Source organism: Sphaeramia orbicularis, chromosome 17, assembly GCF_902148855.1.
Source record: "Sphaeramia orbicularis chromosome 17, fSphaOr1.1, whole genome shotgun sequence".
Taxonomy (NCBI): Eukaryota; Metazoa; Chordata; class Actinopteri; order Kurtiformes; family Apogonidae; genus Sphaeramia; species Sphaeramia orbicularis.
Window position 1 is genome coordinate 34,875,250 of NC_043973.1, and position 111,301 is coordinate 34,986,550.

At 35.3% G+C, this 111,301-nt stretch overlaps 4 protein-coding genes, 1 long non-coding RNA gene and 4 other non-coding genes across 9 annotated transcripts; 6 read left to right on the forward strand and 3 right to left on the reverse strand.

The window, feature by feature from the left end:
- Positions 1 to 16,523: 16,523 nt before the first annotated feature.
- On the reverse strand, positions 16,524 to 64,232 carry ccdc39 (coiled-coil domain 39 molecular ruler complex subunit). The gene is made up of 25 exons (XM_030160626.1): positions 64,125 to 64,232; positions 59,957 to 60,076; positions 58,083 to 58,187; positions 56,156 to 56,302; positions 55,881 to 56,039; positions 55,695 to 55,787; positions 52,191 to 52,319; positions 51,858 to 52,049; positions 51,589 to 51,692; positions 49,393 to 49,525; positions 47,538 to 47,732; positions 47,289 to 47,453; positions 44,498 to 44,635; positions 44,207 to 44,415; positions 42,195 to 42,318; positions 41,941 to 42,100; positions 39,655 to 39,761; positions 34,734 to 34,874; positions 30,758 to 30,937; positions 30,551 to 30,642; positions 29,566 to 29,741; positions 24,235 to 24,384; positions 22,771 to 22,857; positions 22,608 to 22,684; positions 16,524 to 17,496 (listed from the first exon to the last, which is right to left on the reverse strand). Exons 1-25 carry the CDS (start codon positions 64,230 to 64,232, stop codon positions 17,422 to 17,424), a joined length of 3,366 nt encoding a protein of 1,121 aa, XP_030016486.1. The 3' UTR covers positions 16,524 to 17,421.
- A 2,552-nt stretch (positions 64,233 to 66,784) lies between these two features.
- dcun1d1 (DCN1, defective in cullin neddylation 1, domain containing 1 (S. cerevisiae)) lies at positions 66,785 to 77,250 on the reverse strand. The gene is made up of 7 exons (XM_030161301.1): positions 77,168 to 77,250; positions 74,548 to 74,761; positions 74,241 to 74,409; positions 71,981 to 72,111; positions 71,801 to 71,883; positions 71,618 to 71,714; positions 66,785 to 66,936 (listed from the first exon to the last, which is right to left on the reverse strand). Exons 1-7 carry the CDS (start codon positions 77,168 to 77,170, stop codon positions 66,860 to 66,862), a joined length of 774 nt encoding a protein of 257 aa, XP_030017161.1. The 5' UTR covers positions 77,171 to 77,250; the 3' UTR covers positions 66,785 to 66,859.
- On the reverse strand, positions 70,246 to 71,603 carry LOC115437912 (uncharacterized). The gene is made up of 2 exons (XR_003937994.1): positions 71,024 to 71,603; positions 70,246 to 70,321 (listed from the first exon to the last, which is right to left on the reverse strand). It is a non-coding gene; the product is annotated as an uncharacterized LOC115437912 (long non-coding RNA).
- Positions 77,251 to 78,765: 1,515 nt separating the features above from the next.
- On the forward strand, positions 78,766 to 80,107 carry setd9 (SET domain containing 9). Its single transcript, XM_030159530.1, has 2 exons — positions 78,766 to 79,644; positions 79,921 to 80,107. The coding sequence occupies exon 1, from the start codon at positions 78,821 to 78,823 to the stop codon at positions 79,634 to 79,636; it is 816 nt and encodes a 271-aa protein (XP_030015390.1). The 5' UTR covers positions 78,766 to 78,820; the 3' UTR covers positions 79,637 to 79,644; positions 79,921 to 80,107.
- A 4,335-nt stretch (positions 80,108 to 84,442) lies between these two features.
- eif4a2 (eukaryotic translation initiation factor 4A2) lies at positions 84,443 to 90,383 on the forward strand. The gene is made up of 11 exons (XM_030160691.1): positions 84,443 to 84,567; positions 85,453 to 85,510; positions 86,324 to 86,456; positions 86,698 to 86,837; positions 87,237 to 87,405; positions 87,498 to 87,607; positions 87,911 to 88,054; positions 88,507 to 88,644; positions 88,753 to 88,842; positions 89,380 to 89,459; positions 89,581 to 90,383. Exons 1-11 carry the CDS (start codon positions 84,539 to 84,541, stop codon positions 89,723 to 89,725), a joined length of 1,236 nt encoding a protein of 411 aa, XP_030016551.1. The 5' UTR covers positions 84,443 to 84,538; the 3' UTR covers positions 89,726 to 90,383.
- LOC115438047 (small nucleolar RNA SNORD2) lies at positions 86,496 to 86,568 on the forward strand. The gene has a single exon (XR_003938026.1). It is a non-coding gene; the product is annotated as a small nucleolar RNA SNORD2 (small nucleolar RNA).
- LOC115438046 (small nucleolar RNA SNORD2) lies at positions 87,067 to 87,141 on the forward strand. The gene has a single exon (XR_003938025.1). It is a non-coding gene; the product is annotated as a small nucleolar RNA SNORD2 (small nucleolar RNA).
- On the forward strand, positions 87,658 to 87,839 carry LOC115438045 (small nucleolar RNA SNORA81). The gene has a single exon (XR_003938024.1). It is a non-coding gene; the product is annotated as a small nucleolar RNA SNORA81 (small nucleolar RNA).
- On the forward strand, positions 88,211 to 88,394 carry LOC115438044 (small nucleolar RNA SNORA81). Its single transcript, XR_003938023.1, has one exon. It is a non-coding gene; the product is annotated as a small nucleolar RNA SNORA81 (small nucleolar RNA).
- Positions 90,384 to 111,301: the final 20,918 nt, after the last annotated feature.

Consider the following 111,301-nt stretch of genomic DNA (forward strand, 5'->3'; position numbering starts at 1 on the left):
GGTCAAAATCACTGTTGCCTCATTTTTAGGGTACGATTTCTCAAGAATGCTTTGAGAGAATTTCTTCAGTTCTGGTACAAACATTCAATTGGACCCAAGGATGAAGTGAAAATATTTTGGGGGTCAAAGGTCAAGGTCTGTCTGACCCACTAAACTCTACATTGACTGCAACTGCTTTAAATGCACGTGACTAAAGTTATGAGTCATGTTCTGTTCTCTCATTTAATGAACAAAATAACTTATTCTATGTAAATATGACTTTATTACAGTTGTTGTTTTATAAGTTCTCATCATAAGGAGTACATGATATTCAGATAATAATTCCATTTACAAAAACACATGAACAATACAATACAAATTAAATTAAAATCATCTCATTAGATGTTCATAAAATTCCTGCTCTCACATTTTTTTTTGCTTCAACATAACACGACTCTTGTTTTCATTTTGTAAAAAATAACTATGATTTAATAATTCACACATTTATTACAAAACCAAGAACTAACACAGTAGGCAGATTGCATGACTAAGACGCTATTTTCTACAGTGTAGGTGTTTGTAGATGAATCATCCTTTTAAGATAAAGTACAGTTGGCTATGTCGAAGCCGGGGCAGATCCACTTGTTGCTGAATTGTCTGTATCCCTCAGCAGCGATCAGGTTGCTGCCTGAACACAAAACAGCACAAAGACTAGATCATCAATGCACTATTACAGACATATTCAGTATGAAATAACAGTGGCAATAAATAAAGCATTAACTATGACAGTACATTAACACTAAACATCTAGCAGTAAAATACCACATAGTAATCTAATGCAGCAGTTAAAACAAACAAACAAAAAAAAAATCCAAAACATTATAACAGTAAAACACTGTCAGGGATAATTTTACTGCACCTGAGTGATTTATTTCTTCTGGTTAAACAAACTGAATACTTTCCATAACCTCCTGAGACCCACAATAGTAAAAATTCAGGTTTTTTTTTTACATTAAATAACTCCCTTGATTGGAAACAGCACAATACAACCTTTTTTCAGTTTTTTATTTATTTATTTTTTTATGTTTTTACGGAATATTCTTTGCAGCGGACAGTGTTGGTTTTTTTTTACCTCCGCCAAGGAGGTTATGTTTATGCCAGCGTTGGTTTTTCTGTCTGTCTGTGTGCAAGATAACTCAAAAGTTATGGATGGATTTGGATGAAAATTTCAGGAAATGTTGATACTGACACAAGGAACAAATGATTACATTTGGTGGTGATCTACCTTGGTGGAGGTCTGTGCTCTCCGAGTGCTTTTCTAGTTTTTTCATGTAAAGCTGTGAAAGTGTCAGGAGGTAAAAGGAGCAATATGCTGAATTTCTACTTTCAAATATTAAACATGGCCAAAAATTCATCAAAAAAATCATTAGTGTTTGGAATAGAGAGTTCTGAAGTTATGCCAAGAATGCCAATATATTGGACTGTACAGATATGAATTGAAAGTATTAACACTGACTAGCCATAGGGTTTACATGACCACTAGAGGGAGGTAGTGAGTCACTCTGTCAGACTACCATGAAGAGGAAAACTAACACCATGAAGCCTTTGGAATATCAGACAGTGAGGAGATGGGATGAGAACCACAAAGAAACACCTTTTAGAGCCAAAGTGACAAAGTGATAAAAGTGAAAAGCACTGTTGTTGTTTTCTAAACTGGACACAGCTCTGCATGAAAAGAATGATGCTAAAATGACAGCGTTTCTTCTACATCGGTGAGTTTGAGTATGAGGTTCATATATAAAGCTATTATGTGATGTTATTTACTTTGCTAAGTTGCCATTTGCTCATTGACGGTTCGGACTAAAGTTTGACACTCATGAACTTGTTTGGACGATCCCAAACAGATCTGCGCTTCAGCTACTGACAACACAAACTGTACAGAAAACAGAGGTGATTAGTGGTTTTACAGTGACTGTTTTTTTTTTTTTTTTTTTTTTTTTTTTTTTGTCTAAAAACAGAGCTAAGCTAACAGAGCTATAATGTAAACTATCAGCTGACACAACACGTGAACATTATAAGACAGTGTTATTTTGAACAACTGTCAAAATTACTGACTTTAGGTTTTAGTTTGAAGATGAAAACTTGATGATATCATTATACAGATTTATATAAACAATGATTTTTATACTTTATTCAGTGAGTGATACAGTCTGTGGATACATAGCATTGATTTATTGGTGGTTTTGGTCTTATATGTGTTCTGGTACATGACTTCCCTCTGCTGTTGAGAGTTTGTAATAATAATACCTCACAGAACCCCTTTAATACACAAATATGCAGATCAGTTTTACATAAAAGTCCTTGTAAATAATGAAACAAACTGACCGTCCATGAGGTTCTGCATGCTGCAGTAGTTGGTGGTGTTATCAGCTGGATCTTTGGAGACTTCAGACACTGCATCTCCCTGCAAAAGAAAAGAACACAAGAGGACAACCACAAGGACAACAAAATGTTAAACAGGAGCTAGACCAGGCACAGTTTTAGTTTTAGACAAACTTTACTGAGCCACAAGGGAAAATACTTGGTCACAATAGCACAGTTAGATACAAAAACACTCCTGAACAGACACTGATGAAAAAGTAGAAGCAGAAAAAAACAAACAAGATTTACATATGAACAAATCTACATGAAACTGAAGTAAATACACTGTAAACATACAGGTGTGAAAGATACGGAAGAGGATTAGAGCCACTGGAAAAAAAATTAGATACAGTATATATTTGTTTATTATTATTCTGAGAAAAAAGTCTGAATTCTAAGGGGGAAAAAAAGTCAGAATTCTAAGATTAAAGTCAGAATTCTGAGGAAAAAAAACTGAGAAATCTTAGGGAAAAAAGTCAGAATTCTGAGATTAAAGTCAGAATTCTGAAGGAAAAAAAATCATAATTCTGACTTTTTTCTCAGAATTCTGACTTTTTTCTCAGAATAATAACAAAAACATTTTTTCAACCTTATTTATTTTTATTATTATTATTATTATTATTATTATTATTATTATTATTATGAGAAAAAAGTCTGCATTCTGAGAAAAAAAAGTCAGAATTCTGAGAAAAAAAAAACCCTTAGAATTCTGAGAAAAAAAACCCTTAGAATTCTGAGAAAAAAGTTAGAATTCTGAGAAAAAAAACTTAGAATTCTGAGAGGGAAAAAAAGTCATAATTCTGACTTTTTTTCTCAGAATAATAACAAAAACATTTATTCAACCTTAATTTTTTATTATTATTATTATTATTCTGAGAAAAAAGTCTGAATTCTGAGAAAAAAAAGTCAGAATACCGATATTAAAGTCAGAATTCTGAGAAAAAAAAACCTTAGAATTCTGAGAAAAAAGTCAGAATTCTGAGAAAAAAACCTTATAATTCTGAGAGGGAAAAAAAGTCATAATTCTGAAGGGAAAAAAAAAGTCATAATTCTGACTTTTTTTCTCAGAATAATAACAAAAAACATTTATTGGACCTTAATTTTTTTCTTGTCCATTGGCCCTAATCCTCTTCCGTAGAAAGTGACTCAGGTGCAGTGATGTAAATGTTTTCCATACATATTCTACCTGCTTTGAGTGAGTTTGATATTTAATCTATTTTTCCCTGTTTTTTTGAATAGAACCGTCAGATCAAACTGTCACTTACAGTCACTTTGCAGCTGATGGACTGCTCAAACAGAAACTGGATGTCGTTGGCTTTCTTTGTTTTGGGAGACGTGTGCGTGGCTTTGATCAGATACGGAGCTGTCGACACGAGCTGCGGCACATTTCACATTCAGACACACAACTGATCAAAAGCCTGAATTCTGTATAATCAGATGCATTCTAACCACAGCTGGACAGGTTCATTTCACAGGTAGAGGTCATAGAGTCACAGAACAGTACATCAGGATTTCAATAATACAGTATGGTCTGAAACGTAGATTATCCAAACAAACCAAACATGGAACTGTTACATAACTATTAACAGTCACAGTGTTACAGTACGTTATGTGAGTTCAAATGAGTCATGAGGTTTTTAGTGTTTATTCATTCTACCTTATAAATATTGTTTCTTAACTGGCCCTGGTGTCCCTGAGCTAAATAATCCTTTCCCTGCATTAACCCTTTCATGCACAGTGGTCACTACAGTAGAAAGCTGTTCTCTTGTATATTCATGGATTTTATTGTTTTAGTTCCATATCAGCCGACACAGTGGACGCTTATGCATCATCTCATAAACTGTAATTAATAACATTACTGTAACTTTGCTGTTCTTGATAAACCTGATCTGCAGTAACATGTTTGAGTGTAAATCAATTGCTTGTTATTGTTATTTGACTGTAATTAACAACAAAAAGGATTTTTTTTTTTTTTTGCATATTATCTCCATGAAGTGAGTAATGACCAGTATTAGAGTATGTTAAAATATAAGAAAACAGCAGATTAGCAGAATTAAAATGTTTTTATTCCATAGTTTTCACATAGTATACCAGTAAATACATGTTTCTTTGCTTCAGAAATTAAACCCATGGTTTCTACCTTAGTGGACATTTTTGCAACTCCATGAAAAATAGCTTGATAAAAAGAAATTCAATTGCATTGTTTTTTTAAATGCCTAAAGAGGAATAAAAACACTCAGGAAAAAAATCTTGACTAAGGTTCTCATAATTCATGCATGAAAGGGTTAATCACTGATAATGATCTAATAAATTAAACAAATTCTTAGAGAGGATGTTGGTCAAAATGTCTTGAATATCCAGTATTAAAAATGCTACTGTCTGGAACAGTTTAAAGTGAATTCCTGACAAAACCTGAGGAGTAAGTGTTATCAGCATCAGTGTGTGCAGCTTGTATGAATGGATTTTATATACTTTTATTAAAAAATATTATAATAACAGACCACTTCAGGTTAATATTAAGGCTGTCAAAATTAACGTATTAACGCAGATTAATCCATCATCATTAATCTGATTTAAAATTTTAACGCAATTAACCCATCTGCAGCGCAAAATGACTGAACGTCTCTGGCGACACATTTCGGGCAGTTTGTCCGAGTAGCGTTACCGTCAAACATGTGCAAATGGACAGTCGATCCAACCGATAACGATGGAAGACGCTAAACAGCACGTTGGCCCTTTTGATGGGAAATTTAAGCACAAAAAAAACAAAAACAAAAAAAACAAGACAGAACATTCGACTGACATAAAGTATTATTCACACTCCGCAGGAAGGAGTTTTCTTTTCACTGAAGCATTTCCAGTTTAAATACCACATAAACGCAAATTCTGCTCGCACTTCGGCTAACATGTCACCCAGCTTGCGACAAACACGTTAAGTGCGTATATATTCCCTTCTTTCCGGAGTCTGTTTACTCATGTAAAATGAAACAGATTAAAAATTAATGATATTTTATTGTGATGAATCGAAATTAATCTACAACAACCCTGTGATTAATTTGAATAAAATTTTTAATCGTTTGACAGCGCTCGTTAATATACATACAGGGTGGGGAAGGAAAATTTACAATGAACATTTAGTTGTTTTTTCTCAGCAGGCACTACGTCAATTGTTTTGAAACCAAACACATATTGATGTCATAATCATACCTAACACTATTATCCATACCTTTTCAGAAAGTTTTGCCCATATGAGTAATCAGGAAAGCAAACGTCAAAGAGTGTGTGATTTGCTGAATGCACTCGTCACACCAAAGGAGATTTCAAAAATAGTTGGAGTGTCCATAAAGACTGTTTATAATGGAAAGAAGAGAATGACCATGAGCAAAACTATTAGGAGAAAGTCTGGAAGATACTATTAAAGAAGAATGGGAGAAGTTGTCACCTGAATATTTGAGGAACACTTGCGCAAGTTTCAGGAAGCGTGTGAAGGCAGTTATTGAGAAAGAAGGAGGACACATAGAATAAAAACATTTTCTATTATGTCAATTTTCTTGTGGCAAATAAATTCTCATGACTTTCAATAAACTAATCGGTCATACACTGTCTTTCAATCCCTGCCTCAAAATATTGTAAATTTTGCTTCCCCACCCTGTAGTTTTTTATGCTACGAAGAGTTTGAGCTGAAAAGTAAAACTCAGCTTTTGTTCAGTCATCTGTGTTAGAGGCTTTAAAGTATCGTCTTGGTTTTGAAGCCATAGTTAACGTTCCGGATGTCTAGTGTTCTTCTGGGATGTGTCAGATGTTTCTAACCTCATAGGAGCATTTCTCTCCTTTGTACTGGCAGCTTTGGCTAATCTGCCAGGCCTTGATCTGCTCCACCAGTTTTCCATAGACGTCATCACATGAGATGCCGAACAACCTGCAGAAGAAAGCAACGTTAGATCTGATTGACAGTTCAGTCCACAGCCCCGTTTTAAGAAACACAAGAAAAATAATAGAAATAAGTGGTTCCAGGCACAACAAACCCCGCCCCTTGCATGTATCGTATCTTATTTTGGCATCAATCCAGCTGATGTCATCATGTCTGTGTGTGCTGATGTCAGCGTATCAGTTGTCTCTACATACAGTATGAGCCAAGTTTGAAGAAAATTGAAATAAAATTGATATTTTTAGAGACATTTGAAATTTTGCTCATTATAAGTAAATGGGGAAAAAAAAAGAATTAAAAAATTCATTAAAAATTTGAACTTTGACCTACTTTTCCCAAATGTAATCAGATCCATTCTGGGTCACTGGCAATCTATAAACCCAATCTGATCTGAATTCAACCAACAGTTTTGCTGCTAGAGTGTAAACAAACAAACAAACAAACAAACCAAACCAAAAACAATAGCCCTTTCCTAAAATAACAAACATGTCAGTCTCACAGGTTTCCTCCTTTTAGATTTGTTTTACCACCAAATGCATAAGATGTGACTAATGTGAGTCTTGTGAGTGCTGCAGCTTTTCCAGAACCAACACAACACACGTGAAAAATGGCGCTGCTCAGAAAATTGAGTCTGTGAATGCTTGGTCTAACACGGCTTTGACCCTTTTATACGGAGATGGTGGTGGATTTCATGCAAACACAGAGAAAAGAAGCAGAAAGCAGCATCTGTGGCTCCAGTTCACATGACGCAAAATACAGTGCATCAAATATTCAGCTCAGAAACTCAAAGTCAGAACATGTTTTTAATATTTTAGAGCAGGGGTTCCTATCAGATTCAGTCCCAAAATAGAAATTATGAGCCTCTGATTTACGAAAATACATGCTGAATTACTTTTAAATTTTTCCCTCTTTGACATCAAAACGATGTTGAATTCATGTGTTTTCCTTTTTTACTCACATGAAGAAAAAATAATGAAATAATGAATAATAAAATAATTCTTATTCATTAACAATAATGAATAATGACTAAATATTTTTATCATGACTACAATCATGATAAAAATGTTAGATTCTGATTATATTGATAAAAACATTAAAGATCAGATCATTATTTCTTTACAGTTTTAAGGTTGATTTTTGTGCCTGAAAACTGGTGAAACCAACTTTTTGTGTTTATAAACTTTTCTATGGTCAGGAAAAATAAATAAATAAATAAATAAATAAATAAATAAATAAATAAATAAATAAAATAAAAATAAAAAATATATGTGTATATATATATATATATATATATATATATATATATATATATATATATATATATATATATATACATTTTACATTTTAGTTTGTCCTAGGACAAACTAAAATTACTATCTGTCCTAGTAGGATTTGGAATCCTACTGGATTTCAATCTCTACTGTGACATATATATATATATATATATATATATATATATATTTAAACAAGAGAGAGATTAAATAATAGATAACTGTTGTCAATAATAAAGAAATGACTCTGACAATGTGTTTTATTCTTGATAGATAAACTGTAACTGGGACTCTGTATGGAATCATTGTACTTGATCAAATGTGATTACTGATGTGTATAAACAGGAATGAAATGAGGAATGTGTCTGAAAACCAAATTATTCCAACTTCATGGGCAACAGTGTAGATAAATATAGATGATTAAAAACAATAAAATGACTAAATGTTCATTCTCACACACACCCAAGTAAAATTAACTGAAACAATGAAATACTGAAATATTTTGAGTTTGGATTACAGTTGACATGAAAAACACATAAAAAATAAATTTTAAAAAAAGCACATTTTTTTGTATTTTAACCTTTTCATGCATGAATGATAGAGAAGACATTATTGAGAGACCATCAGACATGTCCTCTTGGATTCGATTCTTATTTTTAGTGAGATACACAACCGCATATCAATGATTTTAATGTAATTTAATGATAAATATCATATTTTGCATAAAGATGTTCAGAAATTGTGGATTTTCTACTCACTTGGCTCATCAATAGCAAACATTAATGACTTTATAAGCATTAATTATCATGTAATCCATGAGGTAATTGAGGTATTGCAGTGGTACACATTACTATCAACACTATTAGTTTGGACTAGTTACTGCAAATGCAGATTTAACTGAAGCTTGAATAACTGTAACATGCATAAAAGGGTTAATCAGTAGATTTCATTCCCATTTCCATGTATTTGAGCCAGTATTTGACTCTTCCAGTTCATGCCTTGATAACAGGCTGTTCCTTCACATGAACGTCCTTCTCTTGTTAAATAAAACACATGAATGAAGCCTCTTACCATTTGATTTTACATTGCGGTGATCGGTCAGCGATGGAGATGGTAAATGTGGCCCCCAGAAGGAGAACCGAGACCATGAGCAGGAGCTTTGGATCCATGCTGAGACCTGAATCCAGAACCAGTTCAGGATGGAGGAACCGGTCTGAGTGCGAGCTTCAGCCTAGAGGCCTTTTAAAGGCAGCTCATGGGTCATGTGGACCAGTGGAAAAGACGACCGATCGATTAAGACGCTGCAGCATGAGGGAGAAAAAGAGTGAAAGAAGCTGAAGATGTTGATGTAACGTCCATCTGGAGCTGAAGCCACACAGAGAATGTTCAGAATGCATTCAGAAATGACTCCACATAGTAGCACCGTGGCCAATTTTAGCCTTTGATGCATGAATTATGAAGACCTTACTCAAGATTTTTTTCCTGAGTGTTTTTATTCCTTTTTAGGCATGAAAAAAACAACATGATTGAAATTTTTTAATGAACTGATTTTGAATGGAGTTACAAAAACGTCCACTCAGCTGGACGCCATGCGTTTAATTTGTAATAACGGCCGATAAAGTAATAAATTTGCCATTTTTAAAATGTAATAAGCCAATAATGTAATAAAAGTTCTGAACCGATAACGTAATAACTTTTGGCCAATTACATGATAACTTATCATGTTATTGGCTGGTTATTGAGAGAGGGAGAGGGAGAGGAATTTTATCATAGTTATATCTAATAAATGAAACTTAAATACAGTGATATTAATGTATCATTATGTTATGTGCTCAGTTATTACATTTACATAGAATTTTTTTTACCAGGCCAATAACATAATAAGCTCTTATGTTATTGGCCAAAAGTTATTACGTTATCAGTTCAGAATTTTATTACATTATTGGCCTGTTACAGTTTAAAATGGCAAATTTATTACATTATCGGTCGTTATTACGTTATTGGCTTCTACAAGCAAAGAAACATGTATTTAAAATGCAATATCAAAAAGTGATAAACTGTGTGAAAACTACAGAATGCATTTTTTTTATGCAGCCAGTCTGATGTTTTCTCACATTTTAACATACTCTAATACTAGTTATTACTCACGTCATAGAGATAATATGCAAAAAAAAAAAAAACTTTTTGTTTAAGAAAACTGTTAATTACAATCTAATAACAACTAGCAATTGCTTTCCACTCACACATGTTAGTGCAGATCAGGTTTATGAAGAGCAGTAAAGTTACAGTAATGGTCTAAATGTCAGTGTATTATGGGATGGTGCATAAGTGTCCACTGTGTTGGCTGATATGGAACTAAAACAACTAAACCCATGAATATACAAGAGAACAGCTGGAGAAGAACTGACCACTGGAGTGTCCACTGGAGTGACCACTGTGCATGAAAGGGTTAACCTGCTTGGTTTTGGGGAATTGACTTAACTACGGCCAAAAGGGTGAACCGTTCACCATATCTGTGGTTTTCTGGAGTAAGTTTAGTCTTACATCATTCACTGATAATACTGTATCTTAAGGTGCTGATATTGTCCTTTCATTATTGACCTTTAATAAGTCTCTCATATATATGGTAGAGCATATTAGCACTTTATGAGTCATTTTAAAGCACTTTTACAACTAAAAACCATTAATTTTTACCTCAATAACCTCATAATTACTGCTTTTTGATAGCAAGAACTAGATCGTAATTTGGTTTACTTAGAGTGGATCCATCCATCCATTTTCGTTTGATCTCGAGTGGTTCAAACCAGAAAAATAACATAGTAACCAATATGTAATTTCAACTCCAAACATTTCTCTGTTTTGGAGTGAAAAAAGTAAAATTACAATATGAAAATGTTTGCATCTACAAACTGCCCTTTAAAAAGTGTAAATAATATAAACAACCATGAACCATGAACTGAATCTGAATGTGAACATTAAAATAAATACCCATCCTTCAAATATTTACACGTTTGCACTCTTAATATTGTTATGATGGTATTTGTACTCCAGCTATGTAATACATGTTATATTTTATATATATGTAAATATATAATCCATCATCATCATCATCATTATTATTATTATTATTATTATTATTATTATTATTATTATTATTATTATTATTATTATTATGTCTATATCTTCTATGTTGCTTCTTATGTAAAAGGTCCAGACTTTATAAGACTGAGGTTGTGTTTTAATAATTATCTATATACTGTCCATGCTCTGTGAGGGAAAGTGTTAGAAATAAATCAGTTGCATTGACTTCTATAGAAGGACACATTTAAACCAGTGTTCAGAACTCAGAGCTCCTCCTTCACCCTGAACGGTGTGCATGTGTTTCTGTTTCAATCCAACAGTTTCCAGGTTGTTCCATACAGCAGAAACAGTTGAATCTTGGTACCAGTCATGTGTCTGTCCAATTAGATTCAATTCACATCAATATTAGTTAAGTTCTAATTTTAAATGTGTGGTAAATGGGATTTTCAGTGTTCAGTGGAAATGTCCACAGAGTCCACATTCCACAGTGGATGTGGACAATTTAGTTCCAGATACAAGAGATTGTTCTAAGCTACAGGTGGATCCAACTGGAGGAGAATCGGAGTCGTTTGGAATTTTGGATGAATTTTGGAAAATGTCTCAATGATGACAGATGGAAAATTGTAGATGTTATGACCTTGCTGTGACCTTGAACTTTGGCCTACTGGGACCAAAATGTAATGGGTTGGTCCCAGGGCCTAGGCCTATCTGTGGGGAAGATTTGGGAAAGATGGGTGGAAGAGTTTTACACTAAAGATGAACAAACAAACAAACAAACAAACAAACAAACACACAAACAAACACACAAACACACAAACAAACAAACAAACACACAAACACACAAACAAACACACAAACACACAAACAAACAAACAAACACACAAACAAACAAACACAAACAAACAAACACACAAAGCAAAGTGATCACAATACCTCCTGGTGGAGGGAATAATAATTAGTGTCTTTCCAGATAAGTTCTCAGTGATAATAATTATTCAGTCTCTAGAACATTTCCTCAAACAGATAAATCAACCACTGGACCAGAGGACAGCTCCTTTCTCTGTCTGTGTTTCCATGTTTTCCGCTTCATTAATCTGTTTGGAACGTCCATTTCCACACTCAACATGTGCATGTGAACAAACTGTGGGAAAATTCCCCTCACAACAGAAGCTGCTTTATGAACTGTGTCCTCATCCCATAAACAGATGCACCTTTTTCCAGGGAACCACATACATGTCTGCACAGTTGACACAGAAAAAGTAAGAAATCACATCTATATCCATTTTGTCCTTCAGTCTGGTCTGGTTTGGATCGGGGTCAGAGTTCACTGTGGTGGTAGATTCAGGCTTTATCACCACTGTATAATTAACATTTACATTTACATACACTGACCGTATATCACAGTTTAAAAACTGAGACAGGTGTGGATTTATACTCAGTATTAAAATACGAGCAAGATTTACTTATACTAAAAAAGACCCATTTTAATCTATTTATGCATTTATTTTAGTTTTAACCAGTTTCAGTTGCCAAAAAGTATGTGTTTTTGCATGTGAGAATGTGATTTCACTGATTTTGTATTTGCACCTAATATTTTCATTGCATTACTCTCTTCATTTTATGATATTTTGATAGATAAAAAGTTGTGTTTTTAGCTGTATACCTGAATTTCTTGAAAATTTTGTTCAATTATCTAAACTGACTAAAAACACTCTAGAGCAGGGGTGTCAAACATGCGGCCCGGGGGCCAAATGCAGCCCACTAAAGGTTCCAATCCGGCCCCTGGGATGAATTTGCCAAGTGCAAAAATTCCACAGTCAAAGCTGTCGAAGTCATTTTAGTTTGTTCCACGTACAGACTAATATGAGCTACAGTCAAATAACAGCATAATAACCTACAAAAAATAACAACTCCATATTTTCCTCTCGGTTTGATGTGAAAAAAATATTACATTATGCTTATAAATAATGACAACTTCAAATATTTGTCTTTGTTTTAGTGCAAAAAATAACATTAAATTATGAAAATGTTTACTTTTACAAACTATCCTGTAATAAAGAAATGTGAATGACCTGAACAAATATGAAGAATCTGAAATGTATAAAGAAAATTAAGCACAATTTTAACAATTTTCTGCCTCTTATTTAAAGTTTAGTGTCTTTGTACATCCAATCCGTTACTCACATGTATAAATGAGAAGTTGAAGCATAATATTGTTAAAATCGCACTTATTTTTCTTGAGAAATTTCTGTTTTTTCATTTTATTCACATCTGTTTTGTTTGGATAGTTTATAAAAGTAAGTAAATTCATAATTTAACCTCCTCAGACCCAGGAAATGTCAGCAAAGTACCAGCTTTTTTTTTTTTTTTTTTTTAATTATTATTAAATTAGTGCCTATACTGGAAACATCATGATGCAACAGTTTTTTCAGATGCAGTTTTTACATTTTTATGGAATGTCCTTTGTGGTGGACAGTTTTCTTTTCTTTTCTTTTCTTTTCTTTTGTATAAAGTTGTGAAACTCTTGTCCACAAATGGGGACAGAAAACCCATAGATGGATCTGAGGAGGTTAATGTTTTGTTTTTGTTTTTTGCACTAAAAGACAAATTTTTTGAGTTGTCATTATTTATAGGTTATTATGCTATTACTTTACTGGTCCAGCCCACTTTAGATCAAATCAGGCTGAATGTGGAACCTGAAAGAAAATGAGTTTGAGAGCCCTGCTCTAGAGAAATGTTATCCACAGACTGAACAGACAGAGGTCATCTCATGTTGCATATGATGTAATTTATGTTTGCAGCTGATCTAAAATACTTGTGCATCGTTTCACATGATAATAAGCAGAACAGACTGATTTTACAGACAAAAAGGACAATAAATAATGATAAATCAATTTGTAAAGGTTCAATATACAGAAAAATACATTTGGAAGTCATCATAAAAATACAAGTAAGTCTTTAAGGGTTAAGAACAAATGTGTCCATTGTCTGAAGACATCTACAGTGTCAAAACAACAGCCTGGAGTCAGTTTATGTTGTTGTTTTAACACCATGACACTGATTTAACTTTACTCAACACAATATTTGTCACAGAGCAGTTCATGCTACAATGAATCCCCCCGAAGAAAAAAAAATATATGCACAGTTAAAGGGAAAAGACTGAAGGGCTGAGTGTGTAAAGACTAAGAAATGTGTTTAAAGAAATAGTAGTGGAGTATTCATAAGTACTAGCAGTAAAATGTAGTTACATAATTAAAGTTAAAGTATATTTTTTGTCTCTTACATTATAAGGGACAAAACATTATAATATGTAATATGACAGTTTTTTTCTGCAGAAAGGGGAGTTGGTTTTAAAGGCTTTATATCCCATTATTGACAGAGACAAAAGTCTGTTTTCAGTTTGTTTGTTTTTTTTTGTTTTTTTTACTTTTTCTCTCATTTTAGACTTTTGACGAGTTATAGGATTATTTGAACATTTACCTTATAACAAAGATATTAATATTTTTATTCATATGGCACATTTTCAGCTCAAACACAAGCTGCTTTCCAGGGAAACGCAAATTAAATACACAGAAATCAGACGGCAACTCGTACAGACATACAGAGTTTAGTCGTTTAATAACAAAATAAGAGGATTCAATAAGATATTCACATTAAGTATTTATACACTTTCATTTAAGGAGAGTTAAAATGCTGTAGGAAAAGGAAACTAGAATTAAAGGATAAAAGTGCATGTAAAATACAGATACGACAAATGTTAAAATCCTGAAAAGTACTCAACATTTGTTAGTTTTGAGCAAAGTTGAAGTGGTTTAACAGATTTATGCAGGGAAAAAAAGCTGGAAAAAGAGTTGATATATGATGATTTTATCAGTTTTTTTAAGTACATTGTGGCTCTAATGTCCCAAATGGTGCAAAAAGGGTCTGTAGTTTATCATAGACCTGTAAGAGGTACTGACATTAGAGAAAAACATCAGAAAAGAAAATTCTTGCATAAATTCATAAAAAATCAAAATTACAAATATGATGGTGAATATTTGGGATGGTTTTGGTGTTTTATTGTTCATTTTTGGGTTTTGCTTCCCTCTAGAGGCTGAAAGTAAAACTGCACCAAAAACATTTACATCATAATTTGATTAATATGAGCCTCTTCATAATTGTTTCATCATAATCAGTTTAAATATGTGTCATCTGCAGTGTGGTTTAATGTAGAATAAATACTACCATACATTCCTGTTTGTTCATATTCTTCGTTTTTATCTTTTCTATTTCCTCTTATCGGCTTTCTCACTGTTTTACATTCTTTTCCTGGAATGCTGATTCTCAGATTCCAGTTTCAGGTTTAATCTGTTTAATCTGTACGTGAATGAACTGTCACATACTTTCAGTACAACGTACAATAACCTGAGCACACAGGATTGAAACATGATGGTGTGTGTGTACCCGAATAAATTCACTTTAACAGTTATTATTATCCAGCTGGAAAATAAAGGGATTGTTACCTGTGGCTTAAAATGATTAATTATGGTCAGAATGTGACAAATATTAGAGAAATAAAGGCAGAACACTGAGAACAATTATTGAGCAGAAATCGTTGAACCATTTATGTGACAATGTGAACAAACTTAACCCCATAGATCAGTGGTTTTCAACCTTAGGGTCGGGACCCCACATGGGGTCGCCTGGAATTTACAGTAACTGATTAAGAAAACTGGAGAAAATGCCTATGTAAAGATCTGCTTTTATGTCAAATATTTGAGTATATTTTTAATTTATTGCAATTTTGATTTTATATACTTAATATCTGGAATCAATATTCACTTTTAACCCTTTCATGCAAACTGGTCACTACAGTGGACAGCTATTCTACAGCTGTTCTCTTGTATATTCATGGATTTTTTTTTTTTTTTTTGCACATATCTTTATTAAAGTTTTAAGACACTACATATCTTTTCTGACATGAATTGGCAACATTATGTAGATCTCTCCTGAGCATAAACCCCCAGAATCACAACCCCTCCCCATAGTTTTCACACAGTTTATCAGTAAATACCTGTTTCTGTGCGTCAAAAATTAAACGTGTGGTGTCCAGCTGAGTGGACATTTTTGTAACTTCATGAAAAATAGGTTCATAAGAATGTTTTTTTTTTTTCATTATTTTTTTTATATATATTTTTTATTTTTATTTTTTAAATTATTTTTATTTGATCTATTTTTTAAAATTTATTTTTCAGAAGAAAATTTTCAATCGCATTGTTTTTTTCATGCCTAAAGATGAATAAAAACACTCAGGGAAAAATTTTGATTAAGATTCTCATGATTCGTGCATGAAAGGATTAAAGTTTTTGAAAAGGTTCGTTAAGCATTTGTGTGTTATTTATGCAATAAATTATATACAATTTTCAAATCAGATTTTATATTTTTTGTGTTTTTTTGTCCTTTTGTGTTTTTATAGTAGGTTAAAGTGAAAAAATAATAGGCAGATGACATAGATGAAGTTGTGCTGAAAAAAGGAGATACTAAACATGGGTATAGTAAACATTTGTTTATATAGTATATAAAGGCAAAATCAAAAGAACTCAAAAACAGCCAAAAAAAGCTCAGACCACTGAGGGTTCAGATGCTGCAGCTCTTTCATAATTCATGTTTTCAGTTCTTGTTTGTTCAGTTTTAATTATCAGCCTTGTAAATCCAAGCTGGACTGACTATACATAATCTGACCAAGGAAAATCAAATTAATTTCAGCAAAAAAAATGTCTCTGTTTTGAAAGTCTGGGGTCACCACAAATGTGTGATGCTAAAATGGGGTCAGGACCCAAAAAAGGTTGGAAACCACTGGCATAGATAAAATAAAAAAAAGTTACTGTAATGATATTTTTGGCAATATTAATTTTCATTGATCATTATTGTTTTGTTGCTGAGTCCCTTTTTATCAATGAAGCACCTGAATACAATGTGTTCCAATATATAGTATAAGTGTAGTAACAGACCCATAGGAATCAATCCTAAAATTAATTATTATAATATAATTGAGAGTGTCATGTTAATTTAAATGTGTTATTTCTTGTGTTATTTCTTGCATCTCTGTGTTGATTTTCATGTATATTTTTGGGATGGTGCAAATAGAGCTGAAGTGTAAGAGAAAAGACAAACATGACCTGATTACATTATTTTTATGTTACAATATTTGAGTTTCTGTGCAAAAGTGCTTTTATTTATTTAACAGAAAAACAAGTTGACCAAAAAGAAATAACAGTTATATGTTATAAACAAAAAATGATAGATTTTTTTGTTTTTTTGGACTGAATTACACACAGTTTTCACAGCTCTGCTTCATATTACATACTATTATTATTTATTTTTACATTTCTTCTGCAGACACTGACATCCTTACTGAGGTGTCTTCTAGATTTAAGCTAAAAACCAAACATTTTACAGTAACTTCCTGCAGTGCATCTTTGTAGGTTTCAGTATTTATAAAGTAATCATCATTGAAGTATGAAAAGACTGAGACTGAAAATATTTTAGATACAAGTTCAGATATTTTAGATGTAATAAAAGAACAATACATGGTGTTTTTGCCCCTCAGTAAATAGAAGAAATCAATCATTACTCTGTGCTTTTAAATGAATTCAGTTACTGTGTGTTTCATTCATACAAGTTAAAAAATATCAGGACAGATGGATAAAATAATGGTAGTGTTTTCCATGGCAGCCCCAGCGGTCCAGTCCAGACTGTTTCTCAGACTTCTGTGATGTTCTTTATACTCAGAGAGAAGCTCACGTTTGGCTGCAGCTCCTGGATGAACTGTTGAAGCTAAAGACAAAAAGTTATTTTAACCCATAAAAACCCAAACAACCACTGGTGACCAACAGCATCTACGAATATAAAATATTTAATACCTGCGGATCCACTAATCCTATCAATACATGTCAGTAGCTGGTGTAAAATACAGTTTGTCATGTTTTCATGGTCATCAGATATGACCCATTTGGACGTTCAGAGGCTCCGTAGTTACCATGGAAACACTGTCATCTTCTACAACATTGATTCACCAGTAAAACTAGTGGAGTTGGATCAATGATAGTGGATGGAGATCAAGGTTCTAACAGTTTTGGATTTTTCATTATAGTTTAGTTTTATTTAGTTTTGACTTTTTTTTTCTCTAATTCAGTTAGTTTTAATTAGTTTTTAGAGCAGGTTTGATAGTTTTTATTAGTTTTTGTTATTTTCTAAATGCTTAGTTGTAGTTTAGTTGTAGTTTAGTCGTCTCTTTTCTCTTCTTCTCTGTCGTCGTATTCAAATAAATCCCAGAGAGGACTCTGCTGCTTTCTCCCAACTTTAGTCTCCATGTTTCCAGGTAGAGTGGGGACCAGAAGACAACTGGAAACCACAAGTGAACACAAGTGACGGACCCTTAAATATCATATGGTGACAGCAGATAAAATTGCTAGAGCGAAATAAATCACTTTCTAATCAATCCGACGTTGACAAATATGAAAACGAAGGGAATTTTATTCATAATTTTTATCCATTTTAGTTAGTTTTGTAAACACACAATGCAGTTTCAGTTAGTTATGTTTTTTTCTTTTAATTATAGTTTTTATTTACTTCAGTTAACAAAAATGTTTTTTCAGTTCTAGTTTTCGTCATTTCGTTAGTTTTCGTTAACAATGATAATCTTGATGGAGATACTCGTTTTTGCATTCAGTTATTGATATCTTTAATGAAAAAGACACTTTTTCTTATGTTTTCTTTGTTTTGACATAATAACATTGAATGTACTCTAAGTTTTTAAGAATATTTAGATAAAATATAGGAAATTAAATATAAGAAAATGCATTATTTACAGTGAAAAATGCCAGTTTGGACATTCAGAGGCTCCGTAGTTACCATGGAAACACCATCATCTTCTACAACATTGATTCACCAGTCAAACCGGTGCAGTTGGATCAATGACAGTGGATGGAGACACTGGGTTTATGTTCAGTTAATGAGAGATTTGCTGTAAAAGTCACTTTTCACTGTTTTGATATAATAGTCTTTGAATTTACTCTGAGTTTTCATGAACATCTACATTAAATACAGGAAATATATGATTTACAGCAGGGACGTGCACAGGATTCTAGAGGGGCAGGGGCCCAAAGTCACAAAAGGGCAGTATGTGTGCGCCAAATTTTTTTCAGGCCTTAATAACACAATATGTGGCTGAATGTAAAATTAATAAAGTAGCCATAGATAACAACAACAACAACATAATTGTGTGTATTGTGTAGCTGTGAGTGATGCAATTGCTGTTTCTCTTGTGTCATTGTAGCCCCATGGGAATTCTAAGTTGATTTCTTAAATTCATATTTTTGATTTCATTGTATTTTTTTTAATTTTTTTTTTTATTAAAATGTGAATATCACTGTGTTTAAAATTTTGAAACATTGTGTATATGTAAAAATAATTATTTGTTAAAAAATCGTTTACCTGTTATGTTTAACCAATCCGAGTCGGGAGGAAGTGACGTGTGAGGAGAATGCGGGAGAGAAGGTGAGAGACGTGGAGTGGGAGAGGAGCACGAGGCGGAAAAAAGAGTTAGCAAAACGCCCATTTGTGGATGTAATGTGGAACTGTTCAGAGACTACCGGACAGTGAGTCACTTATGGACATTCTGTGGTGTTATTTGGATTTGCTGTGCTTCTTGTGGACTACTCTAGCGAAGAGTTTTTCCTGGAGGATGCAGTGCATGCTAGTCAGCCCGACTTAGCTTGTTGGAGTTTAAAGTGGACTGTGAAGCTAGTGGTCTGCTGACCAGACTACGGAGCCCAGTTCATCAGACTCTTTTTCCTCGGAAACCGGATTATTGAACGGGACAACGACAGCAGTTCCTATCGGCTCCGCCAGCGCGGTGAGGCTTCAGAGAGGACGCCGCCGCCATTACTCAGCAGCTGGAGTTTTGAGTTCTGCGCCACGGCGCGAAATGACCATGAAGTTTTAGGTCCATCTGCTCCCAGAACACACTTCAGACCTGCACCGGTTTGTGACTCCTACATTAATCTGTTTGGTATTCATTTTGATATTTAAATATGTTAATTTAGTTAGATAAACTGCCGGCTTTAGGGTTAAAAATTATAAGGGTTATGATTTATGTGTTCTGTTCATTTAAAGTGAACTAACGGGACTTATAATACACTTTAAAGTGGACTGAACCGAAAAAAGAAAAAGACAATTTATGTGCGCACACCTTACTGTTAAATGTTTAATTTGGTGTAGGTGTGCGTGTTTAACCCTTTCATGCACAGTGGTCACTCCAGTGGTCACTCCAGTGGTCAGTTCTTCTCCAGCAGTTCTCTTGTATATTCCTGGGTTTTATTGTTTTAGTTCCATATCAGCCAACACAGTGGACACTTATGCATCATCCCATACAGTGCATTTCATACCGTTACTGTAACTCTGCTGTTCTTGATAAACCTGATCTGCAGTAACGTGTTTTAGTGTAAATCAACAAACAAAACAATTTTTTTTTTTTTTTTTTTTTTTGCATATTATCTCCATGAAATGAATAATAACTAGCATCAGAGTATGTTAAAATGTGAGAAAACATCTGATTACCAGCATTAAAAATGTTTTCATTGCATACTTTTCCATATCACTTTCTGATAGTAGGTTTTAAATACATGTTTCTTTGCTTGAAAAATTAAATGCATGGGGTCCGCCTGAGTGGACAGTTTTGTAACTCCTTAAAAAAAAACCAACCTAAATCACATGTTTTTTTCATGCCTAAAGAGCAATAAAAACACACAAATATTGTGACCAAGGTTCTCATAATTGCATGAAAGGGTTAATGGTGATAATTCATATTGTGGGGATGTTAATTTTAAAGGGGTGAATAGTAAAAGGAGTAAAAATTCAAACAGGGTTAAAAACTAATTTGATGTGCATAAGTGAGGCAGGGTATTGAAGCTAAAATACATTGTACTGAGGAATTGATTTTATTTAATCTAAAACTTAGTAGTTTCACTTATGTAGCCTATTACAGGTGTACTAAAAGTAGTCTGTTACTGTCATTAGGATATTCTGAATAGCTGAATAGTTACATTTTAATGATCTTATAATTACCTAACAAAGTACATTGGTGAGCTATAAAGAGAGAGAGATCTCTCACAACATAAGGATTCGGGGAGCGCACTCCAACAAATAGCCAGACAGCTAGGGGGCGCTACATCATCAAATTATTGTCAAAATGTATCCTAATACTGAGGTTTGAAGGACATGTGATTCAGCTGCAATTCTAAAAAGTAATAAAACATTAGCTTATTATCAGGCTATGAACCACTGAAACATTGATCATTGACAAAAATATAGAAATAAATCCTATAAAACCAGTCATGTTTAGTCTGTAGTTCAGCCTGCATGCCTACAGGACTGCAGTCCACATGTGGATCTACAGGATTAGTTGTTGACGTAGCAGAGCTAACACAGTCTGAGACCTGAGATTAGATTCACAAGAAACTAAAACAATTTACCCACTCCCCAAAACCCAGTCATAACTTCCAAACTGGTAAGCTGAGGCTAATATGATATTTTTCCCAAGGTGCACATGAACGCAGCTTTCATGTCTAAAACTAGTCCAGGCTGCACATAAACCAGTCCTACTGTGACTGCTGCTGGAGTTTCCTGTTCCTACTGGAGAAACATTCACAGCAGCAAACGCACAACAAACTGAATATCTGGAAACAAATGTAAATTGTCAGTAAAATCAAATGGAGTGAATGATTCCTCCTGTTTCTGCGATTCAGTACTTTCAAGTAATGTTGGGGGGGTTGGCTGGATGAACCACAAAGGTTGAAGTAAATCCACCGTCCTGTCTCATCTGTGCACAAACTACACAGTGGAGATGTGACCAAGGCTTGTATCTCTCTCTCTCTCTCTCTCTCTCCTCTCTCTCTCTCTCTCTCTCTCTCTCTCTCTCTCTCCCTCTCCCTCTCTCTCTCTCTCTCTCTCTCTCTCTCTCTCTCTCTCTCTCTGGACAAGCGTGTGGGCGTGCAGCATGGGGAAGCCCTGCCCCTCAGTGACAGACAGCGGACAGAGAAGCAGCATCAGCCTCAACACACATACAATACCATGACATGCTGCAACAAGGAAATGCGTACGGTAGATAACCGTGGTGTTTTTATACAGCCGTTTTCTTTTACATTCCTATGCAGAACAGGAATTTATTTATTTTTTAAAAGTAAAAAGGGCACTTTTTCTACGAGGCAAAAAGGGCAGGGGCTCAAGCCCCCTGTGGGCCCTATGTGTGCACATGCCTGATTTACAGTGAAAAATGCAAAAAATAAAGGGTAATATTACAATAAATAGTGATAAATCATTTAAGAAATGTTAAAAGGAGAGAAAACATCCTCGTGGGTTAATATAAATGGTGTGAGATTTACAGCACATGTGGATAAGAATAACTAGCCTGAACTGTGTCACTTGGCCACTCACTACACTAAACAATAAATCAAAAGCATTCTATTAACATGCCTGTTCAGTTCAGTTAATGATAAATTGTGTTTAAAAAGTCATCTTTTTTAATTTTCCTCTGTTTCTGATATTATGACAATTAACTTTAATCTGAGCTTTTATGAACACCTACACGATTGGTAAATTAAATACGGGGAAATACCTGATTTTTATTGAAGAAACACAAAATACAGAGGATAATATTATATTAAATGGTGATAAATCTCTTAAGAAAGGTTAAATAGAGAGAAAAATTGATTTGGGAAGTGACACAAAAGTAACGCTGGGTTTTCACAGGTTAATTGTTTTTCAGTTGTTAATTGCAGGGTGTAGGCGCAGTCTGAACAGCCATTATGGAACTGGTTCAACAAACACTTAATCCCATAAATATACACAATTAAGCACTAAACTTTGTGCCTCGGTGAAGGACTTACCTGGGTTAAAACTGGATCAGCTGTTGTTAAATTCAGCTGAAGTGAACTCCGAACGGCCGTCTGAAGGATGGCCAAGACTGAGACGAATGTGACAAACAGTAGAGTCAGTCAAATCATGTTAAAACTGAAATAAATGCAGTTTAAATGTGTAAAATGAACTGACCGTTGTTAGAATTCAACAGGGGCTGGACAGCTGTTGGCTGTGGGGACTGTGATAAAGGAGTAGCTGTGGTAGAGGGGGAAAACCCCACTGAGGAGAAAAAAAAAAAAAAGATGTAAGATAAGATATATTTATTGCCATTGTGTAGTCACCTATTCAGCAAAACTGGGATATCAATTAAGACGTGCATTACAATAAACCAAGAAAAAACATTTACAAAATAAAATAAATAAATAAATAAATAAAACTGCAATACAGAAGTCCAGTTGTGTCAAGCATGAAGTAATAAAGTAATTGTACCGGAATACTTGATTATAATACATATAAATATATTCCACATTTTTGTTAGAGGCACAGAAAAGTCAGTGATTCTGCTGCATAACTTAAAATCTAAGATAGATGAGATAAGGTAAGATAAGATAAGATGAATTACGATAAGATAACATAACATAAATTAAGATAAGACAAGATAAGATAGGATAAGTTAAGATAAGACAAGATAGGATAAATTAAGATAAGACAAGATAAGATAAATTAAGATAAGATAGATAAATTAAGATAAGATAATTTAAGATGAGACAAGATAAGATAAATTGAGATAAGATAGATAAAATAAGATAAATTAAGGTAAGATAAGATAAAATAAGATAAGGTAAGATAAAATAAATTAAGATAAGACAAGACAAGATAAATTAAGATAAGACAAGATAAGATAAATTAAGATAAGATAGATAAATTAAGATAAGATCATTTAAGATAAGACAAGATAAGATAAATGAAGATAAGATAGATAAAATAAGATAAATTAAGGTAAGATAAGATAAAATAAGATAAGGCAAGATAAAATAAATGAAGATATGATAAGATAAATTAAGATAAGACAAGATAAGATAAGTCATGTGCCGTTGTGTCCTTGGGCAAGACACTTCACACTGGTGTATGAATGTGTGTGAATATTTGTTGGTGGTCAGAGGGGCTGTTTGGTGTACTGGCAGCTGTGCTTCTGTCAGTCTGCCTCAGAGCAGCTGTGGGTACAGACGTAGTTTACCTCCACCAGCTGTGGGTACAGACGTAGTTTACCCCCACCAGCTGTGGGTACAGACGTAGTTTACCCCCACCAGCTGTGGGTACAGACGTAGTTTACCTCCACCAGCTGTGGGTACAGACGTAGTTTACCTCCACCAGCTGTGGGTACAGACGTAGTTTACCTCCACCAGCTGTGGGTACAGGTGTAGTTTACCTCCACCACAGAGTGAATGTAAGAGTGAAAAAATAGTGGATCAATAATGTAAAGAGCTTTAGGTGACTTGAAAAGAGCCATAGAAATCTAATCCATTATTATTATTAATAAAAAAGCAGATATTTAACGTCTAACAGGCTGTAATTCACACATTTTACAAACATGTCCTTTTTCTACACATTTTCGTCTTATTGTAATAGTATCTGAGTAACATGAATGTTCCTTACTCGTCTGTGCGGCACATGAAGCCAAACATCCGGCCAACAGGATCAGCAGCAGCGCAGACATGTTGGGTACGAACGGCCGAACGGTGACAAATTCAAATGTGTTGTGGGAACGATTCCACACTGCTCTCATGAAGTCACCGGCTTTTTGTTCTGCTGACGGAAATGACACCGTTTTTCAGAAGGCGTGGCGATGAAATAACAAAACGCTCGTACCCTCAAGGTCTGGCAACACAAACCATGCACTGTTCTATGAAATACGAGCAGGGACTCAGAGTTTTCCATTGTACAACTGAATGTCAAATTAAAGGCCAATATGGTTTTTTAATCTTTTTATTTTTGAAGAATAGAGAACAAAGCAGTAAAGCAAACATCACACTGACGATAATCCTAATATTGTCAGTGTTGGTGAAGGTTAAAAGATAAATGTTTGCTGTTTTTAGTGGAAAAAATAAAACTAAAACAAGATGAGAAAAGAAAAATACCTTCAGTTATTTCAAGCAAAAACAAGAGTCTTAACCTCCTCAGACCCAGGAAAGTGAAAGTTTTAGCTTTTTAAATTAAACAGCTGTCTTGATTGGAAACTGCAGAATGCAACAGTTTTTCACATACATTTTTACAAATATTTATATATTTATTTATTTACTTTTTAACCCTTTCATGCACAGTGGTCACTCCAGTAGTCAGTTGTTCTCCTGCTGTTCTCTTGTATTTTCACAGGTTTTGTTTTAGTTCCAGATCAGCTAACACAGTGGACACTCATGCACCATCCCATAATAATACACTGACATTCAGACCATTACTGTAACTTTGCTGTTCTTAATAAACCTGATCTGCTCTAACATGTTTGAGTGTAAATCAATTGTTAACTGTTAGACTGTAATTAACTTTTTTTTTTTTTTTGCATATTATCTCCATGAACTCGGAAGATTATTACTGTTATTAATTATTTAAGAAGAAGGGGTGGGATTTTATAAATTATGCTTCTTCTCACTCCTTTTTGAAGATGTTTTGTATGTCTTATGTTTAAGTGTTTTGTTTATTTTTCTTCTGTTTTGACATTCATATTCAAAATAAATACATCAATCAGTCAAATCAATCAAGTGAGTCATAACTAGTATTAGAGTTTGTTAAAATGTGAGAAAACGTCCGATTAGCAGCATTAAACATGTTTTTATTTCATTGTTTTCATATCACTTTCTGATATTGGGTTTTAACCCTTTGATGCACGAGTTATGAGAACCTTAGTCAAGATTTTTTTTCCTGAGTGTTTTTATTCCTCTTCAGGCATGAAAAAAACAATGTGATTGAAATTTATTAATGAACTGAGTTTTAATGGAGTTACACAAACGTCCACTCAGCTGGACACCATGTGTTTAATTTTTGAAGCAAAGAAACATGTATTTAAAATGCAATATCAGAAAGTGATGAACTGTGTGAAAACTATGAAATAACATTTTTAATGCAGCTAATCTGATGTTTTCTCATCTTTTCTCATACTCTAATACCAGTTATTACTCGCTTCATGGAGATAATATGCAAAAAAAAAAAAAATTTGTTCAAAAAAACTGTTAATTACAGTCTAATAACAAGTAGCAATTGATTCACATTCAAACATGTTGGTGCAGATCAGGTTTATGTAGAACAGCAAAGTTACAGTAATGGTCTGAATGTCAGTGTATTATTATGGGATGGTGCATTAGTGTCCACTGTGTTGGCTGATATGGAACTAAAACAACAAAATCCATGAATATACAAGAGAACAGCTGGAGAAGAACTGACCACTGGAGTGACCACTGAGCATGAAAGGGTTAAATACATGTTTCTGAGCTTCAAGAATAAAATGCATAGTGTAGCCAAGTGGACATTTTTGTAAATCCATGAAAAAAAAAACTCAATTGCATTGTTTTTTTCATGCCTAATCAGGAATAAAAACATTAAAGAAAAGATCTGGACAAAGGTTCTAATAATTCATGCGTGAAAGGGTTCATGGAATGTCCTTTGCGATGGACAGCATTTTTGAAGTAAAACTGACACTTTTGTCCCCTACAGAGAACAGAAATACATCGCTGGGTCTCAGGAGGTTAACATAACAAACTTCTAATTATTCTCATTTCTTTTACACATTAATGTTGAGCCTCGTCTCTAAACAACAGTGTTTAAAGTTTCTGGTTGTTGTCACACCTCAGCAGTTCTTAGCTGCCATCCACAGTTTCACACAGGCATGTTAAATATTAATATTAGTTAAATATTAATACCAATGACAGTACAGTGGCTGGAAATGTAAATGTAAAATATGTGGATTTTGATCTGTTTTCATTGCAAAGGTCTTGAAGTGACTCATGTAGGTTGTTTTTTCAGTGTCACGGCACAGTGACTTTATAATCACCTGTGAGCCTGTTTGTAATCCAAGTGTTCTGAGAGGAAACTCAACTCCTGGATCTGATGGGAGGTGATTACAGGTGTTTTCAGGCAGGTATGATAAAAGGAAGGAGGGGTGGTGGTGGTGGGGTAAATATGTGTCTGACAGGTGTGATTAGTGCTCAGTGATTAAATTCTATCAGATGTGACAGTACAGTTCTGTAGGCGGTTTCATATTTCCACAGTGGAATGAAACAGCGGCAGATTATCAAGGTTTAGAATGATTTCACTGGGTTACAAAAAAATGTTTTTTGCAAGTTGTCTATGTTTTTTCAACTGAATTAGGACTATTTTGCACCTCTAAATCCAAAAATGACATCTGTTTTTCTCAATCAGGTCAGGTTTTTTTGCTAATTTGATTTTGAAAAATTTGATCTTCTCACAATCTGCGCCCAAACTTTATCTTGGTCACCAAGTTTAATACCAAAATAAGATTGGTAAGCACACTTTATGAAACTTGTGACTTGATTCCTGTTAGGTACAATGGTGTATTCACTGCAGATGTAGCAGAATACGTCAGGCTTATTTTTTTCAAGGTCTTCTAGTCGAAGCCATTTCATTCACCTGTAATATTAAAAAAAACATTAATCATAAATTGGCAAAAGTAAAATCTTCAGAACTCGTTTATTGCAAGAAATATGAAAGAATTTTGTATCATATGATGTGAAAATGCCCATAAATGTAAGTAAAAATGTTAAAAAGCCAATATGTAGCATAGTTCAGAAAGTTGACCTGATTGAGCAAAATTAATGTGATTTTTGGATTCAGCACACCAAAATGATCCTAAATCTGCTCAAAAAACTTAAACAATAAATTTGTTGTTGACCAGTGTTTTTAGACAGACAGGAGAGAGCTGCAGTCGGACGGTGGGGTTTGATATTTTCAGGGTATTTTCATCTGATTTTGGCTCCTGTGGGTTTTAAATACAATGAGCTGAAAATGGGGAAAAAAAAAAAAGTCAGGCATGTCCAAACTGAAACGAGCCCAAAAGGGTGTTTTTCGTCCGGTCCTTATACATAAAGCTACTAAATTTGGTACATCTAGGATGGGGCATTTATTTCAATGTTAAATAGAAAGTAAAAATTCATTTGGAAACTGACCTAAAAGGAGCCCTGGGTGTTTATGGGTTTATGTAATGACATGTGCAGTCAGTTTTCAGATGCATTCTAATCACATATTCACATTGGATCAATGACAGTGGATGGAAACACTTGTTTTTATGTTCAATAAATCATAGATTTGACTGAAAAAGTCACTTTTTCTTCAGTTTTCTCTATTTTTGATACAATAACCTTCAACTTTAGTCTGAGCTTTTATGAACATCTACATCAGGGCTGTCAAACTCATTTTAGTTCAGTTCCACATTCAGCTAAATTTGATCTGCAGTGGGACGAACCAGAAAAATAATAATATAATAATGTATAAATAATGTCAACTCCCAACTTTTCTGTATTTTTTAGAGCAAAAAAAAAAAATTACATTATGAAAAGGTTTACATCTACAAACTATCCTTTCAAACAATGTGAGTAACCTGAACAAACTGAAAAAATAAGTGCAATTTTAATGATATTCTGCCTCAGTTTATCACTTACACATGTACATTATAATATAAAAAAATACATAAACATTTAGTAACAGACAGAATCTTGTTAAAATTGTACTTACTTCTCTTAAGACATTTCAGGTTGTTCATATTTGTTCAGGTTATTCACATTTTTTGTAAAATTATATATTTTTTTAGTGTAAATACATGAAAATATTTACATTTACAAAAAGAAACATTTGGAGTTGTCATTATTTCTCTGTTATTCTGATAGTATTTGACTGGTCCTGCCCACTGGAGATTGAATTGGTTTGAATGTGGAACCTGAACTAAAAAGATTGTAAATATCTTAGGTGTAATTTTTGCATTTCACAAATTCGTCCTGCAGGGCCGGACTGGACCCTTTGGTGGGCCGGATTTGGGCGCCAGGACGCATGTTTGACACCTGTGATCTAGGACAGGGGTGTCAAATATACGGCTCATGTGGGGTGAATTTGTGAAATGCAAAATATCACTGAAGATATTTAAAAATTAGGGGAATTTAAAAAAAAAAAAGAAGCATTTTAATTTAGGGGCCCCATACAGCCCAATTTAAATTTCAGTAAGACCAGTAAAATGATGTCATAATAATTTATAAATGAAGATAACTCCAATTTTTTTTCCTTATTTTAATGTAAAAGAAAGCACCACTACATGAAAATATTTATATTTTAAAAAAACTATCCTTTCACAAAAAATGGGAGTAACCTGAACAAATATGAACTTGAAAGGTTTTAATAAAAATAAGTGCTTTTTTAATAATATTATGCCTTTTACTCAATGTTTTGTGTCTTTGCAGATCCACTGTGATCTATAAGTTGAAATGCACATGTGTAGATGATAAACTGTTAAAACTGTACTTATTTTTCTCCATAAATCTGACGTTGTTCATGTTAGTCACATTTTTTTTTTAAGGATACTTGGTAGACGTAAATATTTTTCTCAATGTAATTTTATTTTTTCACTCTAAAACATAGAGAAAAGTTTGGAGTTGATTTTATTTACAGGTTATTATGTTAATATATGTACAGTACTTGAGATCATATTGGGCTGCATGTGGCCCCTGAAATAAAATGAGTTTGACAAAAATGGTTAAGGGGAAATCATATTTAAGGGCTTTTGAAAACCCAGGTACATTTAGACCCTCAATAAACAGATTATTGGGTCATCACACTGGTTAATGACTAAATATTCACATTTAAAGCATCATATGATAAAACTATTTCAACTATAATTCCCTTCCTTAACAGCTCTTTGTCCACATCAGCAGATAAACCACAGTTAAGTCCCACATCAGGGGTTCTTTAATTTGCTGCTGGTTCTGCTGCTACCGCTGCTGCTGCTGCTGCTGGCGTAGCTGGAGCGTCTGGAGGTGGTGAGAGGAGGGGAGGTCACCGCCAGATCCAAGTCCAGATCCACGGTCTTCACTGCAGGGGAGGAGCCTGCAGATGCCCTGGGGGAGGAGCCTGCAGACGCCCGGGGGCAGCTGAAGGAGGACACAGAAGACCTGGAAAACAACGCAAAGACACGGTGCAACAGCAGAATACTACAGCTGTGTGCATCTGAGGTAAATATGAGGTTCTAAACCAGGGGTGTCAAACATACGGCCCATTTAGGATGAATTTGTGAATTACACTAAAATTACACTAAAATTTACACTAAATATGTTAACAATGAAGGCTGTCAAAGTGCTTTTAGTTCAGTAGACACATACAGCTCACTGTGAGTCAGACCAGTAAAATATTATCATAATAATATAAATAATGACTACAATTTTTCTTATATTTGTTTAGTGTGAAAAAAGAGAAGCTGACATAGGAAAATGTTTACATCTAATAAACTATCCTTTAAAAACATATGAATGACATGAACAGCCACGAACCATAACTGAATCTGAACGTTGAACATTGTGCTGCAACTGGAACCTTAATTTTCTGAAGGCTCTACCCAAGGGATCAATAAAGTTACATCTAATCTAATGTAATCTAATGTAATGTAATATAATCTGACCTAATCTAATCAAATCTAATATAACATAATATAATTTAACCTAATCTAATGTAATCTAATCTAATATAACATAATATAATTTAACCTCATCTAATGTAATCTAATGTAATATAATATAATATAATTTAACCTAATCTAATGTAATCTAACCTAATGTAATATATTGTAATCTAATATAATATAATATAACCTAATCTAATATAACATAATATAATTTAACCTAATCTATTCTAATCTAATATATGGTTTAATCTAATCTAATATAATATAACATAATCTAATCTAATCTAATCTATTGAGCCTGACCTGAGTGAGGCGGAGCTTCGGGCAGAGCTCAGGGTCTTGGAGCTCCGCCCACTGACAGGAGTAGAAGATGGAGACGGCAGAGGAAGACTGGCCTGAAACAAACAACAGCCCCAGCTTCAGTTGGTCTGACCTCATCAGTGTCCACAAAATGCTTTCTCTGACCATGTGCATGTAAAGCCACACACTGTGTACATTCGGTAAATGCACCTGCAGGAAGTATCGCTCCAGCACTGATCTTAGCTCAGGGTTGTCCTCCATCACTTCAATCAGCATCCTGTTGATGTTCTTGATGAATTCCTTCAGCTCCTTCACTTTAATGTCCTTCTCCTCAAACGTCTCTGTGTCGGTTCTTTTTGCCGAGCGAATATCTCTGCTTAACTTAGAACACTAACAAACAACAAATAAACAAGAATTACAGTGACTGGTAGCACATGTTGGTCATCATGTCTTCTGTTACTAGGGCTGTGTATCGGCAAGAATCTGGCGATACGATACAAATCACAATACTAGGATCATGATACGATATATCACGATATATCATGACGCCGTTAAAAAGGCCATTTTTTTGTTGGTTTCTTTTCTTTTGTTTTTTTTTTTTTAGATTTTTTTTCCTTGAAGAATTTAATTTAAATTCTGTTTTACAGATATTACAGTTTCAGATCCTGTCCAAATGTTCATATTCTATTAGTTCAGAACTAACATCAGAACAGTACTTTTGTCCCAACAAACAAATGAACATCTGCCCCTCAGACAGTAAAACGTAATTTTAGGATGATTAACCATTATTTAATAAAACAATGGTAAATAATAATAAAATATTAAAAAAAAAAAGAACCTCCACAATATCTGCATTTGATTAAATACCTTAAAATATCGATACAGTATTGTGAAATGAAATATTGCGATATATTGCAGAACCGATATTTTCTTACAGCCCTATATGTTATATTGGTATTTAAGCAAGAGTAAAAGCAGTGAATCTTCACCAAATTTGAGTTGTTGATAAAAAACAAATGTGCAGTTTGTTCTAGTTTTCAGTTACAGTATTGAGTCAAAATGTTCAATTCTATGGATTAATGGGACGGTGGGTTTTACTGAGACAGAATGTTTGTCTCTGAGCCACAGGTTTGACTTCAAAACACTGGCTGAACATTAGAATACATTCACTTTTCAGACTCAGGTTGAAAAATCTCTTGTATAAATCTATATAATACTAGATTTATAGGGAGGACTTTATCATATACCTTGTTAATATTTGCCAACCAGAACTTATGTCATTTGTTTCCAATTAATCATGTCAAAGAATGTAACATTTAGCATAATTTATCTCCGAAATTGATTATAAAAACAAAAAAAAAACATAGATTGGTATTATTAGGATATACTGTGAGTGTTTCCTAGTTACATTTTCATCACAGAAAAGTTGATGTAAATTATTTTATCTCTGGAAGTCTACATATATGCAGTTTAACGTGTTTAAACTCAGTTTTTTATGTCAGTATGTGCTTTCTATGTGACTTAAATGAACTCATGCTTTATTCTTATTATTTTGTCACGTTCTCAGAGGGTTTGAAATTTACAGACACCAAGTTCAGTGTCTTTAATCAGCCTGGAATCACAGTAAGGTAAGAAAAATTCAGTAAAATTTACACATTACTGCAAAATTTGGAGAAAAAGTCATTTGACATTTGAATAGTGGCACGTAAAAATAAACATCATAAAACCAGGTAGCCATCGTATAACATGGACTGACGGAGGTGAATGTATTTTAGAGTAATCTCCTTAAAAACATGGCAGCAGAACTATGTTTGATGCACTTCGGACTAGTCACGTCCAAACATCCATTCACAGCAAAGAGTTTTGTGCAGGGACATAAAAGGTTCTGCCAGAAGGACTCACTGCTCCACACCCATTTTCTGATCTGATGGAACAATAATAGGAATGTGTCCGGCTGTAATGATGATTATTAGGCGTCAAAGAAAATGACAAAGAAAACAAAACCAAGTAACTCAGGTTAGACAAGGCAGTGCCAGCAAATATGACACTGTTAATAAATGAAGACAACTCCACATTTTTTCCCTTATTTTAGTGTAAAAGAAAGCACAATTACATGAAAATATTTATATTTAAAAAAAACTATCCTTTCACAAAAAAATGGGACTAACCTGAACAAATATGAACTTGAAATGTTTTAGTAAAAATAAGTGCATTTTTAACAATATTATGCCTTTTACTAAATGGTTTGTGCTTTTGTAGATCCACTGTGATATGTAAGTTGTAATGCACATGTGTAGATGATAAACTGTTAAAACTGTACTTATTTTTCTCAAAAAAAATTTTGAGCAAAGGGAGTTTTCTACAGTGACATTAAAGGTTCTGCTAGAAGGACTCATTTACTCCACACCCATTTTCTGATCTGATGGAACAATAATAGGAATGTTTCCAGCTGTAATGATGATCATTAGATGTCAAAGAAAATGACAAAGAAAATAAAACCAGGTAACTCAGGTTAGACAAGGATGTGCCGGCAAATATGACACTGTTGGCCACGGTGCGAAAATACATAAAGACAGTAATAATTTATCTTTAGAAACTTGTAAACATGCATTTTTTCTCTAAGGTTTTCGCTCATTTCCTGATTTCTTCTTCTTGGATTTTTCTAAGGTGTCAAGCGAAAGGACACTGGGTCGGAACAGAAACACAAGTTCACATCCACAGATTCTTGTACTTTTTATATTTACATTATTTTGCCACTTTTTGGTAAGGTAGCAAATATGGTAACTTCATTGACCTTGATTTTCTAGTAGGAATATATATATATATATATATATATATATATATATATATATATATATATATATTTTTTTTTTTTTTTTTTTTTTTCCGCAAAATTAATAAAGTCTTGTTATGTCCTAATGTTCTAAAATACATGTTTCTTGTTCCTTTCATCTTACATGTGTTTTTCTTGTATTTTTTTATATATAACTTTTGGATTTTTTGTTTTTTGCCACTTACGGCCAAGGAACCAAATGTGGTAACTTCACTGACCTTGATTTCCTACATGACAATATCAAATTTTTTAGAAAATTTTCACAAACTAAAGTCTTGTTCTGTCCTCCAATAACACACTAAGGTTGAAATTTTTAATTTCAGAGTATTTTAATGTGTGTCCTGTAAAGGGTAAAAATCAAGACACACATGTCCAAACATTTCCACGTTGGTTTGAGATATATTGAGATTGGCGTCTGTAAACTTTTGTCCCCCTGAAAAAGTGTAAAATCAATAAAAACTTAAAAAATTCAAACTTCACTCTGCTGCTATTCTCTATCGCAGGCGTGTCAAACTCATGTTAGTTCAGTTCCACATTCAGCCCAGTTTGATCTGCAGTGGACTGAACCAGTGAAATAACAACAGTAAAAAAAGTTAAATTATATTATGATCAGGTTTACATCTACAAAGTTTCCTTAAAAATCTGAATAGCATGGGCAACTCAAATTGTCTTAAGAAATAAAGTGCAATTTTAACAATATCCTGCCTCGGTTTATCAGTTTATCATTTACACATGTGCGTTACAATCACACAAAACATTTAGTAACTGGTAGAATATCGGTCAAATTGCATTTACTTTTCTTAAGACATTTCTGTTTGTTTATATTTGTTCAGGTTATTTAAATTTTTTGTGAAAGTATAGTTTGGTAATGTAAACATTTTCATGTAATTTTACTTTTTTTTTTACACCAAAAAACAAAGAGAACATGTGGGGTTGTCATTATTTATAGGTTATTCTGATCATATTTTACTGGTTCTAACCCACTCTAAATCTAATTGAACTGTATGTGTCTGTATGTGGAACCTGAATTAAAATGATTTTGACACCATTGATTGTTAATATCTTCAGTGTAATTTTTGCAGTTTTTCACAAATTCATCTCCAGGGCCGGATTAGACCCTTTGGCGGGCCGGATTTGGCTCCCGGGCCGGATGTTTGACACCTGTGGTCTATCATCATGTCATCAAAATAAAGTAACCGGGTCAAATGAACTAAAAGAAGAAAAACATGCTGAAATGAATGGTCAGAATGGTGCTAAAGTAACGATGACGCACTTTCGATGACGCCTGCTGCAGCTGAAAAGTAAAAGCATAAAATGTGCGAGTGGAACAAGTGGAACCGCCCACTGTCCGACCTGTTTGGTGGCTCTGTCAATCTTATCGAGCTGGGAGACGATCTCTTTGTTCAGCGAACTGATGAGCATCTGCGTGTGGTCGAGCTTCTCTTTCTCCGCCTGCTCCTCTTGCATCGTATTCTCCAAGGTACTGCTCATGTCCTAGAAATGGAGAGCAGGAAAGTCGTCACAGAGGAGCACACAAAGCACAGCCCCACGCTAAACAATTCATGCAAGGTCCATTTCAGCAGATGACTCACATAGATAGCTGTGATGGAGGTTTATTTTAGACCCAATATTGTCAACGAGACACAAAGAACCTCCTGCTTCGACAACACTGAACACATGTTAATAGAAGGCTTTTCATTGTTGTTTTGTGTAGTGAGTGGCCAAGTGTATGGAAGTAAATCTGTGTCATCAGATTTTGAATTATAAAAGCCACTGAATTTCTAGCACTGATTTTTTTTTTTGCACTGAAATTAAGTATCTGAATTTTTTGCACCTGAATGTTTGCATCTGAATTTTTTTAAATTCGAAATTTATAAACATAGTAGAATTCAGGGACAAACAATTCAGATACTTAATTTCAGTGCAAAAAAAAAAATTCAGATACTTAATGTCAGCGCAAAAAAAAAAAAAAATCCAGATACTTAATTTCAGTGCAAAAAAAAAAATTCCGATACTTAATGTCAGCACAAAAAAAAAAATTCAGATACTTAATTTCAGCGCAAAAAAAAAAAAAAAATCCAGATACTTAATTTCAGTGCAAAAAAAAATTCAGATACTTAATTTCAGCGCAAAAAAAAACCCAGATACTTAATTTCAGTGCAAAAAAAATTCTGATACTTAATGTCAGCGCAAAAAAAAAAAAAATCCAGATAATTTCAGCGCAAAATAAAAAAAATAAAAATTCAGATACTTAATTTCCGTGCAAAAAAAAAAAACAAAAAAAAATTCAGATACTCAATTTCAGCGCCAAAAAAAAAATTCAGATACTCAATTTCAGTTCAAAAAAAAAATTCAGATACTTAATTTCAGTGCAAAAAAAAAAAATCCAGATACTTCATTTCAGCGCAAAATAAAAATTAAAAAAATAAAAATTCAGATACTTAATTTCAGTGCAAAAAAAATTCAGATACTTAATGTCAGCGCAAAAAAAAAAAATCCAGATACTTAATTTCAGCGCAAAATAAAAATAAAAAAAATAAAAATTCAGATACTTAATTTCAGTGCAAAAAAAAAAAATTCAGATACTCAATTTCAGTGCAAAAAAAAAAATTCAGGTACTTAATTTCAGTACACAAAAAAAAATTCAGATACTTAATTTCAGTCTAAAAAAAAAATCCAGATACTTAATTTCAATGCAAAAAAAAATTCAGATACTTAATTTCAGCGCAAAAAAAAAAAAATCCAGATACTTCATTTCAGTGCAAAAACAAATTCAGTGCCACAAATTCAATGTCTTTTATAATTCAAAATCTGATGACACAGATTTACTTCCATACAAGTGACACAGTTCAGGCTTGTTATTCTTATCCACATGTGCTGTAAATCTCACACCATTTACGTTAACCCACAAGGATGTTTTCTCTCTTTTTAACCTTTCTTAAATGATTCATCACTATTTATTGGAATATTACCTGTTATTTTTTGCATTTTTCACTGTGAATCATATATTTTCCTGTATTTAATGTAGATGTTCATGAAAACTCAGAGTAAATTCAAAGACTATTTACAGCAAATCTATCATTAACTGAACATAAACCCAGTGTGTCCATCCTCTGTCATTGATCCAACTCCATGGGTTTTACTGGTGAATCAATGTTGTAGAAGATGACGGTGTTTCCACGGTAACTACAAAGCCTCTGAATGTCCAAACATGGGCATATCTGATGAGCATGGAAAACATGTCAAACTGCATTTTACGCCAATTATTTACATGTATTGACAGGATTCATGGTTTAACAGGTATTAAACGGTTTAGATCAGTAGATAGTTTTGGTCACCAGTGGATACTTAGGTTTTTAAGGGTTAAAACATCAATTTATAAAGCATAATTTCAGGGATCAGCTATTTTGGACCGCAATCGCAACACAGCGTCATGTAAGGACAAGTTGTTCTGTCGTTGTTCATTAAAAAAAAGAGGATTTCAAGTGAGAAAATAAGCTAATTTTAAGAAGATGTATTTAACTTTGTCTTAGTAAGTTATCCCAGTTAATATACGGGTAAATTTAACCAGTAACAAGCAAAAACAATGCACTGTAAAAAAAAAAAAAATCTATAATGTAACAGAATTTTCACTGTTTACTTGACAGATTTTTCCTGTATTTTTAAAATACAGGGAAAATATCAATGAAATGACAAAAACAGACTGTGATTTTACATGTCAGATGTAAAATAACACAAAAATACTGTAACTGTGAATAACCAAGAATTTCCATTTTTTAAAATAATTTTTTTCTTTTTTCCCAGAAAAATACAGTTAAAATACATTTGCAAATGTATCGTAATTTCACAAATGTTTCTTTCCTATTTGTGAGATTAAACTGTTAATTTAAAGTTTAATACTGTAAAAAATAAAATAAAAAAATAAAACAAGATAAAATTACTGACAATTAACAGTAACAGAAGTATTTGTTCTGTCAGTTGAACCAGACTTGTTTGTTAATTGACAAATATCTTGTGTAATTACAGGAGGTTTCACAACAAAAATGCTGAATAAATGTATTTTTGTGGATGTATAACATGTATAAGCACTGATAAACTGTCCAAATACAGTTTTTATCAGTGGATTGGACAACTGAGTCTCACTGAACATTATTTATATATAAATTTATAGGGAATTGGATTGTTTTAATACACGTAAATATTCTTTATTAAACATTAGACAGTCAAAAAAATTATGCAAAATCTCATGAAAAGTAAGGGCAAAAACTGCATTTTAATGATGGAAAATTACCGTATTTTTATGAGATGGTTATTTTCTGTTATTTTACAGTATTTTTTTGGCACCCCTGCTGCCGGAATATTACTGGGTTTTTTTTACTGGTTTTTTTTTTTTTTTTTTTTTAACTTTTATTTTTTACAGTGTGGTTTACATTGTTCTACAAGTGCAATTTATCTTTTTTTTTATTTAATAGTTTAATTTCAATTAACTTTAATCTGAGCTTTTATGAACATCTACATGATCAGTAAATTAAATATGAGAAAATACCTGATTTTCATTGAAAAAACACAAAATACAGAGACTAATTTTATAGTAAATGGTGACAAATCACTTATGAAAGGTTAAATAGAGAGAAGAATTCATTTGGGAACTGCCTCAAAAGTAGCACTGGGTCTGTATGGGTTAACAATGAAAACGGAGTGTAGACGATCCTGCATCTGTAAAAGCTCCACAGTCTATGGTGAAAGAAATACAGTATATGTGGAATAAAGCTTTCCATTGTTACAGACTTAAAGGAAACTACCCAAATGAAAGTAACTGAATGCATGTCTGTTCACAATGGGAGCTCAGGTTTCCCTTTTTGTTGAGGTTTCTTCTCTTTTAACCAAGATGTTGGCCTTTTTTTTTTTTTCATTCAAAATTACAAGTGCTCCTTATGTTACAAAAGGTCTAGACTAGTGTTTTTCAACCTTGGGCTTAGGACCCTATGTGGGGTCACCTGGAATTCAAATGGGGTCACCTGAATTTTCTAGTAATTGATAAAAATAAAAACTTACTTATAAAAATATATGATGAGTTGAGAGAGACGGTCATAATCCATAAAAGACATGACAAACTGAGTGTGAAACTGCAGCACTGTGGTTCTGTTTCTGTGTCAAATGTTCATTGTGATCAGTTTCAGATGCTGCAGCTCTTTCATAATTCATAGTTTCAGTTCTTGTTTGTTCAGTATTAATTGTCAGCCTTCTAAACACAAGCTGGACTGACTGGACATATCCTGACCAAGGAAAATAAAATTCTCCCTTTGTGCCGTAATCTACACCTGGATTTTCTGCCTCCGTCCACAATAATATACATCAGGGCTGTCAAACTCATTTTCGTTCAGGGGCCACATTCAGCCAAATTTGATCTGCAGTGGGCCACACCAGTAAAATAACATAATAATATATAAATAATGTCAACTCTTAACTTCCTTCTATGTTTTAGAGTGAAAAAAAGTAAAATTATGTAATGAAAATGTTTCCATCCACCAACTATCCTTTAAAACGATGTGAATAACATGAACAAACTGAAATTTCTTAAGAAAACTAAGTGCAATTTTAACGATATTATGTCTCAGTTTATCATTTAAACGTGTAAATTACAACTTACAGATCCCAGTGGATCAACAAATACACAAAACATTTAATAACAGGCAGAATATTGTTAAAATTACACTTCAGACATTTCATAATGTTTATATTTGTTGAGGTTATTCATGTTTTTGTAAAATGTTAGTTTGTTTTAGTGTAAATACAGTAAAATGACATGAAAATTTTTACATTTACAAAGAGAAAAATTTGGAGTTGTATTTATGGATATGAATGTATTTTACTAATCCGACCCACTTGAGATTAAATGGGTCTGTATGTGGAACCTTAACTAAAATGATTAATATCTTCAGTGTAATTTTTGCATTTTACAAATTCAGGGGCCGGACTGGACCCTTTGGCAGGCCAGATTTGGCCCCCGGGCCACATGTTTGACACCTGTGATATACATTATATAGACTAAATGTCGTCTAAAATTAACGTTTTATTTGCAACATAGTATAGCAAACTATTACATGATCAAAAACAAATTAATTTTAGCAAAAAAAAAGTGTCTATTTTGAATGTCAGGGGTCGCCAGAAATATGTGATGTTAAAATGGGGTCACGAGCCAAAAAAGGTTGAAAACCACTGGTCTAGACCCTGTGCTTCATTCTGTTTGACACTGGATCTAAACAGGAAGAACCTGCGTGTCCTCCTGCAGCTCTGAGATCTGTTTCCTCTTGTACTTCAGTGTATCCTCAGCCGCCCTCAGCTGTTCTTCCAGTTTCAGTTTTTCCTGGTACTCTGGACCTGGAGCGTAAACACACAATGAAATCACCATCTCAGACACATTCATTAAAGCTGATATTATTCAAAGAGAGCAGACTGACTATATTCACACTGTGACAGTTTGAGTTCGACACTGTATTATTTTGTTTTATTGATTTTTAAAGGGTGCCAGCCAGGTCTGTCTCCTGACATTTAAGATGTAAAATCAGTTCAATCTTTTGTCTGTTACCTCAAACTACACAAAGGATGCCAGTCTGAATTAAACAAACACCCTACACATTAAATGAAAAAAGAAATCACACATTTAAACCATTTAAAATTCAAAATCATGTATTGAACAATGAATGCACAAAAGCTCACAAATTCAAAGCACAAATTCCCCCCTAAAGTCCAAACTCAAAAAAATCCAACCAAGCAAAATCAAACTCAAAATTTCCACTTTAGGTTTTGTTTCAGTCTTTTAGAAGAAAAAGAAAAAAAACAGTTCAGTTCGTTTAAACAAAAAAATTCCACTCCGGGTTTTCCACAGTTTCTGAGTATAAAAAAAAAAAAAACGATTCAGTTCATCCACAAAATAAAATATATATGATTTTACACATGCCCTGTCTTTATTGCTCTGTCATACACTAATAATCCACTATTAGTCCAAATGTGAAAATATTCTGACTATGACAAGCATCATGTACACTACATATTCCATTTGGATATCCTGAATTAGACTTATTTTCAGTCAGACATGCAGGATAGGCCGACATCTTTAAAGATTCTTTGGACATGTACACAGTGCATTTGGAACATGTGTCTCATTTGTGGGTTTTTCCGCAGATTTAGACACACAGCTTCTGTTTCCAGAGGAGGAGAGACAAAGACCATCTCTGGTAGAGGTGGATGAAGCCAGAGAAAACTCCACATTTCTGCTTAGAAGGAGGAAAACACATCCTCTGAACTATGACAAATGGATAAACAGGTAAAAGCTGACCTGTTCAGTCTGAACACTAAAGGCCACAGAGGCTTTTCTGTGGCAGGTCCGAGGCTCTGGAACATTCTGCCCCAACAGATCACATGTGCACAGTCCAGTGAGCACTGGAAATCTGTTTTAAAGACACACCTATTTGCACTGGCTTTTAATACAAGTGTGTGACTTTTATTTGTTTTATCTTATGGTTGTGTTTTAGATGCTATTTATCCTATTACTGTATTTTTTTTTTTTTAATCAGTTTTAGTATATCTTGTATTTATTGTTATTTCACTAGTTTTAGGATATCTTGCAATAGTATCTGCAGATTTGTACAACACTTTGAACACTTTGAGCTGTTTTGAAAGTGCAATAAAAAGAAACTTGACCTAGATTTGTTTCTTTATTATTTAATTTTTGTTTTTGTTTTTTTAAGTTGCTTTAACCCAAAAAATATTTTCAATAAAGAAATAAAACTTCACTTCAATCTCAAAAAACATTTTCAATCAAAGAAAAAAAGTGTTTGAATGCAAAAAAAAGTTGTGTTTTTTATTGATGTGTTATGTGATTGAAAAGATTTTTTTTTTTTTTGATTGAAGTCATCTTTTTTGTATTTGGGCCATATTATGGGTAGGACATTTGTGTCTTTATTATTCAATCCCAAAAAATATCACTTCAATAAAAAAAATACATTTTCAATCCAAAAAAAAAAAAAAATTTATTTCAATTAAAAAAAAAAACCCAAAACATTTTCAGTCAAAGAAAAAAAGTCTTAAAATGCAACTTTATGGGTCTCAAATTTTTATTTTTTTTAATTTTTTTTCACATTCAAACACTTTTTTCTTTAATTGTAAATGTTTTCTTTTTTATTGAAATTTTTTTTCTGATTGAAAATATTTTTTGGGTTAAGGAAAGTTTTTTTTTTTTTTTTTTTTTTTTTTTTTTTTTTTTAATTGAATAATAAAGAAACAGATCTACCTTCATAGACCATGACCTTTTCAAGACTGTTTGAAAGGATGAGTGAGGCCACGGTGGAACATGTGGAACCAGTGTAAATAGTTTTAATCTGTGGTTGCACAGCTGCCTCTACATGAGAATATCAACAGAGATCAGTGTTTTCATTAGAGTATGAGGAAAAATGAAAGAACCTGAATATTTTGTGTGTGTAAACGTATTCAGAAATAACCAAAGTCCTGTATGTCCTGCTGGTGAATTATTTCCTTCATCCTCCTTCCTCATACGTACTGGATTCTTTGACTCTGTTGAGGGAAGTGCGACATGCAGAGTTACTGTTGTCAAACAGCTGAACGGTGTTCTCCAGAGCTCGGTTTTCCAGCTCCGTATTGCGGATCTTGGCATCCAGAGCATTCCCCTCCCGCTTAAGCTCCTCTTTCTCTTGAGCCGCCTGATGAAAAACACAGAGCAGAGGTTCTTGTATGAACTGGTGTGGAACAGAGGAACACATGTGAGCTGGTTCTCATGAGTCGTGTTTGTCTGACCTTTATGATGTAGTAAGCCTGAGACTTCTCCTCCTCACCCTCAGGAGGGGCCATGGACATGGACAGGATCTCAAAGCGTTTCTTCATCATATCAATCTTTGATAGTTTTTCACTCATTTCAGCGCTGTGGTCGTGTAAGAGACAGATTTACATTTATTACAGTCAGAGATAAGATGACATGAAATCACATTGTCTTAAATTTCTCTGGGTTTTCTTTTAACCCTTTATCGAACAAGTGACGTTCTTTGGTCATTTCTGCACACGTTACAAGACAGCGACAGTTCCAGTGAGGACAGTGAGTCCACAATCTGAGGTCCAATGTGGTCTCCAGGGTCTGTCAGGTCCACCTGTGCTTTGTTCAGCCTTGGCAGAGGTCTGTGCTGTCTTTTCTAGAAAAGCACTCGGAGAGCGCAGACCTCCGCCAAGGCCAATCAGTGCCCCCCCACCCCAGTGGGCCCCCCCACCCCCGATCACCACCAAAATTTAATCATTTCTTCCTTGTGCCAGTATCAACATTTCCTGAAAATTTCAGGAAAATCCGTCCATAACTTTTTGAGTTATGCTGCTAACAAACAAACACGCACACACACAAAGCAAAGCAATCACAATAGCTCCTGGCGGAGGTAAAAATAAATAATAATAATAATAATAATAATAATAATCCTCATCACATGCATTAAAAGCAAAGTAATGAACCTGTTTTCAAAATGTAAGTAGTAGAAAGAACAGTGATTTATGTTAAAATGTTGGAAAGATAGTAAAAGAATACCTATGAAAAGTATAAATACCTGAGAAATACAGTAACAAAGCATTTATACTTGTATGTTCCATCTCTGAGTACATTCTTTTATTTGTCTTTTATTTACTGTTGTGTACTTGTACCTTCTAACATTACTGTTGGGTTTATGTTTATGTGGGTGAAATAACTTTATGAACCTTTTTGGTGTCACATGCACAGTCTGTTGGATTTAGAGCTTTGTTTTTCTACCTTTTCTATTATTATTGTGCAACCAAATACTACTACTACTATTAAAAATACTACTACTACTACTAAAATACTACTACTACTAAAAATAGTACTACTACTACTACTAAAAATACTGCTACTTAAAATACTACTACTACTACTACTACTAAAAATACTACTACTACTAAAACAATGCTACTTAAAATACTACTACTACTACTATTTAAAAATACTACTACTACTACTACTAAAAATACTACTACTCCTACTACTACAAATACTACTACTACTACTACTAAAAATACTACTACTACTAAAAATACTGCTACTTAAACTACTACTACTTCTACTACTAATACTACTACCACTAAAAATACTACTACTACTAAAAATACTACTACTACTACTTCTACTACTAAAAATACTACTACTACTACTACTACTACTAAAAATACTACTACTTCTACTACTACTACTACTAAAAATACTACTACTACTACTACTAAAAATACTACTACTACTACTACTACTACTAAAAATACTACTACTACTTCTACTACTACTACTACTAAAAATACTACTACTACTACTACTAAAAATACTACTACTACTTCTTCTACTACTACTACTACTAAAAATACTACTACTACTACTACTAAAAATACTACTACTTCAACTACTACTACTAAAAATACTACTACTACTTCTACTACTACTAAAAATACTACTACTACTAAAAATACTACTTCTACTACTACTACTACTAAAAATACTACTACTACTACTACTAAAAATACTACTACTACTACTACGAGGAAGAAGAAGATGAAGAAGAGGAGGAAGACGAAGAACACGAACAAGAAGAAGAAGATGAAGAACAAGGACAAAAAGACAAAGAACAAAAAGAAGATCAAGAACAAGAAGAGTAAAACCTGCTTTTTTTCTAATACTGTGCTTAGATTGGATCATGTTTGATAAATCTAAGAATCAGATAACTGTTGTTAGATTAGACAGATTTAATAAATCTAAGAATCAGATAAACCACCTGAGTCTCTGCCTCTCCTGCTCAATCATCTTCATGTGCTGGTTCATCATTTCTTTCTTCTCCTTGACCTCCTCCTCTCTCTCCTTCAGGACTTTCTGCATCTCCAGCTTCCTCTTCTCTAAGGACAACACACTGTCTGTCTTGTCGTACAACAAATCCCTCACACGCTTGACCTCCATTTTCATGATGTTGTGCTCCACCATTTTGTCCTGACAAGGCAAAGGGAAGTCAGCGTCAGCTCCAGACCATGCTCCTTCTTCTAAAAACATCCTGTATTTGAATCATCTCCACCTGTTTCCTGACGATGCGTGTCTTCAGCTCCTTCTCGCTGCAGCTGCAGAGCAGCCTCAGCTCCTCCACCTTATCGTTCAGGTATTTCTTTTCGGCCTCTGACTTCTCCAGTTCTTTCCTAAAATTGCGAATATCGTCCTGTAGGACACAAAATTACATGGGAGATGAAGTCTGCAGGACATGCCAGACATGGTGCTTAGATATCAAGCAGACATTCTATTAACCCACAGGTGTCAAACATGTGGCCCGGGGGCCAAATCCGGCCCGCCAAAGGGTCCAGTCCGGCCCTGCAGGATGAATGTGTGAAATGCAAAAATTACACTGAAGATATGAACAATCAAGGATGTTTAAATCATTTTAGGTCAATTCAGTCTAAAGTGGATCAGACCAGTAAAATACTACCATAATAACCTATAAAAAATGAAAACTGTAAATTTTTCTCTTTGTTTTAGTGTAAAAACAGTAAAATTACACAAAATGTTTACATTTACAGACTGACCTTTTACAAAAAAAGTAGATGTAAACATTTTCATTACGGAATTTACTTTTTTCACTCAAAAGTTCTTATCCTATTATTTATATTATTTTACTGGTCCGGCCCACTTTAGTTCAGATTAGTCTGAATGTGGAACTGAACTAAAATGAGTTTGACCGTCCTGTATGAGCCCATACAGACCCAGACATCCACCATCGACCAAAAGCATCTACTGACCTAAACTGTTGATCCACTAATCCTATCAATCCATGTCAACAATTGGTGTAAAATGCAGTTCTTCATCTTTTCATGGTCATCAGATATGACCCATTTGGACGTTCAGAGGCTCCGTAGTTACCATGGAAACACCGTCATCTTCTACAACAGTGATTCACCAGTAAAACCCATGGAGTTGGATCAGTGACAGTGGATGGACACACTGGGTTTATGTTCAGATAATGAGAGATTTTACTTAAAAAGTCACTATTTCTTCATTTTTTTCTGTTTTGATATAATAACCTTTGAATTTACTGTGAGGTTTTATGAACATCTACACTGAGCAAAAATATAAATGCACCATGTGACACTTCAACTTTTTATTAGCATAAATGCACAATATATTAAATCACACAGTTTATTCTGTTGATCAGTGTGGTACAGATTACTGTCTGTTAGAACATGGCATTCTGGCATTACGGGACATTCATGTGGACACTGTGGAGGCCGGTTGAAAGAAATCACAACTCCAAATCTCATGTGTCCACTATTGGCTTCCTGTAGAGCAGGGCTGTCAAACTCTTGTTCATTCCGGGGCCACATTCAGCCTGATTTGATCACCAGTGGGCTGGACCAGTAAAATAATAACAGAATAACCTATAAATAATGACAACTCAGAATTTCTGTTTTTGTTTTAATGCTAAAAAAACCACTTAAATTATAAAAATACTTACTTTTATAAACTATCCAAACAAAAAAGATGTGAATAACCTGAAAAAACTGAAATTTCTGAAGAAAAATAAGTGCAATTTTAACAATATCTCTGCCTCAACTTATCATTTATACACGTGCATCAAGGATTGGCTCTAAAGGCACTAAACAATGAGGTACAGGCAGGAAATTGTTTAAAATTGATCTTAATTTTCTTTAAACATTTCAAGTTGTTCATATTTGTTCAGGTTATTCACATTTTATCGTAACAGAATAGTTTGTAAATGTAAATATTTTCATAATTTAAAGTTATTTTTTGCTCTAAAACAAAGACAAAAATTTGAAGTTCTCATTATTTATCAGCATTTTGCAATATTATTTTTTTCACATCAAACCCAGAAGAAAATATGGAGTCATTATTTTTTGTAGGTTATTATGCTATGACGCTATTACGAGTTCCACAGCCTTGACTGTGGAATTTTTCGCACTTTGTAAATTCATCCCTAGGGTCGGATTGGAACCTTTGGTGGGACGCATTTGGCCCCCGGGACGTATGTTTGACACCTGTGCCGTAGAGCAACACATCGTCCTCTCATCGAGTTGACAAAATTGTCAACTGTGGCCCGAGGAATGTTCTTCCACTCCTCTTTGAGAGCCACACAGAGCTATGGGATATTATCCAGAACCATTCCCGCATAATTTGCAACATCTGTGTCGTGGGGACATCTGAGGAAATGTGACATTTGGAAGTGTCCTTTCATTGTCCCCAGTATAAGCAGGGCCTGAATACTGTTAATGCTGTTTGAACAGTGTCTGGACATGACACACCTGTGCTGTGGGTGGACTCTGGACCACTGAGCAAGTGCTCACTCGTAGAGATGGACACAGTTTGTTTATAAGTCAAGTGAATTAACCATGTTTTACAATCATAAGACATCATGAGCTCATTTTGGGCAGCGCTTCTCAAGTTACACAACTACTGTACATGGTGCGATTATATTTTTGCTCAGTATATATATTCACTCAGTTAAACATAGGAAAATGCATGATTTCCACTGGGAAAAAAGATGCAAAATTCAGAGGAAAATATTATAATAAATGGTGATAAATCACTTAGGAAAGGTTAAAAAAAAAGAGAAAAATTCATTTGGAAACCGCCACAAAAGTCACACTGGGTCCTTATGGGTTAAAATGCAGTGATTCTCAAGTAAAAGCTGTGAAATGTACTAAAAGAGTAAAAGTATGAAGTATTTTACATTTCTAGTGGCTGTTTTAGTGCAGATCTGCTGTCAGGGTTAGTTCTTCATGTCTCAATATGATGCCAAATAAAAAATAATCCTCATGCATTAAAAACAAAGCGATGATCCTGTCAGTAGCAGACAGACTGACCTCAGAGTCCTTTAAGGTGCTGTAAAGTATACTGGCTGTTTTCTTCTTCTCCTCTAGAGCAGTTGTCAGTTCAGCGATCTTCATATCCAGCATTTGTTTTTCGTCTGTGTTGACATCACCTTGCAGCCGCGCCAGTTTTCGATCCAAGCCAAATATCACACAGTTCTACAAAAAAAAAAGGTCTTACATCAGTATAGACAACTCTGTAGATGTAAAAAAAAGACTGGATGTGTGTGTTTGTAAGCTCACCTGTTCATTTATAGTCAGCTGCTGCTTCATTAATTCCTTTTCCTGTTTCTTAAATTGGCTTTTGAGGTTGGAAATGGTGGTTTTGTTCCTTGAAATCTGGGAAACATCGTCTTTCTCTTTCACCTTAAGAGCCTGTAAGTGTTGTTTGCCGTGAAGCAGCTTTTCTCTGCATTGAGCCAGCTGAAGGTCCAAATCCTAAAGTAAAACACCGGCAAAAACAACAGTTAAGTGGATTATTTCTGAGTTATTATTTCTTGCTCTGGTGTGTTCTAGTTCCCAGTACTATCCCAACAACAACAGTAATATTTCACACCTTCTGCATGGTGAATGTGACTTATTGCCATCCTTAGACATTTCCTGTTGGGTGGATTATGTTGTATTATGTATTTATGTTGTGAGTGTATTTGTCAAATGTTTGCCACAGACACAATAAGTGGTGCCAGAAACAACAAACCCCGCCCCTCGCACGTATTGTAGCTTATTTTGGCATCGATCCAGCTGATGTCATCATGTCTATGCATGTGCTGATGTCAACATATTAATTGCCTCTATATATATGTGCCAAGTTTGAAGAAAATTGAAACAAAATTGATGTTTTCATGGACATTTGAAATTTCACCCATTTTAAGTAAATGGGGGGGGGGGGATTTAAAAAATTCATAAAAACTTTGACCTACTTATCCCAAAATGTAATGACATCTATTCTGGGTCACTGGCAGTTTATAAACCCAGTTTGACATGAATTCAACCAATAGTTTTGCTGCTAAAGACATTTGAAATTTTGCCCATTATAAGTAAATGGGAAAAAAGAAGAATAAAAAAATTCATAATAAATTTGAACTTTGACCTACTGTTCTTAAAATATAATCAGATCTAGTCTGGGTCACTGACAATCTATAAACCCAATTTGGTATGAATTGACCCAACAGTTTTGCTGCTACAGCATTAACAAATAAACAAACAAACAAAGCAAACCAAAAACCATACCCCTTGCTTCCTCTTCGGGGGGGGGGGGGGGGGGGGGGGGGGCTGGATAACACGAATTTCCAAAAGGATGTTAAAATAAACTTGGGAAAAAGTACTTGGACACCCCATACAATCATGATATATTACATAAAGAATCCCTCTTAAGTCATTGAACTCTGCCAAGTGTTGTTCCATTCTCCGAACCACATGCTCCTTTCTGCACATGCTCTGTTCCATCGAGGTGAAAACTGGATGTTTCAGCAAGATAATGAAACACACCCAGGATATCAAAAAAATATTAATAATAACAATAATAATTCCTTTTGTTTGTGTCTGTCTGATGCAGCCACACATTTTGATACACAAAAAAGATTTTTAAGTAAATATTTCACGATAATATTTGAGACTAAAATTTTAATTTGAGTGTAAAAAACATGGATTATTAGTGATATTTATTGACCCCCTGCAGCCACCAGAGGGCACCCAACAGCCCTTCAAATGTTCCACTGGAGTTTTTACTATTTAGCAGTGCTTCTTCACTAACTACATAATGCTGACATCAACCTTGCAAATTTTCCATGTTAGTTTAGTTGGTTGTCAAAGCAACATGGCATGAAACTGCTGCAACATTATCTTCAACATGGTATAAAATGTCAAAAGTTCTGCATCTCGTATTTTGCAGAGAGAGAGAGAGAAAAAAAAGTTACAAAGAGAAGAACACTGATTATGTCCCAGGTTCTAAACAAAGAACACAAAATGAAAAAGTGCGTCGAGGGATGAAACATCCTGGTATGAAGACCTGAAACTGAAGCGTAAGTTAAACCGTGTTCTCGTCTTAGAACCAACGTGGACGTGTGTGTTTTGTGTGATGGAGTGTGCGTCAACTCACTTTAATGGCCTGTTCCTCGTCTTGGAGAAAGTGTTCCATCTGTGTGGCTTTTTCCTCTTCACTTAAAGCAGTTTGAGTCACAGCTTTCAGCTTGTCCTCCAGAGCAGCATTATAAGCCCTGGCCTCCTTCAGTCTGACACACACATTCAGAACAGCACCACATCACATCCACTAACATCTGAGGTAGCTTTAGTTTGTGTTTTTTTGTTTTAATTTATTTTTATTTCAGGTCAGCTGTAGTTATACTTTGGCTGCATAAGTGGTTTTATTTTTATTTTAAGGAACTATTTCTATTTTTTTAATTTTGGAATTATGAGGATGTGTATTATTTGTAGAGGCTGAAAATGCAGAAATCCTCATATAATGTGATTTGCAAAAAGAACAGGTTAAGAACATATTAAGGAATAAAGATGGAAAAGTATTGGAAAGTATTGGAAATGGAAAGGTATTGTCGCTTATTTTGGCATTGATCCAGCTCATGTCATCATGTCTGTGTGTGTACTGATGTCAGCCTATCAATTGCTTTTATATATGTGGCAAGTTTGAAGTAAATTGAAACAAAAATGGATGTTTTTTTTAGACATTTGAAATGCCGCCCATTATAAGTAAATGGGAGAAGAAAAAAGATTTTAAAAATTAGTACATTGACCAACTTTTCCCAAAATGTAACCACATCTATTCTGTGTCACTGGTAATCTATAAACCAAATCTGGTATAAATTCAACCAATAGTTTTGCTGCTACAGACATGTCAAATTTCACCCATTACAAGTGAATAGCAAAAAAAAAAAAAGATTTTAAAAATTCATAAAAATTTTAACTTTGACCTACTTTTTTAACAAACAGACAAACTGACCCCAAAACAATACCCCTTGCCTCCCCTTTTGGGGGCGGGGTAATCAGCCTTGGTTATAATCCTGCATATTGGCACTCATTGGGTTTATTAAAGCTATACCATATGATGTGGCATTTTTACACTTTTCTTTTGTCATCTTAAAATGTTCCTAATAAGTGTGTGTCAAACTAAAATGTAAAAGAAATCCGCCAGGTATTGAAACTCAAAAATGTTTAATTCTCATATATTTCTGATAAAAGTCTGACCAATCATTTTAGTCGGTCTGAATAAAATAATTGGCCGAACGTGACTGAGCCTCCTGTCAATCATCCATTACGGCCGTCCAGCATCCGATCCATTATCGCCGCCTCACATCCGATATGTGTCCCTCTGAATCTGACACTTCACTGGTGCTGCTTCTCCTGTCACTGACCACAGTCTACTGTCTAGGATGTGTTTGGATAGAACTGACATGCACATGTGGAAGGGATTAAACAGATTTATGAACAGAAACAACAACTGAGGGCCACAAACGGGAGTCTAATGAATGAAGGATGGAGATAAAAGTCCGGAAGTCAGCTGTACTGGACTGAACAGGTCTGCATAAAGCTCAGCTTTTCTGACGGTGGGACTCATACAGGTACATGTACATGGTGTCACACATGTAAGATGATGTAGGATGATAACTGTATGGACTATGAAACTTCAAATGTCCACGGAAAATTTGCGGAGGCCACACGTTCACAGTGCGCGCGCCCATCCCCTGGGCACTGCAGTGAAGACACTGACCCAGTACTGCACAGACCAGGTCTACTGATGGAACAGGAGCCGCAGGCCTGCGGCAGGTGGATGATGCATCTGATTACTGAGGGAGGGGTCCGCGGACACGCCAAAACGGACCAGACCTCCGCCTCTGCTTCCTCCTCCGTTTGCATTGCGCATCAGATGAGAGGAGGAGAGAGGAGGAGGAGCCTCAGAGCTCAGGCAGAGGGAAGGGGGTGGGGCTTTGGAGGGAGGCGGGTTGTTCATGTTCAAACTTTTACTAAGTGCTGTGAGAAATGCCACATCGGTAGGTATAGCTTTAATATGCACTGTCCCTTTGAAAATAAAGAACTAAACTTGAAATTTGAAAGGTCCAACATATGTACAGCATGCATCCTTACATTGTGATGAAATAAGAAGATTTAACTCGTGATTCATTTTCACTTTAATTCACGTTTTCTTTATTTATTGTAGTTTTCATTTCAGTCTTTTCTTTTTTTTAATGTTGTTTTTAATTTAAGGCTAAACTTTCATGACCTATAATAACCCTGCTCTATATGGACAGAGCTCGTGCACTGAAGCAGATAAGGTTTCACTTACTTGTCATCGTTGTCCATGATTTCTTTTTTCAGTCTGGATATATGGGAGGTTGCAGATTCCGTGTCGGAGGTCGTTCTGTCCAGTTCGCTTTTGCAACTATTCAGCTGCAAGTTACATACAGTTCAGTTCACTGACTGTACAGTAGAATACAACACGTTTCTCTGTTTTTTTTTTCAGTCAAATAAACAACATTAACAGGATTCTGTAGTGTCTAGTGTTGAGTCAAAGGTACATAAACCTATCTGAGTGAGATCTGGGGCTAGTCTGACCTCATCCTGTATCCTGCTGCAGTTCTTCTCCTGCTCCTTCAGTTCCTGTCGTAGTTTTGCTGCCTGTCGGTTGGATGCACTTATCTTCCTCTCGGTTTCCTTATTGTTGTTCTTCTGAGTATCAAGCAAGTTCTTCTTCTCCGTAACGACGCTATTCTTTTCCCTGATCCTCTGCTTAGCCTCGGCAAGTTGCTGACAAGATGGAAGGAAAACAGGATTTGATGTTCGTATTTAGTGCATATCAGTGTGGATTTCCATTCTGTCCACTTTTATTGTTTAAAATAAACACATGTGGTGCCCGTGGAGGACCAGAGAACAGCCAGTCATGTTTACCAGTGCACACTGCTGCATCTCAGCGTCTCTTTGCTTCATCTGCTTGATGGTATTTTCCCACTGGTGGATGAGCTGCTGCATTTCCTGATGAGCCTGCTGCAAATTTTCTGTAGTCTTATCCAACGCAACCTGTTTAGATTGAGAATCAGATTGTTTTATCGCTGACGCAGAAATACTTGTTCATAGAATTAAAAATAACTCGAACAGAAAATGTTGCAAAGTATGTGATGAATGAGCTAAGGGTAAAACAACAATATCAGTGTACATGTAGAAAATGTGACCATAATCTAAAAGTGATGATGTAAGTTGCTTTAAAAACATCCTTCTGCAATGCATGGGAAAGGAAGGTTTTCTTCCACCGCCAGTTTACTTCAAATCAATTGAATGTGTTGTGCCAAGGTATGTATCCCTGCTCAGAATTGTTTCCCCTGGCCGCAAGAGCAACTGCAGTTTTTTATTTCATAATTTTGACTTTTTTATCTCATAATTATGGCTTTCTTGTCTCATAATTGTGACTTTTTATCTCAAAATTAAGGTTTATCTCATAATTATGGCTTTTTATCTCATAATTTTGACTTTTTATCTCATAATTTTGACTTATTATCTCACAATTATGGCTTTTTATCTCATAATTTTGACTTATTATCTCATAATTATGGCTTTTTATATCATTATTTTGACTTATTATCTCATAATTATGTCTTTTTATCTCATAATTTTTACTTATTATCTCAATTTTGACTTTTTATCTCATAATTAGGGCTTTTTATCTCATAATTTTTGACTTTTTATCTCATAATTATGGCTTTTTTATCTCATAATTTGGACTCTTTATCTCATTATTTTGACTTTTTATCTCATAATTATGACTTTTGTTTTATCTCATATTTATTACTTTTTATATCAGAATTATGACTTACTATGGGGATATTTAAAGAAAAATGGGGCTAAAAATATCCCTATGGTAAGTCATAATTATTAACTTTATACCTTCATAAGCCTCATGATTCAACTCAAACATGTAGAAGAAACACTACCATTTCAGCATCAAACTCCATTCTTTTCATTTAAAGCTTTGTCCAGTGGTGAAAACAACAACAGTGTTTGTAGCTTTTATCACTTTGTCACTTTCTTTGACTCTAATAGCTGTTTCTTTGTGGTTCTCATCACATCTGGTCTGTTTCTGATACTTTGGTCAAAGCTCTGTCATATTAGATTTCCTCATAATGGGACCGCAGAGTAACTCACTACTCCCTCTAGTGTCTGTGTATCTGTATTAACCAATACACTGGCATCTTTGGCTTTACTTCAACACTGTTTGTTTCTAAACACTCTAATGATAATTTTAGGTCATTAGACTCAGACTCAGAGTTCTTTATTGTCATTCAGACATCACATCAGAGATGTACTGCAGAATGAAATTATGATACATTTTGGCCAAGATAAAAACAGTTAGATAAACATCATAAGAATACAAAGATTAAAAAAAAAATTATATATATATATATATATATATATATATATATAGTATATGTGTGTGTGTGTGTGTGTGTAAATATGTATGTGCAAGAGGGACATGCAAAATGTGTGTACAAAACAATCGTAATAAATTGCTAAACAAAGGTAAACAGTGTGGCTGAGGTCTGCTCAGCATATTGCACAAGAAGGTGAGAGTGTTTTTATGTGTTTTTATGTGGTGTTGATTGATTCATTTCATGATTTATTTCGAACATGCAACTAAATTTAACATATATGTGAATAAGCAAAACATACATAATAATACAAATATCAACAATCATAACAATCTTCGACAGAAGAACAGCATAATAGTTCCATTTCCCTCCCTGAAAAGGGGTGGGAAGAAGTGCAATTTATTTAATCCCACCCCCTCTCCCTAAAATATTATTAATAATATACATGCCCCTCTTCCTGTTCTGTTAGAGTCCAAGGTTTTATTATTTTAATATTTAACGATAAACACTACATATAGCCATGTTTTGGTCTATATTTTAATTACTGAGCGCAACTTTTAAATTACTACCATTCTAAACTTTAATTCACCTAAACCAGTGTTTCCCAACCCCTGAGCTGCAGCACATAAGTGTGCCATGAGAAATCATCAGCTGTGCCGTGGAAGATTTTCCAGTTTCACTTGATTGGTGCTCTAACAAAGTGATGTGATTTAGATACATAGGACAGTACGCCCCAATGATCCACTCCACAACAGTCTCCTGTTTCCCTTTGCAAAGTGAAAGTGAACCAGCCCCAATGCATTCTGTTCTGTTGATAAACCCCTCCTCCCTAGTGATGTGCGGATCAGCAGGTTACCTTTGGGACCCGCAGATTGGGTTGAGGCGGGTGGGATATGCCTACCATACTAATACACTATTATACAACGGACCTCAATCCATAAACTGGGGGTTCCGTCTGAAGAGTCTCGGACGCACCCCTCTCAGCTTTCTTGTTCCAAACGCCCCACAACAATGTTGCCATGTTGAGCCGCATTATGTCATAAATTCCCATTATGTAATAAAAGTTCAAAATGTAATAAGAATGTCACATCATCTTGTAATAAAGCCGCATTATGTAATAAACTGATAAATTTTGTAATAAACTACCTCAATGCATTATGTAGTAAATTTTTTCACATTATGTAGTAAGTTATTACAATTTGAGAAATTTATTACAAAATGCACATGACACATTTTTATTTTCAGGAAAATGTAATGTGCTAAATTAATCTTTAAACTGTATGGTTAAAGTTCTGATTCCATTACCTGTAGCTCCTGTGACTAATTTCTTCTAAATTGCTCTGAAATTATATTAATTTGCATTGTTATTACATAATGAACCATGTTATTACATTTTTTTTAAATAAAAATGTGTCATGTGCATTTTGTAATAAATTTCTCAAATTGTAATAACTTACTACATAATGTGAAAAAATTTACTACATAATGCATTGACGTAGTTTATTACAAAATGCGTCAGTTTATTACATAATGCAGCTTTATTACAAGATGACGTGACATTCTTATTACATTTTGAACTTTTATTATGTAATGGGAATTTATTACATAATGCGGCTCAACACGGCCCCGCACCCCCGATGTGCTCATTACCCAGTACCCAGTACCCATTCGGGCTAACAAAGCTATTTCAGTTCTGTTTCCTTTCTCCACAACCCATCTATGTGAGGTGGGCTTATTCTTGCAGGAATTAAAGAAAGACACACACAAAGATCTTCAGTTCCTGCAAGAGTATCAATTTTGTGTTCAACTAAACAGACCCAGCTTTCACACTGAGGAAGTACATTGAGACTAAATTTGCATTGTATTTCAATAAATATACTTTTTGTGACGTTTTTTTTCGGTGGTGTTGTGATTTTTCTAATGTAAAATATGTGCCGTGGCTCAAAAAGGTTGGGAAACACTGACCTAATCAACATTACTAGTATTTTCTTGTTGTGCTAAGGACAGAGTACAGTGTGATGTCACATCTCACCTGTGCAGATTTAGTCTCCGTTGTCTCTGTTTCAAATGCTTTGAGTTTTGCGTTGGCCTCCAGGGTCTTTTTCTCAATTGCCAAAGTAAGTGACTGTATAAGGAGAGAATATAAAGCTGTTAGTTTAGTTTAAGAAGATCTGACCCAAAGTCTCAGCACACACCGTTTACATTTACGTCTCCATACCTTGATCCTTTGCTCGTCTTGCTGGGCGTATTTGATGAGAGCCATAGTGTTCTCATCTTTACACTTGGACTCTTCTAGAAAGGCCTCCATAGTCTGCTGGTCCCACTCCATCTGGTTCCTGAACTCCTCCAGTTTCTGTCTTGCCTTGAAACTCTGGTTCTGGAGATTTGGACAAGTTGAAAAATTTGATTTGGACAGTTGGAAAAGTTGAGTTTGTCAGCGACGACTGCAGCTGCTTCCACAGTTATGGTATACATTATGTGGTTGGTTCAGACCTCTATCACGTTCTTCCTTTCTGCTAAAGCTCTGTGGTCATTCTTCATCCTGGTGATCCGCTGACCAAGTTGACCATGCTCTCGTTCTGCCAGGGCTGACAGGTGTTTCTCCAACTCCTCCTCTCTCTCTATGGCCTTACAAAGACCCTACGTACACAACATTTCAAAGAATACGAGGGGCGACTGAAAAGTTTGGAGCCTAACATGGAAAGGATTAAGACATGAAGACCAAATCTGGTCCATGAAATCTTTCACATATCTTAATCCTATTCACTACATTTCTTGGTCATAGTAATCTTTTTCCCTGTTTTCCAGGTCCCTGAACTTTCTGTATCAAGTGTTTCCTGAAAAATGGACACACTTGACTATGGTCAAGGTCAACTTTATTATCCCCCAGGGGCAATTTGTTCTACAGCCAGCAGTTTCACACGGACAACAAACCAACCATAAATACAATAAATAATCCATTAAAGACAATAGCACCAACATTACAAAGAATTATTCAGCAGAACAATGGAACCGGAACCAAAGAATTCCTCATCATACACTCTCAAAAACAGAGGTGCGAGATCAGAACATTTATGCACCTATAAGTACATATTTTAAGAATGTTCTCTCAAAAGTACAATATTGGTCTGTAGGAGGCCAGAATTGCACCTTTAGACTATGAAAAAGGCTCCAAAGTTCTGTAAAGCACAAATGTGTACTATAAGGTACCCTGCAGCATTAAAAACTGTGTGTAGACCATGAGAATAGGCTATAGGCTAGGAGAACTGAACAGTAGGGCTAATTAGGCAAGGCAAGGCAAGTTTATTTGTATAGCACATTTCAGCAACAAGGCAATTCAAGGTGCTTCACACAGGACATTGAAATAAAAGAAACAAAAAGAAACACATTTAAAACATTATAAAAGAAACACGTAAAAGGTGATTAAAAACAGCGAGTAATAAAACAACACATAAAATAAAAAAAAAAATAAAATAGAATAAAATAAAAATAAAAACACATATTAAAGTAAGAGTTGCAGTACAGAGTTTCTAAGAGAATATAAAGTTTAAAAAGTCAAAAGCCCTTTAGTCAAAGGCAGCAGTGAACAGGTGAGTCTTTAACCTGGACTTAAAAGAACTCAGACTCTCAGCAGACCTGATATTTTCTGGTAGTTTGTTCCAGATATACGGAGCACAGAAACTGAACGCTGATTCTCCATGTTTAGTTCTGACTTTGGGAACACAGAGCAGACCTGCACCAGATGACCTGAGTGGTCTGGATGGTTCATACTGGACTAGAAGGTCTCTGATGTACTTTGGGCCTGAACCATTCAGTGCTTTATATGCTAGTAAGAGAATTGTGAAGTCTATTCTCTGAGAGACAGGGAGCCAGTGTAGAGAGTTAGAGTTCAAACATTAGGCTGAGCGCATTATTTATTATATATCCTACTGTAATTACTCTATATTATATTTAATAATAATTTGTGTTTTAATTTAATAGCCCAATTAGCTCAATGATAATAACCTAATAATTTATTTCTCTTATTAGAACCTCTGATTATTGCCATAATCTCTGTTTGATCCAGTTTTCATTCACACCTCCATGTCTTCATGTCATAGCTTGTCTATGCCGTTTTTTGGTTTTTTTTCTCAATTAGTCCATCGGTTCAAACTTTAAACATCATGGCATTACCAACTATACGAGAGTTTTCTTTCTATGTAAAGTACTTAAGGTACAAAAATGGACCATTTCCAAAGGGTACAGAAATGTCTCTCAAAAAAGTACACCCCCAACGACAAGCATTTGGACCCTTTTAAGTACAAGCTGGTACCTCTGTTTATGAGAGCGTATTGGTCCTACGTTTAGGAACACTGTATCTGCGACCTGATGGAAGACACCTGAACTCATCATACAGGGGATGACTGGGATCATCCAGGACTGACTGAGCCTCCTTCAGAGTCCACCTCTGGTCCAACACAGTCAGGTCACTGTAGTGATGCCCTGCAGCCGGTTCCTGTTTTTCAGGGTCAGCAGCCCACACCAGCTGATCAAAGAAAAGGTCAGCACAGACTCAATAAAACAAGAATAAAACTGTTTCATCCAAGTGTTATCCACTTCGAAACTGCAAAGCTTACGGTAAAAATCCATCCTCTGATGAGCTGTTTTCCATCCAGCATCCACCTGAGACTGGAATGTTAGCCTGAGGTCCAGCACCGTTCCGAGATATTTCTACTGCTGAACCACCTCAACAGCCTGGACATTAATGACGACAGGAGAGAAGACTGGAGGAGTCTGTCTAAAATCTACAATCATCTCTTTGGTTTTAGACACATTCACATTTAATACTAATGGGGCTGATTAGTGACTGTGGATGAGACTGGGGTCCAACACTATCAGCCTGAGACCACGGAGCAGTCCGAACTATGGAAACATCCCAACCCCTAACCCTAACCCTGTTCCTAACCCTAACCCTGTTCCTAACCCTAACCCTGTTCCTAACCCTAACCCTGTTCCTAATCCTGTTCCTAACCCTGTTCTTAATCCTGTTCCTAACCCTAATCCTAACCCTAACCCTGTTCCTAACCCTAACCCTGTTCCTAACCCTAACCCTGTTCCTAACCCTGTTCCTAACCTTAACCCTGTTCCTAACCCTAACCCTGTTCCTAACCCTAACCCTGTTCCTAACTCTAACCTTGTTCCTAACCCTGTTCCTAACCTTAACCCTGTTCCTAACCCTGTTCCTAATCCTAACCCTGTTCCTAATCCTGTTCCTAACCCTAACCCTGTTCCTAACCCTAACCCTGTTCCTAACCCTGTTCCTAACCTTAACCCTGTTCCTAACCCTAACCCTGTTCCTAACCCTAACCCTGTTCCTAACCCTGTTCCTAACCCTAACCCTGTTCCTAACCCTGTTCCTAACCTTAACCCTGTTCCTAACCCTAACCCTGTTCCTAACCCTAACCCTGTTCCTAACCCTGTTCCTAACCCTGACCCTGTTCCTAACCCTGTTCCTAACCCTAACCCTGTTCCTAACCCTAACCCTGTTCCTAACCCTAACCCTGTTCCTAACCCTAACCCTGTTCCTAACCCTAACCCTGTTCCTAACCCTAATCCTAACCATGTTCCTAACCCTGTTCCTAACCTTAACCCTGTTCCTAACCCTAACCCTGTTCCTAACCCTAACCCTGTTCCTAACCCTGTTCCTAACCCTAACCCTGTTCCTAACCCTGTTCCTAACCTTAACCCTGTTCCTAACCCTAACCCTGTTCCTAACCCTGTTCCTAACCCTGACCCTGTTCCTAACCCTGTTCCTAACCCTAACCCTGTTCCTAACCCTAACCCTGTTCCTAACCCTGTTCCTAACCCTGTTCCTAACCCTAACCCTGTTCCTAACCCTAATCCTAACCATGTTCCTAACCATGTTCCTAACCCTACCCTGTTCCTAACCCTAACCCTCTAACCCTAACCCCCTAACCCTGTCCCAACCCCACAGAAGGCAAAGGTCGTATGCGTACTCGATAACAGCCCCATACTCAAGTTCGTCCATTTTTCAGGAAACACTTGATACAGAAAGTTCAGGGAAAACAGGAAAAAGACTGATCTGACCAAGAAGTTTAGTGGATAGGATTAAGATATGTGACAGATTTCATGGACCAAATGTGGTCTTCATGTCTTAATCCTTTCCATGTTCGGCTCCAAACTTTTCAGTCGCCCCTCGTATATCGGCTAATCTCATACTTACAGTCCATTATTCATGAAGAGATGTCCAGGCGTCTGACACTCAACAAATGAGATGTAATTTCACTCACTTACCGCAGAATTTTCGACCTCTTGTTTAAGATTTTTGAGGTATACGGCCGAGTACTGTCTTTTCTCCGTGTTTATCTCAATTTGGCGATCCAGTCCAGCTAACTGCTTCTCTTTTTTACGAGTCTGTTGAAGAGAAAGTCAGATTAAAATAACATTATATAACATGCGACAGATGTTACAGTGAAGTTCCAGATATTTTGTTCCTTCCACATTAACCCATGAAGACCCGGTGCTAGTTTTGTGGCAGTTTCCAAATTAATTTTTCTCTCAGTCTAACCTTTTTTAAGTGACTTATCATCATTTATTATAACATTATGCTCTGAATTTTGCATTTTCACTGTATATTGTGTATTTTCCTCCATTTCATTTCTTATTTTTTAATTTAGGTTGTTGGTATGTAATTATTATAATGTAAGTTGACGGTTAACTGTTACCATGGTAGCACCACCAGGAATGTACTTGTTTCTATTTTTCACACACATTTTGGTTCTATAATGTAAATACTGACGAGTGAGTTCATTCTAATTTGGTTTAGGCCTATTTTGTTCATTGTTCTGGTTTGAAGTCTAAGGACAGGAGGTAGTATTTAAAAAGTTATTAATATTAAGTTATTTGATGATGAGAATGGGGGTGGGATTAAATAGGTTTTTCTTCTTCCCACTCCTTTTTCGAGTGTAAATGAATGATTTTGGAAATTTTGAACTTGCATGTATTCTATAAATGCTCGAAATAAACAAATGAATGAATGAAATGAATGTAGATGTTCTTGAAAACTCAGAGTTAATTCAAAGGTTATTAGATCAAAACAAAAAACTGAGGAAAAAGTGATGTTTTCAGCAAAGATATCAATAAGTGAACATAAAAACCAAGTGTCTCCATCTGCTGTCATAAATCCAACTGCACTGACAACAGCTTGGCTGTGTTTACAGGGTTATAATGAGCACACATAATTATTTCTCAGTCTATTTAACTCAGACATAACAAGGAAATACAGTGAATTAAAGCCGCAAGCGGCATCTAAAGGCCCTCGCCAAGGGCACGTCCAGTGGAAGTAGGCTCATCGTTCAGCAGGTGGTGCTCTAGCCCCAAATTTTGTGTCTTCTGATGAATGGGTGTAGGCCTGGGACATTGACAATTGATTTGAGACAAATCAGTGTTCGTATGTCCGAACTGAACAAAATTTTGTATAAATAAATCTGTAGGGGGCGCTAAGAGCCAAAATTCAATGTGTTCCATTGAACGGGTGTAGGCCTGTGAGATGTACCACTGAGTCAAATTTGAGCCAAATCGGTGTTCGTATGTCTGAACTGATGCAATTTTCGTGAAGGTAAATTTGTAGGGGGCGCTACTTAGCGAAGTGGCAATTTCTTTTGATAAATGGGTGTAGGCCTGGGAGATTGACAACTGATTCAAATTTGAGCCAAATTGGTGTTTGTATGTCTAACGTGAAGTAATTTTCGTAAAGGTAAAATTGTAGGGGGCGCTATGGCACCGAATTTCAAATTTTTCTGATAAATGGGTGTAGGCCTGGGAGATAGACGTCTGAGTCAAATTTGAGCCAAATCGGTGTTCGTATGTCCGAACTGAAACAATTTTAATAAAAAATATTAAAAATTTTTGTAGGGGGCGCTGTAGTGCAAAATTTCAGTTTCTTTTGAAAAATAGGTGTAGGCCTGGGAGACAGATGTCTGAGTCAAATTTAAGCCAAATCGGTGTTCGTATGTCCGAACTGATGTCATTTTTGTAAATGTACATTTGCAGGGGGCGCTATAGTGCAAAATTTCAATTTCTTTTAATAAATGGGTGTAGGCCTGGGAGATGGACGTCTGAGTCAAATTTTAGCCAAATCGGTGTTTGTGTGTCTGAGCTGAAGCAATTTTTGTGATGGCAAATTTTCAAAAAAACTTCGCAAAGTTTGCAACATCGTCGCACAAAAATGGTGACACCGATTCCAAAAATTCGGCTAACTTTTGATGTCCCACTTCTCTAGATACTGTACACCGATTTTGAGCTCATTTGGCCAAACGGTTTATTAGGAGATAGTTAAAATACGACGTCAGCGAAAACGCTGACTCAGCATTTTGGAAATTTCAATCCAATATGGCCGACAAAGGGTTGGTTTAGGGGCGTGGCCATAATAATATTTTTTGTTTGTCTCCTCATGATGAATCTGTGTACCGTTTTTCGTGGCTCTATGACGAACTTTATGTTGGACGCGCTCCCATTGGCGCAATGCATTTCCACTTTTCAAGGGGGCGCTGCCGCAACATTTCTTTACCGACATCTACGAAACCTATATGTAAATTCAATTTCTCGCACTTCTGAATTTTGGGCAAAATTTGGTGAGTTTTCGTAAATGTTCAGGGGGTCAAATTTGAGCTCAAAGAGCAGGAGAAGAAAAATAAAGAAAAATAATAAGAATCTGAGCAAGAACAATATAGCCGTTTCCGTGGCAACCACGTATATTGCCTTATGTGAAAGCTCTCGAGGTCCCCCACATGTCTGTGGGGTCAGATGTCACGTGTCGTGCACTTACACCCACATGACTGACCCCAAGTGGGCGTGTCCCATTGACTCCCATTCATTGTGAGCAGGTGTAAATATGCGATTTGTGCATATGTCATGTACATCTTCGGAAAAGTCTCAGTGCCGTGAACGTGAATATGTGTGAGAGTGGCGACAGTGGTGAAAGGCGACCGCGTCACTGGCGATTTCGTCCCCATGCGCCCACTGCAGTCTCAATAGGCCCTGCGCCGGCTTTACTCGGCTCGGGCCTAATAATTGTGCAATATCAAAAATAAAGAATCACAACTTAACCTCCTCAGACCCAGGAAATGTCAGCAAAGTACCAGCTTTTTTGTTTTTTATTCCGTCAGTGCCAATATTGGGAACATCATGATGCAACAGTTTTTTCAGATGCAGTTTTTAAAATTTCATGGAATGTCCTTTGTGGTGGACAGTTTTTTTTTCTTTCTTTCTTTCTTTCTTTCTTTCTTTTTTTTTTTTGTATAAAGTTGTGAAACTCTTGTCCACAAATGTGGACAGTGGGTCTGAGGAGGTTAAGGTTTGTACAAACTAGAGTATGAGTGACTTGTGTTCCTATAACAAAAAGTCACTCAAACAACAAATGGAAACAACATGGAAAAATGTTTGACCTGTGTTGAATGAAAGTTGGTGTAGATTACTAGAAAATGAACACATTAACCCTTTCGTGTATGAATTATGAGAGGCTGAATCAAGATTTTTTTCCAGTTTTTATTCCTCTTAAGCCACAGGTGTCAAACTCCGGTCCTCAAGGGCCGGTATCCTGCATGTTTTAGATGTTTCCCTCTTCCAGCCACACCTGGTTCAATTAATGATCAGCTCATCATCATGCTCTGCAGAAGCCTGATAATGATGTAATGGCTTCCAGGTGTCATGGAAGAGGGAAACATCTAAAACATGCAGGATACCGGCCCTCGAGGATCTGAGTTTGACACCCCTGCTCTAAGCATTAAAAAAAATAATGCGATTAAATTTTTTTTAATGAACCTATTTTTCATGGAGTTGTAAAAATATCCACTTTGCTGGACACAATGTATTTAATTTTTGAAGCAAAGAAACATATTTACTGATATATTGAATGAAAACTATGAAATAAAAACATTTTTAATACAGTTAATCTGATGTTTTCTCACATTTTAACATACACTAGTACTAGTCATTACTCACTTCATGGAGATAATATATAAAAAAAAAAAAAAAAAAGAATGTTAATTACAGTTTAATAACAATAGCAAGCACTCAATTTACCCTCAGACATGTTAGTGCAGATCAGGTTTATGAAGAACAGCAAAGTTACAGTAATGGTCTGACTTGCAGAGTATGGCTGATATGAAACTAAAACAATAAAACCCATGAATAAACAAGAGAACAACTGGACAATAGCTGACCACTGGAGTGACCACTGTGCATGAAAGGGTTAAATGTCAGATTGTTTCAACAAACAACCTACAACATGTTAAGTGCAAAAGGAGGTACTGATAAACACTTGACTATTTAGTCTGTGAAGCTGTTTTATTTATTTTTTATTCTGAAGCATTTTTATGTGATGGTGCACCTACTGTATTTCCCATATAGGCTATCCAATATTTAAAATAAAATAAAATAAAATAAAAGTGTCCACTCTCACCTCTTCTATCAAAGCCCTGTTTTCTGCGTTGGGCTCTGGGATGGCGTACCGTTCATCCCAGACCACCTCCGACAAAACAGTCTCCAGAACTCCAGATCCGTTCCACATGTTGTCTGGAGTCTTAACCGAGCCGTTCCAGGCCAACAAAGTGTATCGAACAGTAATTTAACTCGCTCTAATGTCAGCTATCACCTCTGTCCTGTTCCTGTTTGCAGTTTTGGAGGGTGATGGTGCACTAACTCCGTTTGTTATCAGTCGCCCTTAGCAACCGTACGTGCCTCTACGTGCTCTTACCACGTGGCGGCAGCAACACCCGGAAGTACCAAAACTGTATTTTCTCTCTCTCTTTTTTTCTCTCATACTTTATTTACATAATACCATATACACATAGAACAGAACATGGCATGCAAAAAACATATTGCTCGAGGTAAGGCAGGATTAAATATAAATACATATATAGGTAAGTATACTAAATAAATAAAAGTAAAGAAATAAACAAGAAGAGAAAATAATAATAATAATAATAATAACAACAACAACAACAACAACAACAACAACAACAATAATAATAATAATAATAATAATAATGATAAAAAAAGAAATAAATAAATAGTTTAAATTCGTCCCATAAGGCTTTAGTCTTCACAGCTTTAGGGTTAGTGCAAAATTTAAGTGTGTCTAGGTAGGATTTTAAGTAAGATTTAAAAACCACAAAGCTGGGTTTCTGATTGGCAAATTTGCTGGCATGTACATGAAATTTGGCTAATAAGGAAATGAGATTAAGAATAAACAGTTTTTGAGCAGGCAGATCAGTAATAAAGAAACCAAATAAAATATCTTCAGTTTTGAAGTTAGAAGAAATATCCAGCGTTCTATTTAAAAACAGATTGATATCACACCAAAAAATCTGACAGAATGCACATTCCCAAAACAAATGAGTTAATGTTTGTACCAAAACCGTAAGTCACTACTTTATGTTGATTCCTGATGTAATAAATTTTATGCAGTTTGTGGTCTAGTAAATATTTATTCCCCATTACTTTGAATTTATCTTCTTTTTAACATAAATGTATATTTTACTGTTTATAGCAGGGCTGTCAAACTCATTTTAGTTCAGTTCCACATTCAGCCAAATTTGATCTGCAGTGGACCAAACCAGTAAAATAATAACAGAATAATATATAAAAAAAAATGTCAACTCCAAACTTTCCTCTATGTTTTACAGCAAAAAAAGTAAAATTATGCAATGAAAACAATTACATTTACCAACTGTCCTTTAAAACAATGTGAATAACATGAACAAACTGAAAGTCCTTAAGAAAACTAAGTACAATTTTAACAATATTCTGTCTCAATTTATCATTTACACATGTAAATTGCAACTTACAGATCACAGTGGATCTACAAATACACAAAACATTTAATAACAGACAGAATATTGTTAAAATTACACTTCAGACATTTCTAAATGTTCATATTTGTTCAGGTTATTCGTGTTTTTGTGAAATGTTAGTTTGTTTTAATGTAAATACAGTAACATGATATGAAAATGTTTACATTTACAAAGGGAAAAATGTGGAGTTGTGAGTATTTATAGGTTATTATGATAGTATTTGACTGATCCGACCCATTGCACATTAAATTGGTCTGTTTGTGGAACCTGAACTAAAAGGATTAATATCTTCAGTGTAATTTTTGCATTTCACAAATTCATCCCATGGGCCGGACTGGACCCTTTGGAGGGACGGATTTGGCCCCCGGGTCACATGTTTGACACCTGTGGTTTATATCAAAAGGTACATAGGTAACATACAGTAGGTGATACTTGATTGTATTAGACAGTTTTGAGGGCTGCATTGTATACAAAATAAATTTACAATGTAGATCTCCTTTTAGCCGGTGCATATGTCATTTCTTGAACCCAAATACATCATCCATTCCTTGTTTTCATAATGTAGTTGATGTAACTTTTTTCATTGAGATTGTATCAGTTAGTATGCACAGTAAATGAGCTCAAGACCTCAGATAAATTAAACAGTGTTTACATATTTTTTTCTCCTTAATAGAAAAACATTACACTCCCTCTGAACTCAAACCATTTTTCAGATTAATCAGAATCTTGAACTTACACCTACCTCACTTATGATGAATGTCTTCAATTTATTTCACACACAAACACACACGAGCCTGGACATGTTAAAGATACCAAATTGAAACATTTATTTTTTTTTTCCTTTATACATTTGTGTTTAAAGAAACAGCATTATACTTAAAAAATTACAATCAATGTTTTATACTGACTTGTCACACAAATGTATCATAAAACAAAACAAAAATCAGGAACATACACAAGAGTAGTAAAATTCCTTATTTAAGGAATGACATCCCTTTTTCAAACCCTTGTGTTTAGAAAACAATTCAAAAGTGTGTCTATCTAGCTGCTTTTGAGCCCAGTCCAACCACATCACGGAACCACGTGGGGCATCGGGGTGACTCCTCAGGTGGGCTTGAGTGCACACCAGAAGCCCAATACTTTAGATAAAAGCTCCAAACCATCACAAGTTGACCAACAAAGAGATATGCCTTTTGCTTATGTACACACAGACACACATATATTAAGTCTCTGCTGTGTAAAATACTTCAGTCCTGAGGGTTGAAAAGGCAACGTAGCTGTCAGCTCAGTGCGGTCCTCTCGTTCACTATGGTCTCTGCTGTGTGGATGCATTGCGGGGATGCTAAACTGCTGTGCTTTTGGTCCCGATGTGCGGCCGTGCAAACTCCACAAAGTCGTCGATTAGTACGGGCCATGCTCCTGTTAAACACCACAAAAGTCACAATGAAATCAGCTGACTTTAAACAACATGGATGAGGACATGATTGTGATAACAGAGGGTTCATTCAATGCAAACTCATGGCGGACATCCAACTTCATGTCATGGATTTTTTTGACAACATTCATTTAAAGGTGAGGTCTGAGATGTTTTTCTGGAGCATTTTTTATTATATTCCTTAAAATCCCCTTCACACCCTGATTACAACTAATTAATTAAATGCTCTAGCACAAAAATTTAAAAAAAATCAGTCACCTGTGGAACGGACGGGACTGAAAAAACACCATCCAATCATTTTCAGCGCCCACTGGAAATGATTGAACAGTGATATGTCTATCAAACTCAACTGCCATTGGCCCCTCCCCCGTCTGTTCGTACCCCTCTTTGCGTTCCCAGAGGGTGAAGCGCTTGTACAGGAAGCGTAGCCGGAACCTGGATATGTTAGTTCTATTAGGATGGAAAGTTCACCGGCAAACTGTTTAGTCACAAACATAAATCAGTAGGAAATGGAACATTAGTCACATCGGTCTGAACTGGGGCTGTTCTGGAAGAGCGGGGGGGTTAGAGGAAACTGAATGAGGTATCCATGGATACACCAGCTGGAGCCTCAGCCAGGGCCGGAGTCGGTGTCAGAGCCTCAGCCCGGGTCCGGAGCAGAGCCTCAGTCAGTGAACTGTTTCTGTGCAGCGTTTGTGAACCCTCGGGAACAAGCATTGGGTGTGCCACTACTCTGGAGGCGTGGCTTCAGAGGGACGTCTGAAGAAAGGGGTTTGGACTTTTGAACTGAGTATTTTCAATATGTAGCCGCTGGAACCGTTTTTCTCAGATCTCAGACCCCATCTTTAACACGTGGTGCCAGGCACAACAAACCCCGCCCCTCGCACGTATTTTATCTTATTTTGGCATCAATCCAGCTGATGTCAGCATATCAATTACCTCTATATATGTGCCAAGTTTGAAGTAAATTGAAACAAAATTGCTGTTTTTATAGACATTTGAAATTTCACCCATTATAAGTAAATGGGAGAAAAAAAAAGATTTAAAAAATGTATTAAAAATTTTAACTTTGACCTACTTTCCCAAAATGTAATGACATCTATTTTGGGTTACTGGCAATCTATAAACCTAATTTAATATGAATTCAACCAATAGTTTTGCTGCTACATACATGAGAAATTTCACCAATTGTAAGTGAATGGGAAAAAAAATATTTTAAAAATTCATAAAAAGTTTGTACTTTGACCTACTCTTCCCAAAATGTAATAAGATCTATTCTGGGTCATCAGCAATCTATAAACCCAATTTGGTATGAATTCAACCAATGGTTTTGCTGCTAAAGTGTTAAACAAACAAACAAACAAACAAAAACCAAACTAAAAACATAACCCTTGCCTTCCCTTCGGGGGTCAGGGTAAAATAATTACAAAGTCAAAAGAGGCTGAGATGGAGGAAACAGAAACTACTGGGTGAATCTCTAGGTGTGGATGTGAGACCGGAGTAGTTCAGGGACATCTGTATGACTGTGAACCACAACACACTTATACACAAACATGAAGCTGTGAAGGGCTGGTTTGACTTTTTGTACTGGTTTCACCACCTAAATAAAGGCCTACCTAAAAAATAATATCATTTACATGTTTTTACCTCCGCCAAGGAGGTTATGTTTTTGCCAGGGTTTGTTTGTTTGTCTGTCCGTTAGTGTGCAACATAACTCAAAAAGTTATGGACAGATTTTGATGAAATTTTCAGGGTTTGTTGGAAATGGGATAAGGAAGAAATGATTAAATTTTGGTGGTGATCGGGGGTGGGGGGGCCCACGGGGGGGGGGGGGGGGGGGGGGGGGCACTGATCAGCCTTGGCGGAGGTCTGCGCTCTCCGAGTGCTTCTAGTCTTTTTTTTAAGTTTCTTTTTTAAGAAAATCTGAGACATGATGTGGAAAGTTCAGAAATTTGGGAATGGTGTAGAGCAGGAGTGTCCAACCCTGTTCCTGGAGTACCACTATCCTGCATGTTTTAGATGTTCCCCTCTTCCAGCACACCTGACGTTATCAGGCTTCTGCAGAACTTGATGATAGGCTTATCATTTCAATCAGGTGTGTTGGAAGAGGGATATATCTAAAACATGCAGGGCAGAAGCTCTCCAGGACCAGGGTTGGCCACCCCTGATGTAGAGAATTACTCGAAGATATTTCAGTTCTGTAAAACTACACCAGGGGCTCGTACTGATTGGAATTTAACAAGATGAATTGCCGTTGTTAGTTAAGGTGTCAATCAGTAAAATTTGAGACTTTGACCAATTGAAGACCTATTTTATCCAATCAGGCTGTAGTAGGACTTCAGCGATGCTCCTAGAGAAATACTGGGTAAATGAAGCTTTATGTTTTCTGACTCTAAGCATTTAATATTCAGAGTTAGACATTTAAACACGCTGCAGGCTTCAAGTTCCTTATTTTCAACAGGCCTCAACCAAACATAAGATATAAATCTAGCTTTAAGTTATCTAAAAGTCATACTTCAAAAATTAGCTATAAGCTGCAACATTTTATTAAACTCTTAAAGGGCTCATATTTTGCTAAACCTACTTTTATTAGTCTGTGGTTCATTTATTTGTGTATTTGGACCCTAATAGTTCAAAAAGTTTGAATTTGAACCCTCCAGGTGCTGCAAAGCTATCTTTATATTCATTTTGGCAAAAATCAAGTGGATTTCTACAACCCGTTTTAATTCCTGCTTAATTTATTGTGTCTATAACTAGTTATGTCACGACATTTGCACATATAAGGTCAAGAATTCCGACGAACATTTCTCAGAGTACGACATAATTGTTTATCAGCAGTAGCGGTTGTTGTAAAAACTGAAAATATGTCCAAACTTGGAGCCGATTACCTAAAATGTTCAATTGTTGGTTGTATTAATGAACACAAGTGGCTGCGGGGCCTGAAGTGGCTCATTTGCATTTAAAGGGCCAGCGCTCCAAACCACCTTTCTGGTGTCATTACTCAGAAATAGGGTTGAAGATGGACCTGTGGAGTTGAATTAATGATGAATTCAGGCCCTAGCAGAGCATTTACAGTTTATGTAGACCACAAGGAAATGTTTTAAAATGCATACAAAACAGCAAAATATTCCTCCTTCAAACCTGCAGGCTATGCTCAAAATAACAGATCACCACGTATTAAAGTTATGCCTACAGACCAATCGATTCCCTTTGGAAATGGAATATGATTTCTAGTGGATTCTGTGAACTTCCATGCGTAGATAATGAGCCTCTTAGAGAGATTACAGTTTTTATAAAGCATCAGTATGAGAAGGAACCACTTCTCTTTATTCTATAGGCCTTTATATAGAGATGAAATCACAAAAATGACTTGACTGTAGGGATGTAACGATTACCGGTATAACGATAAACCGCAGTACAATTCCCAACAGTTAGTATTACTGTTTAAATTCTAATTATCATGATAACCGTGTTTGATTACCGCACTTTGAAAAGTCACAGTACTGCACATTTCCTGGATCATTGTGCTACTTATTTACATTTATTTTTATTCATTTTTTTGCCAACTTTGGTCAGTTTTTAATTCATTTTATCTCATTTTTTGTTCATTTTCATTGATTTTGCTGCTTATGTTTGTGCATTTTTGTCCAATTTGTTCCATATTTTGTCTATTTGTTGCTTATATTCAACATTTTTATTAAGTTTGTTTTCATCCATCTATCTATCTATCTATCTATCTATCTATCTATCTATCTATCTATCTATGAAAAAGAAACAAACAACCCAAACTTGATCTGGAAAATGGTCAAACAATGGCCATAAGGTGCCATCTTTAATGCACATTTGTATGTTTGATGTTTACATGTTCATATTTGAACGTTTCTGCTAACAAAAAGTACATTGTGCATATTATTATTTTTTTATTAGTCTTTTTTTTTTTTTTTCAAAATACAACTTAGTTACATTATTTCAGTGTGTGTATAAGTATAAATACTGCAATAATAATAATAACTGTGATAATTTTGGTCACAATAACCGTGATATGAAATTTTCATATCATTACATCCTTACTTGATTGAAACTAAAACCTTGGACTTGTTGAAGATGCTACAGATATTTAGACATGTATATTATATTTGTTCTTGCCTAATCCTAGGCTGTTCTGCAGTTTAAAGATTAAGGCTCAGATTCCCTTCCACTCATCTAAGCATCACAGTAGTTCAATGGAATTCACAAATGTAGCTAAAGTCAGGTCTAATCATGCCTAAATGATATGGCATTGGTGTTGAGAAGACTTAGTAACGCTGACTCAAGTAGCTGTGTTGCTTTTGGCCTGTCGGTAAATTCTTCAGATCTGCTTAAAATTACAGTTTGATCTTGTGGTGAGAATTATGCGTCTAGATCTGTCCATGTGACTTGTCATCTGGTGCCAAAACCGCCCCTTTTATGTGAAGGCTCTCACAGATAGATTCTGAACTCTTAAGCTGAATTACCAACCTTATAACCACCACTGTGACAGCACTTATATGATTTGTAGATATTAGACTTAATGAATATACAGGGAATTAAAAGCGCTTTATAATAAACTGCAGTTTGGGCCACTTTTGTTAGTTTCTTTCAGACACACACATGTTGTTATTAGCTGACAGTTTACATGATACAAACCTTCCTCATCATAATTTGACATGTCATCTGTGATCATTGTGCTGAAGTCTAGTAAGAGGTTCCACGTGTCCTTGGGAATCGATCTTTTGTGATGCTCCTAAAAAAAAAAAACAAGTGTTAAAAAAAGTGATGCAACAAAAAGAAAGCAAAACAAAAAGTAAACTGTACTCAGTATCAACTTACAACTAAAAATTTATTCCAGAGGTCCAAAAATTTGAATCTTCCAGCCAGAACTAAATTCCAATATGCAATTGCCATTTCTAAATCTAGAAAAAAAACAAACACACATTACATGAAAATACATTCAACAAACATGTAACTAGGGAATATGTAAAGGACTCTTAGTAAAAAAAAGACTCTTACCCAAACCTTTCTGGCCAGGATTCTTTGCAAAATTAAAGGTAAACTGGTAGAAGTCCTTAAATTTTCCTTGGTCCTTTAACTCTTGCTCCATCTTTGGTAGCTGAGCTTTTAGCTTGTCTATACTGTCACACCTGAGGAAACGCAAAGACAAAATATAATGCATGGTAGTTAGGCAGATGGTTTTAAAGACAGGTTAATAAATATGCTATATTAAAATGCTATGTTATGTGTTAGAGGTTATGTATTATTCTTGTTTTACAGATGCAGCACAATGCAGATATTGTAAATGGTGTAAATGTGTACTTGTACTGCACTGCAGAGGGATTTACAAAGAAGTATCCATCTGCAATAATATAGAAAACTAAGGATGTGATACATTAAAATGCATGGAGAATCGAAATGTTGAAGCTAAAACCTCATAGAACATGTAAGTTGCAGGAAGTTGCAGGTCCACTCTTGCCTCAATAGGCTAGTTTTGTCTTTTAATGTTAGTTCAGACCCAGACTAATGAATATAAATGAGTCAAATCAAGGCAGGTCTGTGACATAGGCTAGAATTACTGTTTTTGTAAAGGGAGTCTGGTGGTTTTACAGACAACAATCTGTATAATTTCCCCATTGAAAAGAGGTGTTTGATGGTGATCCAATCCATCCAATCCAACTTTATTTGTAAAGCACTTTAAAACAACCGCAGTGGACCAAAGTGCTGTACAGAAGAATAAATAAAACCAAAATAAAAGAATAAAATACAAGAATAGATTAAATGATGTAAAGCTTTTGTCTGTAGCAGTAAATTTTTTCGCTTCTGTGGTGTTACAGCTATACACACCCAACTTCTATAATAATAATCTTTATTTATATAGCACTTTTCATACATTAAAAACTGTAGCACAAAGTGCTTTACATATCAGTTTAAAAATCAGTACCGCCCCCCACCCACACCCACCCACTCACCCGCACACACACACACACACACACACACACACATATACATGCAAACCCACAAGCTCACACATACTTAAGAAGACTGACTGAGCACGGGTAGACCAGAACAAAAATGTACAAGTAAAGGTAAAAGATCAATTTAGGAGGCGCTGTCTCAGGGAGCCATCCGCACCAGGAGGCAGCCGCCGACCCCGGCGACCAGGCACCAGCAACACAGCCCCGCATCCCAACTAGCGGGAGAGGGCCAACTGGGACCCCCACCCACCAGAAAGGAGCGGACCCCAGTGAGAGAAGGCGCCACAGCCCCCGGAGTCCACAGCCGCCCCCCGGCATGGAGGGCTCCCTCTGATGAAACACCGGAGAATAAGAAACATTAAAAAGATATAAAAGAACTGATTAAAAGAAGCTAAATTTAAGACATATATGAAAATAATAAAAATATTAAACATTAAAATGATAAAACAGAAGCACTGGTTAAAAGAATCTTAAGATATATATATTAAATATAACTATAAAACCTTTGCGTAGATAAAACAGAAGCATCAGTTAAAAGCCAAATTAAAAAGGTGGGTCTTGAGCCTGGTTTTAAAAATTTCTACATTCTCTGGGTGTATCTATAGGGTGTATCAAAAAAAAAACTATACATTCTGAAAAATCACCCCCAGTTCCACATTTGATAATTTTTAGAATTTTCTTTTCTGGACGTCAGTAGGTAGGGGATTGGTGGATATTTGTTCAAATTTACAGACCCAGGTTTTCATGCGTGAGTGAGCAGGGGACAATTGTGCAATCCAAGTTCAAACTGGTTTGCGTGAAGTAGCGGTGGGATTTAAATCCAATCAAAGGTCATGAGAGGGGCCAATGGGCATCCATCTTGTTTTCCACAAAATTGCCAGGTTACAGCATTAACACTTTGGCAAAACCACTATGTGCAAACCAGTGTTAACTTGGATTGTGCAGTTTGCCCCTGCTCACTCATGCATGTAAACCTGGGTCTGTAAATTTGGACAAATATCCACCAATCCCCTACCTACTGATGTCCAGAGAAGAAATTCCAAAAATTATCAAATGCAGAACTGAGGGTAATTTTCCAAAATGTATAGTCTTCTTTGACACACCCAATAGAAGTTGGCTGTCTACCATCATCACCCTGTACGTAATACACTGCCATGGATAAGTACTTTATACAATCACACTTTAAGACATTGTCACTGCTTGACGTCACTAATTATTACACAGTAAACCCTTCAAATTAAAGTCAGCAGGAGCAGGTGTATGAAGTCAAAGAACTGTAAAGAGTCCTGTGTCTTTCTTACCCCTGTTCTGCCATGCCGTCCATGAACTCCTGTTTCGAGAACTCGCATTGTGTTGCTGCCCTGAACTTCCAAGCTATGAGGAGGACACTTATACTGGCTGGATCCAAACTCAGGTCGTCACAGAACTGCTGGATCCCATCGATGCCAATCTTGTTGTCATCATGAGGATCTAAGTGGACAGAAGTTAAGAGTTATTTGGCTGATCAGTGATCAACATGTTCTTCCACCGTCAACAGCAGTTTAAACAAAAACTCACCAAGGGTTGTAAGAGAGTTTAAAGCTTACTCATCCAAACGACTTTACATACCTCTGTACCTATTGTAGAGTTGCTCGAGCTTCTTCTTGTCTAAGGCTGCCTTTAGACTGGAAACATAGAGCTCTGGATTTTGGAAAAACTTGTCTGTGGCAACATCTAATTTCCAGTCATTCTGTGACAGACAGGTCAGTGCAGTCTTCTCATTGGATTGTGTGAAAATCATAAACTGGCGAACTTTATCCTTCTGTGAGGACTTCAACTTGTTCTGCAAAAAGACATAAAAAACAAATATCACTATTGTAGCAATAATAGGGTTACATCTATGTAAGAAAATAAAAGAAAGTAGGGATGTATGTATGGGGGTATAGGGATGTATTTTAGGAAAAAGTCTGTGTGATTTTTGTGGAAACATTGGGATTTGCTGCAGTGTGGAGCTGTAACAGTTAATAATTTTCCAAGTTAAATCAACAACTATTTTGATAATAAATAATCAGTCTGAGTATTTTTTTAAGAACAAAAGAGAAACATTTTCTTACCATTGCTTATTAAATATGAATGCCATCTGATTTCTTTGGTCTACTGTGACAGTGAACTGAATATGTTGGGTCACATACCAACAGAATATTTGAGTACATCATGTTGGGCTTTTGGAAACACTTTTTTTGTATTTTGTGACAGTTAAAAGAAACAAATAATTACTCAGTTACTCAAAAATAAAATCAACAGATTAATCAACACTTAAAATAATCCCAAGTTGCAGCTCTACATGAGTGTACTTAACAGGTCATCAATGTCACTGTCATTAAATCCATTAGATCACCACACTACGGGGACTGTATTGGTTTATTTTTTGGGGACCAGTTCAGTCTTGGTTACCTTGTGGACATTCATTTCCAAAAGTCTACACCCAATATAAACATGTGACCATACACAACACATACTTCACTGTCTAAGCACACAACGATTACTCATTTGTTTGTTGTAGATGTAGATAACTAGATTGTACACAAACATGGAATGTGTTCACAATCTGTGTTTATGTTCACAAATGCAGTCTTCTGCGATTACACAATTGCACAGGTTGATATTGTGGTTATGTTCTGATGCGGTGGAAAGCTGAATAAAATTAAAGGTAAAAAAAAAAGAAAAGAAAAAAAAAAAAATTCTCACAGTTCTCTTTCCATCAAATATATCACCTAATGCAAAGCCTTAACATTTACCTCAATATACAACTGCAGAGTAAAAAATAATATTTTTGAGTGGAGAGGAAAATGTGTCACAACGTCTTCACTGTGACCGAGTTTGACAGGGTCTGCATATTTTCACATTCATCTGTTTCTCTGTGCTCCTTTCAATCTCACATTAAAGTGTAGAACAGTGAGCAGGGAGTGTGTGACCTCATTTTGGAGACATGATCAGAATCTAGTGTGATAACTTTTAAAGGTGCACAACTTGAAGTACTCACCACACAACTACACTTAACCATAGACTTTTATGCCAAACAGAAACTAACAACATGTGCATACTGGTGAGTAATTAGACCAAAACGTATCTTGAAAATTACAGTAACGGTATGTATGTAATTAAATAAAAGGTGATTTAAAATAATATTTTTCTACTTTTATTTAAAACAATGAACACAAGACTTTCAGTTTCAGGTATCCCTCGAAAAAGAGATTTCATCTCAAGAGACTTCCTGGTTAAATAAAGGTTAAATAAATTACTCCTCCATGTTTGAGTTGGTTTCATGCAAATTTCCTCCCGGCATCCACAAGGAAGAATATCTGGTGCCCACAGGACAAAAAAAGTTCAGTACCTAGTGTGATTTGTGACCTGATCATTTTTCTATCTGTTAATCTATCTGGTATATTGTATCAGACAGTTTTTGGATCTGTACATATTGTGAGGGTGGAGTTTTTAGTAGAATAAATTAACTTTTAGTGTGGAAATCAGACATCAGGTATTATCCAAAGTAGAGTATTTTTATGTCTTATATGATGAAAGAAGCAGATCATTAACTTTTCTTGTAACAGAATAATCACAGTTCTGTCCACATAAGTATAATAATCACCCATGACATTTACGTGACAGGTAACCTATAGCGTTATTTCCGGGGTTGACATATTTGGTGTCTAAATTCTTTAAACCGAAATATGGGAACTAAACTGAACTGACATAATTTACAGATACATTATATTTATGTATAAAATAGAGAAGGTGTCTCTATTGCAGCTAACCTTTCGTATGTGCGTTGCTTTCTCTACTCTGTACCTTTCACTATAAGCAATCCACTCATTTTTAACCAATTTATTTATCTTTAAGGCGGACGGAAACCGGTTTCTGACGGACGATCACACTTCGGCAGGACACTTGTAATACAGTCCAGGTGGTGCTGTCAAAAATACATGGTCATCTTTACAGCAGAAAGTGAAATTTCTCTTAGTCAGCTGGTTTAAAAGCTAGCAGGTTTAGCTAGCTAACAAGGCGAGCTTGGAGCTACTTAGCTGAAGCTAAAGTAGAAAGCTACGTTTGTTTTCATTATGCATACAAGATATGAGACCTTTGACGTTCAATCTTGACGATAACAATACTCCCACAATAACATTTTTTGTAGGTAAATATTGCTTGTACTTTCATTGATGCAACAGACCAAAAAAGATCTATTTCTTACCATGTTTGTCTCTGCCAGACTCCTTCCATCAGCTAGCTATCGAGTGTAACATGTAAAGCTACAAGAGACAAACACTCCTGAACCTCTTCCGGTTGAAGAGTTATTTTTTTTCATCGTAAAAGCACAAACCAAAGTTTTAATGTGAAAATATGTAGACAATGTGTAAGTTGTATATTCTTATTACTGGCCACTGAATAATATAAACAAGTGTTGTAAATAATAATAGATATTAAATATCAAACATGAAATAATATTAAACATAAGACTTTATTGATCCCACCATAGGGAAATTTAACAGTTTACAGCAGTAATATGCAACACACCAGTGCAAAAGAAAGGCAGGTAGAAATAAATGTTCTGAAAAGTGTAAAAAATTGAAGTATAAAATTTAAAGATATTTACATATTTACAAAGTGATTGCACTATACATGATGTGATATGGAGGTGGTGGAGGGTGACTGTGTACTGTTATAGTCTGATGGCTTTAACATGACTTCATTATTTGGCGTTAAACATATATTCAAAAAGAAACATGGAGCAAGGCAAAAAAAAAGTGAATTCATTATAAATTTTATAATTGAATAATTTTTGAATGTAGAGGGAAACAGTAAAATTCAAGTTCAATGACTTAATAGTAATTCTTAATGCAATATATCACAAATGTGTGGGTATGTATGTGTCCAAAAACTTTTTTCCATCACTGTACAGTCTGGGGTCAACATGTATAATTATGAGAATTAATAAAAGAAGGGGTTTCCCTCAAAAGGACTGTTTGTCTCAGAGCGACCAGATCTACTTCAAAACACCTTCTGCACATTTCAATATATTCACTTTCAGGTTCTTTCTAGTGGAAAATTTATAAACGCATTGTATAAATATCCACAAACCAATATATACATGTATTAACTAACCAGCACTTTTGTCATTTATTTTCTAATTCACCTTTTAAAATATGTGAGGTTTTGTATATTTAATCTCTACAGTAGAGGATTAGGGCCACTGGAAAAAAAAAAAAAAAAAAAAAGGTTCAATATCGTCAACTTCCTGATAAAACCTGCTATGTGACTTTTGGCAAATTTTACAGGAGAAACAAAAAACTGTTTATATAACAGGAAACTGTGAAATATGACCAAAAAAAAATAAAAAATCTGTTCCTTTAATGTTGGTACTTATGATGGAATGTAAACAACTGAAATTTGAAGCTATAATAGGGGAGATAACAGGTTTTTATTCCCAACCAAAAATGTCACTTAGCAGGTTTCATCAGGAAGCCGACGATATATATTTTATTATTATAAAGAGAAAAAAGTGAAAATTCTGAGATTAAAGCCAGAATTCTGAGTTTAACGTCAGAATTCTTAGTTTAAAATCAGAATTCTGAGGGAAAAAAAAGTCTGACTTTTTTCTCAGAATAATAAAACATATACAATGAACCTTTTTTTTTCCAGTGGCACTAATCCTCTTCCGTAAATCTCATAAAATGATCATTTCAAATAAATACATAAATAAATACATGAAAAAATAATAAATAAAAGACAAGTACACCAAACAGGAAGTAATTACTTCAGGCTTTTATTTTGAAGTCCTACTTTGGCCGGAAATCAGCAGTCCACTCGCTCTTCCGTCTTAAACCGGGTCAACGCGTCGCTCTGGATGTTTAAATCTACTGTGGAAAGATTTCACAACAAATGGAAATCCTACCGACACAGGTTTGTCCCCTGGGTGGTGTTGAACCTGTCTAGAAATGAGAAAACTCTTCGGAAGGTGACGGAGCGATGCAAAGACAAGCTAGTCCCGGACGAGGAAGTGTCCCGGAGCCTCCTGGGTCTGTTCCGAGCCCTGCTCACAACCCACGGGGCTCAGACCCACGCAGGACCAGCCGGGCCTGATGACACAGTGCGTGGACATGAGGCTATGCTGCAGACTCTGGGCTTCTGCATTGACCGGAAGCCCAGCAGCTTGGCCTTTGCAGGAACAGGAGTGTTTGTCACCAGTGGGTTTGTCCCTAAAGGGGTCACAGTGGCCATGTACCCTGGGACAGTCTACCAGGCCTATGAGCCCATCCTCCTGCAGTCCATCAGAAACCCCTTTGTCTTCAGGTGTATCGATGGGATCCTCATTGATGGAAATGACAAAGGTCTTTCTAAAATGGTGTTCAGGTCTTGCAGTGGCAGAGACAGGATGGGGCCCTTCTTAACCAGTGACACCAGTTGGTTGACATCCGGTCCACTAAACCCGCTGGCGGTGGGACAGTATGTGAACAACTGCTCCAACGAGAGGCCTGCCAACGTCTGCTACCAGGAGTACGACGTTCCCCAGAAGTTTCCCCTGGAGCTACGACAGTATCTCCCCAATGTGAACTACAGTCAGGACAGTCACAGGCCTCTGCGCTGTGTGGTTCTGGTGTCACTCAGAGACATTACAGCCGGAGAAGAACTGTTCTCCAACTACTACACCATTGTGCATTAGAGCCCCAGGATAGAGCTGTAACCGATTAATCGACTCAAAGACATCCAAAAAAATCTTTCAACCACAATTCTCCTGAATCAAAGCTTTGTTTCCTTCATTTCTCTGCTGATAAACGTTGGTTCCACTGTTGTGTTTCACACGGACGCTTATTGTGATGCACAAAGAAGCTTCAGTTCAGGAAAACTGCCATAGAATATTTCCCTTCAATCAATTCAAGTCGATTAATTGAATCGGGAATTTTTGCATTGACTTCAAGCACCTAATCAATGAATCGGTTGCAGCTCTACCCTCCAACGTCCTGCTTTGATATCACAGCTCAAGAAGATGAGACATTTGACGCGAAATAAGAAATATTTATTTTTTTCTGGCACAAATCTCTTTGTACATTCTTACACTGAAGCAAAAACCTAAAACAAAAGCTTTTGTGGGTTACGGTTTGAACAATAAATACCTGAAAGTGCAAGAAATTGTCATTATTTTACTTTGTTTTTAATTGCTTAGATCCCATTTTTGAAACAACGGGTCATATCTGCAAAACTAACAATACATCAACTACCAAACCTTACACATAAAACATTATACAACCCATGCAAATGTAAACAATTCATGCGAAACATTTTAAAAATGTGTGTGTCAATGTAGTGCACAAAAACTATCATGTGAATAAGCAAAGCATCTACTATGAATAGAGTATAGATCAGTGTTTTTCAACTTTGGGGTCGGGACTCCACATGGGGTTGCCTGGAATTCAAAGGAGGTTGCCTGAAATTTCTAGTAATTAATAAAACTAAAAATAAAAAACTTACTAATAAAAACTATATGGTGAGTCGAGAGAGACGATCACAATCCATAAAAGACATGACAAACTCTGATGCTGAAACTGAAGCACTTCGGTTCTGTTTATCTGTCAAATGTTCATTGTGGTCAGTTTCAGATGCTGCAGCTCTTTCATAATTCATAGTTTCAGTTCTTGTTTGTTCAGTATTAATTGTCCTCCTTGTAAATCACAGCTGGACTGACTGTACATATCCTGACCAAGGAAAATCACATTCTCACTTTGTGCATTAATCTACACCTGGATTTACTGCCTCTGTCCACAATAACAGACATTATACAGACTAAATGTTGTCAAAAATAAATGTTTCTTTGCAACATAGTATAGCAAACTATTACATGATCAAAAACAAACTAATTTTAGCAAAAAAAAAAAAAAAAAGAAAGTCTCCGTTTTAAATGTCTGGGGTCACAAGAAATTTGTGAGGTTAAAATGGGGTCATGAGCCAAAAAAAGGTTGGGAACCACTGGTATAGATGAAAAAACACTTGTCGTTTTTACTTTCTCTGTGTGCATGTCAGAGTAGTTTGCAGTGAAGTTTTTCTTACATGTAGTTTTTTCAGTGTTGTAAATACCTGCACACGTATACAAATATGTATAATTTCTAACTGCTAACATTATGCAGTACCAATACAAATAGGGGGTAAATGTTATTTTTCCATCTATACATAACAGAAGTGTAGCAAACATTCATGTTACAAAAAAGAACAGAAAACGTAGGCTGAATCATACCATCTTAGTGGCTCTGGCTATAACACTTCACCCACATCTTAAGACAAATTCTTACAGTTTTTACCAGACGTCTGTGATAAAATTGCCAGTTGAGTAACTTGAGTTGTGTTTATAGTCTTACATCAGGTGTGATAAAAAAAAAAATACAAAGTGTAAAACAGTGAATATGTATTTATTCTGCCATAAATACATGGACTACAGATGATGTTTTCAGATAAAATCCTTCATGGATCACTGTTTGCATTTAAACATTCAGTAAAAAAAAAAAAAGTGCTCATGCAGTCACAGCACCATCAGTATTCTTAAATGAACACTGCTAGAATTATCTCAGCACTTTCTTTATGGATCCACAGCACAGTGTTAATGGAAAGTGAGTTTTTAATACCAGTGCAGAGGAAGTGTTAGCTGTTCTCAACACTAGTGTGCAGTGTTACACTTGAACACTTGTTTCCATTCCTTTTCATAATAATCATAAAGGTGTTTTTCTATGTCAACACAAGTCCTGTGTAATCAGTATGTGTATACTGCATTAGCCTAAAATGCACGGAATGGAACTGGAATATGGATCAGAGTAGTGTCATCACTTTTTCCATAAGGGAAACAAAACCAATGCATATGGTTAAATATAGAATAGAATAGAATAGAATAGAATAGAATAGAATAGAATAGAATAGAATAGAATAGAATAGAATAGAATGCCTTTATTGTCATTATACATATGTACAACGAAATTGTAAGAGACAACTCTCTGGTGGTGCGTAGTGCAAAAAGTTTAAAGAAGAAAGGAAGTGTAAATATATACACAGTATAAAAACAGGCATGTCACCAACCGAGAAATATAGAACATCAGCAAAGAGAAAAAAGACCAAAAAACACTGACATATTAATCCAGTTAGTTTTATTAACATTTTGTTGGTGAGATTATATACTATTACATATAGATCTTTGGCAATTTGATCTTCAATTTGCTCCCCAGTTTCTTTGTAAAACCATCAAGCAGTTATAGCAGCATCAGATTCATTACCATGACTGTAAAGTTTCTAGATAAATCTTTTTGTGAGAAAAACCTGCTGCCATTTCAATACAAATGTTCTGAAAACATTAATGAGAGATATATATCCTGGTTAATTCAGCAATAACTCTACTCATGTTTTAATGGAAGTATCTGTTCCTATTAAGTAAACCACAAATAAATAATTTCAGTCATTCAAGTTTTATTTCTATGGCACAAACTATACACAAGAACACAAATATCTGCTTTAGAGCAAAGCAAAGAAAACATCAAACAAATGAAATACAAAAGGACCCTTCAACCACACATGAAAGAAATATTTCGAGATGAACTTTGAAACAGATCTCAGATCATCAGGCAGTTTATTCATCAGAATAATATCAAAGTCTCTTCCTGTTTTTCTTTATACTCTAGGTGCATTGTGGAGACACATGCCTGATGATCTGAGTGAACTGACTGGATTATAGTCAGTGACCAGGTCAGAAATACATTGAGGAGTGATATCAGTTAGAGCCTTGTATACTAGAAATAATATTTTCAATCAATTCGATGATGTACTGGAAGCCAATAGTGTGTCTGGGCCTTAGTATAGACTGGATTTATCATAGTAGCATGTCCGTGGGGCTGTTATTGCTTACAATTTAGTAAATGAACCAAATTAAATGACTGAAACATTTGATCCAATTTGTGTCTTCAGAGAAGGCATACAGAAATAATAACATTGCTGTCTATAGCAGATATTACTTTGGTTTTCATTCCATGAATTGGCCTGAATAATTATAGTCTCTGGTACCAGGATTTATTATCTTTATGTGTTCTGAAAGTCAGAACTGAACTGGAAAAGAAAGCTTTTAAATTTTCTTCTCCCACTGCCAGGAACACTCTACAGAGAGAGAGCTAAAATGGAAGGATCTGATTTATTTGAATCTATTCAGTCACTTCAGATAAATGAGAAAATGATCAATCTGGATGTAAATGCTTCTCTGACTGATTGAATTGGGTTCTGCTTTGAGATGCTTTTTTCATAAAATTGTTTATTATCTTTTTAAGTACCTTTTAAATTATTGGTGGTGTCTCCGTGAGTCATTTTTGTGGTTAAATAAAGGTTGAAAATATTATTTTAGCAAGAACTGAATTGTGTGCAAAAACGGATGCTTTAGCGCCAAATCCGGCCCGCCAAAGGCTCCAGTCCAGCCCTTGGGATGAGTTTGTGAAATGCAAAAATTACACTAAAATATTAACATTCCTTTTAGTTCAGGTTCCACATTCAGACCAATTCAATCTCCAGTGGGAAGGACCAGTCAAATACTGTCATAATAACATATAAATAATGACAACTCCAAATTTTTCTCTTTGTAAATGTAAATATTTTCATGTATTTACACTAAAACAAAGTATAATTTTGCACAAAAAAAAAGAACAACCTGAATTGTCTTAAGAGAAGTACAATTTTAACAATACTCCATCTGTTATTAAATGTTTTGTGTTTGTAGATCCACTGTGATCTGTAAGTTATAATGTACATGTGCAAATGATAAACTGAGGCAGAATACTGTTGAAAATACATTGATTTTTTCCACTTTGTTCATGTTATCCACATCTTTTGAAAGGATAGTTTGGAGATGTAAACTTTTTCATAATGTAAATTTACTTGTTTCACTTTAAAACATAGAGAAAAGTTTGGAGTTGTCATTATTTATAAATTATTCTGTTATTATTTGACTGGTTGGGCCCACTGCAGATCAGATTTAGCTGAATGTGGAACTGAACTGAGATGAGTTTGACAGCCCTGGTTTAGCAGTTGGAGTTTGTTCACTGTAACCCAAAAGAGGTTCATGACAAAGGAAAAACTTTAGGATGTAAAGCTGAAAATCCACCTCTACACACTCCTCAGTAAAACTTTTCGTTTGTAATGAAAGCATACACCTCTCCTTTCAGGTTGGCATTCCAGAATTTGGCATTTTTAGGAGCGGCCTTGGATAACCCTTCCTTTGAAAAGTGTTGCACAACCTTGCAACAAGAATTTTGTCCTCTCAGAGCCACTATAGTAGCCTGAGAACCGATTATTACTGCAATATCCTTCCGCCAAGAAAGATAGTCTGGTACATTTTTTACATTTTTCTACGTTAAAGACACATATTTTCAAACACATAACATACTTAATAAAACAAAATTGTCTCAAAAAATGAACTGAGTCACCTGAGATGGTAGTGATAGCGAAATAGAGCATTAAGTTGACTGGTGAAAATAGTCCGGCTGCATAAAGGCAGTTGGCATCGCCATCAGCGATCTTTCCAGTCGCATGCTGAAGTTGCGTACGGATCATGTCTAGCGATTCTGCTGATTACAACAGGTAAAACAGTACATTTAGACGTTTTTCACAGAAATACTCCGTAACTGATCGAATATACATCTTCTAATTCGTTGTCATACGGGTGTGTACTTGTGATATACAATTAGTTTTTATCTAGCTAACCAGGTTGCTACCTGTGCTAGGGCAATCTAAATGCTAGCTAAGTGACGTTAGCTTCCCGGCTACACCGCAGTTCCAAATTACCGTTGTGCGGCGTTGGTCTAATCGGCAGTGTATCCTAACAATACTGTAGCGTGTATTAGTATAAGTTCTTGTCTTTTTATGTGCTCGTAGCCGGTACTCATGAACGACATTTGATCTGTCATTCAGGCTGTACTTCGGCCTAGCTTGTAGGCGGCGGCGGCGTAGGCCCCAGTGTCCGACATATTGGCTAACGGCGAACGAAGCTGCGCTCCATATTGCGATAGAACGGACTCTTAAAGATTTGGCATTTATTGGTTTAGAGACACAAGTTGGCTGCAAAGAAGTGGGTGTGGAACCTTTGAATCTTACATAACGGGGTATTTTGAGGGGCGGTTAGTTGAGCCGTGCACCGAGGAATTTGACACGTGCGTCCAGCGAAGCCCGGACTGTAACGGGATCCTCTGGGCGTAACCCGGACCACCGTGGACCCGCTCACTACACCTCTGACGCAGACCACGTTAATTACTTAGTCAACCTGAAGTGGGAGGGTTTTCCTCCCAACTATTAGTCAGATAGCCGCGCATTTATGACGGAACACGTGGTTTGAATCACTGGTCTTCATAACCTCGGACGTCCCTGCTATTACCACACATTATTAAACGGTTTCATTTATTTAATTCTTTGACATGTTGAGGCAGTTACTTAACATTGGATCTGCCTGCCTTCTGTTCTCTGAAATAGCTCAAGAGATAGAGACCATGGGGGGCCAGATGGAATGGAGCCTGATGGTGTCATCGAGGTAAATGCACAACACTTGTACATCTTTTTCTCATCTAGAAATCAGATTTAGGTTGAGATTTCCCACATTTTCCTACCATTTTCAAGCTTGGGACACTGAAACCAAGCCATTTTGGGCACTAATAAGATTAAATCTTGGTGGATAGCATTAAAATGGAACTTACTATGCCATATCTAATTGATGGGCATCATAGAGTTTAGTTTTTAAGTTCTTTTAGTGCCATTAATGTGTTACCTTAATTTTTTTGTACACAGAAATGGTAGTAACAGTGCTTCAGAAATTAAGTGACTTATTGATTCTTTTTATAATGCACTATATTTTCTTGCCAGAGGACCCCCAAATCTATATCCGTGCACTAAAGTCTTCTACAAACTTAAAGAAAATGGTGCAGTAGTCTGAAATGATTATCCTCTATCACTAGCTAATATGTAACTGTTTTAAGTACTTTACCAACTGCAAGTTTCTCAGTAATTCCAATGGATTTGTAAAATTTGATGGAAAAAAAAATACTACCCAGCACTAATGTGAACTGTACAGATACACAATTAAAGTTTATTGAAATGCATTCAGTGTCGACAAACATGGCATTTCCTCATCAGTTACTTCCTCTAAAAGTCGTGTACCCTGTGGGAAAATGCTCAAATATCGTAGATGCAAATCATAACGTTCTGTGCATTTCTTTCCCTCTGACATTAAAATGGATCTTGCATCGTAATGTAATGGTCTCAAAATGGTCTTTGTTAAACAGTTAACCTGATGAAACCTGTATAAACCCTGGGTTTACACTTATGCTACTGTGTTTGTTTAATTCAGAGCAACTGGAACGAGATTACAGACAACTTTGATGATATGAACCTGAAGGAGACTCTTCTTAGGGGAATATATGCATATGGTTTTGAAAAACCTTCTGCCATTCAACAGAGGGCAATCATCCCTTGCATCAAAGGTAAAGAAGCACCATATACATGATCAGTGTTTTTATTAAGAGTGAAGTGATGCTTTACCATCTTTCGGGACTTACCCATTAATGGGGATAATTTTTTTTTTACTGATCACTCATAAATATTAGATCTGTAGTGAGATTCTTGTGTTCTTCTACAGAGACTACATGAATGTGAACTACTTGTGGAATGATTCATAAGTTTTGTTTTCCCCCCTCTAATTCTAAATTAATTTTTGTTCATCAGGCTACGATGTCATTGCTCAAGCCCAGTCAGGCACTGGCAAGACGGCCACATTTGCCATCTCTATCTTGCAGCAGCTGGACATAGAGCAGAAGGACACTCAAGCTCTGGTGCTGGCTCCCACCAGAGAGCTGGCTCAGCAGGTATGCTGTTCCCTGGGTCACGATTACTCTAACAGTGCCTCAGACCTAGGCAGCATATTGAGGACACTGATTCAATATGAAGGTACCTTTTTATTTAAAATTTCTAAAGTGTAAAATTGAACAGGATCCTTAAGATTGGTGTAGTCCTCTCCATGGCTGCATTGGTCTAAATGGTGATCTGGCTTAATGTGAATTTGTTTTGAATATTAAATTGGTGTTGTAGAAAACTGGGTGATATGATGGCATACCATCTTTCGGGACTGACTCTTGAAGTGGAGAGTTCTTTCTTTTTTACTGATCACTCTTAACAGTTTCTCTACAGTGTTGAAATGGCCTTTGCTTTCCTGTGTCTCATTCCCTTGAACTAATATTGTTTTGTTCTCTTATCATCTTATCTAGATCCAGAAGGTAATTCTGGCTCTGGGTGACTACATGGGGGCAACCTGCCACGCCTGCATCGGAGGGACCAATCTCCGTAGTGAAATACAGAAGCTCCAGGCTGAGGCCCCCCACATAGTGGTGGGCACTCCAGGGCGTGTGTACGACATGCTGAATAGGAGACATCTGGGTAAGTACCATAGGCCCTCTTCAACAGAAACTAAGACTTGAAACCATGTGAAGATTTCTGTCTGAGGTTTAGTGTCATGATTTCCCACACAGTACCAAAGTGGATCAAGATGTTTGTTCTGGATGAAGCTGATGAGATGTTGAGTCGAGGTTTCAAAGATCAAATCTATGAAATCTTCCAGAAACTGAGCACAAACATTCAGGTAAGCATCCTAAAAGCACACAACTTTTTATGTGTAGGTCTAATGTTGCTCACTTCTGCTTTAAAAGAAGTCTGCTATAATTGTACGATTCAGATTTTTCTGTTTCATGCAATAATGCTAGCAGAGTTGTTTGTGGAAGGAGATGGATTGTGCGCTGTTCTGAAAATGAGATGGGGTCGAACCTCTTTCTTAATGTTCGTTGACCTCGGTCTCAAGGCTCAGTGCTACAAGAAATCTGCATTGAAATGTCATCTTTAAAACTGTGGGTCTTCCATTGTGGTAATCTGAGCATGTACTGTTCAGGTGGTCCTGCTCTCTGCCACCATGCCAGCAGATGTGTTGGAGGTGACAAAGAAGTTCATGAGGGACCCCATTCGCATCCTGGTGAAGAAGGAAGAGCTGACCCTTGAGGGCATCAAGCAGTTCTACATTAATGTAGAGCGCGAAGTAAGTCGACTTAACATGTTCACGAGCAGAGTTTAGAAAGCTTATAGTCTTAGCTGCAATGTCTCATGACGTAGAACCTCTCAAATTCATGGGAGCTTTACTGGCACAAAATGTTCAGGGAATGTTGCCAAACTTGAAATTATAAAACCACAGTCATCCTTCTCCATAAAGCACCCTGCTAAAACTGCAGGAGCCAAGCCTCACAGGTTTAGCTCCTGTGGACATGTAAGCATGGGTACACCAGGGAAGGAGAGAAAAGCACAGGGTTGGAAATGAGGCTTGGATGGACCTCTTTCTTAATGTCCAGTGTCCTTTTGTCTCGAGATCCTGTGTCACACACACCAGCTGAATAGTTTCTATTCAACATCAGTGTATTATGACTTGTCGGAAACGCCTAGTTAACTTTGTCATCAGAACTTGTGCTTTGCTATCAACGCCTCTCCTCTTTTTAGGAATGGAAGCTGGACACCCTGTGTGATCTGTATGAAACTCTGACAATCACCCAGGCTGTGATCTTCCTCAACACCAGGAGAAAAGTTGACTGGTTGACAGAGAAAATGCATGCTCGAGACTTCACCGTCTCTGCTCTGGTAGGTCATGTTCTAACACACACACACCACCCAATCAATCTACAGCTGAAATGTTTGCCCATCACAATAGTTTACCAGTAATAATATGGTGCCTTTGTTCTATGACAGCATGGTGATATGGACCAGAAGGAGCGTGACGTGATTATGAGGGAGTTCAGGTCTGGCTCAAGCAGAGTGTTGATCACTACTGATCTTCTGGTGAGTGTCGGAGGCATACAAGGGGTGACTGATAAGAAATGATTTTATAATTTATGTAAAGGCTACTTTTAACAATTCCTGACTGGCATTAGTGACAGTTTTAACCCAAAATGTTTTCAGTTCTGTAACAGTCCTAAAGTGACTAAACAGGTAAAACTTTTGGGAGAGAAGTGCCCGTTCTCCACAATGGGTTCCTCACATGTAGGAACCTGTTACTTAAAAACAGGCCACATTAACATGTAAAAGGATCCGGCAGATCCTCAGAAGAAATGATCAACTTTGACATTTAAGGTCTTAATTTGTTGTCTTCAGAAACTTAAATATTGGAAGTTTTGTTTTTGTTTGTTTGTCTCGGATAGTGTGTGTTTAAGTCTTTTCTCTCAGAACAGGATGGCAGAATCACACACTCACATGACTAGAATAACATTTTATGCTTAAATTTTGGTGCTTGTGAAGATGATCTTGAAACTTGCCTTCAACAGTAGGAACAATGTGCTCACTGTATACTCGAGTATAACTGAGCGATTGTTTCCTTAGGCTCGTGGCATTGATGTACAACAGGTTTCCTTGGTCATCAACTATGACCTGCCAACAAACCGAGAGAACTACATTCATAGGTAAGAGTAGTTAATTGTGGTGTTTTTTTTTTTAATTTTTAAAAAAAAAATTTTGTCCTCAGTTGCACTCAAGTGTGTGACACCCTGGTCTTTGTCTTACTCTGGTCACGTTATCTTCCAGAATTGGTCGCGGTGGCCGTTTCGGCAGAAAAGGAGTTGCTATCAACTTCGTCACTGAGGAAGACAAGAGGATTCTTCGGGACATCGAGACGTTTTACAATACAACCGTGGAGGAGATGCCTATGAATGTGGCTGACCTGATTTGAGCCCCGAGAGTCGTTTTCTTTTGTTTTTAAACGCAGTGATAGCGATCGTCCACTTGCATTGTGCTTATATTATTCGAGGGGGAAAAAAAAAAACTTCTCAATGCTAAACTTTGGATCAGAATTTTGGTATGTGTTAAAAGCGAGGTGACTTCTATGGTGGCCTCTCTTGGACAGTTGTAGATTCTAACCTCGACAGCTGGCTGGTTGGAGCTGCAAAGCCATGGGGTCTGTAAACTTAAAGGTCCTTATCAGGTATTTCTTTCCATGTTCAATTAAGATGCGTGTATTCGATGTTCTCCACCATTTAGTAACTTACTTGTGGACTAAAAGGTATAAGTGCTGTATAAAGTCTGCAAATTATGTTATGCTAACATATGTGCGATATATCGTGGGCCTGCTTAATAGAGGCACTTGTCATGTTATACTGTAGATTCACTTGCTTTTTGTTATTATCTTTTGTGAATGTTTTAATTTAAATGTACCATATTTTTTTATCCCACTTGCTTTCTCAGAATTCCTCACCAGTTGGCCATATTTTGCTGACATGTGGTTTTACCCTTACCAGAGTATATCCCCCCCCCAACCTGACTACTTTTCAGACTTCCTCCTCCCCAGAATTGTATGAATGTCTTAATAAACTCAAGTTGCTGTACGTAAACTCCTTCCTGTGTCCTGGAACACCAGTGTGTATTTGTCTTGTTATAGGACATTCCACTGTTAAAATCTAATGAGGTGTCTGTAAAAGCATGCACTGTACTTCCACACACAGCTCTGGACTGAAAACTTGTAGCACAGCACCACCTACTGGCAATAAAGTAGTTACCCAGGCTTTGTTGAAATCTGACAGTCTTGCATAGATGAGTTTTTCAGGGGTAAAATGTCTGAGTCTTGAATTTACAAATCTGTATTTAATACCCTAAAATCTTTAAAAACTACTAAATTTAATATTGTAGGTCTTAAATTATGTTTCTAGAAACTTGGTTGTATTGTTTAACCCTTTCATACATGAATTATGACAACCATAATCAAGATTTTTTTTATCTTGTGTTTTTATTCCTCCTTTGGCATGAAAAAACCCCAAAGTGATTGAGTTTTGTTTTGTTTTGTTTTTTTTCCATCTAGCTCCAAAAATGTCCACTCAGCTACACCATGCATTTAATTTTTGAAGCAAATATATATATATATATATATATATATATATATAAACCCAATAGCAGAAAGTGATATGGAAACAATGAAATTAAAGACATTTGTAATACCGCTAATCTGATGTTTTCTCACATTTTAACATATTCTAATACTAGTTATTCACTTCATGGAGATAATATGAAAAAAAAAAACCTTTAAATACAGTAACAATTAACAGTTGATTTACCCTAAAACATGTTAGTGCAGATCAAGTTTATCAAGAACAGCAAAGTTACAGTAATGGTCTGAATGTCAGTGTATGGGATGATGCATAAGGTTCAAGGTTCCTTTATTTGTACCCGTGGGTAGATTTGTTTTGCAGTCGAGGTGATTGCTTTGACATTACAACAAGACATACATTGAACATGTTAGACAGGTACTTAATGGAGCTTACAGACAGGACAAAAAGTGCTCAGTGTTCCACCATTCATTAGTACAGCAGCATGGATAAGTAAAAGAATAAAATAAATAAATAAGATCAAATAAATAAAAACAAGTGTCCACTGTGTTGGCTCATATGGAACTGAAACAAAATCCATAAATATACAAGAGAACAGCTTCGGATAACCATCCACTGTAGTGACCACTATGCTTGAAAGCAGGGCCAGATTAACACGTCATTGTACCCTGGGCAACAATATTCAAGGGCCCCATCATCACAACCCCAGGATCCCTGTAATCTGGCAAATTACAGAATAAGTTCCAGGAATATATGTAAATATACCCCATACTTCAATATCTAACTATCATCAAATGCATTTTGATGTACAAATGTGTAAATGCTCGTAGAACTACAAGTGCACCACTATAGCCTCTTGTCAAGGCCACTCAATTGCATATGATGATATGAAAACAAAACACATTAGCATCAGTATAATCTAAAATTGATCCACTACATTAGAAAGAGAGGGAAGTGTCCTCCATTTTCACAAAAAATAAATAAGAAACCATTTCCAACGTATCCAGTATTTATTTAAGAACACTTTTTGCGGACAGTTTCATTTATAAGCAAAAGATAACCAGATATTTTAGTTGTGCTCGAGCTACCCAGGGCCCTTCAGAGGTCACGGGCCCCTGGGCAATTGCCCAGTTGCCCATATGGTTAATCCGGGCTTGCTTGAAAGGGTTAAATGTGCCTGGGAAATGACCAAGCTGCAGAGGAAGTAACGTTAGTCTACTCAGTTCCACCTGTTCCAACCTGACAATTTATATAGAAATTATGCAGAACTTTGCAGAAATGATCACAAAACATTCAACCCAACTCATGTGCAACAGAAAGTTGACTCTGGCAACTTCAAGGGACGGTGAAGTGAAAAGTAAGCATGAAGGAGTGCAAATTTAACCCATAAAGACCCAAACAGCCACCGACGACCACAACCATCTACTGATCTAAAATGTCTAATCCCTGTGGATCCACTAATCCTATCAATACATGTGTAAAATGTAGTTTGTCATCTTTTCATGGTCATCAGATATGACCCATTTGGACGTGCAGAGGCTCCGTAGTTACCACGGAAACACCGTCATCTTCTACAACATTGATTCACCAGTAAAACCCATGGAGTTTAATCAATGACAGTGGATGGACACACTGGGTTTATGTTCAGTTAATGACAGATTGGACTGAAAAAATCCCTTTTTCTGCAGTTTCCTCTATTTCTGATATAATAACCCTCAAGTTTAATCTGAGTTTTTATGAACATCTACCTGATCAGTAAATTAAATATAGGAAAATACCTGATGTTCACTGAAAAAACACAAAATACAGAGGATTATGTCTTGACAAATTGTGGTAAATCACTTATAGAGAAAAAAAAAAAAAAATTGTAACTGCCACTAAAGTAACAGTGGGTCTTTATGGGTTAATGCCTGGTTGGAGAAAAGATCATTTTCCACCTGGTTGACATGAGTGAAAGGGAACAGTTGTGAAATGAGCATTAAATTCTGTTTGAAGTAGTCTTAAAAAGTCTTAAATTTAACTTGTAGAAAGCTGTAGAAACCCATATTTTGCATTTATAATTCTAACTTGTCTAAGAACCTCTAAATGTAAAACTGGTGAAAACAAGCTCATATTCACTCGTAACTGACTAAAGCATAATAGAGCACAACACATTCAGAAGTGATTAAAAAATTATATTTATATATATTTTATTTATTTATTTATTTATTTGGAGCTTCTTCATAAAACACAGTCTGAAAAACTGTACTGTACCTGACGTGGCATAATCACCAAAGTCATATTTTTGGCCAAATTGTGACATCTGCATAAAATGAAGGAGTGTTAAGAGAGTAAAGTTATGCAGACATCACAATTTGGCCAAAAATATAACTTAGACCACAGGTGTCAAACATGTGGCCCACATTCGGCCCACCAAAGGGTCCAGTCCGGCCCTGGGGATGAATTTGTGAAATGCAAAAATTACACTAAGATATGAACAATCCTTTCAGTTCATGTTCCACATTCAGACCAATTCAGTCTCAAGTGGGTCAGATCGGTAAAATACGATCATAATAACATAGAAATAATGACAACTCCACATTTTTGTCTTTGCAAATCTAAATATTTTCATGTATTTACACTAAAACAAAGTATAATTTTGCAAAAAATGTGAAAAACCTGAACAAATATGAACAACCTGAAATGTCTTAAGAGTTTTTTTTTTTTTTTTTTTTTATTTTTAACAATATTTTGTCTGTTACTAAATGTTTTGTGTGTTTGTAGATCCACTGGGATCTGTAAGTTATAATGTACATGTGTAAATGATAAACTGAGGCAGAATATTGTTAAAATGACACTGATTTTTTCAGTTTGTTCATGTTATTCACATCTTTTGAAAGGAGAGTTTGTAGATGTAAACCTTTTCATAATATAATTTTTTTTTTTTTTTTGCTCTAAAACAGAGAAAAGTTTGGAGTTGACATTATTTCTATATTATTCTGTTATTATTTTACTGGTTGGGTCCACTGCAGATCAAATTTAGCTGAATGTGGAGCTGAACTAACATGAGTTTGACAGCCCTGACTTGGCGATTATGCTATGAGGCTACAAAAAAAAAAAAAAAAAAAAAAAAAGAAAAGAAACTAAAGCTGTCAGACTAATGTAGTGCAGTAAAATGTACAATATTTATCAAAAATATTTGCGATAAACTGGAATTATTCATGTCCAAGTGCTAACAATATGCACTTCAGTATAGATGTAAAGGCCTTAGCATGTAATGTGTGTGTATTTCACAGTCGTCTGGTGATAAACATTCAAAAGCAGCATGATGAATGAGAACAGTCAGCAGTCTGTTTTCTGAGTCTGTTTCTGCTGTTTATGATCAGTGACTCATTAAATGAACCAAGATAAGAATCAAATTGGGAAATTTCTGAGTCAGGCGCCAGAAAAGAAATGTCATGTTCTCATATCGGTGTTAAAGAGTTATCTTGTAAGAAGATGAACTAGAGCAAAACTTTGTACACTGAAGGATAATTGACATTGTATATATATGTATAATAATAATAATAATAATAATAATAATAATAACACACAATTAAACAACAACAATAATAATAATAATAATAATAATAATAATAATAATAATAATTTTAAAAAGTTTGGTAACACTTTACTTGAAGGTCTAGTTTATAATGCATTAAGTGCACATTCATAAGACATTATAGTGCATTTATAATGCATTACAGAGGTCATTACAACAGTTTATGATCATGTAAAACAACTCATACCAAGGTTAATAAAGTATTATAAGTGTAGGCCTAATGTATTATAAATTCAAACTCAGACAAAAAATGGCACAACAGAACAACCACACAAACAACTGAAACTGGGCCAAAAGTAAAAATAAAATAACTAAATTATGTTTTTTCATATTTCACAAACCAAAAAGTCTTATTCAAATTCAATCTGAAAAGTGACAAATAACAAAGAAAACAACAAATCTTTCTTTTTCATATAAAACCCTGAACTTTAGACTCAAATGTCAGTAGAACTCAGAAAATGCAAAACAATAAGGACAACCAATCACTGACGGAATAGGGCGGGCTGTAGGCTGCCCATCCAATCGCAAATAAGAGCCAATAGTCGTGTAGTCTGTTATATTTTTCTATTGGATAAACGTTCTCCCTTAACTTTCAATTGGGTGGGCCAGACGGACATTAGGGTGGGCTGAGCTGACCCCTGCCCATGCCTACCGCTGCTCTCACTGGTGGTGCAGATCTGCCACTGGATAAAAGAAAACATAAGTTAACCCTGTAAAGCCTGAACCATTAAATCACTGACAGAAAATTCCAGTTCTTTGAAACTGGAGCCTTCTGAACAACCAATTTTTTGTTTTTTTTTTCAAATATCAATTTCCATGTATTAGATCCAATTTTGTATCATATTTAATCCATCGGATTAAATATGATACATGTTGGTGCATGTTGGTGCATGTTGTTGTTGTTGTTGTTTAATTGTGTGCAATGCTCAAATATTATTATTTTTGAACAAACAAAAATATAACACAAACCTGTCTAACAAATTGGTAATTCCTTTTCAAAACTGACAAAGTTCTTCCTCCTTCCTCATTAATGTCGGTCTTGTAGTGTCACTAAAGGCCTATGTTGAATGAACTCCTCCCCCTGGTGGATTTTCTGTGTATTGCATGTATCTAATTGTATACATCAGGTTTTTCAAGAACAAAAATATTACACTGATCATGTAGAGGACTTCAAAACTCATGTATCAAATATGATACATTTGGCATTATAGGGTTAAAATATGATTTTCAAGATCACACAAACCATTAACAAAACAAAACCAGGCTTATTTTATGTAGAAATCTACTTCATTTGTCTTACATCTTTCATGTCTTTATTTAGTTTCATGGTTTTATTCTTTTTCCAGTCAAATTGTTATCACTATATTTTTAATCTTATCAATAACAACTTCACCTCCTTGTTCTTCTCTGCTTCAGGAACCCTTCGACCTCTTCAAATTCTTTACACCTGATATTTGTTCACCGGGGGTAACTGCGGCAGACCTTTGTCAAACAGATCACTTTTATCTTTATGTGGATTTTATCTTAGCTGTAAATGGAAATTGTCAAGGAGAGCCCATTATTTAGTGACCAGGAAGACATAAACCACTGTATGTGTTCAGAGAGACGACGTCAACAGCGAGGTTTGTCATTTTGTCGTTGTTGCTTCAGGAATATCCTGCGTTCCTGCAACACGAATCATCACTGTTTCCTTGTGTTTTTTTGGGTGTATGATTTTGTTTAAGATCATCACCCTAATGTTAATAATAATAATAATAATAATAATAATAATAATAATAATAATAATAATAATAATAATAATAATTTATTTGTTATTTATTTCAGAGAGACGGCGTCAACAGCAAGGTTTGTCATTTTGTCGTTGTTGCTTGTGGAATATCCTGCGTTCCTGCAACACGAATCATCACTGTTTCCTTGTGTTTTTTTGGGTGTATGATTTTGTGTAAGATCATCACCCTAATGTTAATAATAATAATAATAATAATAATAATAATAATAATAATAATAATAATAATAATAATAATAATTTATTTGTTATTTATTTCAGAGAGACGACGTCAACAGCGAGGTTTGTCATTTTGTCGTTGTTGCTTCAGGAATATCCTGCGTTCCTGCAACATGAATCATCACTGTTTCCTTGTGTTTTTTTGGGTGTATGATTTTGTTTAAGATCGTCACCCTAACGTTGATAATAATAATAATAATAATAATAATAATAATAATTTATTTGTAAAGCGCTTTCAATCAAAGTGCTGTACAGATATAAAATCAATTACAATAAAACATAAAAACTAAAAACGTTAACACAGTAAAAACAAATCAAGACATATAACACAGAGTAAACAAGTGGGTCTTGAGCTTCGCTTTAAAAACATCCACAGAGCATGCCTGCCTTATGTCCAGAGGAAGACTGTTCCAAAGTGTTGGCTCAAATGTATAAAGTTATTTTTTCAGCTCGTCCACACATGGCGCTCCAGTTTGACATTTCTTATCAGTCAGGATCTGCTTGTTTTGAGGAAATGCTCTACTTTACTTCTGTGCATAGAAGTCAGAGCTAGGTGTTTCCCCCAAAACAAACTTTAAATCAGTGGTGTCAAACAGAAGGCCCACGGGCCCAAATGAACCCGCCAAAGGTTCCAATCTGGCCCATGGGATGAAATAATTAAGTGCAAAAATTACACTGAAGGTATAAAGTCAAGGGTATGAACTCATTTTAGTTCTAAACACCAAATTTTTTTAACAATATTCTGCCTGTAAGTTGATGTTTGGTGTCTTTGTAGATCCACTGTGATCTGTAAGTTAAAATACACATGTCTAAAGGATAAGTTGAGGCATAATACTGTCAAAATTGCACTTATTTTTCTTAAGATTTGGCTTTTCTAATTATTCCCTTTTTTTGTGACAGAATAGATTGTTAATGTAACCACTTTCATAGTTTAATTTTACTTTTTTGCCCTAAAACAATGAGAAAAATTTGGAGTTATCATCATTTATTGACTATTATGTTACTGTGTTAGAAGTCTGGCCACAGTACCTTTTTCACAACATAGATACTATAATAAATAGTGTAAATATTATAATAAATATAAAACATAATAAGCTTCTTCTTCTTCTGCTTATTATTATTATTATTATTATTACAACTTATTGCCACTGACACTCGTTTCTGCTAGTAATTTCTGATGTGCAGTTGCCTTTTTTTACTACTGTTTTTTTTTTTTTTTTTCCTTTTTTTTTAAATTTATTTTTTTAAAATAGTTTTTATAGTTATTGTATTGCTTTTTTATTCCTTTTTTCTTGTATTTCTTGTGTGTGTATTCAGTGTTGTGCTGCTTTTGGAAGCTCAATTTCCTGAGGGCTCTGACCAAAGGATCACTAAAATTCAATCTAATCTAATCTAATCTAATCTAATCTAATCTAATATAATATAATCTAATCTAATATAATATAATTCAATCTAATCTAATTCAATCTAATCTAATTCAGTCTAATCTAATCTAATTCAATCTAATCTAATCTAATTCAGTCTAGTCTAGTCTAATCTAATCTAATTCAATTCAATCTAATCTAATTCAATCTAATTCAATCTAATCTAATTCAATCTAATCTAATCTAATTCAATCTAATCTAATTCAGTCTAATCTAATTTTATCTAATCTAATTCAATTTAATCTAATCTAATTCAATGTAATCTAATTCAATCTAATCTAATATAATCTAATTCAGTCTAATCTAATTCAATCTAATCTAATTCAGTCTAATCTAATCTAATTCAATTTAATCTAATCTAATTCAATCTAATCTAATCTAATCTAATCTAATCTAATCTAAAATGCGAAACAGTTATTTACCTTTTAGGAGGACTCTTCTGGAACCAGACACTGATTCCGAATGGACAAATGTTCTGTAATAAACTGAATCTCCCTCAAACATCTGAAACAACAGTGTGTCCGTAGTTTCCACCGTTATCAGATTTCCAGAACACAACTCCACCTCACTGACGTTCATCTTTTACAGAATGCGATTTCTCAAACGGTCTCAACGAGCTGCAGTTTTCTAAACAGAGGCAGGAAGTCGTCTGTGCTTTTCGGACCCGTCTAAATCCCTCGTTCGAATTATTCATCTTTATACGTTACCATGGAAACAGAGCAGCTGTTTGGAGGACAGCTAATCCAGGCAACATCCAATTTCAGGACGAGGCGCCGTAAATAAACATATAGACGTTTCACAATGAGCGGAGGTTAAGTGAAGAGAGGCTGACATTTTCATGACCTTAAACTGGCAACCAGCGCTGACATGTTTACTCAGTTATTATTAAAGTTATATTTAGATGTGGATCAGTGTGGAAATACAGCAGAGGCATGGATGAAGAAAAGAACAACCACTCTGATACTGTTACACAGATGAACGACGGAGAGAAAAGAAAAGGAAAAGGAAAACTAATACCACCAGTGATGGCAGATTCACAGAATTAGAGATGAACAGAAAATATGGATATTCCAAATAAAAACACATCCACTCAGTCTGGTTTGTACTGTTTCATATTTGAGACATATTACCTTTTAGTGTTTATTTTCTTTTATCAAAATTTTGCATTTGATCACTGTTATTGGGTCTTTTTCCATTATTGTGTCATTTTATTGTTTTACTACAATTAATTTAGCTCTCTAAAAATGTACAGTTTTACCTTATTGTTGCTTTTAATTCACATTTTCTCACTGGTGAAACACTTTGCATTGCACTGGTTTGTCAGAGGTACATTTAGATTCAGATCAGTTCAGTTGATGTTCATGATTTAAGACTAATGCACATTCTGTCAGTCATCTGTTAGTATGGAAAAAAAAACCAAAAACAAAAAAAAACCAACCATAATCATCATACCTTTGTCAGTTGCAGCTGGTGCTAAATAAGACTGGGAGAGAATATGAGTACAGCTGTTAAGACTTTCTGCCAGTTTTTATTTTATTTTATTTTATTTTTTATTTGTTAGTTTGCTGATAATGTGTGTGTTGACATGTCATATAAGCCTTTGATTTTATTATTGACTGAAGTCTGCCTGCATAAAAATAGGAGTGAAGACTACATGTCACTCAGTGCCCAGATGGTAAACCTGCAACTTATAGTTTTACAAATAGAATAGAATAGATTTTATTCATCTCATGGGGAAATCTTTTTTTTTATGAGTACTGTTTTATTGCATTTTATTGTTCTCTTGTATTCATCTTTATTTATTGACACTGAGCTGAGAGATTTATTTCATTGCATGTGACACTTCTGCTGTTCTTGTGCATGTGACAAATAAACTTTAACAATAGAAAGTTTATTTTCACTCAAATTTTTAAGAATCACATCAGACAAGGAATTAAGTGGATAGATAGATAGATAGATAGATAGATAGATAGATAGATAGATAGATAGATAGATAGATAGATAGATAGATAGATAGATAGATAGATAGATAGATAGATAGATAGATAGATAGATAGATAGATAGATAGATGGGTTTATGGTTCAATTGTGCTGTTTTGTGCAGTTTCAAGTTTTGTTTGTGCTGCTTTGTGCCATTTAAAGTTTCGTTTGTGTTGGTTTGTGCCATTTAAAGTTTCGTTTGTACTGGTTTGTGTCTTTTAAAGTTTCGTTTGTGTTGCTTTGTGCAGTTTCAAGTTTCGTTTGTGCTGGTTTGTGCCATTTAAAGTTTCGTTTGTGTTGGTTTGTGCCATTTAAAGTTTCGTTTGTGCTGGTTTGTGTCTTTTAAAGTTTTGTTTGTGCTGGTTTGTGCCGTTTAAAGTTTCATTTGTGTTGGTTTGTGTCTTTTAAAGTTTTGTTTGTGCTGGTTTGTGCCGTTTAAAGTTTCATTTGTGTTGGTTTGTGTCTTTTAAAGTTTTGTTTGTGCTGGTTTGTGCCGTTTAAAGTTTCGTTTGTGTTGGTTTGTGCAGTTTCAAGTTTCGTTTGTGCTGGTTTGTGCAGTTTCAAGTTTTGTTTGTGTTGGTTTGTGCCGTTTAAAGTTTCGTTTGCGTTGGTTTGTGCCGTTTAAAGTTTCGTTTGTGTTGGTTTGTGCAGTTTCAAGTTTCATTTGTGCTGTTTTGTGCCATTTAAAGTTTCGTTTGTGCTGTTACAGTTATTGAGTTTTAACAATTCTTTTATAGGTCATGAGGTCAGACAGCCCCCTACTTGCTCCAAATTTAACTGAAATGGTTGTGTTTGTTTGTGCTTCATTTGTACTGGTTTGTGCTGTTAAAATTTTCATTTGTGCTGTTATGGTTTTATAGATATTACAACATTTATTTTCAGGAAATGACGTCGCACAGCCCCCCCCCTTCCTCAAAATTGCGTAGAAATGGTCGTGTTTGCGCTGGTTTGTGCTGTTTAAAGTTTCGTTTGTGCAGACAGACAGACAGACAAAAGTTGCGTAGTAATATGAAAAGTACCAAAGTAGTAAAGCCAAAAAAAAAAAAAAAAAAGACGTGCTTAAATCCATAGTTCACACTGGGGTCAAAATAAGCCCAACACTAATATTTCATGTGACATCGACATTTATTACCATCACTTATGGACTCATAATGTCGCTGAACCTAGACCTGAACAACTGAAGCCCAGATCATAACACTGCCCCCACAGGCTTGTACTGCAGGTACTAGGAATTATGGGTAATCCCTTCATCTGCCTCTCTTTTCACCCTGATGCATCCATCACTTTGGAACAGGGTCAGTCTGGACTTATCTGACCACATGACCTTTTTCCATTGAAACACAGTCCAGTCTTTATGCTCTCTATCAAACTGATGGTTGTTTAAGAAACGAGAAGTTACTGACGGCATCAGTTAACCCTGAAAACCTGACGTGTCATCCCTGACACACCCTGCACATGTGCAGTTTGGATGGCTGGAACTCTTTCACTGTTTGGGTAACTGGAAAAATTCCAACGGTTTCTGAAACCTGAGATGTTGCGCTTTATAGGTTTTATTGGTCATTGTGGTAATTTCACTCACACTTGTACTAGAAGCTGGAGAAGAAGCTGCTTTTGCACTATTAGAACTATTACTATTATAACTATTAACCCATTCATGCACAGTGGTCACTCCAGTGGACAGTTCTTCTGCAGCTGTTCTGTTGTATATTCATGGGTTTTGTTGTTTTAGTTCCATATCAGCCGCTTATGCATCATCCCAAACATTGCAATTCACACCATTACTGTAACTTTACTGTTCCAGATAAACCTGATCTGCACTAACATGTTTGAGTGGAAATCAATTGTTAATTGTTAGACTGTAATTACCAGTTGTTGTTGTTGTTTTTTTTTTTTTTTTGTTTGTTTGTTTTTGCATATTACCTCCATGAAGTGAGTAATAACTAGTATTAGAATATGTTAAAATGTAAGAAAACATCACATTAGCAGCAGTTAACGATGTTTTAATTTCATTCTTTTCATATCACTTTTTGCTATTGGGTCAAAACACGGTATTCAAAATCTCTCTGACAGGACATTTTAGAGACAATTTGACAGATTAGTGTTACTAAATGACCCACATTTTTAGATTTAAATTCATTTTAGCTTTAGTTGGACCATAAGGGATTATCCAAAACAAGGAGCTACTTTATACTGACATAAATGTTGGAATGGTGATCAATTAAAGTTCGCTCTCTGACATGACTGTGTTTGGACCCTATTGGGTTTTAAATATATTTTTCTTTGCTTCAGAAATGAAATGCATGGTGTAGCTGAGTGGACATTTTTGTAACTACATGAAAAAAACCCCCGATCACATTGTTTTTTTCATGCCTAAGAAGGAAGAAAAACACTCTAGACAAAAAATCTTGACGAAGGTTCTCATAATTCATGCATGAAAGGGTTAATGTAAATAATTGCTAGATTTTGAAAGTTCTAAGGGCTCTGGAAAAATGGACTGAAAGACTCACTCACAGCGTATTTTCTAACCTTTTTATAGTCAAAATAAGAAAAAATGTTCAGACAGAACATTTTAGGCTTAGGGTTTGAAGGGTTAAAGAACTCGTCGCAGCTAAAACATACAAATCACTGCAGTATTTATCCAATTTTTTATATGCTGCAACAATAACATTTTACTAACAGGAGGACGTCCTGCAGCTGTAGCACAGGTCTTCTGGGATTCATCACCTTATCCCAGTAGTTCTAAAGAGGCCCTAGAGTGGATCCAGATCTGATGCTAAGCTAAAGGCTAGGAGATGGAGATACAAGCCTCGTCTGCTGTCAGTTCTTGTGGGAAATATTAACTCGCTGCAAAATAAGACTGATGAGTCGGAGGCAGACAGACAGAATAGATTGTTAATGTAACCACTTTCATAGTTTAATTTAACTTTTAAGCCCTAAAACAATGAGAAAAAATTGGAGTTATCATTTATTGACTATTATGTGATTGTGTTAGAAGTCTGGCCACAGTACCTTTTTCACAACATAGATACTATAATAAATAGCAGAAATATTATAATAAATATAATGCATAATAAGCTTCTTCTTCTTCTCATTACAACTTATTGCCACTGACACTTGTTTCTGTTTGTACTTTCCAATGTGCAATTGCCTTTTTTTTTACTACTGTTTTTTTTTTCCTTTTTTTTTTTTTTATTTAATTTTTTAAAATACTTTTTATAGTTATTGTATTGCTTTTTTTATTCCTTTTTTCTTGTATTTCTTGCGTGTATATTCAGTGTTGTATCATCCCTGACACACCCTGCGCATGTGCAGTTTGGATGGCTGGAACTCTTTCACTGTTTGGGTAATTGGAAAAATTCCAACAGTTTCTGAAACCTGAGACATTGCACTTTATAGGCTTTATTGGTCATTACGGTAATTTCACTCACACTTGTACTAGAAGCTGGAGAAGAAGCCGCTTTCGCATTATTATAACTATTACTGTTATAACTATTAATGTAAATAATTGCTAGGTTTTGAAAGTTCTAAGGGCTCTGGAAAAATGGACTGAAAGACTCACTCACAGCATATTTTCTAACCTTTTTATAGTCAAAATAAGAAAAAAAGCTCAGACAGAACATTTTAGGCTTAGGGTTTGAAGGGTTAAAGAACTTGTTGTAGCTAAAACATACAAATCACTGCAGTATTTATACAATTTTTTATACGCTGCAACAATAACATTTTACTAACAGGAGGACGTCCTGCAGCTGTAACACAGGTCGTCTGGGATTCATCACCTTAGTACCTTAGTGCAGGGCTCTCAAACTCATCTTCTTTCAGGTTCCACATTCAGCCCGATTTGATCTGCAGTGGGCCGGACCAGTAAAATAATAACAGAATAACCTATAAATAATGACAACTCTAAGTTTTTGTCTGGGATTTAGTGCAAAAAAACACCATTAAATTATGAAAATACTTACTTTTATAAACTACCCAAACAAAAAAGATGTGAATAATCTGAAAAAAACTGAAATTTCTTAAGAAAAATTAGTGCAATTTCAACAATCTTCTGCCTCAACTTATCATTTCTAAATGTTCATTATGGATCGGATCTACAAAGACACTAAACACTGAGGAAAAGGCAGAAACGAGTTCAAATTGTGCTGAATTTTCTTTAGACATTTCAGGTTGTTCATATTTTTTCAGGTTATTCACATTTTATTGTTACAGGATAGTTTGTAAATGTAAATATTTTAATAATTTATTGTTATTTTTATGCGCTAAAACGGACAAAAATGTGAAGTTTATCGGCATAATGTAATATTTTTTTCACATCAAACCGAGAAGAAAATATGGAGTCCTTATTTTTTGTAGGTTTTTATGCTGTTATTATTTTACTGTAGATCAGGGGCATCAAGCATGCAGCCCGGGGGCCAAAACCGGCCTGCCAAAGGGTCCAGTCCGGCTCGCGGGATGAATTAGTGAAATACAAAAATTACACTGAAGATATTAACAGTCACGGACATCAAAATAATTTTAGGTCAATTCCATCTAGAGTGGGTCAGAGCAGTAAAATACTATCATAATAAACTATAAATAATTAAAACCACTATTTTTCTTTTTGTTTTAGTGAAAAAAAAGTAAAATTACAAAAAAATGTTAACATTTTACAGACTACCCTTTTACAAAAAATTTGAAAAACCTGAACAAATATGAACAACCTGAAATGTCTTAAAAGAATTAAGAATAATTGTACCAATATTCTGTCTGTTATTAAATGTTTTGTGTATTTGTAGATCCACTGTGATCTGTACGTTGTAATGAACATGGGAAAATGAGAAGCTGAGGCCAGATAATGGCATAAATTGTTAAAATTTCACTTTTTTTCTTAACAAAATTTCATTTTGGTCAGGGTTGTTCATGTTTTTCCACATTTTTTAAAAGGATGTAAAAATTTTGATAATATAATTTTACTTTTTTCACTCTAAAACATAGAAATTAGACATACAAATTTTGGAATTGATATTATTTTTGTATTATTGTGTTATTTTTTTAATCATCTGGCCCACTGCAGGTCATATTGGGCTGTATGTGGAACTGAACTAACAGGAGTTTGACAGCCCTGCTGTAGATCACATTTGTCTGTCTGTGGAACCGGAACTAAAATTAGTTCCACAGCCTTGGTTGTGGAATTTTTGCACTTTGCAAATTCATCCCATGGGCCGGATTGGACCCTTTGGCCCCTGGGACGCATGTTTGAGACCCCTGCCTTAACGTGAATCCAGATCTGATGCCAAGCTAAAGGCTAGGAGATGGAGATACAAGCCTCGTCTGCCGTCAGTTCTCGTGGGAAATATTAACTCGCTGCAAAACAAGACTGGTGAGTTGGAGGCAGACAGACAGTAAAGTGGGAAGTGGTTCCGTGAAAGGGGGGGGGGGGGGCTTGTTCTGTGTCAACAACAGGTGGTGTAACCCTGGTCATATTAGCATAAAGGAAAAGATCTGCTGTGAGGACATTGAACTTCACTATGTATGTACCAAGGGGGGTTTCATAAAGCCCAGAGCTGTGGCGTCCATTGCATGTGATGTGATCCAGGAAACAAGATACGAAACCAACATCCTGGTATATTCATTGTAATACCTGGAGATTCCAGTCATGCCACCCTCTCCCCCCACCTGAGTGGATTCATACAGTTTGGTAGCCTATGATGTCTGGTCGTCCCCATGACCTGAGAGAGCCACAGTTCCATCTGCGTCGCCATGGTAATGCTACACAACACTTGTAGCAATATATACATTCTATACATCCATGTGACTGGAAGAACGTCAACAAAACCAGTTGCCAGACAACAGAACACAATCCAAACAACAGGCACTTAAAAGAGCAAATATTTAAAAAAGCTAGCAGTCGGAGATCAGTGTATGTCATGAATAATTTCAGAAAACAAAAGACCAACGAGACAAACTTTGCGGCGCTAAGCTAATGCTAACCATTTTTGTTTTCTTTCTTTCTTTCTTTCTTTCTTTCTTTGTAAACACATGCAGGAATTCTTTGACAGTTAATGCTGTCTCTACAAGATATACCATCCTTTCCGGTCTATAAGCCGCAACTTTTTTCCACACACCGTGAACCCGCGGCTCTAAAATGATGAGGCTAATTTATGTTTTCTGGGCTAACGATCGATCCGGCTGATGAAGGAAATAGAGCTGCTGCACGTAAGCTTGGCATCAATGAAGCGATGGTGAGACGTTGGAGACAGGGTGGGTGGGGCTTATAGTCTGGAAAGTACGGTAATGAAAACAAGTGGTTCCAGGCACAACAAACCCCTCCCCTCACACATATTGTAGCTTATTTTGGCGTCGATCCAGCTGATGTCATCATGTCTATGCGTGTGCTGATGTCAGCATATCAGTTGCTTCTATATATGTGCCAAGTTGGAAATAAATTGAAAAAAAATTGATGTTTTTGTACACATTTGAAATTTCGCCTATTATGAGTAAATGGGAGAAAAAAAAGATTTAAAAAATTCATAGAAAATTTGAACTTTCACCTACTTTTCTCAAAATGTCATGACAATTATTCTGGGTCACTGGCAATCTATAAATCCAATTTGGTATAAATTCAACTAATAGCTTTGCTCCTACAGACATGAGATTTTGCCCGTTATAAGTAAATGGGGGAAAAAAAGACTTTAAAAATTCATAAAAAATGTGAACTTTGACCTACTTTTCCCAAAATGTAATCACATCTATTCTGAGTCACCAGCAATCTATAAACCCAATTTGGTATGAATTCAACCAATAGTTTTGCTGCTAGAGTGTTAACAAACAAACAAAGACACAAACCGAAACAAAAACAATACCTCTTGCCTCCTCTTCGGGGGCAGAGTAATAATGAAATAAAAATAAAATAAGGACACCGTCTTTTTGTGCTGATGAAAAATGTGAATTTCCCCTTCGGTATCAATAAAGTTCATGTGTATTTGTGTCTTTATTCATATTTTCATTTGATCTCAGATGTTTATGAAGGAAGAGTTTCTAAATATTTTCACCTTTTTACACATAAAGCATTCAGTCTGTGCCAAGTTAAGTTTTTTTTTTTTTTTTTTTCTGCACAAAGAATAGACTTGTGAGAGCCAGTGTTCAGACAGTGGACATTTATTCAGCCATGTGTTCGTTTGTGTGCATTAGCATTTGAGTTGTTTGCTTCATGTGTGTGTTTTGTGGGTCTGTCAGTGTCATCAGTATTAGAAGTTTGAGAAGTTATTATTTATTCTATGGGTGGGATTTTCACTGCGGCTTATTTCAAATGTGGGTAACACTTTATAATAAGTACACTATGAAGCATTAGTTAAGCATTAATAAATTCTGAATTCATTATTTATAAAGTATATTTCTGACATGAACACTCAATAATATATGGTTTATAAGCACAGTTATAAATGTTTTACTCATCATTAATAAGAACATTAGTTAAGCATTAATAAATACTGAATTCATTATTTATAAAGCATATTTCTGACATGAATACTCATTAACCCTTTCACGCACACTGGTCACAACAGTGGACAGCTATTCAAAGCTGTTCTCTTGTATATTCATGGATTTTATTGTTTTAGTTCCATATCAACCAACACAGTGGACGCTTATGCATCATCCTATACACTGCAACTCATACCATTACTGTAGCTTTGCTGTTCTAGATAAATCTGATCTACACTAACATGTTTGAGTGGAAATCAATTGCTTGTTGTTGATATTAGACTGTAATTAACAATTTTTCTTAAACAAAAAGGGATTTTTTTTTGCATCTTATCTCCATAAAGTGAGTAATAACTAAAATTAGAGTATGTTAAAATGTGACGAAACATCAGATTAGCAGCATTAAAAAAATGTATTTCATAGTTTCACACAGTATATCAGTGAATACATGTTTCTTTGCTTCAAAAATTAAATGCATGGTGTCCAGCTGAGTGGGCGTTTTTACACCTCCATGAAAAATAGGTTCATAAAAAAAATTCAATCACATTTTTTTTTTTCATACCTAAAGAGGCATAAAAACACTCAGGAAAAAAAAAAAAATCTTGATTAAGGTTCATGCATGAAAGGGTTAATACAGGGTGAGGAAGCAAAATTTACAATATTTTGAGGCAGGGATTGAAAGACAGTGTATGACCAATTAGTTTATTGAAAGTCATGAGAATTTATTTGCCACAAGAAAATTTACATCATAGAAAATGTTTTTATTCTATGTGTCCTCCTTCTTTCTCAATAACTGCCTTCACACGCTTCCTGAAACTTGCGCAAGTGTTCCTCAAATATTCGGGTGACAACTTCTCCCATTCTTCTTTAATAGTATCTTCCAGACTTTCTCGTAATAGTTTTGCTCATAGTCATTCTCTTCTTTCCATTATAAACAGTCTTTATGGACACTCCGAGTATTTTTGAAATCTCCTTTGGTGTGACGAGTGCATTCAGCAAATCACACACTCTTTGACGTTTGCTTTCCTGATTACTCATATGGGCAAAAGTTTGTGAAAAGGTATGGATAATAGTGTTAGGTATGATTATGACATCAATATATGTTTGGTTTCAAAACAATTGACGTAGTGCCTGCTGAGAAAAAACAACTAAATGTTCATTGTAAATTTTGCTTCCCCACCCTATATATGGTTTATAAGCACAGTTATAATAGTTTTGGAAAATAAATGTGTGAGTTAGTATAAAATACACACTAACATATTTTAGTATATGTCTGAATAGTGTATGTGTGAGCATAAATGCACATCAGAACTGGTTTGTAAGTGATGCAATACTAAATGTTTAAATGCTGAATCCATAATTTATAAAGTATGAAAATACAATCATTAAGCACACTGTAGATGAGCTTATTAATGATGAGTAAAACATTTATAACTGTGTTTATAAACCATGTACTAATGAGTATTCATGTCAGAAATATGCTTTATAAATAATGAATTCAGTATTTATTAATGCTTAACTAATGCTTCATAGTGTGTACTTATTATAAAGTGCTACCCACATGTGTATTAAGGTTCATTCATTGATCATTTTTGATGCTGAAAGTGTAGATATTGTAGGTTTGGGTCCAGTGGAGACACCACATCTGTCTTTTGGGTTTTGAGCTGAAGACATGTGACCAAATGTTTAGTGTTGCGTGTGTTGAACAGAGGAACCGGAGCGGCCTCAGTTATTACTGTTAGCAGTGTGCTACATAACTCTGCCCGCCGTAGACAGAGGACTCTAATGACTTTCTGGCTGATGCTGGGTGTATTTTTGGCTCTAAGTGTCACATGACAGATGGAAGCCACCTGTAACCAAATCAGAGAGAGCTGCAAACCAGCACACACTCAAACACAACTCATCTAATGTAACGGCACTTTTTTTTTTCTTTTTTAATTAAACGTTTTTTGTATTTCCACCTATACTTTTGTGTTTCTATGGAGACTGCAGGGAAACATTCCATGGCTTCAGGCTTATTTGTGTAGTAACTTGTGTATTTTTGTGAGTATTGTCCACTCCTCTGGGTTGTGGTTTTCTCTTTCCCTCATAAAATGAATTTGATTAAATTATGGAAAACTCTGTTAAAGGTGCAATATTCATATACTATGTTACTTTTAGCACAGCTTTCTTTGTGACTCCTGTTTGTGTATATTTATGATTTTTTTTTTTAAACCTTTATGTGTATTTTAACTGTTTCTTTTTAACAAGTTAAGTGTGAGACACTTTTTCTTTTTTCTTTTTTTCCCCTTGATCTCAAAAGCAACGAAACAGAAATTCCAATGTACTTCTGTTTTTTTTTTTTTTAACTTAAATCTTTATGTAGTTTTATGTAGAATTGTAACAGTAACCAAAAAAAGAAATAGAGAAAAGCAAACAAAAAGACCCCCCCCCCAAAAAAAAACGACAACAAAAAGAACAGACAAACAAGAGCACAACTGAGTACAAAAGAAAACAATATGCCTATAGCAAAAGTCTATTGATTTTGTGTAAATATAGTCCATTTATTCCACTTTTTATCCAGTTGTGGTTGTTGCGGATCCAATGTACTTCTGTAAATGAACCTGTGCAAATGAGACTAAAACTCACTTTATCTTTATCTTTATCTTTATCTTTATATAAGTTTTTTTTGTGTTCCAACAGTCTTCGTGTTTGGACAAAACTATATTTTGTAGAGTAAAAGTACAAAATTAAATTAAGTGACAGCTATTTTAATCACATTTTAAGAGAAAAACAAATTCCAGCCACAAAAAGTGTGTGTATTAAATTGGGCATTAAATTACATTATGGATCAAAGACATTTGAAGACATATTTTAGGACCTTTTCAACATTTTTTGACACTTTATAAACCAAACAATTAGTTAGTTAATTGAGAAACTAATCCACAGATGAATCAACACATGAATTGACAATAAAAATATTCATTAGCTGCAACCCTGTTTTTGCATTTTTAACTTCATAAAGCACACAATTTTTACATCTCAGAGTTCAGATTGAAGCAGTAGTATTTTTTTTTTTTTTTTTAAGTACTCTGTAATTTACGGAGCCCGGAAAAGGACATGAAGAAAAAAAAAAAAAACCTTTGTGTTATTGCGTCATAATGCAATTCTTTTACGTTATAATGCAATACTTTTGAACTATATTGCGTCATAACACAATAATTATTTTTACTTCATGTCCCTTCCTGGGCTCCGTACTGTACGTAGTAAATGAATTTGGACGAAAAGCCCTTAAATTACTGGAAAGAGCTCATTTTATGACCGCTGGACACACTCTCAGTAAAAGTTGTGCAATATACCACAGAGGCTCTAACTGGCAGACAGAGGTGGCGGAAGTTAAAACCTTTACGCAACCTGAAGTACAGATACTTGTGGAAAAGAAGAGTTTCAGAAGCAGAAGAACTGATTCAACCGGTTTATAATTCATTTTGTGATACAGGCTCTGAAATGTATACAGTATTGTATAAGTATAAAGTAAAAGCAAAAAATCAGAGCCCTTTGAAGGGTGTTTTACAGGCTTATATTGGACCATTCTATCATTAAAATATATAAAAAATACTGACTTCACTTTCAGTCTTCAGTGTTCGAAAGACTCATTGTGTCATGTGTGAAGTGCATAAATGTATAAACCTAAAGATAGTCTGTTCTGTGGGTTGTTTCATCCATTTAGGCTGAAATCAAATTAAGTAAGATAAAAATACATTTAAACTGAAATAATGAGCCTGTTTTTATAAACTATGGAGTAGAAAGTACAGATATTTGAAAAAATTTGAAAAATTACATTTAGGTCAAAATACCTAAAAATCAACTGAAGTATAGTTTGGAAGTATTTGTTTTTTCTTACAATACTCATTTTGGGAGTTTTTTTTGGTAACATTCTGAGGGTTAGGGTTTTTTCCTGTTTCTGTTGTAAATTGAGGGTCAGTAAAAGACAATGTAG

Bases quoted from the DNA above. Each gene is read 5' to 3' on its own strand.
- setd9 (XM_030159530.1), top strand. From the start codon at position 78,821: ATGTTTAAATCTACTGTGGAAAGATTTCACAACAAATGGAAATCCTAC.
- ccdc39 (XM_030160626.1), bottom strand. From the start codon at position 64,232: ATGTGGAACGGATCTGGAGTTCTGGAGACTGTTTTGTCGGAGGTGGTC. The intron at 58,188-59,956 runs GTAAGTGAGTGA...TTCTTTGATCAG, and splicing joins AAGAGGTCGAAAATTCTGCG to CTGGTGTGGGCTGCTGACCC. The intron at 51,693-51,857 runs GTCAGACTAGCC...TGTAACTTGCAG, and splicing joins GCAGCAGGATACAGGATGAG to CTGAATAGTTGCAAAAGCGA.
- eif4a2 (XM_030160691.1), top strand. From the start codon at position 84,539: ATGTCTAGCGATTCTGCTGATTACAACAG. The intron at 86,838-87,236 runs GTATGCTGTTCC...CATCTTATCTAG, and splicing joins CCAGAGAGCTGGCTCAGCAG to ATCCAGAAGGTAATTCTGGC. The intron at 88,645-88,752 runs GTAGGTCATGTT...GTTCTATGACAG, and splicing joins ACTTCACCGTCTCTGCTCTG to CATGGTGATATGGACCAGAA.
- dcun1d1 (XM_030161301.1), bottom strand. The intron at 72,112-74,240 runs GTAAGAAAGACA...GCGTTTCCTCAG, and splicing joins GACGGCATGGCAGAACAGGG to GTGTGACAGTATAGACAAGC. The intron at 66,937-71,617 runs GTTTGTATCATG...GGTGTTTAACAG, and splicing joins GTCAAATTATGATGAGGAAG to GAGCATGGCCCGTACTAATC.